The sequence below is a fragment of the Ceratotherium simum genome, chromosome 22, assembly GCF_057802395.1.
Source record: "Ceratotherium simum simum isolate JZ-2026a chromosome 22, ASM5780239v1, whole genome shotgun sequence".
NCBI lineage: Eukaryota > Metazoa > Chordata > Mammalia > Perissodactyla > Rhinocerotidae > Ceratotherium > Ceratotherium simum.
In genome coordinates, this window is record NC_141921.1 from 35,994,679 (window position 1) to 36,136,012 (window position 141,334).

Consider the following 141,334-nt stretch of genomic DNA (forward strand, 5'->3'; position numbering starts at 1 on the left):
ACCTAAACCCACACTCTGGGTACCTGGTACCCCAATTTTCCCAGTCCAAACAGCCCCAAATTCACTTCCAGCCTGCAAGAGTGAGCCTCTTCCCTGACCCATTCTCCCAAGGGTGCAGCGGTACCCACATTCCTAGGTTTGAGGAGTGGCCAAGGGGCAGCTGTTTGTAGGAGGGGTAGACAGAGCTTGGAATTGTGGGCTGGAGTGTCCACACGCCTGTGTGCGAGACCTCATGTGGTAAAGGATTGGACTGGGCATGGTAAGAGAAGGAAGATGGGCAGTGAGCCAGGTGCCATATCCTGGCACGGAACTCCGAGGAGCTGAAGGATTCTAAATTCACACCTGATCTTCCATGTGGTTTTGAAGGTGTATCTGTCAGGTTAGAAGGGTAGGACATGTTTTATTTATCATGTTGTGCTCTTGCTCTGAGCTCTGCAGATGTTAGGACTGGTCTGCTCCCACCCACGGGGGTCTGAGCCAGTCCTCTTTGCCAGATCCTTGCTTTCCCAGACTCCTCTGTAGCCAGGGGTGGTCATGTGATCCAGACATGCAATCCCAGCAAAGGGACTTCTGGGAAATCGTTTCCACTGTGACCATGCAAGAGAAACCCATGAGGAAAGGCTCATGAAGTGAGCTCCCTTTTTCCCTCCCTTTTCTGCTTTTGAACATACCTGCTGAAGGATGCTTGCAGCTGAGGGAGCCATCTTTGGACCACAGGATGACACAGTGAGGACAACAGCCAACATACTCAGGATGATGAAAGATGGAAAGAGCTCAGGTCCTTGCTGACAACAACATTGAGCTATTGGGCCAACTCTGAAACCACCTACCTGTGGATTTTATGTGCCATTATGATTTCCGCCACTTGCTGGTCAGCATTTGATACCCACAGCAGTAGCCAGCCATCCTAATGGAAACATATATTCTAATGACTAGTGAGAGAAACCAGTCTAGCTGGTGACCATCTTGCCAGCCCATGGGGAGGAATTTCCTACAGGTTAAGTCGACCCAGAAGAAATTGAGAATTTTTGCCATGTGTGCATACCACTTTTATTATTATTGTTTTTTTTAAATAATCTCACTTTTCTATGCTTAATGTTTTAAAAGGAAATATATCACTGTCATAAATTAAAAACCAGGATCATTTGCCATTATAGAAAGTACTAGAAAAATTTTAAAAATGAAATCAATACTGAAAATAAAAAGTAAATAACACTAAGTGCAATGCAGTTGCACTGTATTGGATTCTGGGATGGTAAAAGGACATTAGTAGAAAAACCAGGGAATAAAGTCTATGCTTTAGTTAATAGTAATGTACCAATATTGGTTTCTTAGTCTTGCCAAATGTACCATGGTTGTGTAAGATGCTAACATTAGGGAAACAGGGTGAAGGATATATGGTTCTTAGGTAAGAATTCTGTACTACCTTTGTAACTTTTCTGCCAATCTAAAATCCTTCCAAAATAAAAGGTTTATTAAACAAATAAATAAAACAATGATTAAATCCTAACTCAATATTTTGGACAGCCAAAGGCTCTGAGCTGAGGTCTGTTCTCCCTTTGCTAAAATGGAAGATTAGCAAATATTAGAGGAATACAATGGAATATTATTCAGCCTTAAAAAAGAAGGAAATCCTCCCATTTGCAACAAAGTACATGAACCTGGAGGACATTGCACTAAGTGAAATAAGCCAGACACAGAAAGACAAATACTGCACGATTGTACTTATTTCTGGAATCTAAAATAGTCAAATTCATAGAAGTAGAGAGTAGAATGGTGGTTGCCAGGGGCTGAGGGGAGGGGGAAGGGAGAAATGAGGAGATGTTGGTCAAAGAGTACAAAGTTCCAGTTATACAAGATAAATGAGTTCTGGAGACCTAATGTACAGCATGGTGACCATAGGAAACCATAGGTAACCATACTGTATGGTATACTTGAAACTCGCCAAGAGGATAGATCTTAAAGTAAATCTTCTCAACACACACACACACACCACACAAATGGTAACTATGTAGAGATGATGAGTTAAGTTATTTAGCTTGATTGGGGTGGTCTTTTCACAAAATATAAGTATATCAAAACATCAAATTGTACACCTTAAATACATACAATCTTGAGCCAGCCCCGATGGCCTAGTGGTTCAAGTTCGGTGTGCTCCTCTTCAGTGGCCCGGGTTCGGTTCCCAGGAGCAGAATAGCACCACTTGTCTGTAAGTAGCCATGCTGTGGCAGTGGCTCACATAGAAGAACTAGAAGGACTTAGAACTAGAATGTACAACTACGTACTGGGGCCTGGGAGAGGGGAAAAAAAAAGAGAGAGAGTAAGATTGGGAACAGATGTTAGCTCAGAGCAAATCTTTTCCAGCAAAAAAAAAAAAAAGAACTCCATAATATATATGATTTCATATGTCAAAGATATCTCAATAACATTGTTTTTAAAAAGAAATATATACATATACTTTTGTTTATTTGTTTGTTTGTGAACTTATAAGTCACAAAGAAAACTGGTTTAAATATGAGTTTAATTAATGGCCTTGTTTAGCAGTTTACAAGAAACAAATAAAAATTGTAGCTCAAAAAAAAAAAAGACTCAACAGCATCAAACCGTGTTCTCAAGAGAATAAGGATTGAAGGGAATAACTTTCTCATGTATGATCCAAGACGATTTAATGCAAGTTCATGCACCAGCTAAAGGTATCTTGTGTACCACCAGTGACATGGGTCTCATACATGAGAAAATATCAGACCAGGGGCAAGGGCAAAGCATTCTTAGATAAGAAGCAGGTAGAGGCATCACCCAAGCCTCTGTGTAAGAGATAACGCAGAAGACTACAAAATTATTACCTAACGCACAAAAACAACGGGGGTAATATTAACTGAAGTGGCTTTGACCCCAAACCCCTGCCACTCAGCTTAGCCAATTCCAGCTGACGGTCCAATTAACAAAAAGATGTTTATTTCTTTGGGTCACACATGCCTCGGAAACACAGACAAGAGATTGCTCAGCAACGTAACAATATCCATGGTAACCACAAACTGTCGGCAGCACCCTCCACCCTGTCCTTCCTCTGAAGGTGTGTCCAGTCCCTCCCCACGGGGGCCCTGTTTATTTCTGAGCGTCGTTAGGACAGAAGTGACTATAAACGATCGTCTGGGTGATTCAGTCTCAAGTTCAGCATGGTAGCATCATAAGGATACTCTACGGGAAGGGAGATGAGGCTGCCTTCAGTGACATCACCCCCAGAATTCAGTTCCATTCAACAAACACCCATGCCGGGCCAGGCCCCATCTACATCCTAGAATGACAGACATCTATGGGACATAGCAAAGGAGCCTTCTCCTGCTGGGGATCCATTATCCACAATTCATCTAAATATTTTTAAATGTGTACTGGTATTTAAGTCAATGGGAGGGCAGGGTAGCAGAATTAGCCAGATCAGGGATCAAATCCTGGCTCTGCTGTCTTGTAGCTCAGTGACCCTGACCAAGTTATTTAACCTCTCTGAGAGCCTCCATTCCTTCCTCTGTGAAATGGGGCTAATAATAGTATCAATTGCATAGGATTAAATGATATAAAATATGTATGGAAAGCTCATACAGCCAGCCACAAGGATAATGCTCCCTAAACAGCATTCATGGTTACTTCTACAATTTCTGGGAGAATCAAATCCAACCACGCAGTTGTTCCAAACCTAGCTGATCATCAGACTTACCAGGAGAACTTGTTAAAAATATAAATTCCTAGGCTTTGGCACCCCTGAGAAATTCTAAATCAAGTAGGTTTGGGGCAGGATCCAGGAATCTATGCCTATATTATATACTTGTATTGTGCCTAGCCCATAGCAGGCCCTCAACAAATACAAGCCCCTTCCCCAGGCTGGATTATTGCAACAGCTTCCTAACTGTTTGCCTGTGTCCACTCTCATCCCTCTCTCCTCCACAAGGAGCCAGTGGGATCCTTTTAAAAGGTGAGATCATGTCACATGACTGCCCCAAACCCCCCTACAACTCTCCATCTCACACAGAATAACTCCAGACAAGGCCCTACATTAGAGATTCCTGACACTGGGCACACATTAGAAATCCCTGGTGAGCTTGTGAAATACCTAGGCCTGGCCCAACCCCAGACCAACAGAATCAGAACCTCTAAGGGTGGGAGGGGGACAAATACGGCTGCCAGATAAAATATGGGATGCCCAGTTACACTTGAATTTCAGATTCATAATGAAAATTTTTTTAGTATAAGTATGTGCTGGGCAACATAGGGACATACTCATACTAAAAATGTATTTCTGTGTTGTGTATCTGAAATTCAAATGTAACTGTGTGTCCTGTACTTTTATTTGCTAAACTGGGCCATTCTAGGCTCAGGCATCAGCCTTTTTAAAAAGCTCACAGGGATGTGGTCGTCACCGCCTCTCTCATCTCATCTCATCCACTCCCCCAACTCTCTCCACTCTGGCCCTTTCCTTGGAAGTGTCAACCACATTCTCCCCTCAACATCCTTGCATTTGCTGAAATGCTCTGCCCCATAACCTGCCGGCTCCTCTTCACCTCAGATGTCACCAGCAGGCCTACCCAACCACTGCAGTAGCACCCCCAGCCCGGTTCCCCTCACCCTGCTTTACTTTTTCTTAACAACGCTTAACCACGACCCGATGGACTATCTATTTGGTTCTTGTCCATCTCTCCTCCCCGGCACACTAGAACGTAAGCTCTGTGATTTTACGGGAAACACTTTGGTTCTTTCCCCTGCTGTGTTTGCAATGCCCAGAAACCTACCAGCTACTCCATAAAGACTGGCTGAACTGGTCAGTAGTTATGAAAAGCTTCTCCTTCCAGCACAATCCCCTAAACATCCCTGTGGGAGGAGTTGATAGAAGACATCTTAGGAGAAGTATCTTTTATCGGGAATAAGAGGAGCTCGTTTTTATTGAGTGTGTCCTGTGCGCCGGACACTGTTCGAAGCACTTACCTGTATATCCTCATTTAATCCTCATGACAACCCTTGAAGGTTGTGGGGGCCAGAATTACCCTCATTTGACAGATGAGGAAAGTAAATTCTTCAATGTTCAACACCAAACCTCAGAAATCTCAAAGGCATACACCAAAAGGGGTAAACGTATTTTCTCCACCTTCCCTACCTCTAGCCTCAATTATGGATCAGGTCCTGTGTGCTGTTCCGTGGGGGTGACTGGGCATGGCTATAACTGGATCCAACATCCAGAGGCAAGAATGTTCACCACGGAGTCTCTAACTGAATTAGAGATAGGGCAAAGCCATTGTGCACAATGATGCCAGCACCACAAAGCCAATCTGGCTGGAAGGGGCAACCAGACACTGAGTGGAGGCTGGCGGGAAGTCTTCTTTTGGTGTCCACTTCCATATAATTATTAATATTCCATCTTGACAAGGCCCAGGAAGGGGAGATTTTGCCATCCCAAAATACGCCTCTTTGGCATGAGGATTATTTTGAGCTAAAGGCAATCAAAACCCAGCAGATGCAGGAAAAGCTATTTACCTCCCCCTTAACTGCCCAAATTTACATTGGAAAGGTGGCCTGTACCAGGAAGAGAGATATTAGCAGAGATTCCTTTTTATCTAAGAAACTTATCTGCATAACAGGGCAACCTTTGTTTTCCAAACATCTCCTCTACCTTTCTGTGAATGGCCCTCCTCCCCTTTGTACCCCCAGACCCCTACTCCTTGCTTTAGCTCAGGATAGTATATAAGCTTCAACTACCTGGCTGCCTTTTGTGTCTTCATATCTTTAAGGGGCTCCCGTACATACGAAATTAAATTTATTTTTCTCCTGTTAATTTGTCTTATATCAATTTAATTGACAGAACTTAGAAGAAAGAACCTAGAAGAGAAGGAAAATTTTCCCACCCCTACACTTACATGCTCAGATATAACCCCCTATGGTCCTGAAGGGTGCACACTACTGACCCATTTGACCCTCACAATAGTCCTATAGGTAGGTAGAGCTGCTCCTCTTGGTCCTGATTGACCAGTGGGGATATAAGGAGATGGAGGCCTAGAGCATTCACAAGGGGCATGAGTCACAGGCTTTGCATTGGAAGCTGGTCTCTGACCCCGTCCAGTGTCTTTTCCACTCATAGTATTGGGCTGTCTTCACCAGAAGAAAGAACAACAGCCTTTGTGGCCACAATGACTCATGCTCTGGCTATGGCACTCATTAGGGCTGGGGCTTCTGCCTGGCCTATACCTGAGCCTCAGTTTCCCATCCTGTAGAACGGGTGTGATGAGAATTCACAGGGTTGCTAGGGGAATAGGATCCATTCATGCATTCAGTAAATGATTCTGAGCACCTACCAAGTGCCAGGCACCGTCCCAGGGGCTGGGCACACAGAAGAGGACAAGGCAGGTGAGACCCCACTCTCAGGGCTATTTTAGTGGGGACGGCAGACAATCAACTGCAAACAGCAAAATAAACAAAATAATTCCATAAAGTGATAAATGCCACCATTAAAATAGAACAGGACTGGAAGCCTGGCGTGTGATTCCCCTGCACTTAGAACCGTACCTGGCACATAGTAGGTCCTCAGTCAATATCTGTTCAACGACTCAGTGTGCTGGGTGGTCAGGGGAGACTCACAGATGGCAGCCCGCACGGAAAGCTGGAAACAGACAGAAGAGGAAGGTCTGGGGGCAGAGTGCCTGGCACGGAAACCTCAAATGCGAAGGCCCTGAGACCAGACCCAACTTCGCATGAGAGAAAGTGAAAGAAAAATCAGGAGAGCACGGATATCTCAACCCCGCATAGGCCTGGAGGCGCTGCGTACACAGGGGCAAGGCTGTTTCTGTGGCCGCTTCTCTGCCATAATCGACTCGTGAAGCTTTCCACCCGAGTCGCTGGTCGGCCCTCCGCTCCGGGACCGGCCCCTCGGGCGGCTCCCGCAGACGGAATCTGAAGGCGCCCCCGCGCCCTGAGGCCCGCCGCCCCCCGCAGGGCCCTGTCCCCGCACACCGAGCTTCCCGAGGCCGGCTCCGCAGGCGCGGGGGCACACGCGGCCCCGAGCCCGGCCCGGAAGGCGCGCTCCCGGCGCTCGGGGCGGCTGCGCGGCGGGCGGGGGAGGGAGGAGGGCCGGGCCGAGGAGCCCGAGCCGCCGCCGCCGCCAACGCCGCCGCCGCCAGGTAAGGGGCCCGGCCCCCGGCCACTCCCGCCGCCCCCCGCCCCCCGTGGGCGCCAGGCCCTCCCGCGGCGCCCCCGCCCCGGGGGCAAAGCCGCCTGGTGGTCGCTTGTTTTCCTTCTGCCGGAAGTGCCCTCGGAAATCCCCTAGGGCGGCAGATGAGGAAACTGAGGCCGGGCGGAGCGCTCAGGCGTCTCCCGCCTCCCAGCTCGGGATTCCGAGCCCTTAGAGGCCACCCTGCCCCTCCCTTGATAAGGGAGGACGCTGGTCTGGGAGTCCGGGGAGGGAAAGGGACTTGCCCCAGGTCACACGGGGTCACTGGGCTTCCTCCTGTCCCGAGGGGCCCTCACGTGCCGCGAGGAAGGACTCCGGCACCCCCACCCCCTCTCTCCTTGCCGCTGCAGCCCTCCGAGCTCACAGCAGAAGCTCAGACTGGGAATTCCAAGGGGGGCTGGGAATTCCCTCTGGCGGAATCCCAGGCCCCGGAAGCTACAGGCGGTCCACGTCTCTCACCCCGCCACCTGCTGTTAGAGCAGGGACGAATTAGTGCTAACTTTGGGATGGATTTTACAGCTGGGTAAACTGAGGCTCAGAGAGAGGAAGTGATTTCCCCAAGACCGGAAGGAGCAGGTAGGGAGCAGGGTCTTCTGGGCTGGGCTCCCAAGCTGCTGACCCAACCCGGTCGGCCCCAGCGCCACCCCGCCCGGCAGGGGTGCCGGCATCAGGAAGGCCAAGAACCTGGGTTACCCCCCTCCAGAGCCTGACCCAGTGCCTGGCACAGAGTAGGCCTTCAGAGCATCCTTTTTCTGCCCTGCCCTGGGGTCACACAGGGAGTTAGGAGCACAGCCAGGCTAGGGTCTTGCTTGGCCTGGAGACTTCTGCCTAACACAAGATAGGAGTCAACAGGTTAGTTCTCTTTTCCCTAACTCAGTATTCATTTCACTGCAGAAAACATGAAACCCTTTAAGCTTTGGGGGCATCCATTCATTCATTCAGGAAATGTTTACTGAGCATCCACTGTGTGCCAGTGTGTGCACTGTTTAGGCACCGAGGGTACAGCAGTGAACAAGATAAGTACTGCCCTCGGGTGGGGGCACACTCCAGAGGGTGGAATAAAACACTGCCCTTCAGTGGGGGTTGGGGGAGCAGGGCAGAGAAGAGAGACCATTGGAATCTTCCCAATGTGAAGAGGGCAGAGACCAAACCTCACAGCCTCAAGCCTTCTGAGCCTTTGGCCCTTGTGGCCCTTCGAGATGCTCTGCCAGCCTGAGCTTCCCTCCAGCGCCCCAGGGATTTGGGGGAGAGAGGCTAGGTGGGTAGAGAGTGGTCCAAAGGAAGCCCTAACGGAACCTCAGAGCCAGGAAACCTGGCCCTGTGTGATCTTGGGTATGTCACTTCACCTCTCTGGGCCTGTTTTCTTATCATACAATGGGAGTCAAAATACTTCGTAGCATTGGTGATACTGTGTTAAAATGCTTTGTAAATGGTAAAGCATGATCCAGAGTGTGCCCTATATCGGAGGTCTTGCCCAGTCAGGCGTAAGCAAGGGTGTATTTATTTAGAGCGTCTTTATTTAGAGGCTCCAGTGACCCTGTTGATACCCTGTTACTGCTCTCAGTGAAGAAACATAAGAGGCAGAGGTGGGGTGGCTGAGTTCCAGGCGAGGAGGCTGGGGCTCCCTGCCCAGCTCGAGGAATGGAATGCTCGTGTCTCTGTCAGCATTTCAGCTTTTACAACCCTCACAGGCACATGCAGCATCAGACAGATGTGGGCTCAGGTCCCAGCTTTGCAGCCTCCTAGCTGAGTCATGGTGCACAAGCTATGCGACCTCTCTGTGCCTCTGTTTTCTCCTCTGTAAAATACCTGTCTCCAAGGCTGTCCTGAGGATGAAAGGAGCCGAAGCCACAAAGGGCCCTGTGGAGAGCCTGCCACTCTGGGAGCCTTTTTACTTTTTAGGCCTAAGGCCCGGGAGCGATTGGATGGGCACAGCTGTGAGTAGGTTACCGTGGCTCAGCACGTGAGGCTCATCAAGGTCGGAGCCTGGAGAATTTCTCAGGAGCCTGAAACCATCTCTCCCTGCACCGGTACCACCAGGCTGCAGTGGCTGGATCAGCCACCTGGGCCTGCACGTGTGGGAGCTGAGAAATGTCATTAGGTGGTTTATCCCCGGGTCCTTTATGGCCTGTATGTTTTGTCAACACTGTTATACGTTATAAACTGGGATTAGAAAGGAGATGAGGCCTGGCTGCCTTGAATGTGTTACAGTGGGCAGAAGAGGGCTGGAGGGGAGCTCCAATCCCCTTTCCACTTAGTCGCCCTCCCCTTGGCAGCCAAACCAATCCGATTGTACCACCCCCTGCTTAAAACCGTGTTGTGGCTTCCCATTTTCTTAAGGTAAAGAACAAAAGTTTTAACGTGGGCAATAAGGGCTTGCACAGCCTGGGCCCCACCCACGCCTGGCCTCCTCCCCCAGCTGCATCTCAGACCACTTTATCAATAGCCCTCTGTGCTTGAGGCATGCTGCTCGCTCCCTCCTCAGGGCCTTTGCACATGCTCTTCTAGACTGCTCCTCCTCCCTCATCTCCCTTTTTGCAGATTAAGACCTCCTCGTGCTTCAGATCTGTGCCAACCTAGACTTGCATTCCAAGTACCCCAAGCCACAAGACATCCTGAGGTATGTGGGAGGTTTACTTCAAGGTGGAATTAGACGCTCATCGCTGGGATTAATTTCTGCCTGGACCCTGTACACCACCCCCACTATAACCCCCATGACTTCCGGGGCTGGTCTGAGTTTGCTTAGAGATGCTGAAGTAATGAAATCTACCTTTGGGGGTAGCTCTTGAGCAAATATGGGACCTCGCTTTATATAACTATGTTGTCCTTCATCAAAAAAATAATGCTGAAGTCATTTCTTAGTTGTGGGGGTAGGTGTTCATTCATTCATTCTTTCACCTATTCTGCCAGGCACTGTTCTAGGGTGCATCAGGGGACATGACACCAAAGCCACTTCCCTCCTGGAGCCTTTTCCAGTGAGGGAGACAGACCACAAACGAATAAACCTGTAAGCCATTGTCAGATGGTGGCAAATTCGATAAAGAAGAGACACGTGGGTCTGGTGGGAGGGGAAGCGCCTGCTGTTTTAGACCTGAATGAGTAACCAAGGGAGCTCTGCTGGGCAGTGGGGGGCACTGATGTCCTGAGCATCATCCTCTCCCACCCTGACCCCCCTAGTCCAGGAGACAGGCACATAAGCAAGCAGCCAGTATACCCGAGAGGAGGTAGGGCAGCCCAGACGAAGCCTGGGGCTTCAGAGGTGGCAGGTGTCACTTGAGCTGGACAAATCCAGGAAAGCTCATGGCAGTCCCTGAGCCCCCGAAGTAGAGTGGAGAATAACTTGGGTTTGAAGTCACACAGGCCTGGGGGGACGTCCTGGTACTGCCATTGCCAGCTGTGTGGCCTTCACCTCTGTGAGCCTCCATTTTCTCATCTGTCACATGGGGACAGTGATGGTCTCTTCCTCATGAGGCTGTTGTGAGGCTGAAATGGGGTCATGAGAGTAAGCCCACAGGAAATCTTCATGGGTTATATTATTCAACTGTTTGGGAAAAGGGCACCATTTGAACATGAGGACCCACCCTGAGAAAGAACAGCATGAGCCGAGGCCCGAGGTGGGAGACCCAGCGTGGGCTGAAGCAGCGATGGTTCATTTGGCTACGGATTGGCTGGAAGAATGGAGTGGAGGAAAGTAAGGTAGAAAGGCAGGTTAGGCCCATCCCAGAGGCGCTTGGGCTGGCTGAAAAGTGGGGTGTTAGGGCGTGGGCAGATGGGAGCTGGTAAGATTCATCCAATTTGGTGGTTTTCAAATGTGTTTGACATCTTTTTGGCCACCGCGGGGTATAAACTAGGCCAAAGAGAAGCAGTGTGGCACCGTAGTTAAGATGGCTGCCTTGGGGCTAAGACCCGGGCACAAGATTAAATCCTGTAACACTTGTCTGGTGACCTTGACCTTCCTTTCTCAGGGCCTCTCTGTCTCCATCTGTGAAATGGAGACAATAGCACCTACCTTGTAGGATTGTTGGGAGGAAACGAGATGAGATGTGGAGAGGGGTAGCACGTGGGTAACATTTACCAAGCATTTACTATTATGAATTTTTTTAATCAAAAAATTTTTAATTATGATAAAATACACATAACATGAAATTTACCATCTTAACCATTTTTAAGTGTACAGTTCAGTAGTGTTAGGTGAATTCACGTTGTTGCACAACCAATCTCCAGACCTTTTCAGTTTGCAAATCTGAAACCCCATACCCATTAAACAACAGCTCCCCATTCCCCCTCCCTCCAGCCCCTGGTAACCACCATCCTACTTTCTGTCGCTATGATTTTGACTACTCTAAGTAGCTGGTATAAATGGAATCATACAATAGTTGTCTTTTTGTGACTGGCTGAGTTCACTTAGTATAATGTCCTCAAGCTTCATTCATGTTGTAATACGTCAGAATTTCCTTCCTTTTTAAGGCCGAATAATATTCCACTGCCTGTATATACCACATTTTGTTTATCCATTCATTCACTGATGGACACTTAGGTTGCTTCCACCTTTCAGCTACTATGAATAATGCTGCTGTGAACACGGGTGTACAAATATCTTTTTGAGACCCAGCTTTCAATTCTTTTGGGTGTATACCCAGAAGTAGTATTGCTGGACATTGACTGTGATAATTTGAAGGTGGGGCGTTGAGGGCTTCCCACTGTATCTTGCCCGCCAGAGCAAGAGAAGGCCCTGGGGTCCTGTGGAGCAGTTTGAAAACCAGTGGATCAAATGAGCCGTTACATTCTTTGCCACTTCTCCCCCTTCCTTCCCGGGCAGATTTACCTCTTGAATTATTTTTTAATCATCTCAAATGGAAACCACCAGTCATTCCATCAATGTTTGTAAGTGCCTACTAGGCTTCCACGTGGACAGAGGGAAATAGACAATCAGCAATAAACATAAGTAAGTGATAGTATGTCAGACAGTGATGTGTGCTCTGGACCAAGCAGAGGAGCCAGGTGAAGGGGATTGGGCTGAGAGGCTGGGGGCAGGGTGGCTTCACTGAGCTGTGAGGTTTGAGCCAAGACCGGAAGGAGGTGAGGGAGTTGGCCATGTGGTTATCGGGGGAAGAGCATTCCTGGCAGAGGGAACAGCCAATGTAAAGGCCTTGAGGTGAAAGCATGCCTGGTGGGATCCAGGAGCAGCGAGGAGGATGGTGTGTCTGGAGCAGAGTGAGCGAAGGGGAGAGGAGGAGGGCACATTGCCTGTGGCCCAGTCGCCGTTGTCAGGACCGTAACCGTGGGTGAAAAGGAAGTCATTGGAGGTTTGGAGCAGAGAAGGGACATGACCTGGCTTCAGTTTGAGATGGAGCTCTTTGGACGCCGTGTGGTGGATAGCTAGGGGTGAGGGCAGAAAGAAGCAGGAGACTGGTGAGGAGGCTCTGTCGGGACCTGCCTGAGAGGTGGTGGCCGCTTGTACCAGGGTGCGAGTGGGGGAGGACGGGAGCAACCAGAGATGTGAACCAAACATCCTACAGCATGGGCATCCACCCCAATGGCAGGCTCTCACCCCGCCCCACCACCCCGCCCACCCTCCAGGCTGCTGAAGGGAGGCTGGGATAGGAACTGTCCTCCTGGCCAACATCCCTTTTTCCTTCTGGTATGTTGTGGGATTGACCAAAACCCTCTGAGTTCTTCTGTGTTGGAACTGTTGCCGTGGAGACCTCCCGAGACGCTGCATTTACCCCTGGCTTCCAATTTAACTTCCAGATAGGGGTGACGAAGGAGTTTCTCTCCTAAAATGCTGGAGAAGGGGAGGTGAGGGAGGAGTTGACTGGGCCTGCCTAGAGTCCTCCCTTCTAGGACCGTCTCAAGATTGTCCTATTGTGTGTGTGTATGTGTTAACTTTGAACTGGAGTCACCAGAGTTTCTGTCCTAAGAGCAGTGCTGTCATTCTATTTGTTATCAAAGATTTCTTCAGCCAGATGCTTTTCCTTCTCCTACGCTCCAGAACAATTAGTCCTCAGCCTTCCTGTGACACTGGAAGCATCTCTCTAGTAATGCTCATTTTATTGTACTGCAGACTCATTTAGAAATTCAGCTGTGACCAGTTAACTCAGAAAAAGAGGAAGAGAAAGAGAACACAGTCTTCGCCACCACACACACACACGCATGCACATCACATTTGACCTTGGCTGTCACTGACTGCTCCAAGTAAGAAGAAGGCCACAGCTGCCTGGTGTGTAAGAAAAAAAGTTCATTCTTGCATGCGATCTTCTAAAGGCCCAGGTCATTGACTTTTAAGGATGATTTAAAGGATTTGCAAGGGTGATATTGACCATATTTGATTTTCTAGTCAGTGCTGACTTTGGAATTTTTCATCCCCCCAGGAAGAAATCCCACTGTGTTGTTTATGGCATAAGCCAGCAACTATTGACTGAGCACCTAATGTGGGTGCTTGTAGAACTGAGGACAGATGTTTGTGGAATGTCTGTCTACCCCACTACTGACAAAAATAACTCAGCCGGTGTTTTCTTTGGTGACAGATAATGTGATTAGCTAGACAAAAATCATAATTGTAGAGGATCAAAATGAAGTCACACTCCACAGTAATCGCTGTCCATCCCGTATCTGGGCTTTGTGGTCTAGCCGTGGGTGTGTGTTCGCTCTGATTGTTCTCACTACGTACACGTTGTTTCTGTGAGAGTCAGTGCTCTCCTGGGTCAAGTGTGGACCTTTCTCAGAGTTCCTTGGTGTGTTCACAGCCCCTGCGCAGGGACAAGACCCCCAGGAGACCCTTGGGAGTTGGAAGCTACTCCGTCCATCAGTGACCTCCTGAGCCAGGGTGCTGCTGGACCAGCTCTGTGCACATTTGGGGCCCCAGGGTGCAGGGGCACCCCTGGCCCTCACCAGCAGGGTCTTTTTCTCGCTGCAGGAATCCAGTACTCTCTTGGAATTAGTCTAGCTTCTCAGACACACTTAAGAATCTCAGTTCCACTTTGTACTGGATCCTGATCCCTAATCAGACCAAGGGGTGGAGGCCTCTGAGGCCTATGTACGCAGTTCAGGTGGCGCATTCCCCCCCCACACAGTTGCCACCACACTCCTTCAACTGGAACAGTTTGGGGCCCTGCCCGTCCGACTGGACAATCCATAGAGTTGGAACCATGGACGCCTCCATCCCACCATCGTGGGTAGCTGAGAATGGGCTCTGTCTGCCACACCACGCCTTGTTCATTTTATTGATTACAAGACCTGTTGGTCAAAGGAATGGGGCTTAACTGTGACCTCAGCCCCACTGGCTTGGCTGGGCAGCATGGGGCCGGGGTTTTCTGAGATAAAACACTCCTCTGCTAGGGATCAAGAGCAGAACTGTTTTTTATTTAAAAAAATTTTTTTTCATTATAAAAGCATCAATAAGCTCATGACAGAAAATGTTAAAATTTCGGAGAAATAGAGCAAAAACCAATTGTGTCTAGTCCCTTAGCCCCACCACCAAGAGACAATGATCACTAACATTTTGATATATTTCCTTGTGATCTTTTTGCTCTGTGAAACTTTTTTTAAGACATAACTGGAGTTGTATTGTATATTTAGTGGTGTGCTATTAACCACCTCTTGGGAAAATAAAATCCCTCATTTGTAGCACTTGCCAATTTCTGTAGTGTAAAGACTGCCACTGTGGCCCATTTCAGGCTCTTGGTGTCACTGAACACAGAGTTGGGAAGAGATGCCACTATGAGCTGGCATCAGCACACCATATTATAGTTTAAAATCATATCTGTTTTTTCTGATCTTAAAATCAATACATACTCGTTATTGAAAATTAATAAAACATAAACATATAACGAAAAAAAATTAAAATCATCCAGAATCCACCTGTACCCCACCCCCTGCTTAGAGACAGCCACTGTCACCATCCTGATAAAAGTCCTAACAGTCCCCTCTCTACAGACAGAGACATAAACAAGATAACCTTCTTCAGAGTTCAGAAGCAGTACGTATTTATGGCAGAAAATTGGGGAAATCCAGAAAAGTCTTTGGTATCTCGCCTTTCAGAGGTAATTTTGGAGGCTAGTCTTTTAGCCATTTTTCTTCTCTGCATCTTTTTAACATGCGTGGACTCATGGCATGAATCTCCTAGTTTGTAGGCAGAGTCTGTTCATATTCTCATGCCCCTTAGGAAGGTGACATCCAGGGGAAGGGTGTTGTCACTGCTAATTTATTTAAAACCCTGTGGAGGCTTAAAGAGGGAGAAAATATTCTAGTTCCTTGGCATGGAAAGTGCCCATTAGGATGACGCACAGATTATTTGAAGTTTGGGTGGAACCCTGGGTTTGGGGCTCTGTACATCCCTGGGTAATTCCAGACGCTTGGCCCTGGTTCCATCTCCCTTCCTCATGTGATGCTCTATGGGAGTGTAAGTAAGAATAGGAGTGCCTTTAGGGAGAGGAATAACCAGGAAAATCTAGCTCTTGCTTAAGCCTAAAAACTAGTTCGTTCAGTCGTTTGTGTAACAGGCATTTCTGAGCACTCTCTGTGTGGCAGGTAAGGGGTTGGGCACCGGGATACAGGTCTGGAGGAAATCTGGTGCCCGCCCTCTACTGCCAGGCTAACCAAGGAGCTGGCGCAGCAACCACAGCTCAGGGCACGTTCAGTTAGCACAGACAAGCCACACAACGTGCCAGGGCCGTGCTGGGTGCATGGTAGCTGCCTGCCGCCTGCTGAGAAAGGTGTCCAGGTAGAGGATCCTGTGGGGTCAGAGGCCCAGTGGGGGCAAAGGCCCAGAGGAGTGTGAGGAGTAGCAAGGGCCCCTGAGGCTCAGGCTAACCGGATCCCTCTCTCCCATAGGCCTCCTCCGGATCCCACAGCGTATGGACCCACAGGCTGGTTTTTCTGGTTTGCTCCCCGGGGCAATTTGCATATTTCTCCGAAGAATCATCAAGAAGCTGAAAGCCTGTTTTCAGACTTAGAGAGAGGGGAGGCCCACAGTTGTTTCTTGAAATCAAGGTAAGTATTATTTAAGGGTTCTTTTTGTTCAGAACCCCCATCATTATTTAAAATTGTCTTATTTCAAACAAGAGTTTACATAGTGTCTGTCTCCCTCACTAGAATGTATCTCCGTGATGGAGAGTCGTTGTCTGTCTGTCTAGTCACTGCTTTGTCCCGAGCATGTAGGACGGCATGTATATAGGTGCTAATATGTGTTTATTAAATTAAATAACAATTAATTTGGGATGAAGTGAATTTTCATTTTTAGTTTACTTAGACCTTAAGAAAAGGTCTTTAAAATTCTGTAGAGACATCCTACTGCTTTTTTTAAAAAAAAATTTTTGTAATTTAAAATAATTGTAGACTCACCAGCAATTGTAAAAATAGTCCTGAGAGGTCCCGTGTACCCTCGCTCAGCTCCCAGCATGGCCGTTGCTCTCGCAGTGAAGTCTGACTCCTTAGGAAGAACTTGGTCCTGCACAGCGTGCCCCTGGCCGCTTCCCCTCCAACCTCCTTTCTCCCCTCCCACCGCCCCACGCCCACCCGTCGTCCAAGTCCTGGCTACACTGAGAGTCTTTTTGGTTCTTCAAAAGCACCTTCTCTCTTCTCCCTCTGGGTCGTGACACGTGCTGTCCCCTCTGCCCAGAACACGCTCTTCCTACTCACCCCACCTCTGTCCCATGTCACCTTCTCCAGGAAGCCAATTCTGGGTTCCAGGCCCCCTCTTTGTATCCTTCTCTCTGTGTTTTCCCCGTCACAGCGTTTATCCTGCTGGGTTGTCATCGTCTGTTTACTTGTCTCTCTCTACCACTGTCCTGATCTCCTTCTGGAATACCCTCTCCCATCCATCCGCAGGGCTGTCCCCCTTATCTCCTGCAGGCCTCTGCTGGAATGGCACCTTTCATCACTTCGTATCCCCCTCACCCAATTGTTCTTCCCCGATGAGCACTTCCTGACCAAATGTTTACTTATTTATTTAGTGGGCTGTTAAGGGCATGGATCCTATAACCAGATCGCCTGAGTGTGAATCTTGGTTCCACCACTTACTAGCTGCGTCATCTTGGACGAGTTACTTAAATTATTATTATCATTATATATTGCTGTATTATTGCCTCTGTCCCAGCAGAATGTAGGCCCCTTGAGAGCAGGGAATTTGTCGATTTTGTCCCCTGATCTGCCCCGAGGCCCAGAACAGGGCACCACACATCATGTACCCTTCTTCATTCATCCAGCAAGTAGTTATCAAACGCCTACAATATTCCAGGGTGCTTGGAAAGCGAGGGGTACAGCAGTAAAGAGACAACCAGGGGCCTGCCTCGAGAAGCTTGTATCCTATTTGTATACACAAGCAAACAAATAATTTAAAAATATTTAAGATAAGAATAAGTATTATAAAAATAGAACAGGGTGCTGGGATAGAGGGGCAGAAGTACTTTAGCCTGGAGGGTCAGGGAAGGCCTCTCAGAGGTGACATTCAGGCTGAGGCCAGAATGATGTGAAGGTCAGGCGAAGAGTGTCCCAGGCAGGGGGAACAGCAGGTGCAAAGGGCCCGGAGGAGGGACCAGCTTGTGTGTTTGAAAGCAGAAGGACAACCAGTGTGGCTATAGTGTGGTGAACAAGTCGGGCATGGGGGCGTGAGATGGAATTTAGAGGCTGGCAGGGCCCGCATCACGCAGGACCTTATAGGCCATCGTAAGGGGGTTGATATTCATCCTGGTGCGATGGAAGCCTTTGGAGGCTTTTTAAGCAGGCAAGTGACGTGGCTGGTGCATATGACAGAAAGGCCGCTCTGGCCACTGTGTAGAGAACGCATTGTGGGGTCATTGAGAGTGCATTTTGTTGAATGAATGAATGAATGAAGAGAGTGTATTTTGTTGAATGAATGAGTGAAGACAGTGTATGTTGTTGAAGGAATGAATGAAGAGAATGTATTTTGTTGAATGAATGAATGAGTTTGGCCTGAGCTGAGCTTTTCGTGTGCTAAGCACATCCTCTCCGCCGTGGGTAGAGGCGGGCCAGCTCATGCTTCTCTGATGAGAAGGCTGTTTCTTCTCGAACTAAGAACTAACGTGGGGCTTTCCAGATAACAGCCCAATCACGTACCATCGTGGGCGCCTCTAGGTGCCATCACCGCAGCCCCTCAGTGGCGCGTGGAGTTGGTTAAGTGTGAGGAAGTTGCTGGACCTGCTGACCTCATGGATGGGTGCCACCCCTGGTGCTGTCCTCAGTGTGTGGCTTCTTGCTGTCCCCTTTGTCCACCACCATGGTCTGCGCTGATCCTCCGAGCCGGGGAAATCGGCCACGAATCTCAAACCTGGGCTCCTGGAGCAACCATTGGAGGCCAGTCTTGCTGGATGACGTTGGGCAAGGTCTTAACCTCTCTGGGCCTCAATTTCTCCGTTTGAAAGAAAGGAAGGAGGATCCTTGTGCTGGTGTAGAGGGAAGAGCACAGGGTTTGGAGCCAGAAGTCTGGTTTGTGTAAGTTGCTGTGTAACTTTGGGAAAATCACTTGGCCTCTCTGAGCCCGTTCTTCAGTTATAGGAGTGAATCGTGATGGCTCACGTCCTACTTAATGTCACGATGGTAGCTGTGAGAATTAAACAGATTGGAAAGTGCTTTGTAAACTGTGACGTGCTATACAGACGTTGGTTTGTTGCTTTTAGCTACCTCAGGGTTATTTTGGAAAGCTGATGAAGTATTAGTTGTGGACAGACTTTTAAATAACTCCTCCGTAGAAGTAATATTTTGAGAACAAAAATTTTTATTGTTCAGCTGAATGAGAATGAATTTATGGACTAAAATCAGCGCAGAGGGTGGGTATTAGACTAGAAATCTCTGGATGGTGTATGAGTGTTTAAACCAAGGTGGTGGCGAAGAGCTCTGGCTTCGGGCTCTGGTCTGCCGTTTACTGGCTGTGTGACCTGGGCCCAGCGACTTCTCCTCTGAGCCTGTTTCCTCCTTTGCAAACTGGATGTCATGGTAACACCCGGCTCGCAGAGTTGGCTGAGACCCTGCACGTTAAACCTCAGCCCCAGGGCCTGGCACTCAGCAATGGCCCCATAATGTTAGCTCTTACTGTGATTTATACACCAGGCACTATGCTGAGCATTTTATGTCTTTGTTAATTATTTTATGCATTTATTGCTTTAACAAACATTTATGTCGCATGAGCCCTGTCCCAGGCTGTGTTCTAAGTGCTTTGCAGATACTAACTGGCACGGCCGTGTCATTTACTGCTAACACAACTCTTCCAGACAGACGCTGTTATAGGCCCATTTGCAGGTGAAGGAATCTAAGTGCAGAGAGGTTGTGTTGCCCAAGGCCCCATATTTATTAGATGGAGGCACTAGTATTCACACCCAGGTCTGTCTGGTCCTGAGCCTGCATTCATATCCTTAATGCCCGGGCAACCTCTCTTCTGACTTCTGTCACCTTAGATGGGTTTGACCTGTTCTTCAAGTTCATATGAATGAATCCTACTGTATGTACTCTCTCGTGAATGGATGTCTGCTTATCATTTTGTCTATGAGTTTCATTCACGTTGTTGTGGTTAGCTGGACTTCATTCTTTTTCATTGCCTTGTAATATTCCATGGATGAATGTGGCACAGTTTATCCATTCTGCTGTGAGTAAACATGTGGGTTGTTTCTAGTTTGGGATTATGATGAATGAAGCTTCTATGAGCATTCATGTACATGTCTTTTGGTGGACATAAGCCCCATATCTCAGGAGTGGAATTGCTGGGGCATAGAGAAGACATATATTTAGCTTTAGTAGATAATGTCAAACCATTTTCCAAATGGTTGTGCCAATTTACACTCCCACCAGCAGTGTATGAAACTTCTATTTGCTCCTTGTTCTCACTGACACTTGGTATTGTCAGTCTTTTTAGTTTTAGTCATTCTGATAGGTGAATGGTAGTATCTCATTGCAGTTTTAATTTCCATTTCTCTAATGACTAATTTATGCTCCCACCAGTAGTGGATGGAAGTTCTATTTGTCCCTTATCCTCATCAACACTTGGTATTGTCAGTCTTTTAATTTTAGCCATTCTGATGGATAAGTAGCAGTGTCTCGGGGTTTAATTTCTATTTCTCTGATGACTAATGATATTGAACACCTTTGCATGTGCTCCTTGGCCATCGGATATCTTCTATGAAGTACCTATTCAGGTCTTTCACCCATTTTTTAATTTGCTCCATTTCTTTTTCTTAATGGCTTATAGATAAGAGTTGTTTATATACTATAGATACAAATCCTTTGTTGATACACACATTGAAAATATCCCCCCCTCCCAGTCCCTGGTGTGTGTTTTCACTCTATTAAAGGTGATGAATAGAAGTTCTCAACTTTAGTGAAGGCTAATTTATCAGTCTTTTCTTTTGTGACTGGTATTTTTTGTGTCCAATTTAAATAATATTTGCCTACCCTCCGATGCATTTCTCACTGGGATGTTTTCCTGCAGGGCTGGGAATGGCCAGAAGGGGCAGATGGGGCTGCAGGCTGCCTCAGGTGGCCGAGCCAGCTGTGGAGGGGGAGCCACATCTGCCCACGGGCCGGGACCTGACCGAGGCCAACCGCTTCGCCTACGCCGCCCTGTGTGGCGTCTCCCTGTCCCAGCTATTTCCAGAACCTGAGCAAAGGTGAGTGCTTTTGTCTCGCAGAGGGAAGGCCATGCTTCTTCAGGGGGACAATTACTGACAGCCAAGCAGCCTGCCAGGTATTGCCAAAGAGGAGAAAATCATTGTCTCTGCCTTTAAGGAGCTCACAACCTGGTAGGGGGACAGGACATCCCCTCACTCATTTATGCCTTCACCAAGCACTGTCTGAGTTCCTGCTGTGTCTCCAGGCCCCATCTGAAGTCCATGGAAGGTCCACATGAGTAAGATGAGCAAGGCAGACACTCTCCCTGCCCTCAGTGGACATAGTCTAAGAGGGGTAAGATATTTACGCATTCATACAACATGCCTTTGTTGAGCACCTACTGTGTGCTGGGGCTGGGCTGTGTGGAGAAAACAAAGCAAGCCCTGGCTCCTGCCCTCCCAGTGCTTACAATCTAGGGGGCGCCCAAAGGACCGATTTTAATAGCAGATGGATGGGGTAAGTGCCGTGGTGGGTGTCGTGGGAGCAAAGGAATGACAGGTTTAATGACAGCGTTGATGTCTGCCATTGCCAATATCCAGCACGTGAGTTTAAATCGTATATTTGGAGTCCGAATAGCAGAGTTGTTAAGAGCTTGGCCTTCAAGGATTCTGTGGGGAGAGAGTTTAGAGGCAGGAGGAGGCCAGTTAGGAGGCTGGCGAGGTGGTCCGGGAGACCAGGCCAGTGACCGAGAGGTGGAGCGGGGCACAGGTGGGGTACATTTTTCTCGGGGAGGATGGAGGTGACGTGGGGACAGGTTGGATGTTGTGGACGGGGCAGAGGGAGGAGCTAACTTTGGCCTCAAAGGTCCAGGCGGGGAGGGCGGCCTAGGAGGACGGAGAGATTGTTACTGAGATGGAGAGAGACAGGTTGGGGGGCAGGAGATGACAAGAAGTCTCTGCACCTGCAATGTTTTCAAGACCACCCCCCCCGTGGCCCCCCCATGGTAAACTTCCCCATGACTCGGGTCTTAGCTGGGTTATTTGTTCGTTTTGTTTTTCATCTTTGTTTCTCTCACTGGACTGAACACTTGAGCATATTCATCTCCTTGGGGGTCACCTCCAGGAAGCCTTCCCTGACCCCCCACACCCCCAGACCAGGGTGTTTCTCCACCCGTATGCCCAGTGACTGTTACCGTGACCACCACACTGCACTGTAGCTCTTCCCACACCCGCCACCCCTCCGATTTGAGCTCCTGGGGGGCAGGGGCTGCCTTGCTCATCTCTGAGTACCCAGTGCCTTGCAAAGACTCTCTGTAGAGGTTCGTGAAAAGAAGAGATGGATAAATGCGGGGACAGGAGACATTCCATGGGCTTTGGACTCAGGTCTGGGTTCAAATCCTACCTCTGCCACTTTCCAGATACATAGGCCCTTGGGCAGGTTGTTTAACTTCCCTAAGCATCAGTCTCTTCATCTGTAGAATGGGACTAATAATACCCACGCTCAGGATGATTACAAGAATTAAATGAGATAACATAGATAAAGCACACAGCATAGTGCCTGGCACATAGTAGGTGCTTAATAAATGGTAATGGTTGCTTGCTAACTCTCTGAACTTATTTTGTTTGCCCCAGTTTTCTTCTCAAATGGAGACAGTTTGGAACTGGAACTTACCCTAGTCAGGGTATTTTGGGCTACAAGTAATAGGACACTGTACTAAAAGAGAATTAAGCAACAGGAGATTTGTTTTTCTCACTTAACAAGAAATCCAAAGGTAGATAGTTCCAGGGTTGATTCATTGCCTCAAAAGGCCTTTGGGTTGGCTTCTCTGCCATTCTGCTGGCCTTCTCCTCCTGATCACAAAATGGCTGCTGCAGCTCCGTACATCACACCCTCACAAAACAAGGCCCAAGGCAGGAAAGTGGAGGGCAGGGATTCTCTTCAAGTCTTTCGTCAGGGAGGAAATCTTTCCTGGAACACCCTTTTGTGTCATTGGCTAGAACCAGTCACATCCCCAAGCCTCACCTGCAAGGGAGGCTGGGACAAAATAAGGGCACTTGCCATTTTCAGTCTCCTTCATGGGAGGTGGTTCTGCTGGCCAGGGAGTAGGGGCTGGAGAGTTGCTGCTGTGGAGAAACAGCATCCATCAGAGAGAGTGGTGTGAGGAGGGGATGTGTTGATGGCCCCTCAGAGCCTGGCACAGAGCTACTGCCAAACAAATGGTGGATGTTCTCAGTATTAATAATGAAACCACCTTCTCTATCTGGACCTTAGAAAATATCTCATTGGCTGTTCTGTTCCCACGTAAGCCGAGGACCCATCTTCTGCAGGAGTCCAGCTCTCTGCCCGCTCTGGCCCATAGTGCTGCTGTATCAGGGAAGCCTCCATCTTTCCAGAAGCTTCCCCTGACCTGACAAACCCCTACCTGATAAGCTGCTACCTAGGCCAGGAGAAGCTCTGTGTACTTTGCTCACATAAACAAATATTTATGAAGCTGGGCTGTGTGCAGGCCTGTGCTGGGCACCCCGAGGAGGTCACAGGGACAGGGGAGTCCCCCCAGGTATTGTTCTAGGCAAACATGGCTGTTGCCTCGCTGGAAGCATTTGCCTTGGGGTGTTTCCTTCCTGAAAGTTTCCGATAGGTCTGCCAACTCTTTCCACGTGGTTGAACTCAGTTTTCTTAGGCTCAAAACACATTTTAAAGACAACGTCGATCTTTGTGCAGCCCAGATGCGCTGTTGGTTTCAGTAATCTTTGGAAAACGCTGTGTGGTAGATCTTGTCCACATGGGGCATAAAAGCAAGCCTTTGAAATATTTATTTCTCATCCCTGCTGTCAATATCACAGATGCTGTTCCCTACGGCTGACTGTATTTATTAAACATGGAGAAATTAATGGGGTAGGACAGGGGTCAGCAGACTTTCTGTTAAGGGCCAGGGGTAGGCTTGTGGGCCCTGTGGTCTCAGTCGCAGTCGCTCCGCTCTGCTATCGTAGCTGACAAGGAGCCGGAGACAGTGTGTAAAGGAGTGGGTGTGACTGTGTCCCAGTAAAACTTAATTGACAAAGTCAGGCCACAGGCCGGATTCGGCCTCTGGTAAGTGGGAGGTGCTGTGGACTCGGAGTCAGGAACCCTGGACTCCACGAAGGCTTTGCCCCTTCCCAGCGGGCGGACCTTTGATGAGGACTTTAACCTCCGCAGCCCCGGAGCTCGCTCTGCGAGGTGCAGCGAGGATGAAAGGGGATGTTTGATGCACCGGCTTGGCCAGAGCGGCGGGGAGTGGAGTGTCATCACCGGGAGGGCCAGGGTCTGCAGGGGAAGCGTGGCCTCTGGAGTCAGGGAGATACAGGCTAGAACCGCTCGGCTGTCACTTAACCTCCCTGGGTCTGGTGTCCTTATCTCTAGAGTGGGGATAAAAATAGCACCTCCCTCCTTCGTGGGAGTGGGGTCGTGGCGAGACACACACAGGCCATGTGTCTAAAGCACTTCGCACAGGGACAGAGAGTGGCCCTGTGGTTGTCATTTGTTGTCAGTGTTGCTGCTGATTGACATGCATCTCGACTAGACCACCAACCACGTGAGAAGCAATTACCAAGGCCCTGCTGATCCGAAATATTCTGTTATTTGATTACTGTACTGCCGTTTTGCATATATATTTCATAATTCCTTTGTTCATTTAAAGAAACACATATATAGTGCTTTATGTGTGCCATGTATTGTTCTAAGCACATGACAAATGTTAACTTAGTTATTCCTTTCAACAACCCTATGAAATAGGTTTCATCATATCGCCACTGTTTTACAGATAAAGCAGCTGGGGCACAGAGAGGTTAAGTAACTTGTGCAAGATCACACAGCTAGTGGCAGAGCTGGGATTTGAACCCGAGTTTGTGCTCTTTACCCCTCCTCTCTTGTTATGAGATGCTTCTCTACATCCAAGAGTTTCTTCATGGATGCAGGGCCAGGCCATGCTGCTGCCCTCAGCCCTGAGCCCTTTTCGCATATGACTTTTCCCCTGAATACTGTTCAATTCACTTAATCATCTGCGGCCCCGTATACACACCCATGTACCACGCTGAGGTAACCCCAGTAATCGCCGTGGGGTAAATTATAGCCACTGCAATAGCAGTAGCTAACATTTATTGAGGGTTATGGGGTGCCGGCGCTGTTACCATATCATTTAATCTTTCCAGCCAAGCTGTGAGGCAAGTCCTCTATCGTCCGCATTTTACGGCAGAGGAGAATGAAGCCAGTCACCGAGGGAGCCAGGACACCCCCGAAGGGTCAGACTTCAGAGCCCAACTCTGATCACTATTCTCCTCTGCCTCCCTGGGTCACCTTATAAATAAAATGATGACGCTAGCTGACAGTAGCTGAGCATCTACTCATGCCAAGCCCTGCCCTGGACGCTTTAGACGTGTCATCTCGTTTAATCCTCTAACAACTTAGCGAGATTGGTCCCTTAAACCCATTTGCAGAGAAGGAAGCTAGGGCACAGAGAGGTCAAGTCACTTTTGCAAAGTGCTCAGCTCTTCACTCAGGAAGGAAGGACTCGCCCCCAGCTGCTGGGAGGGCTGCCAGCACCGCCTGGCCTGCCTCACCCTCCCCGAGGTTCTGCCCGCTTCCTGGGGCGGCCTTTGTCCGATGACTGGCTGACGTGGGGGTATAAAGACCCACCCTCTTGCCCCGCTGGGGGCAGCTCTGAAGGGTCACCCCGTCCTCAGAACTCCCTGCAGGGTCAGCTGAGGCTTCTGCTGAGACCGCATTGCAGCTCGACCGCTCCCTGCCCAGTCCTGCGTCCTCCCTGCCCTCCTACCAGTGTTGATCCCAAAGGGATCCCTAAGCATCTGCGTCTCAGAGCTGCTTCCTGGGGACCTGGGCCATAGCGTGGCGGGGCAGGATTTGCACCTGAGCTCCTCACTGCTCCTGTCAGGGGCCCCGGCCTGCAGAGATCTCTCCACTCGGGTTTCAGCCGCAGCAGCTCTGAGGACGGGGGTGGGTGGGCTGCCTGGGATCCCTGGGGGCCAGGGCCGGGTGGTGCAAGTGGGGAGCCTCCTGAGGTCACCCCCCAACCAGGGAGCTCTGCTTGTGTCTGGAAGGCCTGATTCCACCCCGATCTGGTCAGAATGCAGGATGCAGAACCCAGGGTGGAAAGGCCCAGGATGGGGCAGTTGAAGCAGGCTGGGGCACTGGGGTTGGAGACAGACCTGGCTTCTAGGTCTCGGCCTTTTCTATGGACTGGTATAATCACCTCCTCATTGACTCCCCTGCTGCACATCCCCCACCACCACTCACCACTCTCGCTGCCACGAGTGGTGGCTTTGAATCCAAGCCTGACATGAACTCGGCCACAGTCCCCACAATGCCATGTGTTTTCTGCAGCCGTGTCTCAGCTCCTGGGGTTCCTTGTCCCCAGAGTGCCCCATGCAACCCCCCCAGGGACTCCTGTGGGAGTCAACTCAAATGTGTGCTGCGGACAGAGACCCCGCAGTGGCAGTGGGCATGGTGGGAGGACAGATTCTCCCTCTGACTTTATCCACTTCTGTCAGGGCTGACTTTTTCCCAGAAAGCACGTCCTTGGGGATTTCCAGCAGCAGCAAATCTCCTTCTGTGGGAAGCCTTTTCTAGTCACTGCCTCTCACCTGCGCAGGTGGATTTGGGGCTCCCTCTCTAGACTCGTTGGGGCTTGATTCCTGCCTCTGTCCTCGCATCACACGGCACTAGGATCAGTTAGTCACGCCCCTTCCTCCACCCGCTATGAGCTTCTCATCAGAGGCCGCATCTCCCCCATATTTGATCCTCCGCCCCCAGCACAGCCCCCGGCTCAGGCTGGACCCAGGGCACGCTGTCCGTAACTGCTCGTTGCCCTCATTCCTGTGGTTTATCAGCCTCTTGGGTAAAAGTTTTGGTGGCAGAAGAAGCTGAAATCCACATCAGGTGAAAGGTTTTTGGCTCTCGCTCAATTCCGTGAACGATAGTCTCCGTGGGTTTTTTGTATGTGCCAGCTCTTCACATCCACAAACACGTCTGATCTAAACTTCCCAACAGCCTGGTGAGATGCACATGCCGGGAAGCTTTGGGCTCTAAGCCGTGTCTGTCTTTCAGGTCCTTCTGCACAGAGTTTGTGGCGGGCCTGGTGAAGTGGCTGGAGTTGTCCGAAGCCGTCTTGCCAACCATGACAGCTTTTGCCAGCGGCCTGGGCTGCGAAGGAGCAGACGTGTTTGCTCAGATTTTGTTGAAGGACCCCATCTTGAAGGACGACCCATTGGTGATCCTTCAGGTACACCCACCACCCAGGTGGCGGCTGCTGGGGAAAGTAGAACAAATTATTTCCTTTCACAGTCAGTCTGAAATCACTTCTAGTGGGGTGGGATAGTTGAAAGATAAAATATTTCATCATAATATCATATTATGATGATGATCATAGCTAATGTCAAATTATTATTATTGAATATTTACTGTTGATTTAATTTATTACTTGAATAGTTCTTATTATATGCTAGGACCTTTACAGATATTACTCATTTTATTCTCAAAGCGACTTTTGGAGGTAGGTAGTATGATCGTCCCCATTTCATAGATGACAAAATTGAGGCACAGAGAGGTTAAGTAACTTTTCAAGGTCATGCAGCTGACACGTGGCCGAGCCAGGATTTGAACCTTGGCAGTCTGACTCCAGAGCCCGTGCTCCTGAGCGCTAAGCTGTGGTGTCTCTTTTCGGAAGCAGAGCTTTGCTGTGTGCACTTGGGCACGTCACTCACCTGCTCCGTGCAGTTGAAGCAGGCAGAAGCTTGACACGGGCTGTTTGGTGGGTCACGTGAGCAGATTTAAGACAGCCCTCCCTCTCCTCCATGTCACTCCCTGAAATTCTCACTCATTGATTTCTTTATCTGCTTGTCTATCTGGCTCACCACTAGAATGTAGGGCAGAGGTATTTTGTCTGCCTTATTCTCCCCCTTAGTAAGAGTCAATAAATATTTGTCAAATGAGTGGGTGATTCCATATCAAATTGCTAATTCCTGTTCTCTTTCCCCAGGACCTTCTGAGCTTCTCCCTCAAGGATGGTGAGTTGATTTTCTAAGTTCATACATTGTGGGTGCTCATCTTCTCCCTCAGCCAGGAAAGCCAGTGACAGGTGTTGCCACCTGTGGCCTGGTCCCCCGTGGCCCCTTTGGTGCAAGGAAGGAAACGGAACCCGATATAGTCGGGGAGCTGGAGAGCGCTTCTTTCGTGCCAAGCACTGTGCTTCTTGGCGGTCATTCCGTGTATTCCTCGCGAGGCCCTGTGGTTCTGCCTTCTAAGTAGCTCTTGATCTGGCCCCTTCCCGTCTCCACCCACCACCCTGCTCTGACCACCGTCACCCCCTCCTGGATGACAGCAGGGGTCACCTCACTGGTCTTCCTGTGGCCACTCTGGCCAGCAGTTTATCCTCCACCCTGCAACTCGAATGATCTTTCCAGACGCACCTCTGACCATGCTGCCTCCCAGGTCCAACCCTCGGGGACTCCTGCTGCACTCAGGAGAAAGACCAGCCCCTCCGATGTGGCCCTGGTGGGCTGGCCCCTGCCCCCTCCCCTCTCGCACACGGGCCCCCCTGAGTGCTGTGCTTGGGGCACCGTGCCATCTTTGCGCGTGCCCTTCCCCTGGCAGGAGAACCTCACGCTCCTCCCGCCCCGTTACTCTGTACCTTTCCCTCAAGCCTCCACTCAGTCAGCACTTCCTGGAGGAGCCTTCTGGCCTCCCCTGGGACGCTCCCCAGCGCCGTGTCAGCCACGGTTGCAACTGAACACCTAGTTACCCGCTTCTTTGCTTGGTAACTGGCTCCCCATCCAGACCGTAAGCTCCCTGTGGGCAGGGCCCCGTCTGGTTTTCTTGACCACGTACTTCTAGTGCCTAACACAGCACCTGCACGTAGCACACACTCAGTAAATATCTGCTGAATGAAGTAATGAGATAGATTTACTGCCCTGTTTTATGGATGAGGAAGTTGGCCCGGAGAAGTTAAGCAGTTTACCCAAGGTCGCTCAGTAAGTGCCAGTGAGGGATTCCACCTACATTCATTTCCTAGGGCTGTCGTAACAAATTACCACAGACTGGGTGGCTTAAAGCCACAGAAATCTATTCTCTCACATTTCTGGAGGCCAGAAGTCTGAAAGCAAGGTGTCAGCAGGGTCTCACTCCCTTTGAAGGCTGTAGGGGGAATCCTTCCTGCCTCTTTTGTCTTCTGATGGCTCCAGGCATTCCGTGGCTTGTGACTGCATCACTCCAGTCTCTGCCTCCATCTTCCCATAGCTTTTTCCTCCTCCTCCCTTTCCTCTCTTCTGCATGTCTCTTATAAGGACGTTGTACAGAGTGATCTCATCTCAAGATCTTTATCTTAAGTATATCTGCAAAGACCCTTTTTCCAAATACGGTCACATTCGTAGGTTCTAGGATGTGGACGTATTTTGGGGGGTCACCATTCAACCACTTCACCACCTCGGGGTGTTCTCCATTAAACCACTACAGGGCTGCCTCATGATCACCTCCCTGCCTGTAGCTCCCCATCAACTTCCCACCACCTCCTGTCTGCCTGGGCTCCCCTGTTATCGTGTGCGTGGCTTCTTATATTCCCTGAGCTGGTGACGGGTTTTGGCAGAAAGACTTCTGATGTTTATTCTGATGGCGGGTGGGGAGAAGGAACGCAGAATTGTAATGAAATCACAGCAACCTCCAAACCATGTAATAGGGAAAGTATCACCCACTCCGCTCTGGGACCCTGGCTCGTGGGCAGGTGGAGGGGCGGGAGGAGGAGGGGCAGAATTTCGAGAGCGGGAACGGCATGCGTAGGAGCGTAGGTGGGAGGGAGCGCTCAGAGGAAGGTCAGCGGAGCAGGAGCCCAGCGGGCAGGGCTTGGGGCCCCCTTGGCGGCCTTGGTAGGCTGAGCTGGGGAGGAGAGCAGGATGGATTTCACCTGGGCAGACTGAAGGAGGCGTCCCCGTCAGCCAGGTGTGGGGAGACACAGGCCTCAGTGAGGGCAACAGAGATTCTGGGGTGAGGGGCTGACCCAGGACTCATCCTGAAAAGAGACAGCAGAACTGCTACCAGACCAGGTAGAGGGGATGCAGGAGAGAAAGAAATCAGAAGTGACGCCTCAGCTCTGGACTTCTGGTTGCCCCATGCCAGCTGCCAGGGTGTCGGGATCCTGGTGTTTGTCTTCAGAGACCCTTTCATGCCAGGCGGTGGTCAGAGACCTAAGAGAGTAGGGAGTTGGGACTTCCTCCAGCCCACACCACAGGCCGTAGGAACTGTTTTCTCATGCTAGCCTGCTAATACAGCTTTGTTCAGGACAGTCAGCATCTGCGAGGGTCACCCAACGTTGGGGCTTCTTGTTATGAGAATAATAAATTTGCCTTATTATTAAAAAAAAAGAAAAGACCCCTATGCCCTTGCTACTCACAATGTGGTCCGTGAACCAGCAGCATCGGCGTCGGGATCTTTGTTAGAAGTACAGAACCGGGGCCGGCCCGGTGGTATAGTGGTTAAGTGCGCGCGCTCCGCTTCAGTGGCCCGGGGTTCGCAGGTTCAGATCCCGGGCGCGGACCGACGCACCGCTTGTCAGGCCATGCTGTGGCGGCGTCCCATATAAAGTAGAGGAAGATGGGCATGGATGTTAGCCCAGGGCCAATCTTCCTCGGCAAAAAAAGGAAGATTGGCGACGGATGTTAGCTCAGGGCTGATCTTCCTCACACACACACACAAAAAAAGTCCGGAACCTCAGTCGCCACCCTGACCTGCTGAATCAGGCTCTGCACGTTAACAGATCCCAGGCGGTTCCCGTGTACTTTGTAGTCCAAGAAGCGCAGCTCTAAGGCTCAAAAGCCCCAATGTATATTTTTGGCCCTACTCCGTCCAAAGAAAACATTTTAAGTCCATATCTCAGAGCTGAATGGGACCTCCCAGCGCCTGCTTCCTGGCAGGCGTGGCATTAAGTAATACTTCAGTTTAGCCCAGGAGGCCAAGTGGCTTGCCCAGAGGAAGTGGTGGAGTTGACCTGAGAATGCTCAGTTGCATCATTTTTGTTTTTTAAGCAGAAGTAAGAGAAGGATAATAATATCTGATCCTCCTGGACGCTCTTGGAGTAAGGGGTTGAGTGTGCATGGAGGTCCGAGACTCAGGCGGCTGGGGAGCAGGGCAGCAGCTCAGCACAGAGACTCTCACGTTGTAACTGCTGTCACGACAGAGCCACCAGGTGTTGAGTGCTCCCTGTGTGCCCAGCCCGCTGCAGAGGGCTGCAGGGGCACTGAGCCCTCTCGGCCCTGTGATGGGTGGTTGAGGCTGCTGCTCCCGCTTTGCAGACCTGACACTCACGTGGTCAAGGTCATGTTGGATGAGCCTCTCGTTTTTCCAGGTGGAGAGATCGAGGCCCAGAGAGGGGAGGGGGCTCTCCTGGAGACATGCAGTGCCAGAGGCAGACTGGGAGTCAGAGGCAGGCCTCCAGCCCCCCAGGCCAACACTTGGTCCCACTGCCTCGTCACAGGGTAGAAGGAGAAGCCGCCCCAGTGCCCCTGTGTCAGCCTGACCTTCTCCCTTTCCTCACCCAGCGAGTCCTGCTCACCCTGTCCCTCTTCCTGCCCCCACCTGCAAACCACACACCCTCCTGAGCACCCGGGAGCGCCCAGGACACCTTAACTGACCCCCTTTGCTCGGGGTGACCTGGGCCTGGCTCTCGCAGAGTCATTGGAGTGGGTTTAAAATGGCCTGTCTCGTGTCACCGCCGAGTACTTCATGCCCTCCCCGGGGCGTTCTTGTAGCAGCATCTAAACCAGCGTTGCCTTTGAAATTTCTATCAGGAACAACCACCACTTATTAAGCACCTGTCACTGCTAGTCACCACACCTGGCCCCTGTCAAACATCATCTCCTTTCATCCTCACAGCCATCCCTTAATGGAGGCACCCCCACTTCACAGATGAGGAAACTGAGGCTCAGAGGGGTGAAGCAGCTAGCCTAAGCTGGCAAGTGGCAGAGCTGGACATTCTGAGACAAATCCCATTAACAAAAATCTTAGCAGATTTTACCCACAAGAGTTGGGAAATATAGAGGCATCCCCATAGGAGTATAATAATACCTCGGCTCTAAATGATACCAGTCTCTGATAACATCTGGGGGGCGCCTTTGGTTTATCTGAGAGCCCCCTCAGGTACTAGCAGCTAGGAACAGGAGTGGCTTCAGTGGCACTCTGGGATCCCAATGGGAGCAGGTGCTAGGTCAAAGGTCCCTGGAGGTCCGAGGAGGTGGACCCTCAAATCATCTAGACCACCTGTCATCACATAGGTGGGAAACTGAGGCCCAGGGAAGGGAGTGGCTTGCTGGCAGTTGTTATGTCCAACTCTTTATCCACATTAATGCAGAGCCAGGGACCAAGAACCAGGAGCATTTGGGGGTCAGCCTGCCTGGGTGTTAAAATTCAAGTTCCACCTTGGCAAGTTACTGAATGTCTCTGTGCCTCAGTTTCCTCAGAAGTCAAATGGGAATAACAGTAGTCTTTACCTTATAGGGCGGTGGTGAGGATTAAATGAGATAACCCGTGTAAAGTGCTCAGCACATAGCTGGCACGCAGGAAGCAGGCTGTGAGTGCCGCTGTGGTGGTGGTGGTTGTTACTGGTGAGATGGGAAGGCCCTGGCAATCAGGAAACCTGGATTCTCATCCTGTCTCTGAGACTCGTTTGTTGTGTGACCTTGAAACTGTCTTTGGTTCTCAGAACACAGTCAAGGATCTTGTAAGGGAAGAGTCGGTGTCGTAGTTGGACCAGTTGTTTAAGTCCTTCCCCACGAGCTCCATGAGGGTAGGGCCGTTGTCTGGCTTGTTCATCATCGTATCCCAGTATCTACGACACTGATGGACACGTGGTGGGCATTTAGTATTTGTTGGCTGGCTGGATGGATGGATGAATGGGTAGAAGGATGAATGGTTGTATGGAAGGATGGACGGATGCATGGATGAAAGGATGAATGGATAGAAGGATGGATGGGTGGCCTTTCTTTAGGTAATAAGCTTAGATACTGAGCAGGGTGGTGTGTCTGAACTTGAGGATCAAACTGTCTTCCTTCTATAGAGGTTGATGGGGTGGGGGCACACAGCAGAGGAGGAGGCTCTCTGTGCTGCTGTATTTCTCTCTGGGTGTGAGGCAGGTGATTAGTTATGAAATCAGCCCAAGAAATCATCATGAAAAGCTGCATTTTTCAGAACTTCCTGGAAGGTCGACCTTACTGACAGTATTGGGATCTTAGTCACAAAATAATGCCATCTTGGCAGCTGGGTGGAATTTTTTTGTATGCCAATCATTCTCTTCTCCTCATCCAGTAAAAACCCACAAAGCATTTTGCCCACACAACTGAAAAAAATAAGTCTTATATGTGCTGAAAGTTAAACCGAATCTGAGCTGATAACTCTAAGCCAGGGTTTCTCACCCTGAGCATTGTTGACGGTTGAGACTGGATCATTGTTTGTTCCGGGGCCGTCCTGTGCATTATAGGGTATTTAGCAGCATCCCTGGCCTCTACTCACTAGATGCCAGTAGCACTTCCTGAGTTGTGACAACCAGAAATGTCTCCATACATTGTCACATGTCCTCTGGGGGACAAAGACATCCCTGGTTGAGAACCACTGCTCTAGGACCCAGAAGTTGGCCGTCTCAGGTGCAGCAGGTTTATGTGTGTAGTTGGTATAGAGTATAAGTTATTCTAGTTGGTCTTCTAAGCCCTTTACATAGACTGTGAATTATCGCACAGTATATAATCCTCAGACCAACTGCTGGGGTAGGTACTGTTTTCCCCACTTACAGGGGAGGAAATTAGGCTCAGGAGGTTAAGTAAATAACCCAGGGTTACATTTCAAAGTTTCAAAATTCCATTTAAGGCAAAGTGAGTCTCACTGTGAAGTCTGCATTGCTGCCCAGGAGACTTAAATTGAGTCATAGTTTTTGCCCTCTGTACCCTGAACCTAAAGATAGCGTCAACTCGAGGCTCTGGAACCCGAGGAGGTGCCCACCGCGTGAGACGTAGCAATCTTTACCGCAAACCTGGCTCTCCTTTCTGACCTGGCCTTCGTTACTGAATTGCAAACCCTACCTCCCCGATGAATCAGAAAGGTTTGAAATGTTGGTCTTTAGTCGTGGTGAAATTGCAAACGTTGTCACCCGGTGGCTGGGTTCTCTGTCAGCATCCTCGAGATTCATACAACTTGTTATCGGTGTCGAAACTGGCTGGTTCATCCATTCAGCAAGTAAGAACTGAGCACTCACTGTGTGCCAGGCCCTGTGCTAGGCACTGGGAGTAATTCCAATCGTAGCTGATACTCACTGAGTGCCTACTGTGTGCAGGCCCTGAGCTAAGTGCTTTATACTAATTCATTGAAACCCCACAATGACCCTAGGAGGTAGATGTTACTACTGTCCCCATTTTATAAAAGAGGAAACTGTGGCACAGAGAGGGAAATAACCTGCCCAGGGTCACACAGCTGGAAAGTGAGGGGGCCAGGATTCGAACCCCGGCAGTGTGGTTCCAGAGTCCACTCTTGACTGCTGTTCTGCTTCCCCTGTGGAGATAAACTGATAAAGCCCTAGTCCCTACAGCTGGCTTTAAGAGGGTTTGACAAGGCTGGAACGAAGAGTGGGTGCCCCTCTTGGGTGGCAGGAGCTGGAGGAGTGGCTGATCTTGCCAGCCTCCGAGAAGGTGGAGCTGGAGGAGGGCCTCAGAAGGGGCCCCTCGGCTCCCATGATCGCTGGTCTGGAGGTAAGCTTGTTGCCATTTAGCATCCTTAATTGTTTCCCCAAAATAAGGCACGAGGAGAAAAGGCAGGAGTCATGCCTGAAACAATCTGAGGTCACCTCCTGCCCCGTGAGGGGCTCCATCCCATAAGTCCCTCCCTCCAGCCAGGCTCTGCCTCGCAAAGTGAAGACCCTGGGCAGACATATAAGTTTAAACCCAGTGCCCAGCAGTGGGCAGGGTGGCATGGGATTGGAGTAGGGTGTGGTTTCCCTATATGAAAAACAAATTGCTTAGGTTGAAAATGAGGATAAATATGCTAAATATTACACATAAAAATGTCTAATTAGGAAAATTGGTCACTCGGAGGATGGTGGTACAGTGGGCCAGGGAAGCAGCTGTGTGAATACGGCTTGAGAGGTGCGTCCTTGGACTCTAGGGAGAAGAGATGCTGGCGGGGGAAGGAGCCCAGCAGTGCGGGTTCTGGCCCCAGCTCTGTTGTGAACACACTGGGTCACTGTGGACATGCCCCTCGCTCCTCCTAGGCCAGAGGGACGAGGTGGGCTCCAGGGGCTCCCACAGTATGTGGTTGTGTGTCTGGAGTGGGTGTGGGGGCTGCCCAGCAGTTGTAGGAGGCTGGCACACTCCTGCCCCCTGGTGGCAGAGCCGAGATCCCTGGGTCGTGTCCCCGTCTGCCCCCCGCCTCAAGATTTTCCAAAGAACAGGCCGCCCAGGTGATGAGTCACCTTTATGTGCGCCTGTGGCCCAGGGCCTGGGGCTCTACCTGGGATCATGTGTGCACCCCACATATCCCGTGTACACAGAAGATAGGGTTCACAGCTGACCACATGGGATGGTCCTGGAACCCCAAAACTCACTCCAGAGTAGATTTGCCTTTAAAAAGACAGCCACAGTGGAATGAGCAGAAACGCTGACATCAGATAATCCTGGATTATAATCCAAGCTCCACCACCCTCTCAGCTGTGTGACTTAGAAAGTTTCTTAACCTCTTCGGACCTGTTATTCCCTCAGGTGCAAAATGAGCATCATAATACTAGCTTCCCAGGACCGTTGGGAGGATTAGCAGTCACGAACGCAAGCTCCTCGGTGACGCCTGGTGCTTAGTGGGAGCACCGTGGATGCTGCTTTTCCTTCCCTGCAGAGGTGGCACCGGGAGTCGTCCTGCTCACACCCCTGCCTCCAGGCATGAGCAGCCCAGACCTCCCCAGACCAGGAAGCGCTGGCCTGTTTGCCCACTGCTGTGTTTCTCAGAGTAGGAATCACCTGCTTCAGACTCGCCTGGGGGGCTTGTTAAAGCTACAGACCTGCGTGTGCGGCCGGGGAATCTGAATTTTCACGAGCACCCCTGTGACCTCCCGTTGGAGGGGTCACCTCGCTCTCAGGTCGCCACGTCATCACATCTGGATTCAAGTGCACAGTGACTCGCAGACTCCAGGCTCCCGAGGTCATTGCAAGATGGTGCAGAGGCTGCTGTTGGGCTGTTTCAAGTCCATTTGACCTCGGACTTTTGAAGGGCCCTTCCTGTGAGGGGGAACAGGCCCCCTGAGGCTGACCCTTAGATCTCGGAGCTGGAGGGGACCTCAGGAGACCAGCTCCTCCAGCCGTGGTCCTTCGGGTGGATTTCCAAAGCACAGGCTCAGGCTCTGGACTGGGACCTGAACAGCCCTCAGGAGCAGCAGGGGGGTTGCGGGCCACTGCTGGGCAGGCTGGGGCAGATCAAGGCCTGACCCAGATTCAAGGGGAGACCAGGAGGAAGGAGAGGAAGCTGAAAGCAGTGGGCGGGCTCGGAGACGTGTGGAAGACAGTGTTCTGCCGTCTCATAGCCCTGGTTCCCATGCAGGGCACGGCCTCTGCAGCCAGACTGCCCACTTCACTACCCACCAGTTGGGTGACCTGGGTACACAACCTAAGCTCTCTGTGCCTCAGTTTCCTCTTTGATTAAATGGTGATACTCACAGTACCTCAGCGTGAGGATTCAATCAATACGTGTAGAGGGTACACCAAGTGGGGTTTAGAGTGAGCAGTGGATAAATGAAGCTTCCGGTATTAATGTGATTGTTGATTATACGGTGTTTCTGCCCGAAGGGGATACAAGCCTCATCCAGCGTAATCGTCCTCCCCTATTTTGCATCTCTCGCAACAGAGATCCATTCATTCATTCATTCCTTCCTACAAATATTCCGTTCTTCATTCATACAAAGATTATTACACGGCTGCTTTGTGTTAGTCACAGGCCTAGGTGCTAGGGATGCGCAGTGAATTTGGAACTTCTAGAGGGGGAGACAAGAAAAAAGTAGGCAGATTTAAAAATCAAGTTTTGAATGGTGATAAGAAGAAAATACGTCATGGGAGGGAAATAAAGCAGTGGAGTGAGGTCAGGGAGGGCTTCTCCGAGGAGGTGCCATTTGAGGAAGGAACTGAGTGATGAGCAGATCGGGAGAGAGTATTCCAAGAGTGACATTTAAGAGTGACCCACCACTGTAAGAGATGACCCCACCCAGAGGAGAAGAGAGGCCTTCCGCAGTAAACCCATTCTCTCCCTGTCCCCGGGGGAGCAGGACTCAGAGGATACCAGAGACGGGGTAAGTCTCGGCTGGAGGACGGAAGCAGGAAAAGGTGTTTTGTGCTGGTTGATGCAGGTGGGCACATCTCCCTTGGCAGACAAGGGAGAGCTTTGTGAGTTAATGATCCAAAATCTTAATTGCCAAGCACCGCCCTGAGCACTGGGACACAACAAGGAACAAAGCAAAGGTTCCTGCCCTAGTGGGACTGACATTCTGGTGGGGAGAGCCAGACAGTAAACTATCCACAGATATACCAGTGGTAGGAGTAGAGTGACAGGGGGTGTGCTGCTCTGCTTGAGAGTCTGATGGCTTCTCTAAGGAGGTAATGTTTGAGACCTGACTGATGAGAAGGGACCAGCCAGGCAGAGCTCTAGGGGAGGAGCTTTCTAGTTAGAACAGCAAGTGCAAAGGCCCCGGGGCAGGAATGAGCTTGGCTTCTTGGCAGGACAGATACTCGTGCATGAAACAGGGACCAGTAGAAAGTGAGGTGGGAGAGGGTGGTGGGATGGGGCCAGATAATGTACAGCCTTGCGGACAGTGGGAAGATATGTGGAGTTTATTCTAAGTGCATCAGAGAGCTGTTGGAGAGTTTTAAGTTGGGGGAGAGAACACGATCAGATTTATGACTTTATACCTCTGGCTGCCATGTGGCAAATAGTGTGCAGGGGCAAGGGTGAAAGATGAGAGCCCAGTGAGACAACTGGTGGTTGAAGAGCGATGGCGGTCACGGTGGCAGTGGCAACTGATGGCAGTGGAGATAGAGTGCAGTGGTAGACTCAGGATATAGTTTGGAGGTGCAGCTGTCAGCGTTAGCTGATAGATTGGGTGTTGGGGGTGGGGAAATGAGAAGAATCAAGGACAATGCCAAGGGTTTTGGCCTGAGCCCCAAGAAAGGATAGGCCCTTGAGGAGTGAGTTGGCCCCCTGGCAAGTTGGTAGAGCCAACACCAGAGAACCCCAGTGTCCTGGGCAGCCCGGGACTCCTGCCCCTCCCCCACCACCTGCCTTAAGCAGAACCTCAGCTCCAAGTCCAGCAGCCTGGCTGCCAAGTTCCTTGAAATGACCCTTACACAGGGCAATGTCCCAGAGCCCCGTGCCTAAGAATACCTTGGGAGTTAATCACCTGTGCACTTGGCAGCCTGTATTCCGGAAGCTGAATCACTGGCAGCCTTGACCAACAGAGTATGAATTAGTGGCTAATTATAATTGCCACCAATTAACCACCATCGCCAAGGCTCGGTTAGTTTCCACAGTTCGATTATCACCTGGGTGCAGTAGCCTCTGATCCCATGAGGGAGCGGGAGCTCCTCTGATCATGGAGCTTTAACTGACCTGGTAACCCCAACACGACTCGGGACTGTCTGTTCTCCGGCACGTAGACAGTTCCTCATCTAGGGAGGCAGTCAAGGGCAGCTGGTGGAGAGCTGCCAGACACGGCTCGCTCTGAGGACCCGAGTTCAAGGAAGGAACTGGTTTATTTTGCAGAAGCTGAAGCCTCAAACTTCAGGACTTGGGGAGCTGTGTCAAGTTGAAGGATAGCCACTACTACTTTAGTATATTATTGCCCAGCACTGCAGACACCCATCAGAGGAGTTCAGTTCTGCCACAGTCATTAAGGGCCCATCGTAGACCAAGAGCCCTCTCTTGCATTATTTAATTGAATCCTCAAAACTTTGTGAGGTGACTCCTTACTATTTCTGTTTCCACCTGAACGAGGATGAGCTATTTGCCCAAGGTTAGATGCGCAAATAGAATTCCTACCCAGGTGCGTCCAGTGGTTAACTGAACATTTATTCTTTGTGCCAGGCACTATTCTAAGGACTGGGGATAGAGCAGTGAAAAAGATTGCCCTTATAAAGTTTATATTTCAGGGGGAGAGACAAACAGAAACAAACAAACATGGTATCGGAGAGTGCTGGGCTCTGTGAGGAACCAAATGCAGGGGGAAGGGGTAGAGGGTCATGGGGGAGGGGTGGACAGGACAGCCCCACTGGGCAGGGGCGTGTGAGCAGAGACTGCATGAGGAGCCCCACGTGAAGATCTGGGGAATGAGCCTTCCAGGTAGTGGAAACAGCAAATGCACAGTCTCGTAGCAGGAACCTTCTAGAAGGGGAGGTCACAGAGTTGGCCAGGGGCCTTGTAGGTCATGGTCGGGTTTGGATTTAGTTCTAATGGTGACAGATTTCAGATTTCCTTCTTCGCCAAGGAAAGAAGAGGGCACAGTGCCAGGAGCCCTGACTGGAGTCGCATCTCCAGACATGGAGACGTTTCAGGGGTTGGGGAGGAGCGCAGGAGGGAGGGTCGGAGTCTGGAGGGAGGGAGACCTGAGTGAGTGAGAGCAGCTCTGTTCCTCCTGCTCCCCAGCTTCAGACCGGTGGTTCTCAAACCTCACTGTGCATGTTCGGATCCGGACTTCCAGGTCCCATCGCAGACCTACTGAATCAGAATCTCTAGGGGGTGGCGCTCGTTGGGTCAGAATAACACCCCTCTTGTCCTCACCGGAGTTTGGACCAGTTGAGAGATTTCAGAGGAGTGAGGTGGATGGAGCTCCAGTGCCAGCTGTTGGCTGAAGAATCTGGCGGTGGTTTGGCTGGTGGAGTGTGCTGACGCGCCCCACCCTGGGGAACCTCGCTGGCCCCTGAGGTCACCGCGTGGTGGAGTGGCCAGGCAGGCAGGCGGGTCCTTGAGAGCAGAGAGAACACCAGACTGGTCCCCGTCAGATATGGCACTCTCCTGGCGGCGGATGGGAAGAAGCGAAATGGATGCAGTAGAGACGTTTGTAGATAAACTCCAACAGTCTTGGAGCCTCTGGATATGAGGGGTGAGGGAGAAGGGGGACCGTGGGCCTTCCTGGTCTCTGGGTGGTGTCATGTTCCGAGGTGGGGCACCCGAGAGGGTCCTTTATGCCACACAGGGGCCCACTGTCTGGCGGATGGGAAGAGGTTTAACAACTTAGGCTGGTAATGGAATCAGTCTTGGTAGAAGAGGGGCATTTTGCATAGGATCCTGTCCACTGTTGTGCTGCCTGAAGACAGAAATCCCCCTAACAGGGACAGTTCATTTGACCCCTTCCAGATGCCCCTTCCTTACTAACCAGATATCAGCGTATCCTTACAAGCTTCTGGGCTAAGTAACTAGAGCTTGGACAGACCGCCTTTGGGTAAATTTTGATAGATTAATTTTTCCAATTATAAAATTAACCCAAATTCATTATGGATAATTTTGAAAAGGCAAAAAAAATCACATTTGACATATTTCTTTCTTTTTTTCCATGCAGTGTTTTTTTTCCCTTAGTTGGGACCCTATGGCATATTATCAAGTCAATCGTCTATGCATTTTTAAAATTTGTTTCATTGCATAAGCAATTTTTTTTCAGATATTATAACTTTTCTTAGGAATCGTTTTTTATTTATTTATTTTTTTTGGTGAGGAAGATTAGCCCTGAGCCGACATCTGTGCCAGTCTTCCTCTACTTTATATGTGGGACACCGGCCACAGCATGGCTTGATAAGTGGTACACAGGTCCGCACCCAAGATCCAAACCCATGAACCCCAGGTCGCCGAAGCAGAGCACGTGAACCCAACCACAACACCACCGGGCTGGCCCTTAGGAATCTTTTTTTATGGCTTATTTTACATTGGCTGGTTGTGCTATAGTTTACTTAACTAATCCCCTGGTGTTGGAAACCTCCAGATTGTTTCCACTTGTATGTTATAAATGCAGCAATATGACCTTTATTTACTGAGTATTATCCATATTTAGGATTGTTTTCTTAAGATAAGAATTCCAGAAATGGAATTTTGGGCTGAAGAGGATACACATCTTTTTCCCATTTTTTTTTTTATTGTGGTAAAATACATGTAACATAAAATTTAGCGTCCTATCCATTTTTAAGTGTACAGTTCACTGGTATTGAGCACATTCACATTGTTTTGCAGCCGTCGCCACCATCCATCTCCAGAACTCTTTTTATCTTACAAAACTGAAACTGCCCCATTCAACACTAACTCCCCACTCCCTTCCTCCCCATGGCCCCTGGTAACCACCATTCTGCTTTCTGACTCTATGATTTGGGAGATGCACGTTTTTTAAAGTTTTTGATACATATTGTCAAATTGCCCTCTGGGCGGTTTATGTCAATGCACTCTGCCACCAGTGGTGTCTGCAAGCACCCGTTTTCATCACCTCTTTAACAGATTTGGGATTTAAAAAAATGATCGTTGCTAATTTGGTGAAAAATACCACCTTGCTTTGGAATTTTTTTGTGTGTGTGAGGAAGATCAGCCCTGAGCTAACATCCATGCCAATCCTCCTCTTTTTGCTGAGGAAGACTGGCCCTGAGCTAACATCTGCTGCCAATCCTCCTCCTTTTTCTCCCTTTTTCTCCCCAAAGCTCCAGTAGATAGTCGCATGTCATAGTCGCACATCTTCTAGTTGCTGTATGTGGGACACCACCTCAGCATGGCTGGACAAGCGGTGCATCGGTGTGCGCCCAGATCTGAACCTGGGCCACCAGTAGCGGAGCGCGTGCACTTAACCGATAAGCTACAGGGCCAGCCCCCTGGACTAATATTTTTAATAGTTGCACAGTATTCCATCCAGGAAGCTGTGCCATGGTTTCGGTGACTGGTTCTCGTGGGCTTGTGCATTAGGACGTTTCCAGGGTTTGGGTTTTAGCAGTTACACGGTGCTGCAAAGCTAAGCTCATTCTCTGCCTGTGTGTTTCTCTCTTTCAAGGGCGCTATGACGCGCGGGCCCGAGTCCTCGTTTGCCACATGACCTCCCTCCTCCAAGTGCCCTTGGGGGAGCTGGATCTCCTTGAAGAGACGTTCCTTGAGAGCCTGAAGGAAACCAAAGAGGAGGAATCTGAGTAAGGGAGCCCTGTGACCCCAGCCCCGCTTGTCCGGAATCGAGGACTTCCACTTGATTGCACTTTTCAGATAACAGAGTCCCCTCTTCCCTCCCCCCATTAAGAGAGGGTGCAGTGAGGTGGAAGGACCGGTGGGCAGAGAGTCCCAGTGCAGCCCTGACTTGCTGTGTGGCCTTAGCAATTCATTTCCCCTCTCTGGGCCTCCATCCTCGTTTGTAGGAAATGGGGATTGAATGGATGATTGCTAAGGACTGTGAGTCTGTGACTTTAACATTCCTTGGCCCCGACACCTCGCTCCACCTCAGGCTCTTATACCATCTTGTCCATGGGCTGGAGTGGCCTGGGTTCAAATCCCACCTCTGACACCCATCTGCTTTTTCACCTTGGGCAGGTGCCTCCTGCAAGCCACACATTCCTATCTGTAAAATGGGAATGAGGATAGAGCCCTCCCTGGGTCATTGTAAGAAACGACATGATCATATTACAGCACTCAGCCCAGGGCTGACACGTAGCTAGCGCTTGGTAGATAGCTGGCGCTCCCTGCCCCCACGTGCCCCTGCACCTGCCAGCCATAGAGCAGCTTTGCTCTCTGTCTGTGGTCGGGATCGTGTAGAGGAGTGATACTGGTAACTCAGCCAGAGCTAACCTACTCCCAGGGCAGTAAATCAATCCCAGGCACGGCCCAATTGCGGGCTCCTTGCACCAGACACGTCTCCCAGCCTTGCGTTTCGTTCGGCCTCAATGGCTTCCTTTGAGCAGCCATGTTGGACCAGTTCAGCCAGCAGGGAATTTAGTGCTGAAGCCAAGTTCAGACCTGGAGCCGCCTTCCTGCCAGGGTTTGTAGGGCAAAGGGAAGGGATGTTTCCTTAAAGGAGGAAACTTGTTTCTGTTGAAATAACCTGAAAACAGGCTTGCTTTGACTCCCAGAGCTGTGTCAATAAAGAAACACCTGGATCCAGGCCGGTTACCATAATCACAAGGGCTGCCCAGGTTCTTGGGATGCATTGGACATTTGTAGTATCTTATATGCCTTGAAATGAAAGAAACTCTTAGTTATTGTTTGAAAGTCTTATTATCAGAAAGAAGCATATTGTCCAGAGGATTTGTTCTGCTAATACCAGTAATGCCAGATCAGGGAATGTGTAAAACAGAAGTTCTCACACAGCCCAGCTCTGCCACTTACCAGCTGTGTGATCTTGGGCAAGTTGTTTAACTTCTCTGGGCCTCAGTTTCCTCACCTGCAAAATGAGGATAATCATAGCATGCTCCTCACAAGGTTCTTCTGGGGCTCAAATGAATTCATACATGTGAAGTGCTTTGAACAGGCCTCAAACAGAGTAACTAATTGATAAACATCATTACTGCTGTAATACTGTTACCATTGCTGTTATAACTATGCGTGGGCCCTCTCCTCAGAAAAATACTCCACCTGTGTAATTTTTGTATTCAGTTTTAGGGACTTGGGAGACCTCCCAGGTTCTATCTATGGTCTTTGGAAGAGTCTGAGACCCGGGAAAGCATAGTGACTGTTCAGCCAGGAGACTTGGTTCTCAGTTTGATTCTGCTAAGTCTCTGTGCGGCCCTGGGCATGTTGCTTTCCCTCTCTGGGCACCAGCACCAGTTTTTTCACCTATGCAAGTAAAGGATTGAATTATACGTAGGTTTCCTTTAACTCTAAGGTTTTGTGTTTCTGCGAGATGAGCTTATCCCTCAGCATCCCGAGACAATCCTTTGCAGCTGGGGTTCGGAGTGTGCTGTACCCCCTTTCTGTTCTTGGGTCCCTTTCTGAGCCCTGAGGCCATCCAAACTTCCCCCACTTGTTTGGTGACTTCACTTCTCTGTGCCTCAGTTTCCTGATCTCTAATGTGGGGATAATGGTGTATCTCCAACCTAGGGTTGTTGAGAGATTAAATTAATTAATACGTGTGGAAAGCTTGGAGCAGTGCCTGGCACATAGTAGGTCTCAGTAAACATGAGCTCATGCCCTCCTGAGGCTCGATACTGATGACATCAGAATAACCTTGTCAATGTCCTACTCTTATTGAGTGCTTACTAGATGCCCGCACAAGATGTCATCTCATCTGGTGCTCATAACAGTCCCCCGAGGATTTTGCAGAGGAAGAAACAGAAAGTCAGAGGGGTGACATAACTCTCCCAAAGTCACACAGCTGGTCAGTGGCACCATCTGATTCAACCACCATATCCAGTCTGAACGTCACTTAGTGCATTCCTCAAGGCGTGATTGACAAGCCCAGGTTCCCTCCTTAATTCTGAAGAAAGCACTCAAGATAATTCTTTTGTGGGGCTTTCTGAGCTTTTACTAGAAAAGTATCTTCCAGAGATAAGCTCTCCTTCTTTGTCAGCTGGAGAAGGTGATTTTAAAAAAGAAGGTGGTGGTGGTGAGGATGATAAGGATAGACAACACCCTCTCGTGGGAGATAAGATAGCAGAGAGTGAAATTTATTTGTGGATCCAGGAGACGGGCAGAGTAGGGGTCAGTCTCTTCACTTGGTATCTGTGGCTTCAGCCGGGGATTTGACTGAAATCTCCGTTTTGGCTTCAGCCTCTGTCTTGGAAGGCTGACGCCGAACTCAAGGTCATTTCTGATGTCCCACAAGCTGAGTGTGGCCAATGACTGCATGATGGCACGGATTGCCCTGGTATCTAACCAGCGGACAAAGTCAGTAATAGGAACAGGGCATCATCTGATTTTAGTGTCGTGCTCTGAAATCTCCCTTCCAAATCCAGGAAGCATTGTACATGTAGCTCAGAGCGAGCGTCTCCTCTCGTGCTTTTGATCTTGAAATTCAGTCAGACAACTGAAGTAATTGCAGGAGTGAAATGCTGTGATAATTAATGATGACTGGGAAAGCTATTTATTTTGTGTACAAAACAGTTATTAAGAACCTTCAAGTACTTAAATAGGGCAACCAACTGGCAGTTCAGATGAACATTGAGAATACCTTATCTAAATAACATTAGGAAAAATATTATATTCTTTTTCATTCAGCAAGTATTGATAAACATTTAAATAATAATACAAAGCAGAATACTAAAGATGAGAACATATCATCCATTTGGTCTTTGTAAAAGTGATTTGATATAATAGCACTCATGCATTTAAATAAAACAGCCTTGAAGAACTGTATTTACTTTTTAGTTATTTTATTCCCTTTAGGCTATGAGTTTCCCCCTCCACAGACTCAGTTAAAAGTGGTGACTGTCTAGTATCATAGATGTGCAGATGTCACTGTAGGAACAACCTAGAAACAGACGGGGCTGAGAAATGTCAAGGGCACCAACTCAAGAATTTGACTGTGTTCTTAATAATTAATATGTAGTAATCATTAAAATTTTATAACATTTCATATTTGTCCTAATATCCTGAAAGTTTCACTCTGGATGGTGATCGGCCTATACTCTGGCGAAGTATTTTATTTAGCCAAAATGTCCATTCCATGCCCCTCTGGTTTTCATAGATGTGGACAGTGGTGGGGGAAGATGTTCATGTCCAGCCCTTGTTGGAATGATTAGGTTCTGTTCCAGAAAGATCTTCTGAGCACCCTCCTGGTCCCAAGTCCAGGGCAAGCTGCCGCGGGTGCAGGGCAGGGAAGACTCCGTCTATGCCTGAAGGTTTGGCCCAAGGATTCTCAAACTTGAGATACAGCAGATCCCTGGAGGAACTTGTTATGGTGGTTTCCTCACCCTCAGGCCCGAGCTTCTAGCTCAGGAAGCTGTGCTTTTAACAGCTACCCCCTGGGGATTCTGATGCAGTTGACGAAAAAGCCCACCATTTGAAAATCGATGGTCTAGAATTCCACGCTAACACAGTACAAGGGTTAGAGGGGCACAGAGTCTGGGCATTTAGGCAACCTTGGGGCTCAGGCCAACTTCTCGGAGGAGGTGACTCTTAAAGGATGAGTACTGTTTAGCCAGAGAAAGGAAGGTGAGAAGGTCCTTGGCATCCAGGGGCCAGCAGGAACATAGGTACTGAGGTGTAGGCCGTTCAATGTTTCTGGAGAGTAAAGGGTAAATCAGGAAGTGATGAGGCGTTGAAGGAGACAGGAACCAGGTCACAGAGGGCCTGAATGTCATGCTGGAGAGGTGACACTATCCTCAGGGCAGAGGGAGGGCTAGGAGGGAGGGAGACAGTCGTGGTTATACTTCCCCTCTTGACATTGGTCACTATGGTGGTGCTGTCATCATCCTTCCATTTCCAGTTCCTAAGTGAGAAAATTGAGGCTCAGAAAAATTGGGTGACCCAGCAAGATCGTGGCAGAGCTGGGCTCAAACACCTCTGCTCCAAATTTCCAGGCTATTTCCCAGGTGGTGTTTTTTGAGTGATATTCTGCTGATTCACAGAGCCAGCTGTTTGTCCCATTACGTGTTCCTATTGCACGTCCTTAGCAGCTTGAATTTTTCCTCAGGCCTTGAACTCTGCCGTAAGCAACTATTTTCAGCCTTTCTGTTTGCATGGAATGATGCTAGCAACTAAGGTCCAAAGTATATCTCCAGCCTGTGTTTAGGAGGAAGTTATCGTAATAATGGAAGGAATGATAATGGCAACAAACATGTTGAACGATTACAATATGCCAGTCACTCTATGTGGGTAATCTCACTTAGTCTTCACAGTACCCCTGGGAATTAAGTACTATTATTACACCCACTTGTTGGTGAGGGAACTCAGATGGAACAAGGAATTGGTACATGGTCAGAAAGTTAGTAAGTGGATCTATGCATCAGAATAGGCTAGGTTTTTCTACAGTGACAAATGACTTCCAAATCTCAATGGCTTACAGCAACAAAGGGGCATTTCTTGTTCAGACTCTATGCCCTTTGCCGGTTGGCTGTGGCTTTGGTCCATGCTGTCTTGGTCCTGGGTCCCAGATTGACAGAGTGACCTCTGTCTGGAAGTTGCTGGCCTCAGGGCAGAACAAAAGGAGACTGATGAGGCCCTGCACTGACTCTTGCTGGAAGTGGCACACAGCCCTTCCTCCTCCAGTTCATTGGCTACAGCAGGGCACGGGACCACTCAGTTCAACAGGGCAGGGGTGTAGAATCTCTCTGTAGGGAGGCCCAGTACTGAATATCCGGTGAATGGTGGTACGCCACATCTGCAGAGGTAGGAGTTATGCAAACATAAATCCTGCGTTTACTGGGTTTGAACCCTGACATCAGAACCCATGCTCTTAGTCGCCGTCCTGCCTTGCACTTGGCTGGATGCATGCGGTTCAGCCTCCTCCCACGCGACTGATGGCATGAATTTCAGTCGTGGAAAGCCAGCCCCCGAGATGTGCACGGAGATGTTTATCTTTGGTTTCCACTTCTCTGTAGTGAAGCCACTGGGAAGTGCTGTGCTCTTCACCCGGGAGCTGCTTAGGAAAACGCTGGTTGGGGTGAGCTGGCGGAGAACCAAAAGTGTAGCAGATCCCCAGATGCCCAACTCAGATCCCCTTTCTTTTGATGACTGGAGGATGGACTGTTTCTCACTATCACGCGTGGTTCATGAGGAAAGAGATGGGAGGAAACAAGTATTGGTTGAGTCCTGCATTGTTCTGCTCACTGATAACGCAGTACCCAGAGGTGCCAGCACGTAGTCCATGCTCAAAAAAGTTTGTTGATTGAGTGTATAAAGAAGGACTGAATTTAATCTTTACAAACCAACGACCTTAGGAGGTGGGTGTTATTATCCTCATTTTACAAAAGAGGAAACTGAGGCTCAGAGAGATACAGTCTCATGATGACAACAGCCACCGTGTTAGTCATTGCTTGCAGTGTGCCAACCATTATGCTAAATGCTTGACGGGCATTCTCTTCTTTGATCCACACAGCCCTCAGGAGGTGGGTACTGTTATCCCTGAACTCGTCTGTAATATGGGGACAGTAATAAAACTGCTCCTGGGATAAGATAAACCGCACGGAGTACAAAGCACAGTAGCTGGCATGTGGGAAGTCCTCAGTAAATATTGACCCTGCCTGTTCCTTTATCGTCACCATCATCTGCTATCACTCGATGCATTGAGCTGTTGTCCAAACTCCAGCTTCAGTTCAGAGTTCGCGCTCCTAATGACCACACCCTCCCAGCCTCCGTCTCTCGTCCTGCTCCTTATTGCCCCAAAGTACAGAGGGCTGACTGTCCCACAGGAAAACGGGGCTTCGTGACGCCCCAGAGCACTCACCGCGGCCATTCTCAGGATTCTCCTGACCCCAATTCACTCCAAATGCTTCCCTTTTGCTACATTTTATAGCTTTTCAATTTCAAGTCTAAACGATCCTAGGTCAGGATCATTCCTAAGGCCGAGGTCTCCAGTACAGACACTTCTCTAACCCATCTTGGAAATGATTATTCTGAAGGAAGCTGATTTCCAAATGTCCCAGAGGGAGGTGGGTCCAGATGGCAGGAGTGGGGCCAAGGGTAGGAAGAGGGAGGTGATGGGGTCTGGTTCTATTTGGTACTTGTTCTGGGCCCATCTATTTAAAGATATTTTTGTGCTTCTTTTGCTATTATTATTATTTTTTTGTCTTTTCATTATTCAAATTGCAACCCTGTTAGGATGGATCTGTTGGGTAAGTAGCACATCCCACATACTGGGATTCCCCAGCTGGGTTTTAGAATGTTTTCAGCTTTTTAAAACCATCAATGGGCCCAGGGTGACTTTGGTACCTTGCTCTGCATGACAGAGTACCCAGCGTTGATCCCAGTTTGGGAGTTGGCGAGGCGGGGAGGTCTCAAGGGGTCCTAGGCACAGCCAGGCCTAAAGCCCAACCTCTTCTCCCCCAGAACGGCCGAGGCATCCCGGAAGAAGAAAGAAAACCGGAGGAAATGGAAGCGCTATCTCCTGATAGGCCTAGCAACTGTCGGAGGCGGGACAGTGATCGGTAAGGCCAGCTCCAGGTGAGATGAGACAGTGGCACACTGGCCAGGGCAGTGCCGAGCGAGGGGTGACGCCAGGCTGGGAGCGAGAGTGGAGCGTGCAGGGGGATCAGCTGGGAGGTGCCCCGTCTGCAGTGTGTTCGTTAGTATCGTTAGAAGCGTCCACAGAAGGCAGTGGGCTGCTGATGGCCACATCCTCACTCCCACCTTTACCCACCACGGGCTACTTTCCTTGCAGGCGTGACGGGGGGTCTGGCTGCCCCTCTTGTTGCCGCTGGAGCTGCGACAATCATTGGCAGTGCCGGGGCAGCCGCTCTGGGCTCCGTGGCCGGCATAGCCGTCATGACCTCGCTGTTTGGAGCAGCTGGAGCTGGCCTGACAGGTAAGGTTCAAAAGGAGTGGTGGGCTGTGAGGGCTTTTCAGCCAGGGTGGCCCAGCTGCTAGAGGACATGCCCAGATTCTCACCAGTGACAGTTCCCCAGGGGACAGAGGAGGACATGGCTTTCTCACTCTGGTCCCAGCCCTGCCGCAGGCTTCACACAGAACTGGGCCAGCAGCTTGGCATGGGTTGGAGTAAGGGCTGAGTGTGAGAAACTGGACCTTGTGTAGACTTCCTGAGAAGGGTCTGATTGGACCTGCTGGCCACCATCCAGGAAGTTTCCAGGCAGGCCACCTCAGAGACACCTGGGCTTCCTCATGCAAGAGAGCACATGGCTACCCTTCTTTTACCAGCATCTACACCTGGGGGAGTTCTTCCAGATCATAGGTGTCAACAGCCCCCCTATCACACAGATTCCTAGTCCACTCCCCAAGTTGTGTCTGTCACTCCCCATGTTGAGAATCTTGCTCAGTTTGATCCACTTTTACTGACACGAGTGTGTTATACCCCTAACTTTTGTGGGCAGGAAAAAAGATATAGAACCAACGGAGTCAGGACAGAGTGGTGGTTATGAGCCTGGGCTCTGAGTTCCAGCCCCAGCTCTGCCACTCAGGGGCTGAGGCCTTTGGAAGCCTCTTACCCTCATCTATAATCAGGGATAATAATGGCACCTGTGTTAATGAGTTCAAAACAAGATGCATTTGTTCAGGGACAGGGCACATGGTTGGCGCTCATGTGTGAGTGGGCACACAGACAGCCGCTCTGAGTAGCATTCCCCAGAGCCCCAGTCACCTCCATTCTCATTTTTTATCTGGGTCTTCAGGCTACAAGATGAAGAAGCGTGTTGGGGCCATTGAAGAGTTCACGTTTCTGCCTCTAACGGAGGGCAGGCAGCTGCACATCACCATCGCCATCACGGGGTGGCTGGCGTCTGGCAAATACCGTGAGGACCAGGGGCAGAGCGAAGAGGGATGCAGAGGGTGGTGGGCGTTGGCTGAGCTAGGCCTGCTGCTGTGGGCCAGACCCTGGCCTAGGCTCTTGCCCATGTATGTCTTTTGAGGGTGAGTAGGGGAGCCTCATTTTGCAGAGGAGGAAACCAAGGCTCAGAGAAGTGAAGTCACTTCATCCCACATCCGTCTACTAACCCATCCATCCATCCATCATCCATCCATCCAACTATCCATCCATCCATCCACCTACCCATCCACCATCTACCCATTCATCCATCCACCCATCCATCCATCTGTCCATCCATCCGTCTGTCCATCCATTCATCCATCCATATGTTCATCCATCCATCCACCCACCCATCCATCTACCTATTCATCCATCTATCCATCCATTTATCCATCTACCTACACATCCATCCATCCATCCATCCAACCATCCATCAACCAGCCCGCCCATCCACCCATCTATCCATCCATTCAGCAGTATTTGGAGAGTACTGTACACACCATGTGCCAGATACTGAGCCAGGCCCTAGGAACTCAGTGGTGAGCATGAAAGTCATGGCCTCTGTTCCCATGGAACATATGGTCCAAGACAGAGGACAGACCACTAAGCAGTAATTACAGGGAAGTTTAACAGATGGCACAATAGGGGAAGCACAAAGTGTTTCTGAGGAATAAGGGAAAGGTTCCTGGAGGAAGTGACATTTAGGCTAAGGACTAGCTGGAAATTAGCTGGGTAAAGAAGGATTAAGAAGTGTAAACCAAGCAAACGGGCAGCATATACAAAGGCCCAGTGGTGCAAAAGAAGCACAGGACAGCTGGAACGGGGAGCAAGAAGACAGGAGTTTGGGCAGGGCCAGATCACACTGGAGCTTGTGAGCTGTGGTGAGGAGTTTGGATTTATCTTCAGAGCAAGTGGAAGATAGCAAAGGACTTTAAGTGAGAGATCAGTACATCTTGGCTGTGTGACCTCAAGCAAGTTACTTAACCTCTCTGTGCCTCAGCTGCTTCATTTGTGAAGTGGAACAAATTATTCCTGCCTTTCAGGTACTTACAAAGATTAAGTTAAGGTAACTCGTGGCAGGCACCTGGTTTCTAATTGGCACACACATTAGTTCCCTTTGCTGCTCTAATTTGAACGTGTGTTTTAGGGGGATTCTAACCAGGGTGGCATTGAGGACTCACTGCCTGGCTCACTTTTGCAAGTGCCCGGTGTGAGGCTCAGGAAACAGTTCATCTCTCAGAGAGAGAACAGGGTGGGCCTTGGAATCCAGAGCAATCTGGCCGGACACACGTGCTCAGAGGCCCCTGGGTTCCCAAATCCGTGGGCTCTGAGGGTGGACGCTGCAGCTCTTCTCAGTGACACAGAAGACAGCAAGAGAGAAAACGTCCAGGCTCTGTTGAAAGGCGCTGCAGGAGTCTTACTGGCTTGGGACCGCGCCCCGTCCCCACAGCGGGCTCTGATGTTAACTAAGCCCCTAGTGCGTGCCTGCCCCAAGTCAGGCAAGTACCCACAACACAGACTTGACGGGCCTCACCGCGTGTGATCCTCACATCCACCCTCCGAGGTGGGGCCGCTCTCATCCTGATCCCGCGGAAGAGGAAGCCTGGAGGGGTCACGTGGCAGACGCAGGATTCACCCCCGGGTCTCCTGACCCGAAGAGCGTGGGTTTCCCGTCATCTGTTTCATTATGCCGGGCTCCACAAAAGCAAGACAGGAGGGAAGGGGCAGGAGCAAAAGTCGGAGCAAAGGAATTTGCGATTCTGACCAGTATGGACAGCAAATCCCTTATCTTTGTTTCACCCCCATTTGCCCCAGGTCAAAGGTCAAGTTCATTTTTGGGGAGGAAATCTTCAGGGTTCTCCTCCCGCAGCCTGGTGCAGTATGCTCCCCAGCAGAGAAGGTGGGTAAAGGAGATGTACCCAAGCTGGATTAAGTTCAGGAGGGCAATGTCACCTATTCCTGTCCCCTTGCAGCCAGGAGAGAAGCCTTAGTGTCGTCAAGGCTTGCTTCTGTGCGCGATGGGAGTCAGAGGACTTTCTTCAGCCCTCCTTATTAAATAGGATCATGTATAATGATGATAGCAGCTTTGTGGCTAACCCCTTGCTGTGAGCCAGGCGCTAACCCACGCATTTTGCACCCATCAGCTTGCTTAGTCCCTCAGGTCAAGCCAAGGGGGCAGGCGTCATTGTCACCCCATTTCACGGATGAGGAAATCGAGGCCTATAAGGGTTGTGCAGGGTCACCTAGCTAGTCAGGGACAGGGGCGGGACTCGCCCCCATTCTGTCTGGCTCCGTGGCCCATGTTCTTGGCCACAGAGCGGTACGGTGCAGTGCAGTGCAGTGCTTTACAGTTTATATAATGCTTTTCATGCAGCATCTCACATGATCCCACCACACCTGTGAGTTATTGTCCCATTCTAACAGGTATAGAAACCAAGGCTCCAAAGGGCAGCGTGCCTTGCTGTGAGTCATGCAACCAGGAAGCTGCCGAGCTGGGTCCAGAGCCGGCGTCACAGCATCACACACACACACAATCTCTCTCTCAGTCTCTCTCAGTCTCTCTCAGTCTCTCTCAGTCTCTCTCAGTCTCTCTCAGTCTCTCTCAGTCTCTCAGTCTCTCAGTCTCTCTCTCTCTCTCTCTCTCTCTCACACACTGTGCCCACAGCCTATCTCAGGGCTGGCCGTCTCCTTCTCCATAATTAGACACAGTTAACCCCTGAGTGTTACAGAGCTGTGACAGGGTCCCTGCAGAGGAGGAGGGAGCAGCCCCAGGTGGTCTTTGTGTCAACACAGGCCCACAGCTAAGGACGAGGCCTTTGGGTCAGCCAGGTAGACATCTAGCTGACGTCCAGAACCCGAAGCCTGTGGGAAGCTGACTCCACTCGTCCGTTCATTCATGGTGTTTCCTGAGTGCTTACTACGTGCCGCATCACGGGCTCTGGGAAACTAGAGCTTGGCAGGCAGACTGTGGGAGAGGCATGCATGAAACAGGTGATACAAACATAAATGTACAACTGCACACTGGGATGCGAAGTCAGGCGGAAGGTGCAGGGTGCATTTGATCTGTCAGAGGGCCAGGAAGGCTTCCCGTGGAGGAGGCGCTTGAACTGCAAGCTGAAGGGCAAGTGAGAGTGAACTTGGGGAAACGATGCTTTAGGCAGGGGTGGGAGGAGATTAATGTTTTGAAAAGGTCACTCAGGCCACAGGCAGAAATGCATGGGGCCAGGTAAGGTATCCCTCTGTGTACCCCACTGCCCCTTTCCTTCTCCCAGAGTAGAGTGACCACATGATGTTGACACGTCTCTCTCCCTCCGCGGACGGGGAGCTCTTTGTCTACATGGCTCAGCCTCCTCCGCTGTCAAATGGGGCTGATTGTAGTACCCACTTCAGAGGCTATGAGGGGATTAAGTGAAAGAGTCCATGTGAAGAGCCCTCAGCGCAGAGCTGCCCCGCACCCAGTACACACTCACTAAATGTTTCTGTGATGATCATTATCTGTATCCTCAGGGTCAGGCTCCGGGCCTGGCATAGTCCACTTACCCAGCTAATGTTTGCAGTAGAGTGAATGAATGAATGAATGAATGAACAACTCAAAAACGTGTTTCTGGAGGGTAAAGCGTAAGTTAGGAAGTGATGAGGAGGCAGGGACCGGGTCACAGAGGGCCTGAGTGTCATGCTGGAGAGGTGACACTATCCTCAGGGCAGAGGGAGGGCCAGGAGGGAGGGAGAGAGGGAGGGAGACAGTTGTGGTTATACTTTCCCACTTGATGTTGGTCACTATAGTGGTGCTGTCGTCATCCTTCCATTTCCAGTTCCTAAGTGAGAAAATTGAGGCTCAGAAAAATTGGGTGACCCAGCAAGATCATGGTAAAGCTAGGCTCAAACACCTCTGCTCCAAACTTCCAGACTATTTCCCAGGTGGTGGTGTTGAATGAGATTCTGCTGATTCACAGAGCCAGCTGCTTGTCCCATTACGTGTTCCTATGGTACGTCCTCAGCAGCTTGATGCCAAAATTACTGCAGGGTGAGAGAAATAACACTTTACGTATATAATAGTTTGAATACCCAATTCTTACAACTACTCTATGAAAGGAGAGAAATATTAATCACCCTACTTCACAGATAAGAAAAGTGAGGCTCAGGGTGGGGTAAGGATGTGCCCAAAGTCACCTGGCTACTAATGAATGCAGGAGTTGGGGCTCGGACCCCAGCCTGCTGCCTCACAGAGTGGCAGTGTGCTCCGTCTGCTTTGCTGCCACTCATTGGCAGGGGTGGGCCTCCTGTCCTCCCACCAAGAGTGGTCCCCTGTCATGGCCTGTCTGGGAAAGTGGGGTGGGGCCTCCTCTATCACAGACAGGAGAGACCCCAGCCACCTGTGTTCTCCCCAGGCACCTTCAGCACTCCGTGGGCTGCCCTGGCCCGCAGCCGCGAGCAGTACTGCCTGGCCTGGGAGGCCAAGTACTTGATGGAGCTTGGCAATGCCCTGGAGACCATCCTCAGTGGTCTTGCCAACATGGTGGCCCAGGAAGCCCTCAAGTACACAGTGTTGTCTGGTAAGCCTCACCTTGCCCGCTGCCCCCACCCCACACTGGTACCATCCCTTTGCATGCCCAAGGCCCCTGTGAGCTAGGCACTCTGCTAGGCCCTAGGAACATGGAGAGATTAAGGCTGCATTCCTGTCTGTGAGAAGTTTCTGGTCTTTGTGGGGAGGAGACAGGTAAAACAGCCAATTGCACTATCAAATTATGGTATCAGCTAGTTATTGCTGCATAAGAAGCTACCCCAAAACTCAGTGACTTAAAATAAGTTATTTATCATAATAGCTCAGGAGTCATGAGGCCTCATTTAGCTGATCTTTTCTGGGCCTGCTCATGCATCTGTGGGTCAGCTGACCGTCCACTGATACAGGCTAGCCTTGTCTGGGGCAGCTAGGGCAACTCAGCTCTGCTCCATTTGTCTCTCATTCTCTTCCTGGGATCATCAGGCTAGCCCACACGCATGGTAGAAATGCACGAGAGGATGCACAGTCCATTTCAAGCCTCACATCTACTGACATCTCCTTGGCCAAAGAAAGTCACATGGCTGAGCCGGGGGTGGATGGGCAGGGCGGGGCAGGGGGCACTGCAGAGGTAGGAACCAAAGTGGGAGGATACAGGGTGGAGTGACAAATTGGGGCCATCTTTGGAATCTCACACTTTCCTTTTGTGCTTAACAAAAGGAATCTAGTCCATGTATCAGAAGCATGTGAGCTTCAGTTTTCTTCTTTGCTATTTAGCAGTTGGCAACATTTGGAAAACTTACAGATTCCAAGACTCTGCGTGCATTCACTCAGGTATCCATTAGCCAGCCAATCACTTCTTTACAAAGACCCGCATTGCCTTAATCACTGCTATGCCACCTCCAGGCATTGTGGCTGCCCTGACCTGGCCAGCCTCACTCCTTGCTGTCGCCAATGTCATCGACAACCCCTGGGGGGTGTGTCTCCATCGATCAGCAGAGGTTGGCAAGCACCTCGCCCACATCCTGCTCTCCCGGCAGCAGGTACCTGGGGATGGCTGTGGGTGGGGGGCAAGAGGGGAAATGAGGGGCTGACTTGTGCATAGACATCAGCCCTGGAGACAAGCAGCCCAGTGGCTTTGGGGGAGTGGGTGGTCTTCCCTGCCCCTCCAGTTCAAGTCATGAAAGTGTCCTAGGTTGGACCAGTAAGAATTATAGACTGTGCATCTCTAGCAGGTAATTAGGTGAAGACTGAATAACAGAGGCATCTGCAAGTAAGGACAAAGCCGGGTGTTCCTTCCTAGAAATACGGAGCTACCATCTGAGCACATCTTCAGTGGTCCAAATACCATGTAAAATGCTTAAGCCACCCAAAGTAACAGTGGCTTAAACAAGATGAAAGTTTCTTTCTCATGGGGAAGCCTAGGAAGGCAGTCTTGCACTAGAAGGGTGTGCTGTGGTGAAGAGGCCCAGCTGCCTTCTGTCTTGTTGCTCTGCTGTAAGTGGTCTTGACCCCATCGTCCAAGATCCCGCATCTGAGCTTCAGGTAGCAGGAGAAAGGAAGGGCTGAAGAAAAAGGAGCAAAGGCCTTATAGTGTTTCCATCGACATCCCATTGGGCAGACGCTAGTCATGTGACCGTACCTACTGCCGCAGAAGCTGGGAAATGTAGTCTTTATTCCAGGTGGTGATGAGCCCAACTGAAATTCAATTTTTATGGGAAAGAGGGAGGATGGATATTGAGGGAAAACTAGCAGTTTCTGCCACAATGGGTAAGTTGCTAGAGAAACAGATAACCCGCATCCAATGCCATTTCTTTGCCAGGATGGGGAGGCCTTTGACAGCTTTGGCTGTAAGGCAAAGGCCAGAGTGACATCAGCTTAAACAAGATGCAAGTTTATTCTCTCCCACGTAACAGCCTGGTGTCAGCATCCGGGGCAGTAAGATGTGCATTCATTTCCTACTGCTGCTGTAGCAAATTACCACAGACTTGCTGCTTAAAACGGCACAAATCTATTATCTTACGGCTCCGGAGGTCAGAAGTCTGAAATGGGTCCACAGGGCTGTGTTCCTCATGGAGGCTCCAGGGAGCTTCTGTTTCCTTGTGTTTTCCAGCTTCCAAAGGCCACCTACGTTCTTTGGGTCATAGCCCCCTTTCTCCATCTTCAAAGCCAGTAGTGTAGCATCTTCAAATCTTTCTCTCTGTCCCTTTGCTTCCATCATCACATCGTCTTCTAACTCTGACCCTCCTGCCTCTGTCTTTTTTAAGGACCCTTGTGATCACATCGGGCCCTCCAATAATCCAGGATAATCTCCTCATCTCAAGATCCTTTACTTGATCCCATCTGTAAAAGCCTTTTGCTATATACAGTAATATTCACAAGGTCCAGGAATTAGGATGGGGCCATCCTTGGGGGGTCATTACTCAGCTCCCACATTGGCGGCTTCACAGTATCGGGATCCCAGACTCCTTCAATCTCGTGGCTGCACATCCTCAGGACTCAGCCTCTTTCTTGTGGTCCAAGATGCATCTTCCAGCATTTTATCCACATTCCGGACAGTCGGAGGTTGGAAAGTGGAATGAAGGGCGTGCCTAGAAGTCACACCTGTTGACTCTCTTCATGTCCCTTGGCCAAGACTCAGCCCTGTTGCCATCCCTAGCTACCAAGGAGTTAGAGAAACTTAGTCTTTGGCTGGGTAGCTGTGTGCCCAGTGAAACTCAGGAGTTCTATTGCCAAAGGACGGAGGGAGAATGGGCACTGGAAGATGACTAGCAGTCTTTGCCACAAAGTTCCTGCAGAATTGGAATACTATCTGATGGAGGGTCGTCTATGGCGGTAAATGGAGTTTGGGTGGCAGGGGGGTGGATACATGTATTGGCACAAAAACGGGAAAAGAATAGACTGCTGAGACCAGGCTGGACTGTTGGAGCTCGTCTGCTCCTTCCTCTCCTTCCACATAGCACTTGTACCAGATGCCCCAGATAACTTTCTTTTTCCTATGAGTTGCCTTTTCTACAAGTTCTTTAGTCAGAAAATTCTTCTTCACGTCTAACTTACTACCTTCTTTTATCATGGAAAGGCAATATTTCACGTCCCACCTTCCTATCTAGAAACAGAATAGTTGTTGCTCCAATGTCACTCTTTGCCTTTTTACCCATTGCACCTGGGGGTACCTTCTGCCTCCTCTTCCCCAGCTCCAAAAGGGCCCCACTTCACGGCAGCCATTTACCACAAGGTAGATGAGTCCTGTCTCCCGGGGAAGGAAAGACAGTGGCTGGATGATGGTTTAAGATGAAAGAGAATTAACCCAGCCAGAGGCTGCCCGTTGGCGGCCTCAGAGGAAGCCAATGCCAGTGGCAGGTGCTTTCCTGCATAAATGAGGGCTCCAGCTCTCCTGATTAAGACATCAGAGCCCGGGGGCCAGGAATAGCACATTCATGATTCATTAAGTGCGAGGCAGGCGCTGAGACTGTGCAAGCGCCGCCCTCATCAGGGCTGATGTTTTGCTAGAACTGGCTGTGCCCGCCCCCCCACCCCCACCCCAGACACCTGTGTCTTTTCTCTCCCAGGGCCGGCGACCTGTCACCTTGATTGGCTTCAGCCTGGGAGCCAGAGTCATCTACTTCTGTCTGCAGGAGATGGCTCAGGAGAAAGGTGAGTCTGGCTTACTGTCACAGATGAAAACCCTTCCCAAGTTCATCACCCACCCAGGCCAGAGGTTCTGGACCAGGGGATAAGAGTCTTGTAAATGTGTTCTTAGAAATAATAGTTAAAAGTTAAAAATAGTTTGAAAATAGACAAAATAGTTAACTCATTTGGAAAATGATTTATTTCTTCTGTACGTAAACTAGAGTGGATGTGAGACAGCCCTGTAATACACTGACCTTTGCGTTCTGATGTGCATTCTTGAGTGGGAGGGAAGGGAGTGAGAGAAGTCTGAAATCAAGGTGTCGGCTGGGCCGCGTTCCCTCTGAAGGCTCTAGGGGAGAATCCTTCCTTGCCTCTCCCAGCTTCTGGTGGCTGTCGGCATTCCTTGGCTTGTAGATGCAACACTCCAATCTCTGCCTCCATCTTCACATCACCTTCTCCTTCGTGTCTTCTCTTATAAGGACAGTGTCATTGGATTTAGTGCCCACCCAAATCCAGGATGATCTCATCTCAGGATCCTTAACTAGTTACGTTTGCATAATGTAATTACGTCTGAAAAGACATCTTTCCCAAATAAGGTCTCATTCACAGGTTCCAGGTGGACATATCTTTTGACAGGCCACCATTCAACCCCCCACAGACACCTCTGGGAGTGTGTCATGCCATCCAATGACGTACTTCCACTGTTGAGGTAGCAGAAAGCTTGAGGGCCACTGCTCTGGGTCTTGGGTGGGTGAGGTCTCCAGGACAGAATCCTGGTTTGCTGACAGATCTGTCAGCAGAGGCTGCTCGTAGGAGGGGGTTGGGGGAGCGAGGTCAGAGCTGGGGGCACTTGGGGTGGCCCACTGTTCGTGGGACCCAGCCTGACCTCTCTCCTGGTGGAGCATAGCAGCAGCAGGACCCTGAAGGCAAGAGAAGGGGCTGAGACAGGGACTCCGTGGCCTGAGAGCAGAGGGTGGATGGGAGCAGGGGCTGCAGTTACAGCCAGCATTCTCACTCAGGATTTCCTTGAACGCCTCTCTGAGCCTTAGTTTCCCCACTTATAAAATAGTTCATAATACCCACCCCATCTGCTTGCTTTGAGGAGCGAGTGAGATGCCCCATGTATAGGACTTTTGTAAATTGTAAAACCCATCATTGACCAAATGCAGCTCAAGGATGTCAGTTTGTGTCCTCTGCTCCTCAGAGCTTCTGGCAACCTGAGGCTACCCCTGAAAATGGCCCCTGGCCAGTCTCCTTGACCAGCCCAAGTGTGTGATCTGATTGCTGACCAGTTGCTAGCAAGCAAGGAGGGGTGGGAATATTTGCCATTGGCTGGACCTGAGGGAGCCGGGTGAGTCGGGGGTTGGCTGGTGTTATTTTCAGCATTGGCATCACTGGAGGGCGTGGGAGAGACCCTGGAGCTTAGCGGCGTGATTCATTCCTCTTCCTTATCTGTGGCTAAAATGTCTCCCCAACATCACCTTGGACTGAGGACCAGAGCTCTTTTCCTGATTGCAAAGGCAAGGTGGAGGTGCCATCCTTGGCATTCATCATGGAAGGCCCAGGCCCCTGGAAGATACCTCCCCACCCCACTCCCTTGTAGCTTTCAACAGCCTCGTTTTCACCTGGTTTTGTCCACATCAGTAAGCAACAGGGAGGAACCTCTGTGCTATTTCCAATAGCTTTGGGTAACCCGGGACCACCGTGCAGCAGGGCCTGGGGAGCCAGCTCTGAGCCGCTTTCCCCAGGAAAATCCAGGCTGGGGCCAGAGATCAGGCAAAAACCACCGAGGAGGCAGGGCTGAATTTGGTGGTCTGGTAAAGGTGACTTTCCATTTCCACTGTGGAGAACATTGTACCTTCCCTTTCTATATACATTCTTCCCCACCCAGGCATCTCCAGGGACAGAGCAAGTCAAAAAGTCCCTTACCTGCCTTTCCTGTTCTACCTGGTACAAATAATCACCTGCTGGGAGGGACCCACAATTTCTCCGCACCCTCAGCTCTTCATCGCCTCCTGTACGTGGCTTTGTTGAGCAACACTACAGCAACACCGTTGTCTCCTACTGCATAAAGCCATGTTCTGTGTTCCTACGACTTTGTGCAGATGATAACTATAGTGTCAGAATCTCTCTCGGGAAAATTGGGCGGCCAGCATTCTCATACAGGCCACAGAGTCTTTGTTAAAAATGTGTGAGTTATAAGAGGCAAGGTGGGTGTATCAGTCAGCTATTGCTTCAGTGATGCTGCATAACAAGCCACCCTCCAAACTCAGAGGGTTGCAACACCGAATATTTTCATCCTCAGAATCTACAGGTTGGCTGTGGTTCAGTTGCTCTAGAGTAGGCTCTGTTTCTGGCTGCAAGTCGGGTAGGCTTGGCTCCAGGCTACAGGCTGGGCTCAGATCTGGTCCATGTGTATTTGTCATGGTGAGGTTGAAGGGGCAGCAGCCACCCGGGGCATGCTCTTCGTATGGCAGATCACTAGAGTGCCAGAGCCAAGCCAAGCCACACTTGCACATTTAAGACCTCTGCTCGTATCGTATTTACTAACATTCTGTATCAGTTATTTATGCTGCAGACAACCTCTCTAAACATAGTGGCTTAAAACACCAATAACTGATGTTTTCTCACGATTCTGTGGGTTGACTCGGCAGTTCCTCTCCTGTGCACACCTGGGCTCACTCGTGCAGTTGCAGTCAGAGCTGGACTGCTTGGAAGGTCCAAGTTGAGCTCACTCCCTGGCTGGTCGTTGGTGCTGGCGGTTACCCGGTTGCCTCAGTCCTTCCCTCGTGGACCTCTTTATCCTCCAGTAGGCCTGCCTGACTTTCTTATGTGCCATTCTCAGGGCAGCGTTTCAAGGAGGCAACAGTGCAACCTGCAATTCCTCTTAAGGCCGTGGTTCCAGAACACATCACTTCTGCCACATTCTGTCAGTCAAAAACAAGTCACAAGTCAGATCAGATTCAATGAGGCAGAGAGGGGAATAGATTCCTTCTCTGGATGGGAAGAATGGCAAAGAATTTTGGTGATGTTTAATCTTCCACACATTCTATTAACCAAAACAAGTGCTGGCTGAGCCCCAGGTCAGTGGAGTGGGGCAGTGCAGTCTGCCCACAGCGGAGGAGGAGGGGAGCGAATATTTGCCAAATGGTAATCCAGACTCTCGTGCTGGAGTAAAGGAAAGCGTGGGCTTTGCAGTCAGCTGAGACCGGGTCTGAGTCCTGCCTCTGCTCAGCTGGGTAGCCTGGAGTGGGCAAGGACGCAGCCTCCCTGGCCGTCCATCTCTCCATTTGCAACAAGAGGTTCATGTCACCTCTGGGCAGTGGCAGAGGCCAGAGAGCTTGGAGGTCAGGCAGCCGGCGCAGCGCTGGGTCCTCATCAACGCATCCTCTAGCAGCCTTCAGGCGGAGGTACCCTGCGGTCCGGGGGGTGGCTGCAGACTCCCCCTGCTCTCTAAACCTGCTCCTCCTCCCAGGAGAGGCTCTTGAAAAGTTGTCATCCTCTGTGCTGTCATCATTTTGCTCCTCTCCTAGTCATCTTCCCCCAACTCATGCGGCAGACCACCTGCCAGGCTCCTCATTACCTGGAGTGATGTGGTCTTATTAATAGGACTCAATTTGGAGGAGAAAGGCATGTCTTTGGCTCCAATTAGCATAAATTACGTGTTAACTTCAGATCATTAATACAAGCCAAATCTTCAGTTCCCCGAAGGGACAGACTGAATTCCTTACCATTGACCGTTTGGGTGTGGCAATAGGAAGTGAAGTCGCCCATCAGCTCCTCCGGAATGCGTGGCTGGAAACTGGCGGGAGGGAGGCAGGTGGCCACTCGGTGGCAGGGCTGGTTAATGAGACATTGAGTGTTCCTGCACTTCTGCCTTTTGGGGGATGGTTCCCAAAGCAGCTTCCTTCCCGCCTCTTTCCTGGCACTGCTCCCTCCCCTGGATCTTCATGGCCCACCAATAACAGTTGGGGCTTCAGTATTAGGCAGACCTGGATTTGGGTCCCAGCTTTGTCATTGACTGGCTGTGGGACCTTGGGCAAGTCACTTAACCTCTCTGAGCCTCAGCTTCCTCATCTGAAAATGGGGCTTAGTTCACTTACCTCGAAGGCTCATGGGGAGATTAAAATGAGACCGTGAATGGGAAAGTACCTGCCCCGATTTGGATGCACTCAGTAACATTTCTTCCTCTAAACTCTAATCTGAGGACCTACTATACACAGGGAACTAGGGTGAGTGCTGTGTGGACAGGGGAGCTTGTCATTTTGTGCCCACTTTCTGGCCTCCGCTTTAGACCGTGAACTCCAGGTAGGCGGGGTCAGCCTGTGCCCCACCATCTCCCCGGCGCCTGGCACGCTCTGAGTGCTCAGGAAGATGGAGGAACTTGACTTTGGGCAAGAGACTGAGGCACGCACTGATGTGCTCATGAGCCAGGTGCAAACTCACCGTGTGCCAGGCCGTGTACTAAGCACTTACATGCAGGATCTCATTCAATCTTGCAGCAACCCTAGGAGGTGGTTCTTCTTCCTGAATGAGAAAACTGAGGGCAAGCCATGCAAATCCTAAGTGCAGAAGTCAGGATTCGACCCCAGGGCGTCTGGCTCCAGAGCCCTCACTTCGAACCACTGTGCCCTATTGTGCAGAGGACCTTGGCCTTGAACGATGGACAGGGGCCATCCACTGGAGCTAGAGGGAAGGGCATTCCAGAGGGTCCGGCTAGCAGGGCAAGGGAAGTGATCTCAGGGGTGTCGGGAAACATTAAGTCTAGTGTTTCTGTAGCCTGTGAAAGGAGACCGAGGTGGAACGGTGGGAAATGGTTAGGACAGGAGCCTGGCATGGGGTCTCCAATGCCAGGCTAAGGAGTTGGAGCTGACTGGGTAGATGCTCAGCCTCTGAATTGTGGAGTGAATGAATAGTGGGTCCTGGGGAGGGAAGAGCTGGAGGGAGGTCAGTGCTGGGCAGGCTGTAGTTCACCCACGTGCACACACGCACACACACACGGCAGCAACTCAGCCGACCCCAAGGGCCTCCGACACCCCCACTCTTCTCTAGATCAAGTGCAGACTCCTGGGCATGACTCACAGGCTCTCTCAGGATCTGCCTTCCAGCATGTTCTCCCACCACTCCCCACCTCACACACTGGGCTCCAGCTGGCCCAAGCTCAGTGTCCAAACAGACCGTGTTCTTTCTTTCCATCTCCTTGTCTAGATAACTCCTACTCACTTTTCAGGGCTCACTTTGCCTGGAAGCTTTCCCCCCGATAGTAATAGTAGTCATAGTAGTAATCGCAGCAGCGCAGACACTTATATAACACGTTCTGTGTTTCCATGTGCCGGGCACAGTTCTAGGTTCTTCATGTATGTTATCTCACGTAATCCTCTCGCATAGTATCTGTGAGGTTGATACTATTATTGTGCCCGTTTTACAGCTGAGTAAACTGAAATACAGAGCTGAGGTAACTTGCCCGAATCACAGGGTAGCAGGGGGCAGAGCGGGCAGTCTGGTCTGGCTACAGATTCTGTGATCCTGACCCCAACGCTGCACCATCTCTCCCAGTCACTCCCATCCTTCCCTGAGCATCTTTCCCAGCACTGGTCTTGCTGAAAACTGCCTGTTTTCTCATCTGTCCTTCCAGCCCTCTAGCCATTGTTACCTCGGAGTACACATCAGAACTACCTGGGCTATTCTTTTCCCAAAATATATATGCCAGGGCCCTACACAGAAGGGGTCAGGCACCCTGTCTTGGAAGTAGCTCCCCTGGGCAGTTCTGATGCCCAGCTCTGGCCAGGAACCAGCACGGACAGGGTGGGAGTGGGCAGCGCCCTGCTTCTCTTTCTTGTTGCTGTATCCTGATCCTGGCACTGTGCCTGGCACCTCCTGGGTGCTCAGGGACACATGACGAGTGAACCAGGTGAAGGAGTGGGTCGCACTGTGAGTCGGGGGCAGTGGCCTGCATGTCAGTCTCCCCCGCTCGCTGGAAGCTCCTTACAGGGAAGAGCCGGGTCACGCTTGGCTTTGCGTCTTCCCAGCACTTGGCATAGATGCTCATAAACGTTTGAGGGAAGGAGGGAGTCCTTTTTACACTGGCATCATGGGTTGTCCACATTTTATTTAGAAAACTTCTATGTTTTAAAAGAAGTAGAAGAAACTAGGATGGGAAGCTTCCCAAATAACAAGAATTTGGTCAGAACCTAAATAGAAGCCCAGCGTTCAAAAGTGCACCTGGCTTCTCCCCTCCGGTCACCTTCTGAGGGAGGAACTCATGGCCAGAAGACTCTGAACAGGGGTTTTTGGTCTTGATCAGCCTGATCATTTCCCTCTGTTAATAATGTCGCATCCCACCCTGTGTCTGGACGGGAGCGAGAGAGGACTCCGGTAACCCTCTGCCTTGACTTTTGTCAAGAACACTCTGAGAAGGGGTCTGTCCCCTAGCTGGTCATGGCTTATTCCAGACGTGAGCAGCAGCTGTGCACACATCAGTGGACATGTGGGCCGCTTCCTCTCTGGGGCGGAAGAGGGCTCCTCCCGTGCCCTGGCCTGCAGGCCACACTCTGTTGAGCCCCCTCCACCCTGCCGGCCTTCCCAGCGACTCCAGGTGGGAGGGAGGTCCTGCTGATGCTAGGCCTCAGAACCGTTTGTACCCCAGCTTCCCGTTTTCTTTCCAGAGACTAAGTAAGGGAACTCCTGATGGTTCCTAGAAATGGCAAGTTGAAAACAAAACACACCAACCTGCAGAGGGGAGCTGAGGGATCCTGAGTCCTCATAGCTGTGCGCTCTGCACGGCCTCCCTGACAGCCCTCGGGGGCCCAGCTGAGGAAGCTGGCTGGAACTCGAGCAGCGCCTTTCTCGCCAGACTTCCGTAACCTAAACCACAAAGTAAAACAAATAAAAACATGGACATACACATACTCACAGAAATACGCTCACACGCATGCATGTTTATATATACACCCTCCAACACGGCCCTCATCTTTCTGCCATTCCCCACATCCTCTTTCCAGCAATCCAGCGAGCCTCTGCCCTCCAGGGCCTCACAACTTACCATCCAGTCCCCACCCACTCAACAAACATGGAGCAGGCACAGCTGGAAGGACGGCAGCAAGATGCAGGTCTCGTGGCCATTAGGTGATGGGGCCACGCGGCTTGTCTCCACCGCGTGGAGAGTTACCAGCTTAGGTGCTGCAAGTGTGCGGGGTCTGGGTTAGGGCAACTGGTTTGAATCTCAAACCCACCACTAGGCAAGTCACCTAACCTCTCTGAACTCTAGGTGACTTATGTGACACACAGTAAATAATAGTAGCAACATCGAAGTTGTTGTGAGGAGTAAATGCAATAGTGCATATAAATGCTGGCATATAATAAGAGCCCAGTAATTCTTATTGAGCATTTCGATTATGCTAAGAACTGTCTTAAGCTTTATAAAACGGAGCTGGCACATTGTATTAGAGCGCCCCGCACACACACAGGTGACAGGACTCACGAACCTAGTTAAGGAAAAATTGGCCTGCCACGAGGGTTGGGGCCTGCGCTTTCTGGTCCCTTCTATCGCTGTACTCCCCTCCTCCCCTCTTCCTTGACAACCCCCTCCCGCATGCATCCTTGTGTTACTGATGGGCCATCTTCCAGTCTCCAGCTGGCTGTGATCCGGAATGAATTATTCACCCTTTGCCCGGAGCTGCTGTTTCGCGTCTGATTCCCTCTGGCTCAGCTGTCTGGTTTCAGGCAGCTCTGCCTGTTTAACACCCAATTAATCTGCACACTGAGGAGACCCTCTCCTAATTGCAGGAGAGCTGTTATTGTCTGAGTTAGGAGATGTAAAAGAGGAATTACTGTAATGCATTCGAATCCACTAATTGTTTTCTGGATTCCCTCGAGACCTAGTAATGAAATGTAGCAATAAATCCCACAGAGTCACGCAGAGAGCATGATCCTTCCGCCTGCCTCCCCTCCCCTCTCCCTCCCAGCTGTAGCTCGTTCTTCCTCCCCTCTCCCCTAAGAAAAGCCTCCCGTAGAATTAACTGTCTTCAGCTCCATCATCATTTTGGGTGGTGTTGAAAACAGCATTACTGCTTTGGGGATGTGCCACCGTTCACAGGGCGCCCCTCACAGCCGGGTCTGGCCTTCCCTCGAGCTCAGTGTGGTCAGCTTCCTTCAAGTGGGTGGCCAGACTATAAGCCCCCTGAGGGAAGGGATCTCCGACCAACCTCTCTGCCTCCTGTGCCTGGGATAAAGCCAACAGAGAGTGCGTGCTGTGTAAGTGAATTGAACTTGAGTCTAACGTTACAAGCATTCACACTGTGTCAGTCAGGATAGGCTAGACTATGCTGCAGAGACAAACATCCCCCAAATCTTAGAGGTGCAAAACAGCAAAGGTTCATTTCCCACTCATGCTGCCTGTCCACTGTGGGTAGACAGGGGGCTCTGATGGTTGTGGTCACTCAGAGACCCAGGCCAGTGGAGGCGCCCTCTCAACACGTGGTTCCTCGGTAGGAGACGGAGAATGTGGTGAGTTGTGCACGGGCACTTAGCACGCTCTCACCTGGAAGTAACACATGTCAATTTCACTCATGTTTCTTTAGCCAAAGAAAGCAAGGAATGTGGACATTCCCAACATTCAGGAGGGGCCAGTGAATGTATTCCCACCATTCTCAGGAGGCAGAGAGCCAGAACTGTGTAGTGAATAGCACCAGTGACTGCCACACGCATTCTATGTCCACTATGGGAGCCTCGTGGTTCCATAAAAATAACCCCAAGTTCCTTGCCTGAACACACACAAGAACTTCACGCTCAGTTAGCAGCTGGAAGACAGACCTTAGTTGGATTCTGGCCCCTGTAATTAATTCTAAGCTGAGGCCTCAGACACCATTCTCACTGAGCCTCAGTTTCTTTTTCTACAAATTAGGGCGTTTCCTATCTTCCCCTACCTTGCCCCACAGCTTGGAGGATAGAAGTACAGCTTGGTGGACAGCCAGAGGGGAGCAGGCCCTGAGGATACTCAGGTAAGAGCCCCAGCAATTGATGGCACCCGGGAGCCCAGGAGCTCAGCCAAGGGGCCCCCCTGCAGACAGATGCAGGAACGATACCCAGCATGTTACCCGCCAAAGGACCAGAGCTGAGGCCAGTAGAGAGCTGGGTCCAGTCTGGCAGGAAGCAGGCCCCGGAGAGATCTTGGCCAAAGCTCTGAGCTCCGTGGATGGCAATTGGCTCCAGACCGTGTCCAGGGCCCAGAGAAGCAGAGGAGATGAGCCAGTGAAAATGCCTTGAAAATATAGCGCTGCTCACAAATGGGAATGACGATGATAGTAGTCAGAGCAATAGGAACAAGAGTGGCCATTTGTGAAGGCCCGGCTCTCGGCCTGGTTTTCCCTCGGGGGTTTACGCACATCTTCCTCAGCCCTCATAACAACCCCACGAGACAGGTAATTCTGTCCCCGTTTTTCAGATAGGAGAGTAAGATTTGAGAAAAGTGGAGCAGCTTGCCCTAGAACTAAGATTTTAATACTTTTCTCTGACTCCAGAGCTATTTCTATTATTAATTGGGGCACCTTGTGGTTGGATGTTTTCACTTGAAGCAGTATCTCAGATCAGACCTTCCAAACAGAGAATTATTCAAAACCAGATTAACGCCATTGGTGCATATTCATTAAGCACCTACTGTGTGCCAGGCACTAGCTGGGCTTTAGGGAGATGGCGGTGAACAAGCCAGTACAGCCCCTCTCATGGGGCTTACAGCAAGTCTGTTCCTCCTTGAGACATGAGTTGGAGTCTTGCAGAATGGCTGTGGGAGTCGGCAGTGATGTGTGTCAATCATCTGAAAAGCACCTGGCACATAGTGGGAGCTCTTAGTGTTCTTCCAGACCAAGTTCTAGGGCAGCTGCCTGGTTGGGGCTGACATCCTTAACCTGAGCATCCTGCCCTTAGGAGGAGATCACTGTCTCCCCCGCTTCAAGCCTAGTTAAGTACTTGGCTTAGGCAATAGGAGGAGTCTCAAGAAGCCAGCCCCCTAGGACGCAGTCAGATGCTCAGCGGGGCTTCCAGGCCTGCTCTGCTCCTCCCACGGCTCCAGGCAGAGGGTTTGGGTTTGCAGAGGCACAGCAGGGGCTGGGCTACGCTCTACTCCGGCGTCATCCTAGGGATCTGCGAGGCATCTGCGGAGCTTTCTCCGTCTGTTACTTGGATTCGCGGAGCAGCCTGGCCACGTATTCAGAAGTGCCCAAGCTGCATAGGAAGGACTGACTCCCAGTGGGAATCCCTTGCCTTCCGGAGTATTTGAATGCTTTGTGAGGCTGAGGAATCTTCTCTTCAGACAGAAATAGAGCCAGATTCAGCTGGGGTTTACTGAGACCCATACTACCTGCTTGCATGGTTGATTCATGCTGATCATCATCATCATTTCACCAGCTCACAATTATTGGGCATTTGCTATGTGCCAGGCACAACTAAATGCTTTACATGCCTTATTTTATTTAATCCTGTGAGGTTTTAATTATCCCCATTTTACAGATGAGGAAACTGAGGCTTACAGAGGTGAAGTAACTAGCCCGTGGTTATGAGACTAGTCATGATGAAGCTGGAATTTGGATCCACAGTGGCTGACCTCTGCTCTTATTTGTGACTTGATCTCTAATCCTTAGAGCAACCTAACATCAGAATAATTATCTCCACTTTACAGTTAAGGCTCAGTGTGAGGCAAAGCAACGTGAGTCCATTAGGATTTTTTGGTTGCAAGTCTTGAGATTTCCATCAACTGCCATTCCTTCAGCCATACCCAGAGCTCCTTGCTGCGCAAGGAAAACTGGGGATTTAGGGCAACTCCTGTGCTGAGGTCCAAGCATCCTGTCCCTCTATACGGTTCTCACTGTCTGGAAGGTTCTCCCCCTCCCCCCAAGCCCAGGCATGGAGCCAGCTCAGACACATCCTTCAAGATGTGGCTCAAAAATTCCCTCCTCCATACTCCACGTGGAAGGAAGACTCAGACTCAGAAGCATTTAGAAAAGTTTCTAGTAAAAAGATGTCAACTAGTTAGACTTCAGAAGTCCTGGCTTGCCAAATTAAACACACACACACACACAACAATTTCTTCACACGATTACCAAGATTACCGAGTTTCCATCAGTCTGCTCTTGGTGGAAAAGCAACCATTTTCCCACGAGGTTATTGAAATCACCCAGGATACGCGGTGTCTTCAGACATCAGCGTTCCAAATGCTGGGGACGGAGTTGTTTTCATTAGGGAGTCAGCAGTGTAGGGGAAATGCTCATTCATTTTGGGAACCTAACTGTCATTTTTGCTTTATCTCAGAGGGTACAGTGTGGTTTGTGTTTGTTTTTGGTGTTGGTGGAGATGAGGTGGGACATCTGTGCTTATGCCCAATGGTGACAGTTTTCCTAACTCTGATCCTCGCAGCATCCTCATGAGGTGGGTACTATTCATCCCATTCTACAGAATTGCAGGCAAGGAAACTGAGACTCAGAGAGCTGATGGGATTTGCCTAAAGGCAGAGCTGGGAGGTGACGGAGCTGGCAGTCCCGCCCAGTACCCAGCTCCTGAGTCCGGGTCATTCTGCTTCGTCTGGCTGCTGCCCTGCTGCCTCCCTCACCTTTACCCGGCTGTGTGGGCACTCACGCACTCACGCGCTGTGTTACGTACGTCTGCTTATAGGTCTCTCTCCCTTTTTTGTGCCAGTCTCAGGCTGTCAGTCAGCAATGTTGTGGTCCGACGGGGCTGTGCGGTTTTTATTATGATGGCAAGATGCCCTTCAGCAATAACCATCAGGAAACTTTGCAAACATAAAAGTTTATTACTGGGCCAGCCCCGTGGCTTAGCGGTTTAGTGCTCGTGCTCCGCTGCTGGCGGCCTGGGTTCGATCCCGGGCGCGCACCAACACACCGCTTCTCCGGCCATGCTGAGGCCGCGTCCCACATACAGCAACTAGAAGGATGTGCAGCTATGACATACAACTATCTACTGGGGCTTTGGGGGAAAAAAATAAATAAATAAAATTATAAAAAAAAAAAAAAAAGTTTATTACTTACAGGACCTGAAAATCACACAGCACACGTGGGGCCACACAGTGAGGTCGCGGGTAGAGAGAGAGCGTGCACAGACCTGGGGTTCTGCTTTTTGTAGCATCCAGGGTGCGGGCCTAGGGTTTCACGGGCTCACTCTTGATTGGTGACTTTAAAACATAAGAGCGGGAATTTAAAGCGCAGAAAGAGAAAAAACAAGTGGCCCAAATGGTCGATTATTGAAATCAACCAAGATCTCTAAAACAAAGGAGCCTCCATGGGGGGAGGTGGCCTGGCTCTTTATCTAGTTGTGTGGCTCGCAATGTGTTTATTAGTTAGCCCTCTTGAAGTGGATGCCTTGGCAATCAAAGCTTAAGCCAGGTACTTGCATTACAAAAAAGAAAAAAAACAACTGTCAGGCTTACCCTGCCCTCTCCTACCAGAGGGTGGTCGGCTTCAGGGCAGGCACTGTCTTTCTGTTCCCCTCTGTATCCATTCCCAGAGACAAACAATCCACTTCCGACACCAGTCCATCTGCCAGCCAACGGGATGAGTTTGCTTTGGGAGTGACTAACCCTCTGACCAAGGGTATTTGTGGCCCCAGCAGGTGGCGAGGGTGACAGTACCTAGTGCCAGGAAGAGCCACCATCCAGCTACTCACTGACAGACTCTGGGCCCCAGATCACAGTGGATTGTTCATTTTTCTATGTATTTACTTTAAAAAGATTTCAAAAATTAAGTAGTTGGAAAGCGAGTTCAACTCAGACTGACCCATGGTGGCTGGCTGAGCCCGGAAATGGCCACAGGAACCCAGACATCAGTTCTGCTTCAGTTTATTTATGCATTTATTCTCCTCTACATTCCAAAAAGATTTGAAGGGAATTATTAGAGACACTACATATCATCTCTGCCCGGTGGCCTTGTCCATGCAGTTGGTGAGACACCGTGAGATAAGCCAGCCTGCCCGTCGGTGTTTTCATTCAGCAAACACAAGCAGAGCCTGCTGCTCTCTGGGCACTCGAGTCCGTTAATTAGGCCAGTCCTGGCTCCCCATCCCCTCTCCAGCTGTAAGCTGGCTCCATTTGATCACTTTTCCTTGTGTCTTCAAGATGCAAGGGACCGTGGCAACCAGTTGAGAATGACATGAAAGACAGAGCACTGGACCTAGAGTCTAGAAACCCGAGTTCAAATCCAGGCTCTGCTAGGTACTGTCTGGGTGCCCTTAGGAAGTCACTCACCTCTGAGCTTTAGTCTAATTAGGAAATGGGATCCTGATCCCTCTCGGGCTTGCTCTGGGACTTCTTAACCACCAGTTATTGAACACCTACTCTGTACCAGGCACCATGCTAAACGCTTTGCATATTTTCTCTCCTTTAATGTACAAACAACCCTAAGATGTAGGTATTGATGTTTCTATTTCACCAAGAAGAGGTTGAGGGCAGGGACTGTGTCCCTTTCCTTCTCTGTGCCTAGCCCCTGGCATGGGACTTGGCACAGAGAAGAAATGCGATAATGTGCATATGGAAGACCCAGGATTCAACTCTAGCAGCCTGAGGGCACAGCTGGCCTTTCTGTACAGTGGATGTGACAACACAGTGCTTGCACACGGCAGGCCCTCAGTAAATGAGAGTTGCTGTCTCCTTCTCTCCATTCGTTTATCCAGATGGGTTTTTCCAAGGCAGTGGCACTCACTGCCTCTGAGCTGGCTAAAAGACAGTAATGTCGGGCCGGCCCCGTGGCTTAGTGGTTAAGTGCGTGCGCTCCGCTGCTGGCGGCCCGGGTTCGGATCCCGGGCGCGCACCGACGCACCGCTTCTCCAGCCATGCTTAGGCCGTGTCCCATAAACAGCAACTAGAAGGATGTGCAGCTATGACATACAACTATCTACTGGGGCTTTGGGGGAAAAATAAATAAATAAATAAAATTATTTAAAAAAAAAAAAAGACAGTAATGTCTTCAGACAGATGGCAGCTCCCAAGGGAGGAGACAGCCAGCAGAACACGGGATTCATTTGCTGCTTTAATCTAAACTGACGGGGTCCTTCCAACAGGCTTGGCCGCAGATCGTGCCGACTCCCTTTGAGAGGCATTTGCGTCCTCTTGGGGATGCAGACACCCTTGACCTTAGCCATCGCCGCCTGCTGAAGTGCATTTGATCACACATGCAACCTGGCTTGTCTCAGTTGTGTGAACAAGGCAAGGACTTGCTCTGGCCTCGCCTCTGGGGCCCAGCCTCTCTGCTCCACCATTACCCACAGGGCATAACCACCAGTTGACCCACTTCACTCTTCCCACAGATTGGCCACCACCCTCCAGTGCTGACTAGATGAGTCCACTTAGCTTCCAGGGGCCCCACGTCTGAGCTAGAAGAGCCTCCAGAGATTGGCTTGTTCAATACCTTCATCTCACAGGCGAGGAAAAGGAGCCCGACAGAGCATACGCTCTGAAAGGCTGTGATGATTGGCGTTCGTGTTGGAAGTCTGATGTTGTTATGACTGGAAGAACCCAGAAAAGCCCAGATCGTAGCCCTAGAAATTACCCCCTTCTCCCCATTAGATTCCCAAGAGAGATGAGTGTGCAAACTCTAGCTAAATGTGGCCAGCGTACCCCCCACTTTACCACCACCTAGGCCGGCACCGCACCCCCCCAGGGAAGAGCTCGGCTGAAGCGGTGCTGGACCGCACTGCAACCTCAGCCCCAAAAGCTCCACTCCTGATCTGGGGACCTACCTCATCCTGGCCAGCAGCACGGAGGAAGGAAAGCAGAGGAGACAGGGAGACAAGGAGGGCACCATCCCCACCTTATGGGATGAAGGTAGGACCGTAGAGAGAAAACGGTGGCCCTGCCTGCCCTGAGGGACTTGGCTGGCTCAGGAGAAGGAGCAGAGCCAGTAGTCTTGCTTCCCTAAGTACAGCGACCGGCCCACTAGTACATCAGTGTCCTTGCACCTGACCAATCAGACCAGCACCCCCTCTTCCCTTAGGGCCAGTAGTGGGAGGCCTAGGCAGAAGGTGGGCAGAGAGAGGCGGAGAGTTCCACTGCTCCTACAGCTGAGCCCAGATGGAACCCGGGTCCCTTACTCCAAGACCAGAGCGTGTGCCTTACATCTGGCCACCTCAGCATCCCCTGGGGCTGGGGAACCTTTATTCCCCAAGGTTCTTTATTCCAGGACCTATCTCCTTAGCCTGCCTTTCCTGCTACCTGGTCTCGCCATCTATAGACAGGCTTCCTACTCCTGACTGTAATGTACATGCAGAATGAGAAGTTGGTTAACTCCTCATTACAAAAGCCATAGAAAAGTCTGCTAATAATTACCCAGAAGGCCACAGTTCTCCATGCTACAGGGTTAGGATCATGGGCTCAGGGCCAGAAAGCCCTGGGTTCAAATCCTGGCTCCACCACTTGCTAACTCTGTGACCCTGTGCAAGTTACATAAGTCCTTCAAGCCTTCCTCATTAGTAAAATAGATCTAATGATACCTGCCTCATGGAGATATGGTAAGGATAAATAAAATGCACATATAAGGCGCCTAGCACGGAGCCTGGTACATAGTAAATACTGGATAATTGGCTAAGATCATTGTGTATAGGTGGTTTGCAGTCCTGAAAGCATTAGAACTGCATAGGGCACTTCACACTCAGTTTATCATAGTTTGATGATCCAGAGGCACTTCAAGCATCATCTTGGGCTAGGTCAATATAAGGGTCCTCAGGTCATTCCTTCATCCCATGAACATCAGAAATTATGAACTCCTAGACTCAGGGTTCCAAGGGACTTTTGGGATCATCTGGTTCAGACCTCCACACAAAGAGGATCCCCTTGACATCATCCATCCGAGGTGTCTACTAGCCTCTGCTTATTGCTTCTAGTGCAGGAAGCTTACTACTCTACCCAGGGCTGCTTAGGAATTTAGGAACAGATCAATTTAATCTGAGAGTCAATGGCTTGTGGGCTTATAGGACATCAGGCTCTGCCTGTTAAGGCTGCTGGTGTTCAGATGTTGTCCAAGGAGGCCGCTGGCACTCTGACGGAGCCCTGAGGGCTGCAGTGCTCGGAGGCCAGCATGTCCCCAGCTCTGGTCCGAGACTTCTCAGAAACGTGATTTTATCCATTTTGCATCCAGAGCTCATCAGAGCCCCATTAAGCAAACTCACAAGAGACAGCATTGGAAGCTGAACGCTGATTCATTTAGGTCCACCAGTAATTGTCACTCTTAGCAGATGGAGCAGATGTCCGTGCTCACTGCCCAAGCTCCTGGGGAAACAGATTATCTGCCAGGGTCTCTCTGGTGAGGACAGGGATAGGGAGGGAATGGTCTCCAGGAATATTTCTTTTCCTGGCCACAGAGAGCGAGCCCTGATGACCGTCCCAGTCTCATGGACAGATCCCCTCTGGTGACCATTCTCTGTTTCCTTCCCTCCTGGCCCTCCCTCTCATTCAGAATTTTGTATAAACAGGTCCTGTGCGTGAGTCTGCGTTGATAATTCTGCAGTGAGGTAGCTTCCTATGGGGTTGGGGGTCTTCCAAGAGGGGAAGAAAACACCCCAAGTCTCATCAATTGGCATATTAGCTAACCATCTCAGTTCACAGCCTTCTGTAATGGAAACTGTTGGGTTTTGTTCCTGGTATCTAAGGTGTCCATGATCATCAAGCCTGCTTAGCCAGTATCGTCAGAACTGTTGCCTTTTAGAAAATTACCAGGCCTGTTTTCCAGAACGGAAGATAAAAACGTTCCTGCCTGTGGGTCGGTGCGTCCCCCACTCTGGGTGTTTTAATGACAGGGTCTGAGTTTGGGGCCCCTGTCCCTGCCACCCCAGCACAGGATGTCCCCATGGGAACTCTGACCTTTCAGGTCTCTAGTATGTTCTTCATTATTCATTGTTTCTTCCATCTTTTGTTTACTCATTTACTCAGACATCCATTTATTTATTTACGCAAAGTCTCATCTCCTTCCTCAAAGGATTTGCAGAACTTCTCAGGAAGTACAACCACAAAAACAACTTATGGATAAATATAAAACATCAGGACCAGAAAAAACATAAATGTGAACAGGAGGCATAAGCCAATTGGGAATCCAAATGCAGGGGAGCCAGGCCTGAAGCAGAAGGAGCTTGGACCCTGCAGCCAGGCCTGGATCTGAGTCCAGCTCTGCCACTCACCAGCTGAGCAAACAAGCACATGTATTGGTCCCTTTGCCTCGGTCTCCTCGCCTGTGAAATGGGTCTAGCAATACTTCCTTCAGAGGATGATTAAAAGGATTAGTGAGATAATGTAGGTAAAGCTCTCAGCAGAGTGGCTGGCAAGTCATAGGCATTCAGTATCACTGTTATTGTGATTATCATATTTTCCACTGTTATTACCCAGTTGCTATAACTGAGCTCTGAATTTAGCTACTAGCTTCCTGGCAATCAAAGCAAAAACAGAAAGCATTGACCGCCTGTTTCTCGTATCCGTGAGGGGACATGGAGATGCCATCTCCGCGGGTAACCAGACCTCCCGTTTCAACCTGACTTGCTCTGTCTGAGAGTCTCACCCTCTCCTTCTAGGAGCTGAGCATGGGCTTAATTAGCCCTCAGAGCCTCGACATCTCTGCCTTTGGACAGTTGGAAAGGTCGGGCTGGAGGTCACAAACCTGGAGCCGTGAGGAGAATGCCCTGGTCGGGAATAATCTTTGCAGGGTGCTGTCTAAGGTTGTAGCAGGGCCTTTTTCGGAAACTAAGATTAGAGATAATGATCAGCTTGGGTGAGCACCTGGGGACTTAGAAGACCGTTAATTAGGTGACAAGTCCTGAGTTGGACTTTCGTTTGGGTGATTTTACATTTTCTAATTTGCTAGAGTTTGCTCGAGGTTGAGGCTTCATGGGACTGCGTTGAACCTGGATCACAGGCTAAGAGAGCCCTGGAAAGCATGATTTTGTTAGTCCTGCCACATTCTTCTGCAGAAGTTTGATGGAGAACAGCTGCTCGTCTCCAAAATAAGAAACCAGCGTTTGGTGGGAGCGCAGGGAGAAGGGAGCTGATGCTTATTGAGAACCTTCTGTGTGCCAGGCAGGAACAGAATCCAGTTTGAGCTTCTTCCCAGTCACCTTGGAAGTTGTGAACATATTACACCCAGAAGTAATTGTTGTATTTTCCATTTTTACATTTGGGGAACTAGAAGCCCAGGGAAGTTAGGTAACCTGTCCAAGGGAACACAGCCAGTAATTAGCAAATATGGGATTCTGATCCAGATGCGTCTGACTCTAAATGGTTTCCTGCTAACCTTCTTTTATGCTGCCTCTTATGATAAGCTCGCCACCCTCAAATTGCCCGTAACCTAGTTAAGAGAATAGATACCAGCTTTAAAACTGGTAAGTAACAGTACCAAATGCTGCATCACAAGGGCCTAGACATTAAGCAGTTCAGAGGAGGGAGCCTTTCTTTCTAGATGGCAGGGAAGGCTTCAAGGAGGAGGTGGCAGGCCTCAAAGAACTGGTAAGCTTTGAGAGGCCGTGAGGAAAGCAGGAGGCCTTAGAGCCCAGGACTGGCAGTAACAAAGATCCAGAGGTGGGAAGGTGAATGGTCTGGGGAGCCAAGGTTTCTGCTAGGAAGTTGGGAGCAGTAAGGTTGGAGAGATGGACAGGGTCCAGAATGCAGTGGCTTGACCCTTCAGATGGAAAGCAGAGACCGGGACATGGGCTCTGACTTGAGTCTTGAGTGTTAGTGCTTTCACTTGGTGTATTTATTTATCCATCAGTCAGCAGACTTCTGCTGAGGACCTGCCGTGTGCCAGGACCTGTGCAGGGCACAGAAGGGACAGAGGTCAGCCTGACTCCATCCCCGCCTGGGATCTCAGATGGGAGGGGACCTCCCTTCTGAACACACTGCCTACCCCGTCCCATAGCCATGCAGCTGCACAGACCCGCCCATCGGCTCACCCTCTCTTCTCTCACACTCCGCTCCCCCGAGGCTGGGGTCCCCAGCCCCCAGTTTCGCCGCCTTGGTTACCTGATCACAGGGCTCGCTGAACTGCACCAGACGAAGCCCTTCGTGCCAGGCGCTTCACGTGTAGTGTCTCGTGAATCATCACGCCAGCCTGGGAGAAGGATACTTATCCCTGGTTCTCGAGAGAACAGGCTCAGAGAGCGCAGGGGATTTGTTCATGGTCCCCCTGATGTCAGCCACGGAGCCGAGGGTGGGCCCCAGGCCTGCTGACTCCACACCAGGGCTCTGTTCACTGCCCCATAGGGACCCTGACCTGTCCCTGTAGTTCTATAGCTGACTGTTTACCCGACTTGCCCAGACTGCACAGCTAGTTAAAGGCAGAGCCAGGTCTGGAGTCTCAGTCTCATGTCTCGTCTCAGGGACTCCAGGGAGGGGCGGGCACCCTGGGGTGTGGTCAGCCCAGCCCTTGGCAGGGCACTCCCACCCGCTCTAACCAGATGGCACTCCAGGAAGCTCCTGGAGACACCTGCAGCATTTGTGGTCACCACAGCGCCACCTTGTGGTGACTTTCGGGGGTTCACATTCCACTGAGGAAGGGGCTCTTCCAAGCCCAGCACAGGGTGAATTTCTAACGAGTTCTGGCTGGGGGGGTCTACTGACTGCCTTCCACTGAGGGCTTGTGCAAAACTGAGCAGCTGCGCCTGCTTCCTGAGAAGTTTCCACGGCACCAGCTTATATTCTTCTGGTTTGCATTTATTAGGCACCACAGATACAGAGAGCCAGCCCTGGTGGTCTAGTGATTGAGATGTGGCGCTCTCACTGCCACGGCCCAGGATCCTCCTCGGTCAGGGAACCACACCACCCATCTGTCGGTTGTCACACTGTGGCCGCTGCATGTTGCTATGATGCTGAAAGCTATGCCACAGGCATTTCAAATATGAGCAGGGTCACCCATGGTGAGCAGGTTTCAGCAGAGCTTCCTGACTAAGACAGAGTAGGAAGAAGAACCTGGCCACCCACTTCCGAAAAAATTTGCCATGAAACCCCTGTGAACAGCAGCGGAGAATTGTTTGATACGGCACTGGAAGGTGAGAGGACGGCACAAAAAGACCAGGCAGGGTTCCGCTCTGCTGTCCACAGAGGCGCTAGGAGTCAGAATCCACTCCACGGCACTAAAAACAAAGATACAAAGAGGGGAAGGAACTAATATTTATCGAGGACCCGCTGTGACAGGTGTTTCCAGACATCATCCCATGGAACCCTCCCCACAGCCCTGCAAGTTAGGGATTCTTGGGCCGTTTTCCAGATGAGGAGATGGAGAGGTGCACTCTGGCCCCGGCTCCCATGGCACCGAACCCCTGTGTCCATGTTATCAAAGCAGACACTCTGTCCGTCTAAGCGTGACCGGACTTTCTGGCAGTGGCTGCCCAAAGTGCGCTCTTATTTCACTGACCTTTGCAGATGAAAATCAGGAGGAAATGGTCTGACAAAGAATTTCTTATAAGAAAAGACAAGGAAATAACAATTGGATCCCATCAGTGACAAGTCACCTTTTTTTAAAACGACCAAAACTATACAAATCAGGGTTGTGTGGCCTGATTTTTTTTTAAAGATGGAAGGGAATTCAGATGGGGTTGTTTTTTTAGGAATTCCACAGGGTCCCGGAGGTCACTGGCAGGCCCCAGCCGTGTGGCAGGCTCAAATGGAGAAAATCGTTGGCAGAGAAGAGGAAGATCAATGACCAAGTTCATGATGTGCCACCAGTTACCCTACCGGGGGCCTGGACGCAGGCTAAGGAGGTCCATGGCCACACCCTAATGCCCACAGGGACATTCAGAGATGCAGCCTGCTACTCGGCCACTCCACGGTCTGGGCTACATGGTTTGGCAGGGCTGTTGATGCAAGGAGATGGCGGAGTTTGTCGGAAAGACTTATTACTACCAGCAGCTTTACCAGTGCCCTCTGCCCTGACTGTTCCCTACCAGCAGTCACTGTGCCATCTGTTTCAGAAATGGAATAAAGAATTGTAGGGGCCGGCCCCATGGCTTAGCAGTTAAGTGCGCGCGCTCCACTACCGGCAGCCCGGGTTCGGATCCCAGGTGCGCACCGACACACCGCTTGTACGGCCATGCTGAGGCGGCGTCCCACATACAGCAGCTAGAAGGATGTGCAGTTATGACATACAACTATCTACTGGGGCTTTGAGGAGAAAAAGGGAAAAAAAGGAGGAGGATTAGCAATAGATGTTAGCTGAGGGCTGGTCTTCCTCAGCAAAAAGAGGAGGATTGGCATGGATGTTAGCTCAGGGCTGATCTTCCTCACAAAAAAAAAAAAAAGAATTGTAAAGCTTGGGAGGGGGTAAGAGGAAGCAACCACAAGGAAATCTTATTTTGTGCCCAGATCCAGTCATGTTAAGGAAATTACCAGTGGAAATACGACCATCTTTTAAAATAGCTGTGCTGTCAGAAAGCAAACTTACTATAGACTTACTAAACTATAACCAATGCTAAACCAACCAGGAGGTTGTAACCATTAGCAGGATGATGATAACCACTGTGGATTTACAGCCAGGTTTCCCAACCATAGTCATTCTCATACAGCTTCATGATTTGTGTCATTGCTATTTACCATGGGTGTTCCTATTTAATTTTTCATGTGAACTCATAACCTTTACTTAAATAAATTTATTTTACAGGGAAATGTTGCCTCAAATGGAAACTCAGAATTACTTGTCATAAATGAAAGAAATCATAAAAAAAAAAATACGTTAAAAATAAAATGATGCTATTAAGATCTAACATGATGCTGTCACCTGCCAAAGGCTCTGAGCCTGAGACTTGTCCCCTTTCTTTAAAATGGGGGCTTAACAAATAATGGAGAAGGACTAGAGCTGTATTAGCAACTTCTGGAGTGGTGATAGTGTGGACTAATTCACCTGAAAATTGTCTCACTACAAATACTCCAGAAAAGTTTGCTAGATAAACTACAGCAAATATCCCTTTAAATGCTTAGCTGAACTCTCAAGAATTAAAGGAAGTCACCAGAGGTGAGAAACAAGAAGGGAACACCAAGCATGTGTCATGACTAGAGGGGAAAAACATCTCCTTGGGGGATTCAGAGACACAGGACCATGCCTCACTTGGGTTTAGAGTTCCAATTTATGATCCAGGAATCCCCAAGTCAAAAAACTGACACCAAACTACTCTGGAGAAAATAGGTCCTCAATCCAGGCTACACAGATTCCCATATATGAGCAATTTTAAAGATGGGCTCATAATCTAGACTTATAAAACACACAAGGAAAAAGAACACCATGCAGGAAAGTCACAGAAACAACAAACATCAGGATTAGGTCCTCAGTCCTTAATATAACTAAAGTTATATTAAAGTCTGAAGGAGCCCCACACACACACACATTAAAGACATAAATTAAAACCTTGAAAATAAGTGGAAAGAACAAGACACTGAAAAAAAAAAACAGGGCAATTTAAAAATAAATCAAATGAAACTTCTAAAAATGAAAAAACAGTCATTGAAATTAAAACTTGGGTAGGTGAATTAAACAACAGATTAGACAAAGCTAAAGAGAGAAATAATGAATTGGAAGATTGATTTGAAGAAATTACCCACAATGCATCATGGAGAGATAAAGACATGGAAAATAGGAAGAGAAGTTAAGTTCAACAGTTACCTAATACAAATTCTAAAAGAAGAGAGTGGGAGAGAAATACAGTTTATTGGCTGAGAATTTTCCAGAATTGATTCCTGAGAATAAGGAATCTCATGAGTCTTGAGCAGGATAAGTACTTTACACCCACACACATCATAGTGAATTTGCCAAACTCCAAAGATAAAGAGAAAATCTTAAAAGAGGAAAACATGATTACTTATAAACCTCAGCTAAACTGATGAGACTTCTCAGAACAACAGTAGAAGCCAGAAGAAAAAGAAAAAGAATTGTCAATCTAAAATTCTATATCCAGCTAAACTATCATTTGAGATTGAGGACAAAATAAAGATATTTTCAGACAAAGACTGAACCAGTTTACCTCTAACAAACCCTTGCAGCAATAACTACTCAAGCATTTACTTCAAAAAGCGGTGAAGACTGCTGTGATAATGTAGAGAGAACATCTAGCGTAGTGCCGGGAATCCAGGACCTCATGGGGTAAACAGTAGCTGCCTTTATCATAATTACATCAAAGCCTCCAGACCCTGCTCTGCAGCTGTAACCTCTGCCCTTAGACCTGGTGTTTGTGCTTGATCTTGAACTTGATCAACAGCAGCACTCAAACACCCCACCTTGATCTTGCCTAAGGGATTCTGCCTTGGCTTACCTTTCTAAACCTCTGGGTGGACCCTGCCTTCGCTCAGGGCACCCAAAACCACATCCCTGAAAACCAGCCACCTGCCAACAGCCTGACTGGGCCACCCCAGCACCCTGGTGCCATTCCCACTCAGTGTTCTCCCCACTCCTTCCCCTTCTCACTAGGTGAGAATTCAAAGAAACATTCATCCAGTGCTGGCATCATTCAGGATTTTTAACCTTGCTCATTGCACATGAGCTGTTAGTAGTTTGCAGTGTTGCAGGTATATTGTGTACATGCATGGTAGACTGATTGCAAAAAATGGCCCTAATTCTCCACACCTCCCTGTATCCACATCCTTTTCAATATGACCTTGAAGCTCTTCCCATCAAGAGGTGGGGTCTGTTTCTCCACTCCCTGAATCTGGGCTGGCCTTGTGACTTGCATTGGCCACAATAAAAGATGGAGGAAATGACATCATGCCAGTTTCAGGCCTAGGCCTCAGGAGACCTTGCACATGGATTCCCCTCTCTCCTAGAACCCTGCCACTGTCATAAGAACAAGTCCAGGCTAGCCCACTGGAGGATGAAAGACGACACAGAGCAAGGCCGAGTCATCCTAGCCAGCCCTCGGCCTACCCACTGGCTGGCTGTAGATGCGTGAGTGAGCCCAGTGGGATCAGCCATGCCTGGACAGTCTCAGCAGAACTGCCTAGCCCATTAGTAGACTCATGAGAAGTAAGTGGTTATTTTAAGCCACTGAGTTTGGGGATGGTTTGTTACACAGCAATAGGTAGCTGATAGAACATATGACATTTTATTTATGTACATGCGTATATATGACTAAACTGCTTGTTCTATACTGGCTTACAGCCTGCAGCTTACAAGAGGCTGTATTTCTGACTTAGTTAAATTAATCTTTCTGATAGGAAAGGTAAGTTCACGTGTCAGGGTGTGGGCTGATAGCCATAAGTCTCCATCAAAAAACAGAAAGTGTGTCATATTTCATGTGGGTGCCTTTTCCTTTTTTTAGCAATATCTGCTCACCCACTTGGTTTGGCAGCTGTGCCAGAGATTACCAAAGCAAAAGATCACATACCCTTAGCTCCGTGCATACGTCAGGATATAAGTCTTCTAGCCAATTTTAGTCCGTTAGTGTGTCTTTTGAATCAACCAAATTGGAAATGTTAATCTTGGCAGTGTGTGTATTCTGTTTTTGGTATACAGTTTTGGAAGATGTCACGGTTGTCAAAAGACATATATTTTGGTTCAAGATTATATGTGACTGTGTAGGGAAGTGGGATAGAAGAGTAGAAGAGAAAATGTAGAAATAGCCAAATTCCACTATGTCACTTACTGTGTGACCTTGGACAAATTACTTAGTGTCTCTGAGGCAAGCTTTTCCCATCATAACATGAGAGTAATCATGCTTACCTCCTAGGATCATTTTGAGGAATAAATGAAATAATATACATATAAAGCACTTAGTGTATCCTCAAGTGAGCTGTGATGATAATGATGATAAAGAAGGAGAAGGATTAGGAATAGAATTCCAGAACTTTGTTTTTAAAAAAAAACCTTTGCAGCAGCAAGATCTCTCTCTCCAATTTCATTCCCAGCCCCTGTGAAGTTAGACCAACGTCACTGCCCATGATGTTTGCAAGATGGGCCCAAGCAGACGAGTTTGTCAATAAGCCCGTGCAGATACGTTTAAACATCCTGACCCTTGAGTCCCTAAACTCGCACTTGGCTGAAAACTATTTCTGGGCTGTCACTGGATAGCAGCTGAAATGCTGAACAGACTGTCGTCCGGTCAGCTGGCTCTTTCAGCTCCATGATAGCAGACTTCACATTTGATGTGATTTATTTCCTTCCCATGGAATTGCATCCACCAGTTGCTTTGTCCTCAGACAGACCCGGCTTTAGTCCCCCGGTGGGAGGGAGGAGAGGTCAAGCATGCAGATCAATTTCCAGGGTCCTGGGTTGCTAGTAATAGCCTTACCACTTTGCTTGGCCAAATAAAAGAGATGGAATCAAAAGGGGGAGATGAAGCGTTACTCGTTCCCGAAAGACTTCATCCCAAATCCTTATACTATATCCAAACAGACTCCCTGAAGCAATTCTTTCCGGTGGGAACCTCATTGCCCCGGGGGATGAGCGGGCCAGCCAAAGCCTCCCTTTCTTCTTTCTCCGCCTCCCTTTCTGCCCAGCTATCCGTCTCCCTCCCTCTCCCCTTGGCCGCTCCTCTCTGTGTGTTTATCATGCGCGTGCCTGTGTATCTTTGGAATGGATTTGTTTGTGTTAGATGCGGTTCATATCATCTCCTTCCAGGTCTGTTGTCGGGACCCGCACTCAGGAGATAATTTCCTCCTCCGCTTCTCGCTTATCGCTCACTGCACACACGACCCCCTGCCAGGAGGGAACAAATCCTTTCTTGCTTCTCAAACTTGAGATCCTTTGGTCTTTGCAGCCCAGGAGAATCTCATTATTGACAGCGTGATGGGCATGTGGGAGTGTGCGATGCCGCCTTTCCAGCCTTGGATGAGATTTCAGTGTAACTCCTCCGGGAGGCTGTTTGGAAACACCCAGAAAGCTCTGCACAGGCCTGCCTCGCTTTAAGAAAGCCCACTGCATGGAAAAGACAAAATGGCAAAGATAAAGCCAGGAGCGGTCACGCCCAGTGACAAAGGGTCCCCTCTCTGTACAAAAGGAATCTCCAGGGGACTCTTTGAAAGAGCTGGCCCTGCTTGGTACATTTTAAGAATGTTTAGTTTTACAAAAACTCTATATACGATTTTCAAGACCAAGGCTATAGTGTAAATGGAAGTTTGCTATTGTGAAGAAGCTGTCCATTCTTAGCTCTTGTTTTTTTTGAAAAGCTAAGACATCTCCAGACTGCAAGGAGTGCCAGGTGGTACAAGTGTCGTACCAGGAGTCTAGTGGTGAACACTGGAAGCACGATAAGAGCCATTGACGAGATATATACTGCTTTATCTGAATTCTGATTGAGAAAACTGAGGATGGTTGTGTAACAATATGAATATACTTAACACTGCTGAACTGTACACTTACAGGTGGTTAAGACGGTGAATTTTATGTTACGTATATTTTACCACAATTTAAAAAAATTTTTTAAGTAAACGAGGGAGTGTTTAACCCTAGTTTACAGCTCTGCAGCTGCTCCTCTCCAGAGGCTCTGCTCTGAAGGGGACCGATGCCCTCTGCCAGTCGTCACCACTTCCCACCACTGCTGAGCTCCTAAAATAGTGCCTGCAATTAGCAGCTGGCGGGAAACAGATACGTTGACTATAAATGGCCGGGCCATCTCCAAAGACAGTGTGTCATGCACACTGTTTCTACCTAGTCGCCAAACTGGTAGTCTGTGTGGGAGTAACAGTGGAGCAGACACCACAACAAGTGCCAGACACTGCCCTGGACGCATACCTCACTCCAGCCCTGGGAAATCAGCATTATTCTGTCATCTCCATTTCACAGAGGAGGAAGCTGAATATTCAAGTTGTTAAATCATTGACCTCAGTTCCCACAGCGGCGAAACCAGGATTCGAACACAGGTGTCTCTGGTGCCAAAGGTCAGGCCACTTCCCCTGGACTGGCGCTTCCCAACCTTTCCTACACATGGGCCCTTTCTAATGGCAAACATTTTCACAGATCTGCCTGTGGTAGGCACCATTCAGTGTCTCCTGGTTGAGAAAATAGGTAAAGACCAAAAGGTACCTGAATCCAGGAAATCGGTGAGTCGCAACCGTATATGCATGTGGTCTTAATATCATGACACCTGATGTGTGAGACCTGAGGCATGTAATTGGCTGACAGTGGTTTATACTTGTGCAGTTTCTTAGGCCTCAGAGTCGCCCTGGATCTCTGCGTCCAGAGATCGGGCACCCCTGAGCTGCACCCTGAATCAGCTGAAGGGTCTGGAGATCCTGAGCCTTCTTATCATGTAGGCTAGGCCCCAGGGATTCTATTAATACGGCGGATGTCAAGTACCTCTCAGGAGGGTCACCATGAGCCTTTGGGTCACATTATCTGAAGCCGGGGGAGGAGATTGCGGCAGTGTTAGCGTTGGAAGGACCATTCATTATTCTCACCCACTGCAGACTGCAGTCGTCCACAGTAGCATCAGACCCAGAGAACAGAGCTCTGGAAACGAGCAGTCGAAGAGCTGAGAACAGTGGTTAAATACTCTTCCATTTACTTTCAGCAAGTGCTTTCTTCATTTGCTTTTATCCAGTCTTCAGAGATGCCCAACTATAGCTGCTGGGATGAAGGTGTGCCAGGAAGAAAAGAAGAAAAGAAAAAGAGAACTGCTTTGCATGTGTTCTCAACCTGAAGGATTCCTACTGCTGAGTCTCATTGCTTGCTTTCATTCACTCCACAAATATTTACTGAGCACAGCGTCTGTGCCAGGCACTGTTCTAGGCACTGGGGATTCACTAGTGAACACAAAAAAGAGCAGCCTCAGCCCTTGGGGTGCTCACATGCTAGTAGGAAACACAATAAGTGAGATTTATGAAAGTTAGAGAGGCAGTGAGTCAGATGGCCCTAAGTGCTATAGAGAGAAAGAAATCAGGGAAGGGAGATGGGGCGCCTCGTCGGGGTGGGGGTTTCGTTTGCCTACCCTTGGGGGGTAGGAGGGAGGGAGGCATGTGGAAGTCGGAGGGAAGAGCATTCGGAAGAGGGATCAGCAAGGGCCTGGAATGTTCTGGAACAGCAAGGCCACCATGGCTGGAGCGGAGTGAGCAAGGGAGAGGCATGGGGAAGGTCACACGAGGCTTCGAGGGCCATGGCAATGACTTTGACTCCAGGGAGGGCGGGTTTTGAGCACAGGGGTGAGATGATCTGACTGTCCTGAGGTGTAATTTACATACCACAGAATCCCCCCATCTTAAGTGTGCGATTCAATAATTTGTAGTGAATGTACAGTGTTGTACACCCATCACCACGACCCAGTGTTAGAACTTTCCATCACCCCCAAAAGATGCCTCGTGCCTGTGACTTGCATTGTAACACTTGCCCTTTGGCTCCTGTGTTAAAAATAGAAATAAGAGATAGAAACAAAGAAAGTTGGGAAAGAGACGTTTTTCACAGCACACGAGTGACAAAACGAACTAAAAGTGGAGGGGAAAAGCCATCACCATAAAGCTCATCTTTTTTAACTCCTGGAGGTTTGGAGCCTCCTTAAAGCCAAAGTTATGACAGGATGAAGGGCCTCCAGCTGTAACAGTACAAGTAGGATATTAAGAACATACAGAGAGGGGCCGACCCCGTGGCTTAGTGGTTAAGTGCGTGCGCTCCGCTACTGGCGGCCCGGGTTCGGATCCCGGGCGCGCACCGACACACTGCTTGTCCGGCCATGCTGAGGCTGCGTCCCACATACAGCAACTAGAAGGATGTGCAACTATGACATACAACTATCTACTGGGGCTTTGGGGCAAGAAAAGGAGGAGGATTGGCAATAGATGCTAGCTCAGAGCCAGTCTTCCTCAGCAAAGAGGAGGATTAGCATGGATGTCAGCTCAGGGCTAATCTTCCTCACAAAAAAAAAAAAAAAAGAACATACAGAGAACTGTTTAAAAAGTGAGAAACCCAAGCCTGAAAGCTGCACCTGTCCTACTGCTGCACTTGAAGGTGACTGAGTGCACGTGGGATCCCTGCCCTCTTTTACATTGGAAGTCTGACTATTTATAAAGCTATCAGACTATCTCAACACCTTAAAGATTCACAAGAAGAAAAGTTGCTGGTAGCCATACAAATAAATCCAAACGTGTTTCAGCAAACATTTATTGTCCCTGCAGTGAAGAGGTGGTGAGGTCTTCTCTAATGAGTTCTTAGTAAAATGTTAAATTCGGTTTCTTTTGTTGGTCTTGAAAAGTGGGAGCACTCTGCGCTGAATTCTCCTCATGATGTGAAGGGTCGTCTGTGCCTGTGGAAGGGGGCCTACTTGATGCTAAAAGTGGTACCTGAGTGAGGATATTCTGTATTTTACCTGGAAGGCCAAAATCTTCTGATAAGGTTTTGGACCCAACAGTGCATTTTGATGTTTTCCTTTCCAGCATCTACCACAGCGGCAGGGCCTTCTTTTTCCTGACCCAGTTTCCCTTCGTCCACCCTCCTGATCCCGGCAACAGTCCGGTGGTGATGACCTGCACACAGGATTCCACCTTGGGCGGGTCTAAAGTGATTCTCACCGACTGCCCTCAGCTAACACCCGCTGTGCATCACCGAGAGCCGGCCCTGTGGCTTGTGTCCAGGTTTGCAGCCTGGCACAGAGCAAATCCTCTTGAAAACATAAGAGGAGCATGTCTGAGTGTGGCAACCACCTGAGGACAAAAGGGGACGAGGTCTAGTAAGGCATTGCCAGCCAGGCTTCTTCAGAGATGTGTAAACGTGTTTCCAGCTCGCCGCCCCCGCCCCCCACACTTGATTTGGCTGTGCTCCGGACTGTTTCATGAGGTTCAACCACTGGTCTCCATTCAGGGTCACAGGCAACCACCTTTTTGCCATTCATGACAGCTTTCCCATTCAATGGCCACTTCCAGGATCCTAGCAGTTGGTGGGGCAACCAGATCGGGGATGCTGCATTACCGCTACTAGCCACAAGGGGTCCCAGCCCTCCAGGCGTCAGCAGGGTCCCAGCTCTTCAGGGAGATTCTGTGGGAGGAGCAGGCGCCCTGAGTGACGGCCCCAGAGACAGCTGCCGAGCTCAGTCGTTGGCCCCGGGGTCTACAACTGTTTGGCACTGAGGGAGAATGATAACCACATGCGATCACTTTGCTTCATGCTGTTACTGCACACAGCAGAGAGCATGGCCCCAGGGACCCGGCCCCTCTCCGTGCAGTCTGGGTTCTGGTCCCAGCTTTATTCTCACCACCTGTGTGATGTTGGGCACGCCCCATCCTCTCTTAGACTCAGTTTCCTCATCTGTCAAGGGAAGGGGTTAGAATAAAATCTCCTTCTCTACAGCCTTGCCAGCAGCGTAAGCGCCTGAAATACCCTTACCTCGAGGGGTATCTGAGTCATCCTTGCCATCAGCACAAACCACCAGTCTACTGAAGCTTTACATCTTTCTGCCAGATTATCATCTCCCTGGAAGCAGAAGGAGTGAAATCAGAATTCTGTGCCGCAGAATCTTTAACATCAGAACCAGAGGAGCGCTCAGGGGGCTTGTTACTACAGGGGTTCTCAAGCTCTCGTTAGCCTGGAACCCTTTATACAGACAAACTCTGACATGGAAGCCCAAATGGAAAGCAGTTAGATGTGCTCTGGTTAGAAACCAGAGCCCAGAGCGAGGAAGCCACCTGTCCTGTGTCACTCAGCAAGAGAATGGCAGAGCTGTCCTTCCTGGGCCCATTCCCTAGGAATGACACGAGGCATGCAGCTTCCCAAGACAAGCAGGAACTCAGAATCATAAGAAAGAGCTACATGTGGGAAGGCGGGGGCGCAGGGCAGGGAGGGGGCACACTAACTTCCAGGGCGTTCACTATGCTGGGTTTTTCCCCACACGGTGACTTAATCCTCATAAAGATCCTCAAGGTCAGTATCATCTGATTGTAGGCTTGGAGAAGTTAAGTGACTTGGCTCAAGTCCCATAGCTCAGAAGTCACTAAGCAGGGTTTTGAACCCAGGGCTTTGCAATCACAAAGCACATGTAAAGGCCTTCCTGAGGGAAGGCAGTCTATTTACTCATCCATTCATTCAAATCTTTATTGAGCACCGAGTATATGCCAGACACCGTTCGAGGCCCATACAGCCGTGAATAAGGCAGCCCGCCCTCATTGAGCCTACGTGTTAGAGGAGGAGACAGACATAACAAGTGATACGTGACAGGAGAAATACAGTGGAGTAAGGGGGTAGAGAGCGACAGAGTGAGGGGTGCACACGCCCCGCTCATTAGTCTAGAGCAGAGCATCTCAAAGTGTGGTCTGCACGCCCTTCTGTGAACTGTTGGTTTCCAGTCTGCGACGAGATCAAAGAAACGCTTCCTCTCTGTTTCTGTGCTTACAGGACCAACAGTCCATGGGCCAGCCCTGGTTCGGGGACCGCACTTTGAATAGCCCTGGCCCAAACTACTTCTGAACCATTAGTGCAGCTGATGTGTGTACTCTGTCCTGGGACCCATTCGCCCTTCTCCTCTTCACTCCCTCCTTCCCGCCATGCCACACAGGCCCCAGGGAACTGTTGCCGAGGACGGCGGTGGTGTCTCCCACCTGGCAAGTGTGCTGATCCAGGGGCTGTCAGTCTCTTCTAAAGGAAGATGTCCCATCAAGTCCACGGCCAGTTGTGAGCTTCATGGTTGGTGGAAATTGACCTGGGTCCCAGCCTGGGCTGTGTCACTTACTAGCCATGTGATCTTGAAAATGTCTTTGGTTTTCCTTGTCTCTAAAATGGGGATAACAGGGGGCTGGCCCGGTGGCGCCAGCGGTTAAGTGCACACGCTCTGCTGCGGCGGCCCGGGGTTTGCCGGTTCGGATCCTGGGCATGCACCAACACACTGCTTGGCAAGCCATGCTGTGGTGGCGTCCCATATAAAGTGGAGGAAGATGGGCACGGATGTTAGCCCAGGGCCAGTCTTCCTTAGCAAAAAAAAAAAAAAAAAAGAGGAGGATTGGCAGATGTTAGTACAGGGCTGATCTCACACAAAAAACTAAATAAATAAAATAAAATAAAATGGAGATAATGGTGCTTTGCAGGAATAGATCAGGCACACAAGGGGCCTGACTCTCGGCCTGGAACTCAGTAAATGGAAGCCCCTGTTACTATGTGTGTATGTGTGTGTACATGAGCATATGTGTCTGCATGTTTGTGTGCATGTGTTTGCATGTATGCATGAGCATATGAGTGCATGTTTGCACATGTGTGTGCATGAGCATATGAGTGCATGTTTGCACGTGTGTGCATGAGCATATGAGTGCATGTTTGCACATGTGTGCATGAGCAGATGAGTCCATGTTTTCGCATGTGTGTGCATGAGCATGTGTGTGCAGGTGTGTGACATCCATCTCCTCCACCGCTGTTGGCGAGTCCCCCCCAGGACCCACTGTGGCCAGGGACACTGACAGCCTTTTCCGGCATCTCTCACCAGATTGCCAAGGGATCATCGAGGACGTCGTGCTGCTGGGTGCGCCTGTGGAGGGAGAAGCCAAGCACTGGGAGCCTTTCCGGAAGGTGGTATCTGGGAGGATCATCAACGGCTACTGCAGGTATGTCCAGACCTCGTGCCAGGGGGAGGCAACAATACTTACTGAGCACCTAGTGTGCCCAGGCCCTGTGCTAGGGACGCAGATGTCTGAGGCCTGGCCCCTGTCCTGGAGGATCCCAGGGACCAGTGGGACACTGACTCCGTGAGGAGCAAGGCCCAGGCCAGGTGTTCTGACCTGGGAAGCATTCAGCCCCATAGGATGATGGTCTTGAAAAGGGCTTCCTGTGTCGGGCGTCAGAGCAGCTTCCAGGATGAGAAGAGAGGCCAGGTCACCATGATCTGGGGGCAGGGGGACGTGGGTGAGTGGCACAAGATTGGGCCCCAAAAGGATGTTTTTAAGTGCCAACTAAGGAGCTCATCTATTTGTTAGTTGGCAGTGCAGGAAGAGGGTGGGGGGTGACTAGGCTGGGCTCTCAGAGCACTGTTGTGGGGCGGGGCAGGGTGATAGAGCAGGAAGCTGACATCAGTGGGGGAGCCAGTCCCCACACCAGGCGACAGGCCCTCTGGCAAGAGGTGGGGTCGCCTGCGAAGGCTGGTGGCTGCAGGGCTGGAAGGAGGCAGCGCCAGCTGGGGTTTGAGAAGGACTTGAGGGCTTTCAGCCAAGGCCGTGCCCCAGACTTTGGGGAAGAAAAGAAGATGAAGCCCACCACTGAGACCGCAGGAGATGAGCCTGAGAAGATGCACGGCCCCTTCAGCCTGCAAATGAAGCCAAGGATGGGTGACATTGTTTAAGAGCACACGATTTATAGTCGCACAGACCTGCATCTTAATGCTGGCCTCAGTTTCCCCATCAGTAAAGGAGGGATAATAGTCGTAATTCCCCCGGGGTTGCAATGATAGTTACAGAGTTGCATATGGTACGACGTGCTCTGTGAATGACGGATGGTGATACTATTTATCATCATCTTCATCATCAATCACTTGGGATATTCATTCAACAAACTCTGAGTGAGCACCAACCTCGTGCCGGGCACCGTGCGGGGGCTACAGTAGGGAACAAGCCCCAGCCCGTGGAACCTGGTGTCCAGTGGGGACAATAGTCGGGAAAACAGGCACCTCCCGTCAGGCACACGGACGCTTGTCTGCAACCCCAAAATCCGGAAGCTCTGAAGCCAAAGGCTGTTCTCCAGGTGTGGGGCAAACTCACTGAGTGACAAGCTCGCCCTGGGCTGATGAGAGAGATGTCTAGGCTTCACTCCTTCCACGGGGCTTGGGGCTCTCTGACTTGGGGGCGCCACCTCGCAGGGGTGTTATGTGATACACAGGCTACAAGCCAGATTATCTTCCTGAAATCCAAACATTACTCTGAATTCTGAAACATAACAGGCCCTCAAGGATTTGGAATAAGGGACCCATATTTTGCAGTCACAGATACAAAAGTGCAGGGTACTGATGAGAAGGTGACATTCTAAGCCCAGATCTGAAGGACAAGTTTGGAGTTTAAGAAACAGTGAGGTTGGGGGCCGGCCCCGTGGCTTAGCAGTTAAGTGCGCGCGCTCCGCTACTGGCGGCCCGGGTTCGGATCCCCGGGCACACACCGACGCACTGCTTGTCAGGCCATGCTGAGGCCACGTCCCACATACAGCAAGTAGAAGCATGTGCAACTGTGACATACAACTATCTACTGGGGCTTTGGGGGAAAAAAAAGGAGGAGGATTGGCAATAGATGTTAGCTCAGAGCCGGTCTTCCTCAGCAAAAAGAGGAGGATTAGCATGGATGTTAGCTCAGGGCTGATCTTCCTCACACAAAAAAAATAATAATAAAGAAACAGTGAGGTTGGGTGACTAGTTGTAGGGCTCTGTTAACACAACTTAAAAAATAACAATTAAAGAAGAAAAAGGAGCTAGGACTTGGGGCAGTGGCTGAGTCACTGGGTTATGGACATGAGGTTTCCAGCAGGCGGCTGGGAAAACGGCCCTAGAACTCGGAGAAATGAGAACTGCAGCGAGGGCCAGGGGACCGTCAGCTTCAGCCGAAGCCAGGGGCAGGGGTGAGATCATTTGAAGGCAAAGCGTAGAGAAAGAGAAAAGCACAGGATTCCCGATTCTAAGGGAAGTATTTCAGGGTGGGAGGAGAAGAGGCTGCAGCCTGAGGTTGGGGGGAACTCAGCATCATCCAACATGCTGTGCTGAGACCCTGTGCTGGGCACGGGGATACAAGAGGACACGAGGAGAGAGGTCCCGTCTGGTGGGAAGGGCACGTGTGGAAATAGACAGTTATGGGGGGAAAACCTAAAAATGCAATGATACAGCAATGGAGGGAGGGAGGATATAACAAGTCTTAGACTCTAACCACCTGCCAGACCATCTCTTTGTTGTCATTATCCCCTTTATTCCTCCCCAAAACCCTATGGTGTTAGTATTTTTAATCCCATTTTACAAGTGAGGAAACTGAGTCTCAGAGAGGTTAAGTCAGGAGGCCAGTTAACTTTAATTTTGATCTAAGCCCACCATCCTAAGTAGGACCCAAAACTGAGTGGAACAGATTTGGAAAGTCTCTATCATTTTGATGCTATAGCCCACAGCAATAGCTGTGGTTCAGAGCTAAAGAAAAAGACAGTTTTTAGCCATGGATAGAGGGCATTAACCAGGACTCAGGAGGTCACCCAATCAGTTTGGCTCTATGACTCATGCTCTAAACTGAGTTCTTAGAATCAGCATAGGGTAGAAAGAACAAAGAAACAAAAGACAAAGAGCCATAATATATAAAGAGCTCATGCAAATCAATAACAAAAAATCTAATATAAAAATGGCCAAAGAAGGGGCCAGCCCAGTGGCATAGCGGTCAAGTGTGCATGCTCCTCTTCGGTGGCCTAGGGTTTGCAGGTTCGGATCCCAGGCACGGACCAATGCACCGCTTGTCAAGCCGTGCTGTGCTGGTGTCCCATATAAAGTAGAGGAAGATGTGCACGGGTGTTAGCCCAGGGCCAGTCTTCCTCAGCAAAAAGAGGACGATTGGCAATAGATGTTAGCTCAGGGCTAATCTTCCTCACAAAAAAAAAAAATGGCCAAAGGATACCTACACATAAACTCACAGAATAAATACAAATAGTCAATAAACTTTTGAAAAGATGCCCAACCTCATCATTAATGAAACAAATGCAGATTAAAATCAGTAAGATTCTATTTATCACCCATGAGATTATCAAACATCTGAAACATGAATAACATACAGTGTCAGTGAAGATGTGGAGAAATGAACACTGTGATTCATAGTGTTGGTGGCAGTGAATTCAGTAAATCCTTTTTGGAGGACGATTGGCAATATCTATCAAAATTTTTAATGTGCCCATTTTCTGATCCCAGAAATTCTGACTTCTGTGATCCTGCTGTACCAGACACACACATGCCCAGAGATGGATGTACAGAGGGGATCATGGCAGCTTAATTTATAATTAAAAATTTAAAACAACCTGAATGACCATAAGTAGGGGAATAGTTAAGAGGGAAAATAGTAAGTGTAATAATACATACTGTGATCCCACTTATGAGGGAAAAAGTTTCTGCGTGTGTGTATATGTATCTATATGTCTGCAAATGCACAGGAAGGTCCAGAAGGACCCTAAGAAACTGATAACAGTGCGCACCCCTAAGGAGTGGGCAGGGATTGGAAGTAGGGCATAAAAGAGACTTTAATTTGATTTTTTAAAGTAAGGATAGTTTAAAAAACAAGAAAAGAAAAAAGAGTGGACAAAACTTTGATGTCAGACCGTCCTCGGTTAAAATCTTGGCTCCGCCATTTGCCTGCCTATTGGTTGACTTTGGATGAACAGCTCGGAATCTCAGTATTCCACCTGTAAAATGGGAGTGACAGTCCCGCCTGTGCAGGGGTTCTGGGGAGGTTAAATGCGATTGTGTAGGAAAAGGCTGGCACTTAGCTGGTGCCCGATGAACGATAGCGGTTATAATTATTATTACTGGGCATAGTCACATAGCACATGATTTTTTGGTGCTTTTCATAAACAGCGCAGGGAAAGAATTAAAATTGCATGTGTGCCATATGAAAGCAGCAAACTCATATTAAACCCATCTGTTCTGTGGAGAACCTGGGGCTAATAAGCTTGGTTTTCAATTATTTTGTGCGATCCTGAGCCATCTCTCTGGAGAGAGGAGGAGGAATGAGAGGAGAGGAGAGAGGAAAGAGAGAAGAGGGAAGGAATGTACAGACCAAAATAATAGCTGTAGTTTCTTGGTTAAATTAAGCACCAACCACGGAATTCATATTCTTGGCCCCCAAAGGCGTTTTAGTTGCTGTAAACCTACTTAAACACGGGCGGTGGAGCAAGGGGGCAGGGAGCTTCGGGCCAACACTACCAAGCTATATACACTTATAAATTCATAACGTACATTAGTAAAGGTCTTTGCAAAGCGGTTCACTTACTTGGGCTTTCACGAACCCCTGGAAGCTAGCCAGGGCGAGTTGTACTGCTCCATATGGTATGGCAAAGAAACTGAAGCTCAGAGAGGGTCAAGTGCCTCACCAGGGTCACACAGCACAGCCAGGATGTGAACTCAGGCAGGCCTGTGTCACTCCACAGTGAGAGGGTTTTATTCTGAGGCCCCCGGGGGACTCCTTGTGGTCTCTGCTCCAGGTACCGTGCGGGGACAGGATGATGACAGGAGGAGCAGGGAGGTCCCCAGCCCTTGAGTGGCTTCAGGCCTGTGAGTAGCCAGGGCACGGCCTTGGACTGGCCCCGTGGCAGTGAAGGAAGGGTTCAGTGATGGAATTGTGCATCAGCCTGTCCCGGAGGGCCGCTGAGGCGTGGCCTGCTGGTCCCCCCCCCCCCCCCCGGGGACTTCCTGAGTCGGCTCAGGATACAGGACACAGGACTGAGGCGCAGTCCTGCCCTCAGGGAGCTCTCTGCCCAGAAAAGGAAAAAGACCCAGGATCGGACACACGGAGGACACGTGACGAACGTCACAGAAGGAGCGTTTACCAGGCACACGGTGGGATGGGGGGGCTCACTCCCCCCATCCCTGGGGGAGGTGACGTCCCAGCTGAATTTTGAAAGGATGGATAGAGCCCATCCGAGACTGGAAGATCAGGCCAAGCAAGAGAGGCCACACCACATGAGGGCCCTGGGCGGGGGGTATAATTGTGCCCGATGCTTCCTGAGCACTCAGTGTGTGAGCACGGGTGCGTAGTGTGCCCCATCTCAGTGTATGTCCCCACCCATCCTGGGAGGTAAGACAGTGAGGAGACTGAGGCTCAGAGGGGTCAGGCGACTTGCCTAAGGTCACACAGCTAGTCATTGACAAGGCGGGACTTGAACCTGGCTCTGTGTGGTCCCGAGCGTGGGCTCAGGGCCCACCCCAGGCGAGAGAGGCAGATGCCAGAGACAGAAGGGTCTTGAATGCCAGCAAAGGCCCTGTGGTTGGCCCAGCACAGTTAAGGGGATATGGAACCTTCAAACATACACTCCTGTTCTTTCCCTAAATGTGTGTAAATAAGTGCAATTAACATTTTAAGTAGAGTGTTGTCATAATTGTGTCGGAAATCATTTGGAAGGGACGCTGCTGACTGCTCATTTGTAATTATCTACACCAGAAATGTTCACCGACCACCCTCACACCCAGGATTTGATGCACACAAGTCTAATGATTAGTTCAGTACAACATCCTGAGTTAATCTCCCTTCTTCTCCCCTTAGCCCTCGTTCCTAGAGACAGTGCTGCTTGGGCCCTCAATGTTAAGATAATCACTGGGACTTGCAAGTGTTGCTCTCTGGAGAGAGTTAGGAATTTTCTAAAAGAGAAAACCTGTAGGCTGTGGGAGTCATGGCCAGCTTCTAAGAGGGGAGAGCCTTGGTCAGATGGGTGCTTAAGGAAGGCCGCAGTGGCTCGAGGGAGGCGAGGCCGGGAGCAGGGAGAGCGGGGAGGAGGCCACTGTGTTCGTCCATGTGGGGCGGGGGGGCATACCTGATCTGAGGGCTGGAGCCCCCAGAAGGGACAGGTGTTGGGGGCAGGGGGTCGCCTGATCTGAGGGCTGTAGCAGACAGGACAGGTGTGGGGGGCGGTGGGGATACCTGATCTGAGGGCTGGAGCAGACAGGACAGGTATGGGGGGTGGGGGAGTCACCTGAACTGAGGGCTGGAGCAGAAGGGACAGGCGTGGGGGGCGGGGGTGATAAGAATCAGCAGGACTTTGGTAAGCTGGCCACAGGGGGCGGGGTGCCTAAGACATGGCACCACGTCCTGGTTTCTGCTTGAGGACTGGGCGGATGATAGTGGAAAAGGACGGGCTGATGAACTCAGTTTGGTTCACAGCAGAGGATCCGTAGAGGGCCCCTAACTCTGGGCCCCCATCCTTCTAGGGGCTTCCAGGGTGGCAAGCACACAGGTGCCCATGTGGCCAGAAACCAGAGAGGGATCCTGGAGAGCACCCCCACACCCCAGGTCCCAGACGGCTCGGGGGACTTGCCTGTGGTCACACAGCAGGTCACATGGGCAGGCGGGGACTCCTGGCTCTCAGCCCGCACCCCCCGCCACGTGGCAGTGAGGGGGCCCTTCTTTCAAACAAGCGCACAAAAATAATGGACTCAAGTTGCCACGCAAACCGGAGTTGGAATTGGTCTAAATAAAAGACGGCCAGATGTGCTAAATTGGATTTAAGTCCTGGATGCAGAGGGGAGAACAGAAACGTTCACGTGCTGGACTTGCCGAGTGGCGAGGCCCCGCTTAACCCCAGGACAGAGTTCAGGGGTTCGAGAGGGAGGCTCTCTCCCGGGCCCCCCAGACCGTGTCTTCCGTGGACGGCGCTCATTGCACCTGAAGAGGGCCCAGGAGATTTTCTCTCGATAGTGGAGGGGTATGTTTGGCTGGGGGTGGGGTGCAGGGAGTGGGGTTCCCAGCCCATGGAAGTGGAGGAGTGTCCCAGGGCGGGGACCTGTCTGGGGGGCCACGCTCGCCTCCTCCGAGATGGCGAGGGCAGGGAGACCCGCAGGCTGGGCCGGGCCTGACGCAGAAGGCAGAGCTGGTCGCTCCAGCTCACAGACAGGTGGGGGACCTAGACCCCAGAGCGTGGTGGCCGCCAGCTCCCCACGGTCCGCCCCCGCAGGAGGACCCCCTGCTGCCTTTCTTTCTTTTCCCAGGAGCCCTGGGCCAGCCACCCCAGGGAGCTGGGAACCCCACCCCCACCCCGAGCTGAGAGCAGCTCTCCTGAGCAACATGCCGACTTGTGGAGAACTTCGTCCCGTGTCCTCATTCATTCATTCAACCCATACTCACCCGGGGCTTGCCAGGCACTGTCCTCAGCTCAGGGTCCCAGCAGGGAGCAAGACACACAGCCTTCCTGGAGCTCCCGTGGCCCCGGGTGGCGCTCCCAAAGTGTCAGCAGCTGCTGCCACCGTGTCCCTCCACGGGTGCAGTCGGGGCCCTGGATTCCCACAGAAGCGCCCGTCCCACCAGGCTTCCCCAGGGCCGGGCGGGCCGTCCCTGTGCTCGGGCCCCCAAGGCTGACGGCTGCCCCCTTCTCCCACCGCAGGGGGGACTGGCTGCTGAGTTTCGTGTACCGCACGTCCTCGGCGCAGCTCCGCGTCGCCGGCCTGCAGCCCGTGCTGCTGCAGGACAGGAGGGTGGAGAACGTGGACCTGTCCTCCGTCGTGAGTATCCCCTGTCCCTCCTGGGGCTCTGGCTTTGCAGTGGGGACGCCGCGTCACTCCAGCCCAGCGACCCCGGCCCGTTGTGCCCCGCGGGAGGGGGATCATAAGAATTTGCTTGGGAAGAGGTAACTCCTATTTACAGGCACCATCTTTGTGCTGGGCTTTGTCACCAGGCCCTATACACACATTATCTCTCATCCTCATGCAGCATCTGGGGCAGGATTATTGTCCCCACTTCACAGATTAGGGAAACTGAGGCTCAGAAAGTTCCTATCACACAACTAGCACTAATAGCCTGGATTGAAACCTCCAGGGCCCAGCATCTTGCCCCTACATTACTGCCCTTCCTCCACTCCTCCCCTTACTCCCCTCTCCTCCTCCCACTACTCCCCACCCCTCCTCCCACTACTCCCCACCCCTCCCCCAGCCCAGATCCCGAGTCAGGACAGTCTGTTTCCCCAGAAGTAACCAGAGCCACAAGAATGCAGGTGGGGGGATTCCGGCTGGACCACAGCAGAGGCACCTGATTGCCAGGCTGTGAAACTGTGGGATACAGAGCAGGGAAAGTGTGCTCCAAGGCCTCCCACCTCAGAATCATCTGGAGAGCTTATTTTAGACGCAGGTCCCCGGGCCCTGCTGCCCAGACCTTCTAAATCAGTCCTAGGAGCGGAGCCTGCAAGTCTGCATTGTAGACATTCTCCCCAGGGCTTCTTGCATCCAAGACTAGGCTGGGCCACAGGTGCAGGAGGTTAAAAAGAATTCTTGGTGGGAGTGGAGTGGGAGAGGCCCGCCTGGGCGGCCACACAAACCTAACATGAGTTTCCAGATCCTCATTTTGGGCCTGAAAGAACCTCATCCACCTGCCATGTGCGCATCATAGAGATTTAATAGCTCCACGTGTGGACGCGCACTCCATGCCCAGCTCTGCCCTGAGCCTTTTGCAGGCAGCAGTGTCCCCATTGTATAGATGAGGACACTGAGGCCTAGAGAGGCTAAGGGACTTGCCCAGGGTCACACAGCGGGAACACGGCAGAGCAGGACTCACATCCAGGACTGAAGCCAGCGGGCATGGCCCCTGCTCAGGCGGACGTGAGGAACGGTGGGAGAGGGGCTGCTACCGAGAGGTGAGGGCGGTGAGCTGCAGCTACATCCACGAGCAGACCTCAGCCAAGGAAAATCCTTGTGATGCGAGGGGCCCGTGAGAACGAGAACCTTGATTTCCAGTTATGACGTTGTGGCTGCCGTTTCTCAAGCACCGAGCGCTCCCCAAGCGTCATCAGTTTCCCCGGGTCCCACAGAAGGGCAGTTTCACCCGGCTGCACCAGCCCGCCTGAAAGCAGACGGCCCAGACCCCTCCCTGGGCATCTGAGAATCCCCGGCGGGGGGCACGCTGGAGGACCCTGGCGCCTCCCCTCAGCTTCACCAGCAGCCTCCCCAACGACCCGACCCTCCACCCCCGCCCCCGGCACAGCTGACGCTGGGCTCAAGTTTGGGCTGAAGGGAGCATCGGGGAGTTCAAGCACTAACACGGAACACCAGCACTTGTCAGCACTGCTGCTGCTGAAGCTCTCGGCCGTGTCCTTGCCCCGAGGTCCCCTGGGCCTCTCCCTCCGCCTGCCGCCATGTTGCTGGGGCCAGCTCGTCCTCACTGGTATCTTCACTCCCTGAAACTCCCAGGACCCTAGCACAGAGTCCGAACCCGCCGGAGGAACATGAAGCAGCCCCCTGCCTTCCTAACTGGCAGTTCAGGGGGCTGGCGTTGGCCCAAGAATAAGAGGAGTTTCTAGACTCATCCACAGATGAAACTGGTCGCTCCTGGTTGGAGACGTCCTCCCAGGACAGATAGGAGCTTCTAGCCCTGGAGCCACGGGAGGATTTTTAGGTCATCTTTATCCCTGATCACTTGCTCCCTAGGATGGAAACCTCACAACAACCCCGTATGGTAGGTACTAGGCATCCCCGAATCACAGACTGGAAAACGGAGACTTTGGAGAATGGACTTCCATAGCCAGAGAGTCAGATCTGGACTCGGAAACCAGGTCCAGAGCCTGTGCTGTCACCGCCCCGTGGGAGGGGGCCACTGGGTAACAACACCAGGAACCCACAGGACTCACAACAGTGCCTCGTGACCCGTGGCCAGGGGTCTCTGTCCTATTTGAGGGTCTCTGTACCTGAGGGGGCAGGGGAGAAGTGACTTTGTGCCCCTCCACCCTAAAAGTCTCCCTCAACCAGAAGAATCAAATGTGACAAGGAACAGCTACAATTTCCTTCTAAATGATCGTTCGGTTTAAATGCCACAAAGCCCTCGCAAGAACCAGTTTCTGCCCCAGGAAGCCCCTGACTGGATACGATGGGAAAAGCACAGCCTTTGGCATCGGAGAGGCCTGGCTTAGATCCAGGCTCTGCCACTGGTATACAGGCTGTGTGGCCCTGGGCTAGTTACTTAACCTCTCTGTGCCTCAGTTTCATCATCTGTGAAATGGGGGGAATCACCGCGCTGCCAGGGCAGCGCGTCTAGGCCCTCCTTTCCTGCTCCTGCCCCCCCTTCAGGTCTTCTGCAGCTTGGGTGACGTCTCTCCCTCCTCAGACTGCCTTCGTGGCAGCTTCCCAGCTCTTGCCTAATAATAGCTCTTTATCACATTAGGAGCACCTCACAGAAAGCAGTGCTTTCCTCTTCTGGGTGATTAGGGGTAATTAGCGTTGCTTTTGTGCCGCCCTCCTGTTTTCTCTGAGAATTCTTGCTGGAGCAGAGGTTGCTGGCGCGAGTTCCCATTGCTGCTGGGGGAGCACCGCGGCCCTGTGCTGGCTCAGGGCAGAGACCCACGGGACCTGCTTTCTCCCTGCTGCTCCGAGCGGGCGGGGCCCTGCGTGAATCATCCCAGCATCAGCCCCCCCAGGGTCTGCGGTGGCCCTGATCTCAGGATAGGCCTCAGCCGGGAGTGAGCAAGGGGCCGGCCCTGTGACAGACAGGGGCGTCTCGGGGTGAATGAAGCAGACGGAGGCCGGGCCGCCCCCCTGCCTTTCAGTCCCTCCTGTGTGGGGACGGGGCTGCAGGGGGCGGAGAGTCTGCCACCCTGGGTACCCACTCACAAGGCTTCTGGGGGCAGAGACCCAGCCCAGGGCAAGACAGCTGGCTTCTAGAACTTAGCACAGGGCATGGCACAGAATAGACAATAATAATAATAATAACAACAGCAGCAATAGTCAGTGTGTGCCAGGCACTGCTCCACGAGCTGTACAGATCTTAGGTCCTCTGACGCTCCTAGCGGTCCAGGGAGCAGGGATAATAAGCCCATTGTACAGATGTGGAAACTGAGGCTGCAGGAGGGGACCCTGCATTGAGTGGCAGAGCCGGGTGAACCTGGGGATCCCGCCTCAGAGCCCAGGTCTCAGCGCCGCGTTCTGCTGCCTGCGCCCACACGTCCCTGTGGCTCCGGGTCAGCAGCCTCTAACTCGGGGCCGATAGGTTTGTCACGTTGTCATCTCGTTGAATCCTCACAACCAGCCCGTGTGTGCAGGTGTCTTTATCAGCCCCGTTTTACAGATGAGGAAACTGAGGCCCGAGAGGTAAAGGAAGTCGAAGGGGCCCGATAGGCTTGGGAGGCGTTGCTGGGCAGACCTCAGGGGGTGGCAGCCGCCCCATTTGGGCGGGTCAAGGTGTCTTGCGAGGCAGGAAGCAGGAAGTGCTGAGGCCTGTTCATACCGCGTGCGTCTGGTAGCGCTGAGCACCGGTGGGCAGCAGAGGTGACATAGAAGTGGTCCCCCAGCTCACAGTGCATCAGAGAACACACTTGAGAGAGCAGACGAGGACGGTGGGGTGTGCTGAGCGCTGTCACTCAGCGTTCAGTGTGGGGAGGTCACGGAAGGCTTCCCAGCACAGGGACATTGGCGTGTATCCAGGCAGGTGGCAGATTTCAATCAAGACCGCCAGGGAGATGGTCAGGGGCTGAAATCTTCATCTAACATCAGCCATGCCAGAGCTTTCCACGGCTCAGAGAGGTTCTCTTCCCACCTGCTGTTTTCACCCCACTCTCCCGTGCCTCTGGCTGACTGTAAACCTGGAACTCTGCCAGCGAGTCCTCCCCGTGGGTCTTTGCATAATGGCAGCTCAGGGACTAGGGTTGGCTGAGTCCTGGACCATTCTAGGACAGTAGCATGGTGGAATTTCCGTCTAGAATCAGCTGTAGCCAGTGGCCACAAACTCCTCCCTTCTTTCCTGGCCTCCACCAGCCCTGACACCAGCCCCTCAACATCAAAAAGGTATAGGGAGGCAATGCTTGTTTGTCCCTGTGGATCTAGGTTTCTGCTGGCTGGAATTCAAACGTGATGGCTAGAGCTTCAGCAGCCATCTTGGGCTCCCAAATGGATCAGTCCAGTTAACCCCCTACCCTCTATTCCCCCTTCCAAGGAAACTAAGGTAAGGGAACTCATAGTTATGGAGCACCTCCTATATGCCAGGCACGTGCCTTGTGGTTTGTATGTATTATTTCTTCCCACCAACCCCATGAAGTGGGTATCACAAATTCTAATTGGGTAATGTCCAATAAAAGCATTTGGGTCATATATGGAACTTAATAGTAAGAGGTAACATGTACTGAGTTTCTGCAAAGTGCCAGACCTTTGAACTCCTTGTAGCAGACATTCCAGGAAGGTGTCTTGATCCTCATCTTACAGATGGGAGGCTAGGGTTCAGGACATCGTACGGACTCGCCCAGTCACGAGTAAGAGACAAAGCCAAGGCTGGAACCCCCATTTCTCTGATCCAAACTTAGGTTCTTTCTGGTGCCAAGCAGCCACTAATGTCCACCCTCTGTGCAAGGAGGCTGCCCCACCTTGACCTGCGCTCTGAACCCCTTGTGTGTGTATACAGGTGTGTATTTTCACACTGTTTAAAATCATTTATAAAAAAAGGAACAAGAAGTAGGCAGGTTCTGGTTCTGAGAAAATAGCAAAACTGCACAGGGAATTGTCTTTTTGTGTTCTCGAGAAATCACTTGAATAACCCCGTGTGATTTGTGATTCAAATGGAAACGCATATGTTACCAGCCGGCCTTCGTGCTGTTGCCTAAGATTCCCAGCACCAGCCTCCCCAGTGTTTTCCTGTCATCTTTTAAACAAAAACTTTTCCCTTAAGCCTGCAACGTTCCGTCTCGTGCTTGCCTTTGGCACTGACGCAGGCCCCTGGACTGGCTGGGGAGGGCACGAGGCTCCGTTTCAGGGAGCAGGTCTGAGCTCAGCAGCCTCCGCACAGCGTCTCGAGCACGTGGCACATGGCTCTGCTCTTCACGTGCTGTGTGTCATTAAACAAACCACCGCCCCTCTCTGGGCTTCACTTTCCTCATCTGTAACACAAGAATGATTTTTAAAGTCCCCCCCTCTCCGACTGATTTCCTATGAAGAGAACAGGCCTGGATTCAAATCCCAGCTCTGACACTTTTTAGCTGGATGACCTTGGGCAAGTCACCTTACCTCTCTGTGGCTCAATTTCTTCATCTACAGTTGGCAGCCAACACTGTCAAAGGAGGACATCCAATAAGTTCATTTTCTATGCTGTATTAAGGGTGCTCTGTCGGGCACTGTCCGTTATTACAGTTACGCATCGGGCATTCAGTCACACCCGTACTCTTTACTCACTGACACATCCCAGCACAAAAATGGGGGTGTCTCTATTCTCTGAGGATGGGAGTGGGCACTTCTGAGTTCTTGGCCCTTGTCTTAGTGAAGATTCAGGTCCGTATAACAGAGGCCCAGCTGAAATGGCTTAAACACACGAGTTGATGCTGTCATTAAGAAGAGTCCAGAATAAGCCGTTCAGGGCTGGTATGGTGGCTCCACAGTCTTCAGGGGTCAAAATCCCCTCTGTCTTGCTGCTCTGCCATTCTTAGTGAGCCAGCTCATGGCCCAAGATGGCTGCTGAAGCTCTGGCCATCATGTCTGAATTCCAGCCAGCAGGAAAGAGGAACTAGGGGCAAAAGAAGAGCACTCCCTCTTTTAAAGAGACTTCTAAGGAGCAACACAGAACACTACTGCTTCATCTCATTGGCCAGAACTTGTCACAGTGCTACACTTAGCTGCAAGGGAGGCTGGGAATCTACCCAGCTGTAAACTGGAGTTCTTAAGACTGAGAGAAAAGAGGAAGAGTGAATTGTAGAAGGTACCTTGCAGTCTGTGCCATGAGTCTATTTTCAGTCCGGGAGCTTTTCACGAGGGAATCCTCAGGGCAACCCTCTGATGTAGCTCCTCTTATCGTCCCCACTTTACAGTGAGGCAAGTGGAGGTCAGAGGGATAAGGGGCTTGCCGAGTCCCAGAGCTGGTGAGCAGCAGAGCCCTTCCGCTATAACCTGAAGCTCAGGCAGAGAATGAGAACTCCACTCCAACTTTCTGTCTGTCGGGAGATGCCTTCCTGCCCCCAGAGGACCCGGATTTTGTAGAGAAACTCCCTTCCTCTTTGTTTAATGAATTCTAGAGCAGCCTTGACCTAGCAGCTGCCCACCCCACCCTGGATTTCAGGGTCACTGAGAGCTTCAGCCATGGCGTTGGTGCTTGTTGGGAGAGGGCGAGGCCCAGGAGCTTGGCTTGGGGCCCTGGGGAGGGCCAGGCCCTGCCCACCCACTGTGGCCTCACTCCCTGTCCACCTGCAGGTCAGCGGCCACTTGGACTACGCCAAGCAGATGGACGTCATCCTGAAGGCTGTGGGCATCCGCACCAAGCCAGGCTGGGACGAAAAGGGGCTCTCGCTGGCCCCAGGCAGCCTCCCCCAAGAGGAGCCTCGCCAGGCAGCAGCCGCCACCACCTCAGACAAGACCACCCCCCAGGATGGGCAGACCCGGGGTCCTGCTCCCGGAGACACCCCCAAAGTGGCCACAGCCGCTGACCCCAGCCACACCCAGGTGCCAACAGGGCTGGACCAATCTGAAGGGGCCTCCCTTGCTGCTGCTGCCAGCCCCACTGAGAGCCCCCCGGCCTGCAGCCATGGTGTGGGCCCCAACCCACTGGGCTGCCCCGACTGTGCCAGCGAGACCCAGGGGCCCTGCCCCGGGCTGGACTGACCCCACAAGGGCACTCGAGCCGTCTTCCCAGATTGCTGTGTGCGGCGTTCTCCGACCCCCTCCGTCAGCTTCCCGCAGGAGCTCTGAGGAATTGCCGCCGGTGCCTTTCCTAAGCTGAAGGCATTGGGATTGAAAGGAGGGGGAATTGCAGGGACACAGGGTTCCCTCCCCGGGGAAGAAAGGCCGGTGCCCTGCAAAGCCGACCAGCCCAGTTAGAGCCCCAGGACTCCAGCAGGCGTGGGCTCCTGTACTCCAGGTCACAGTGTGGGATCGGGCTGTCCATCAGGAGGTCCGGGAGCTCTCTGGGGCCTGAGGCTCCACCGCCACTCTCCCCCCGCTCTTCCGTCCCCTCCAGGGCTGCCCGCCAGCCCACAGGCACTGCTACGGAGCAGGCGCAGGTGGGGAGCGGACAGCTTACTCTCTCCACCCTAGGGAGATCCAATCTGATCTGCCACATACAGCCATGCAGGCTGCGCACTGCACAACTGTAGGGGCATCAATCACATAGACGTACTGTGAAAGGCACCCCCTGAAGTTGTGCTACGTGGCGGCCCTGGATATAATTATAACAGAGCATGGTGCATAAATGCTGCATCAGCATGCACTGTGGGTGAGAACTGGGCCTGGTGATAGGAATGAATTATACAGAGGAAGGATTTCCTGTAGCAGGAACAGAGCTGATGATGATTATAATAATAAAGAATAACAATCGCTGCCACTTATTGAGTATTTACCACGTACAGAGTGCTTACGTGGAGTGTCTCAGCGGACCCTCACAACAACCCTGTGAGGTGGGTACTATTATCATCTTCATTTTACGCTTGTAGATATTGAGGCCCAGAGAGGTTGAGTAACCTGCTCAAGGTCACACAGATGGTCAGTCTCAAACTCCAGTCAGTTGCCTCCAGAGCCCCAGCTCTTAACCGCTGTGTCTGCGTCCATGGGAACCTTCTCCTTTGTTCCTCCCGCTGTCCCTGAGTGACGGGGCCGGAGGTAATTCTCCCCATTGTGCAGATGGGGAGATCAAGGCCCAGGCGGAGAAAGTACTGACAAGCTCTGGAGGAGGCAGCAGGGAGGGGGAGGCAGGAGGAATTGGAATGTTGGAGCTGAGCCGGTCCTCGGGGGTATATGTATTTGTTCAATCAACGAAGATTTGCGGAACTCCCGTGGCTATGAGTCTAGACAGCTTACGTCACCCATGGGAAACGGAGGCCCCGGGAGGGGAGATGACTTTGCTGAGGTCCCAAAGCAAATTAGGGGCAGAGTCTGGACCAGAACTCAGGACCCCTGTGTCCAGGGTCTCTTCCCACTTCCCCAGCCGCTTCCTCAGCCCGAGTGGCCCCTCCAGTGAATCCAGTCCACACCAGTCACTGCCTTCAGCCGTGTATTGAGAGTCCAGTCAGGCAGGCCTGGGGACAGAGGAAAAGGCCCAGCGAGCACCATGGCCCCTCTGCAGCCAGTGGCCAGGGCCGGGGTTGCGTCTGATCAGCACCAAGGAGAGCGCCAGGCTGCAGTGGAGGGCCCCCTGGAGTCTGGGTTGATGGAACGTGGCAGGGTGGCGGGTAGGAAAAACCTCAGACTGGAAAGGAACCTAAAGCAAGTAAACTCCAAGAGTCTCCCCTCAAAAAACCCAGGCCCCTGTGCCAGGGTTTGCCTGCCTGCCCAAAGGCACCACCCCACGCCAGGACAGCTCCTCTTCAACTCTTCTGACCCAAGTGGCCACCACTCCCGTTTCCCTCACTGACCCAGGGAAGGCTAGGGGAAGTGGGGCAGAGGGCTGGTTCTGACCCCATCAGCTGGTTCCCTTCTAGATCCAGGGAAGCCAGGGTAGAGGAATGCTCGTCCCAGATGTTGAGCAGGAAACCACCAGCAGCCCCCTTGCCCCCGGGAGAGGCAATGCAGCAGCCCCGGAGCTGGGATGGGGCCGCCCCATATTAAAGCAAGGAGTGGGGGAGCCAGGGTCAGGTGATGGGAGTCTCGGCCGGGGCTGGAGAGGAGGAGGAAGATGGAAAAGGCAGTGGGAACAAAGAGCCCTTCCTGGCCTGCGGCCATAGGCCAGGGGGCTGGATGGCCCGGAGTTACAACAAGAGCAGGTACCACCTACTGGCCACCTGCCAGGTGCTGAGCCTTCCACACGCTGTCCTCTTTCTCATGACACAACAAGGCAGGCATCGTTACCCCATTTTTTGTGTGGAATACCGGGCTCAGAGAGGTTAAGTAACCTGTGCAAGGGCCAGGAAGTAGGGGAGCAGAGACTCAAATTTGCCTGCCTGACTCCCAGGCTCAGGTGTGTTTCTGCACAGCCACATACATCCCGAGGGGCTGGCCGGTCCACAGACTCCAGCAAATCATCCTCAGGGTTAAAGGTCCTCCAAGCCAGCACATCTCAACTATAATGTGCACGCCAGTCACCTGGGGATCTTGCTAACACACAGATTCTGACTCGGCAGGCCTGGGGTGGGGCAGAGGTGTGCACAAACTCCCAGGGATGCTGATGCTGATGGCCCGTGAACTGCACTTGGAGGAGCGAGGGAGTCAGCCCTGCACGAATCCATCTGTGCAGACAGAGGCGTTCCTCCCCCGCAGTCTGATAGACTGTGCAAAGGAGATGACTGTCTTCATCCTAATCTGCACCAAGAGGTCCTTTTCACCACTCCCAGAGTCCTCCAACCATCCTCCTCACACACCCACAAGTTGCACTCGGCAATGGAGCATCCTGGAGAAAACCGTTTCTGAGCCAGCCCCTCTACGTACGGGACCTGGAGTGAGCAGTGGGGGCTGGTTCAGTGCACCCCACTGGAGCTCAGAGGGCTCCCAGGAGACCTGCAGCCTCCTGGCCTAGCCAAGAGCTGGTCCAAGGCCTCAGGGACTTGGTTCCATCCAGTCCAACTCCCCGCCGACCAGCTCCAAGCCTGGATCAGTTAGTGGGGGTACCAAGCGGACGCAGCCGCAGCTCGGGCTCCACAGGATCCATGTTGAAGAAGCTGACCGTGGCAGTGGCCCTGGCAGGTGGCAGGGGGTCCCGGGCGGCCTCTCCAGGCAGCAGCAGCTGGGCCCTGAGCTGCAGGCCTGAGGAGCACCCCGAGCCCGAGTCAGAGTCCGAGCCCGGGGGCAGGGGCAATGGTAGAACATGCTGCAGGCTCAGGCCTGGCCGGGGGCCACTGTGAGAGGTTCGCATGGAGGGGGAGGCAAGGCTGGCCTGGTGCTCCCGGGGGCAGCGGGGACACGGCAGGAACCGGCCCAGGGCCCGCTTGAAGTCCCGCATGAAGAGTGGGTAGATGATGGGGTTCATGGTGCTGTTACAGTATCCCAGCCACGTGAGGACGTCGAAGAGGCCTGGGGAGATGCAGCTGCACACAGCCTGGAGGGATGGGGTGTGTCACGCCTGGTCCGGAGCAGGGACGCAGACCACCCCACCCAGCATGGATGGGACAGACACACACAAACTCATCCACCACGAGAGGCAGCCCGACCTCCTCCCTCCCCGCATCTCCCTCCCTGCATCTCGCTCCGTGTTGGAGCTGGGGTGGGGTTCGGGGCCTCCCCAGCAAGGCCTGGACTCCCCTGCCCCCTACGGTGGCATTACCTGGACTATGTTGGCCACAAAGAAGGGCAGCCAAGTCACAAAGAACATGCCCAGCAGGATGCCCAGAGTTAAGCTGGCCTTCAAGGCCTTCCTGCTGTGCTTGGTGGCCAGACGCCTGCTGTCAGCCGACTCCGCCCCTGGGCGTGGGGTCCTGGGTACCTGCAGAAAGGAGGGTCACATGAGTCAGGTGAGAAAGAGCCCCAGTCTGACCCTGATCCTGGCCACACACTGAGCCTTGATCCTAATTCTAGACTGAGCCCTAGTACCAGCAATAAACTGAGCCCTGATCCTTGGCTGAGCCCCAACTGTAGTCCCAGACTGAGGCCTGACTCTGACTCCAGACTGAACCTCGACCCTGGCTCCAGACCAAGCCCTGACATCAGCAGTAAACCAAGCCCTGCTCATGGTCCCAGACTGAGCCCTGATCCCTACCATAAATTGAGCTCTGTGTAACCAGGGTCTCAAACTGAGCCTCAACCCTGGACCAGACTGAGCCCAACCTTAGCCCCAGACTGAGCCCTGACCCAGAAATAGACTGAGCCCTGATCCTGGTCCTGCACTGAGCCCTGACCCTAACCCAACACTTCACAAGGGGCTCTAGGAAGTGCAGCGAGACAGAGCAACACAAATCAAACAGTTCAGAAGACCTACCCTCCTGCCAAGGACAGCCCTCAACACGGCCGACACACATGACCATGGGCCCCGGCACCTCCCAAAGCTTTTGGAGCTACAAGAATTACTTGCAGTTGAACAGTGCTTGACAAAAGAGGCCCTGTTGCCGTCCAGAGCTTGGCAATCTCTGTGTATATGGATTCTCTTCGTATTTTGGAGTAATGGTTTTGCCTGTGCCATTACCCTCATGCTCCACAAAATAAAGTGCTTTTTTGAAAACATGTGCAGAGAGCAAATGTTTGCAATGAAATCTATTATAAATTACCAGGGGTACTAGTGACCTTTGCATCTTACAACTCAAATTACACTGTGGACTAGCAGACACCCCCCATTCCCAAATGTGAACTTCCAGAGCAGGAGCGGGGGAGACAAGGAAGATGTGGAAGTTGCTCCACGGAGCCATGGGAAGGGGGACATGGGCATGAGGAGGTGAGACTTTGGCTTTACAAGTTGGTGACCGGCAGTCCCAAAACATTAAAAGGTTCTCTGAACCAGATGATCCTTTAGCCCAGTGGTTCTCTTAACTTTTTCAACGTCATGAGCCCCTTGTGAATCTAATGAAATGTACAAACCTCTCCCCAGAAAACAAAAAGCTTATAAATTTTTACACACACACACATATACGTAGAAGAAAAAAAATTCCCACACTTCCGGGGGGTTCCGAGATCACCCTGAGGTCCATCCATGAAGCCCCTAGAGGTCCGTGAAAGCTGAGACGTGAAGCCCTCCTCTAAACCACGTGTTATAGTCAATTTGGATTTTCATACATTCAATTTACACAAAGTGAGCCCCACCTACGCTTACAACTTAAGTAAATATCAGTGTGCAGAGGTGTGCACAATTCATTGAACTATGTGAAGGTGTGTGTGCGGCCTGGGAACACGCCTGGGCTTTGAAAACCAAGGATGCTGCCAACATCTCCTAAACTGCGTGCGAGTCCAGCTTAGTTCCTGAGGCAGCCAGTGGGGGGTTGGGTATGGGGAGATGAAAGAGTCAGGAGGAGGCAGGAAGGGAACCAGATTCCCAAGCAACCTCCGCAGATGGAAAGGGGGCGGAGGAGGCAAAGCCAAGAAGATGTGTCAGCCCCACAGAGCACAAAGCCAAACCTCCACCCAGCTCTCATGGGCAGGAGCTCCCCTTGCAGTCCGCTCCTCTCTCCCCACCTCCGCAGGGTAGCCAGTCTTTGTGTCCTGTCCATGGTGCTGAAACCCCAGCTTCATGCCATCTTTCTATAGGTCAGGGGTCCTGATTCTGGAATGGCAGTGGGCAGGAAGGGGGAGACAAAGCACACTGTAACTCCCACCTCTCAATGTGTTTATCCAGGTGAAAGCTGGTTAGACAAATATCAAGGACAAATTCACAAAGAGCAGCCAGAGTCCCTTGATTTCTCCCCTTTGTCTTGGGGCAGCATTGTGCAGAGGCAAGAGCTGGGCTTTTAAGACAAGTGATCATGCCCCTACCACTTACTCACTCTGATCTTGAGAGAGTCTCTGTTTCCACATCTGTAAAATGGGAGAAACAACACTCAGCTTATGGAGTTGCCGTGAGGCTGTGGATACTAAATGCATGCACAGTGCCCCACATAGAGTAAGTGCACAATACATGTATCCCTGATGTTGGCCCAGTGGTATGTGTATGAGGTTAGGGAAATGTTAGCATCCTTCGGAGCCCGGTCCTTCTGCAAGCAGCTCGGGCTCAGTCAAAGTAGCACAGGTGTCAGGACAAATGCTCTGACTCACCACACTGTAGCAAGGGAGGAGAGGAGGATCTGCTTCTCTCTTTCCTCTTCTAATTTTCTCTCCTCCAGAGTGGACTCTACGGCCCCACTATGGTCAGCCTGGAGGAAGAGGCTCCTACTTCCCCAAAAGAATCTCCTAAGATCTGCCATGCCTTCGAATTGCTGCCGTCCACAGGGATAGACAACAGGGGAGGGGAGCCATTGTCTCTAGCAGGCCCACTCATACAGGAACCCCTCTGACCCCTGGTGACAGGAGAAGCCCTGACCTTGTGAGAGCTCTGGGGCGCTGGGGAACTGAGACACTTGGGGAGATATCTTGAGGGCAATCATCAGGGAGGGGGCTCCAGAGAAGGAGATAAAGATGACCTGAATTTCCTTCTTTAGTCTTCCCAGGAAGAACCCTGTGTTTTCCTTTCTCCTCTTCTTGCCAGAGAGTTGACCCAAGAACACAGGCAAGAGAGAAGAGAGAAGGAAACTGAGGCTCCGAGAGGATAGGGGACCTTCTCCAGATCACATTGAGCCAGTACAAGGCCTCAAACCAAACACCTCAACTGACCCCAAATCAGCACCATCATTCCCATTTATTGAGCACTTCTGTGCATCAGCATTTGATATTCATTCTGTCATTCAATCTTTATGGAAGGCAGGTATTATTACACCCTTTTTGCAGATGAGGTTCAGAGAGGCAAAATGACTTGCCAGGAGTCACACAGCAGGTAAGTGTTGAGTCAGGGATTCAAAGTCATTTCTGGCTCCAGAAACTGCACTTTTTCCACTTCGCCATGCTGCTTCCATTTTTGGGGGTGGAATCCTCAGGCCACAGTAAGGGTTGGGTTCCAGAAACCCCACCACCATGACTGAGAGGCCCTCATGGGGCAGAAGCCAATGGCAAGCACCAGCCATGCCCTGAGGTCTGGCTGAGGCCAGCCTCACCCTCGCCACTTCCCTCTGCCCTGTGGCCACCCCATGGCCCCTCACGGCCACGTTCTGTTGTTTGCATGTCCCTTATACATGTCCATGGCATGTGTCACTGTCAGAGGACAGCTGCCTGGAGGACAAATTGGCAGCGCCCTTCCAGGAGGCAATTCCACTTACAGGTTCCTGTGTCTGTAAACACCCAGCGTGTACAAGAATGTGCACCACAGCACTATTCATGACAGGGAAAAATCGGAAATGGTCTAAATGTCCATCAAAAGGAGAATGACTGAATAAACCACAGTACATCCCCACTATAGAACACCACACAGATGCTTAAAAGAATGAATCAGATGGAAAGATCTGCAAGACGTATTAATAAGTGATAATGGCACATTGCAAAACTATAGATACCGCAAGATTCCGTTTGTTTAAAAAAGTACACCAAATACTTAGTTTCTTTGGGTATGTAAACAAATATGTAACCCCATAGAAAGGACCAGAAAGACATATCCTAAATGATGAGAGTGTCCCTTGGAGTGGAAGATGATTGGACGGAGGTTGGAGGGGTCTTTTACTTTATCTCTGTTGTTGAATTTTTTTTTCCCCAAAAGCCCCAGTAGATAATTGTATGTCATAGCTGCACATCCTTCTAGTTGCTGTATGTGGGACGCGGCCTCAGCATGGCCGGAGAAGCGGTGCGTCAGTGCGCGCCCGGGATCTGAACCCGGGCCGCCAGCAGCGGAGCGCACGCACTTAACCGCTAAGCCACGGGGCCAGCCATCTGTTGTTGAATTTTTATTATAAAGTGTGCTTATGTATTCCCTTGTGTGATTTAAAACGTCTATGATCATCCAATCATTGTGTGAGGGTTACAGGGCAGACTGTGGAGCCAGGCGGCCTGGCTTCAAATCGTGGCTCTGTTACTAACGAGCTGAGTGACCTTAAGCGAGGAACTTCGCCTCCCTGTGCCTCAGCTTTGTCATCTGTAAAATGACAGTCATAATGGTATCTATCTTGTAGGATTGTAGTAAGGATTAAATAAGATAATATACAGAAAGTTACTCAAACAGTGCCTGGTGCATACTAAGCAACATAGTGTTAGCTATCGTTGTTGTTGTTGTTGCTGCTTATTGTTATGAGTGTCCAACTTAGCTCTTTGATAATGGTGGTGACACTGCTGGTGACAGCAATGGTGGTTTTTTCCCCCTAGAAAGGCTCAAAGGAGTGAGCTTCCTAGAACCATATATTTTAGCACCAAGAGGAAAGAAGAGGAACTAACATATGTTGAGCGCCAGGTCTAAAAATAGTATCTCATTGATTCTTCAAACACCCTCATGTGATAAATAGCATTACCCCTGGGGTACGGGGAGGTGAAATGACTTGTCCAGAGTCATCCGGCTGTGATGGAAAGGAGGCAGAATTTGAACCCATGACCAGCCGGACACACGAGCTCCCACGCCCAGCCCTGGCTGCACCAGGCCGCCTCGTTCAGAGCAGCAGCCAAGCCTGCCGTGCTCAGCACTGATCCTCTGACACGCTCTCCCCAGTTCAGCCCCTCCTCCAGCTCCGAGATATTTCTGTGATCACAGCCTCCTCTGAGGAGGAGGAAGCAGAGACGGAAGGGAAGATGGATCGTCGACAGAATGATGCATAGTTGGGTGAGAGAGGGTGGGGAGGAGGGAAGGAGGAGAAACTGATGGGAAAGAAGGGGGAGAAAGATAGGGGGAAGCAGAAGGAAGGAAGAGAATGGGGAGAGATGGACCTGCAGGACAGAGGGGTGGGAGAAAGGGAGAAAGATGAGGTACAGAGGAAGACAATGGGGAGAGAGCTATGGACCACAGAGACACAGGAGTCCTGGCAGAGAGAGAAAGAGGCTGGGTAGGCAGAAACCTCCAGCCTGGTCTCCTGCTGCTGCCCTCCGTCGGGCTGAGCTCCCATACTGGACTTTCCCAAGGATGAGCACCATCCCCACGCACGTACCCACCTTTCACACACACACACACTCCTGCCCTCGCAGCATCTCACTCTGACACCACTACCCCCATGCCCCTCTCTCCATCCCCAGCCCTCAGCTCCAAGCATGGCCCCTTTCTCACAGCCCCTGGGGCCAGAAAGGTCTGGCTGAAATCACTGAGCCAACTGGTGGCTTTTCAAAAGCCCATTCACATAAATAGGCAGACATGGCGGATAGGGGGACAAGGAAAATTCCCAAGGCTGCTCAGCTCACATGTTCTCAACCCCAGGGGAGCTGTGCCCAGCTCCCTTCCCTCTACGGGAAAGCTGAGTCTGGACTGGGGAAGGGAGCTAAGGGCTAAGTGGGGCTGGGAACGGGAGGAAAAAGGTCTAACACACCCCAAGTTTTGTTCATTCTCATCAGTTCCTTTAGGTCCCGTCACTGAGAGAGCCTCCACCCCTAGGCTGGAAGCCCGGTTTCCAGGGCAGGCCAGCTCAGGTTGGGGAAATGGGTCATGACCCAGGAGGCCAGAGTGGAGGCAGCATCCTAGAAGCAAATTCCCAAAATGCAGGCAGTTTTCCAGGCAATTAGAAAAATGGGCTCACGGAAGGCTTGCCTAGGAGCTGAGTGGTTTGGAAGCAAGGGCAGTGGCGGGGTCTGACATCCCACATTCAAACCAAGGGAAAGGCTTTCCAGAAAGTGGGAGGTATTAACATAAACATGTTTCTGGCTTGAGAGGCCCGCGGGTCATTCTGCCTGGGAGGTAGGGTGCCGGCCTAAATGACCCAGGAAGACTCCCCCCAGCATTTGGTTTTAGGGCTCCTTGTGACTTCTTTGCTTCAGTTTGCAAACACATGCACAGCAAATAGATTTTGAATGTTCCCTGGGTGAGGCAGCCCTCTTATAAGCTCCATAACCCCCATCATGATAGGGTTTCATGATCAATGTCCATCTCCCCGACGAGAACATAGATTCCAGGAGGGCAGGACCCTCTCTGTCCTGTTCATCACCGCATCCACAGGCTAGAACAGCTCCTGCACAAAGTAGGTACTCAATGCTTGTTACCAAGCAAATGAATTAATGTGCTAAAGAGCGTAGGATCCATCAGGTACAAGAACTGACTCTGAAAGGAGTGGGAGCAAGGAAGCCATGTGAACGGGGTTGCATCCCAGGCTCCGTGGAGCCCTGCATACATTTCATTCCTTCCATCAATGTGCACTGAGCACTTATGAGGTACCAAGGGCTGTTTCACGTGCTGGGAAAACAGCAGTAACGAGGGAGAGAAGTTCCTGCCCTCCCTGAACTTGCATTCCCGTAGGAGGGAATCAGCAATAAAGAAAATAAAGAAAAGGGAAAGTATATAACGTGTCAGGTGTGGGAAGTGCTGCTGAGAACAATGCAGGAAATCAGGGCTGGAGGGACCTGGGGACGTGTGGCAGTTGCTACCCTTGATCCATTAGGGCGGACAACAAAGAAGAAAGTGATGGACGTTAGGGAGGACCATACGGAGACGAGGGGAAAGGGCACTCCAGGCCGAGGGAACCACAAGTGCAAAGACCTTGGCATGGAAGTCCGTCTGGTGCCTTCTGGGAACCTCCAGAAGGGCCACGGGGCTGGTGCAAAGAGAGGGAGGGGGAGGAGGTGGAGCTGGAGAGGTTGGCAGGGTGGCATCCTGAGGCCAGATCCCGACAGGGGTCTCCTCTTCATCTCGACAGCAACCGGGAGCCACTGAAGGGTTTGAAGCAGGGGAGTGACAGGATCAGTTTTTTTTTTTAATTGCTCTGGCTCCTGTGCAGAAAATGGTTAGGAGAGGGTCTGGTGTTGAAGCCGGGGGAGCCAGCAGGAGACTATCGAAGGCTCCCAGGTAAGAGACGATGGTGGCTTGTGTTAGGAAGGTGGCACTGGAGAGGGCACGGGTTTAGGAAGCAGCACCAATAGGTCCTGCTAATGAATCGGGTGAGCATGAGGGTGAAAAATTATTCCTAAGTTTCTGGTGTGTGATGCACTGATGGTGCCATTTGCCATGAGGGGGAAGATCAGGAAGGAGCAAGTGGGGAGAGTTGAGACACTGAATTCCCTTGCAGCTGTTACCTTCCAGAAGCCTGCCTCACAACCTGATGGGGCTGTCTCATGGACAGAGGGGCATTGAGTCCAATTTAGAAGAAATGTGGGAGCTGGGAATGGCCACTAGAAGGTCGCCAGCAAGTGTATATGTATTGGGCCGGCCCTGTGGCTTAGTGGTTAAGTGCACGCGCCCCGCTACTGGCGGCCGGGTTTGGACCCCGGGCGCGCACAGAGGCACCGCTTCTCCGGCCATGCTGAGGTGGCGTCCCACATACAGCAGCTAGAAGGATGTGCAGCTATGACATACAACTATCTACTGGGGCTTTGGGGGAAAAAAAAGGAGGAGGATTGGCAATAGATGTTAGCTCAGGGCCAGTCTTCCTCAGCAAAAAGAGGAGGATTGGCATGGATGTTAGCTCAGGGCTGATCTTCCTCACAAAAAAAAAAAAAGTGTATATGTATTAAGTGATGGGTGCCCAGTAGGCACCCAATGGCTGCTCACTGCTCTCCATCCCACAAGCCCAGGTCTCCCTGCGCACCCGGGGTACCTGCAGCGTCTCCAAGGCCTGGCCCGCCGTGCCGGTGGTGAGGGAGGCCACCTGCACGGCCTGCTTGCGGGCGGCCAGCAGGATCCTGCTGTAGGTGAAGCAGATGGCGCCCGAGGGCAGGAAGAAGGTGAGGCCCGACGCCACGAGGACGAAGGGCAAGCTGGCCAGCAGGCGGCACTGGCCTGGGGCGGGTGCCCGCGCGCGGCCCAGCTCGTGCCAGCCCAGCAGCAGCGGCAGGAAGGAGGCGAGCGCGGCGAGGCTCCAGGCGCCCAGGACCAGCGCCAGGGCGCGCGGGGGCGTCATGCGCAGCCTGTAGCGCAGCGGCGAGAGGATGAGCAGGTAGCGGTCCAGGCTGATGAGGCAGAGGTTGAGGATGGAGGCGCTGCAGCACATCACGTCGAAGGCGGCCCAGAGCAGGCAGAGGTCGCGCGCCAGCACCCAGCGCCCGTACAGCGCGTTCAGCATGGCCGGCGGCATCACCACCAGCCCCACCATCAGGTCCGAGGTGAAGAGAGACACCAGGAAGAAGTTGGACGTGTTGCGCAGCGCCGGCTGCGTGCAGATGAGCGCGATGAGCAGCGAGTTGGCCGCAGCCGTCAGCGTGATGACCACACACAGCGCGGCTGCCACCCAGACGCTCCCCTCCGGGTCCGACGGCGGCCCCGATCCCGAGTCTAGGGTGCTGTTGTTGGCAGGGCCTGGATCTGGGACCATGGGGGCGGGGGATGGAGGGCGAGGACTTGAGGCCCGAGAGGGGTCCCGAGGACTGCTGGGAAGACAGGGTGAGGGACCCGGAGGAGCAGAGTCTGGAGGGGCGTCGTCGGTGAGAACAGACCCCCCAGGAGAGCAGGTGGGAAGATAGGGACAGGGCGCTAGATCAAGGGCAGCGACCCGGGGAGGATGGAGAGGGTATAGTTATAGGGGCGTCCTCCGGTCTGGGGCAGGGACACCCGGCGCAAACGGGTAGGAAGTTTGGGAGGTGGCACTTGAGAAGCAGAGTGCCCTCGCGGGAGCGGGCGGAAAGTCAGGAGGACGGGGAGGCCAGAGGACTCTTGAGGTTGGATGGGTGCCAGCAGAGCCCGCTAGAAGGGGCGGGCGGTAAGATCCGGGCAGGGGCGCCTCCCTGGGGCAGGGACCCCGGGGAGGTGAGAGCGGGGGGTGAATGGCCGCTCTCAGGCCGGGGGCAACCTCCCCCGCGGCAGGTGGGCTTGTGGGGGCGCCAGATCGGGAGCCCTAGCACTGGGGTCGCAGGGTCGGGGCCCACGGGCCAAAGCAAAGCCCTCGGCGGGGAAGGCAGGTCTCAGAGCCGGCGCTGGGGCCCCCCGGGCTTGAGCGGACACGGTCCCCTGCGGCGTGCGGCGGGCGCCGGGTGGGCCGGCCCGCGGGAGAGGAGGGGCAGCGGCCGCGCCTCCGCCTCCTCCCCACCCGGCCGCCGGGTCGCCGGCCCCGCTCCCGCCCGCGCTCGGTACCTGGGCGCTCGGCGCTGCTCCGCCACCGGCGACTGCGGCAGGGGCCGCGGGGCTGGGAGAGGAGGAGGCGGCCGCGGGCGGGGCAGGCGCCCAGGGAGCCCGGGAGGCGCCGCGAGGAGCCTGGGCGCGCGGAGGAGCCGGTGGGCGCTTCCAGGAGCGCGCGGTCCCCGCCGCGGAGCCTGCGCCCCGCGCACGGTGGGCGGAGAGAGCCGAGCCCCGGCCTCGCAGGCGGCGGCGTCCCTGGTACCCCAGGCCCGTGGAGGGACAATCCGGACGCCCCAGCTGCGCCAGGTCGCCTCCCCAGCCGTGGCAGCCTCCACACCCCTGCATACCCCTCCCCAGCCCACACGTGGCGGCGGCGCAGGAGGAACTCAGAGGAGGGGACTGTGGCCCGCCTGTATCCAAGGCTGCCCGCCACGGCGGGGCTGCCCACCCGCAGCGGGGTCACCGTGCTACCAGGGGGAGCCCCTGGGAGATGCTTGACACCCAAATGTGTGCACACACGTATATACACATATGTACGTATACGTAATATTATATATGATGTATAATAACCTATACAATAATTCCTTCAAACCTGTAGTTTAAACAGCAGGTCACCTCCTCCTCAGGGTCTTTTGAGCAGAAACCATCCCGTTCGTTCCCCAAAAGCACCAGGCACTAAGGATGAGGTCCCTGGCCTGTTGTCACTTCCGGCCTGTTCTAACAGTGTGAACAGATTTGGGAATCCCCAGGCCAGGTGGGGTAGAGTCACAGCAGGTCCAGAGGAGGGGTGTGGCACCCCCCTGGGTGTGACCTGCTGTGAATCTCTCCCCCCAGCTAAGAAGAGTCTGCACTGGACCCTTCATAGATTAATAGTGTGGATTCCATTCATTCATTCAACAAACATTTATTGAGTACCCGCTAGGTGTCAGGCGCTGTTCTGACCAATCCAGGCACTACAGTAACCAAAACAAAGATCCCACTTCACGGATTGACATCCTAGTGGAAGGAGACAGATAACGAACAACACGCATAATAAATGCTTAGTCGTAAAGTCATCATTGCTATAGAAAAAAAAGAAAATGTAGATCAATATGAAGGGAATCGGGGGGAAGGGGAGTCTTTTTCCCTCCCCAGAAACAGAAAAGTAATACCACCCACGTATAAGGTTCCCGCTATGTTCCAGGGGCTTTATTCTATTATTCCTACCTCCACAATAATGCTGAGAGGTAGCTTTAAACTGGGGCTCAGAGAGGCCAAGGGCCTCACCCAAGGTCACCAGCAGCAAGTGATCAAGAGGAACTGAAACCCGGGTCTGCCCAACACTCAAGGCAGAGAAACCTCAAGACCCTGCCACACCCCTCACCCACCCCTAAGCCGCTATTTGGCACTCAGAGCCCCAGGGTGGCCCACAGATGGGTCTGTGCAGCAGGAGGAGGCCACCTGCACCACGGTGACCATTTCTGCTGTGCCCCAAGAAGGGGATGTGGAACACCAAGCACTGGACTGACAGTCGTAAGGACCAGACCTGGGATGCCATCTCTGCTGCTCACCAGCTCTGTGGACTTGGACCGGCGGCTGCATCTCCTTGGGTCACCGTTTTCTCCTCTGCAATAGTTAGCAGAGCAGTAGCAGCCACCTCACAGGGTTGTGGAGGTGTAATGACACTGGTGTAATCTGCAAACTTTATGGTACTATATCACCACTAGCTGTTGGCCTCAGTGTTCCCATCTGTGCAATGGGAAGGCACTCTGCTCTGCTGTAACTCCTTCAGCCCAGGGATTCCTGATGCGAGCAACAGCAAACCTGAGGGGTGCCGTGTAGAACACACTTTGGAGGCCAGGGCTCTGGGTTCATAATCCTGATTCTGCTACTTGCTCTGTGAGTTTGGCAAAGCCTCTTAAATTCTCTGCTACTATGAAATTGGGGTAGTGGAGATGTGAACAGAATGAGTATTTAAACCATATTACACAGAGGAGGTGCTTGGTAAAGTTTAGCTTTGTAAAACTTAGTAGACAGCGGCATAGACTATTACTCCCTCTGCTTTACCTTTTGCTGTAATGTTTGATATCCTTTATTTTCTAAAAAGACCTAAAGAAAACATGACAAAAATGTTAATATTTGTTCATTCTGGCTGATACAGTCACAGATGTTTGTTATATTATGATCTGTACTTTGCTATAATTAAAAAATAATTTTTTCAAGATTGGACCTGGGTGGTGGTGCCACCTTGTGGTTACCCTGTTATTATCATCAATTTAAGAACAACTCAGAAGTTGCGTGTGTGTGCTCCTAAATTTATCATTTCCGTCATGGAATAATAAAGCCCTACACTTCCTTAACATTTCAGAGCAGAGAGGGACCTTCAAGGATGATTAGCCTTTGCTCGACTACTTCTAGCCACGGGGTGCTCGCTCCCTAGAGGAGAAGGCTGGTGCCACAATGAGACAGCTGAGTCTTAGGAAGTCCTCCGCCCCAGACCCCCATTCTCATCGGTACATCAAGGACCAAGGAGAGCTCCTCATTACAGAGATGGAGAAACCAAGGTCCAGAGATGTTGTGGGGCCTGCCCAATGCTGCTCACCGAGGGCATTGACCAACTGGGTAAACTCCACGAGGGCAGGGATTTGTCTGTTTTAGTCGCTGCTGCATCCTCAGCACGTATCGGGCAGTCAATATATATATGTTCAATGAATGAATGAACAAAACTATCAGCCCAACCACCAGCTGTTGTGGGCCATTCATTCTCGATCATTATAATCATGGCTGACATTTATCGCGGTCTCTCTCTGCCAGGCACTGTCCCAAGGTCTATTTGTACACTGAGTTATGTAAAGCTCACCGCGACCCTGACAGGGAGGAGGTAGGGTCATTATTCCTCATTTTACTGATGGGAAAACAGCCTCAGAGATCTTAAGTGACTTGCTCAGGATTACACAGCTAGGAAGTGGCCCATCCAGGATTTGAACTCAGGCCGACTGGATTTTCCCAGAGGCCTGGAGCAGGGGAAGAAAACTGGTTGCGAGTTGTTGGCCCCACACAGGCGAACCAGGCGCGGAAACCGGCACTAATTACCCGCCCATCCGGCGAGGGGCCGCGTTGACAGCGCTGCGTGTCACTGTTAATCCCTTGTTAAGATTTTTAACTCCTCCACCCGGGGAGGGGAATGGCGGAGGGGGAGCCGCAGTTTTTTTTCTGGCTGTCTTGGCGGTTCAGTTTGAGGTTGGCGAGGAGAGAAATTGGCAGTCACTGCTCCGCGGCTCACTCCCATCGGCAAGCTGGCGCAGCCAGGGATGCTCTCCTAGGCTCTCGACTCTGGCTCCTCCCACCCGCTCCTCCCACATCCAATCAGCAGCGCCTCTCCCGCGTGGCCCCGCCTCTCCCCGTGGCCCCGCCTCTCCCCGTGGCCCCGCCTCTCCCCGTGGCCCCGCCTCCCCATGCGCGCGGCCCGTGCCCCACTCCGGCCTCCATCCTCTGCTGCCTGGACGACTGCAGTTTCCAGCGGGTCTCCAGCCTCCCCCTCCTCCTCCCATGAGACTTCTTTTAGTCTCGCTGAACCCAGCTCTGCGCAGACACTCCCAGGGCTCTTACTGCAAAGAGGGAGGTCTGAACTCTGGCTAACAGTCCAGGCCTGCCACCAGCCGCGCCAACCCACCTTCCTGCTTCCTTTCCAGCAAGCCTCTTACTAATTTCTTTATGTATCTATGAATTTATACCCTGCCTTGTTCCGTCACAGGATGGAGGCGGCTCTTGACCAAGGAGCTCAGGGTGGAGGAGCTCTTGCCAAGACAGTGCTCCGGTCTCAGAGGTCCAGCACCAAGGACACCGCCCCGGGAAGCCCTTCATGTGGACCTGGTCTGAGTCCTCAGAAGCCACGCAGCACTTTCTCTCTGCCCTCGAGTCAGTCCTCACCTCCAGCCGTTTAGAAAGACGATGAATATGGCCAGGGCTTTTCCCCACCAGACTGAGGGGGGGGTCACTGAAGTCTGCACGCAAGAGGATACCACAACCCAATTCCACGTCAAGGGACGCAGCGCCACCATGGAGGCGCATGCAAGTTGTCCTGCACGACTGCAAGAAGTCCCCGTCTGGAGTTGGGAAGTAAACCTGTTCGCAGTGCAGAGCAGCCATGAAGGGAAGGCGTGGGTCCCCTGGGGCAATCGTGTCATACATAACCGTCGTGACTACAGGGCGCCAGAACAGACTCCTGGGGCCGCTGCTCCCCAGCCTGGGCAAATCCCTCCCAGGGCATGAAGGCCCTGTTTTCTCATTTGCAAAATGAAGATTTTCCATGGATTAGAAATAACCTATGTGAGTTGCCCGGTACGTGGTGGTAACTGCAGGTGTGCGAGGAAGGACGGGGGGTGGGGGGTGGTCATAGCCCTCGGCCACACCACCAGCCCTGCCCTTCTCAGCGGAGAATGTGAGGGGACCCAAGCTCAATTGCACAGGGGTAATGATACCAAATTTGTGGGGTCACTGTGGGGAGAAGACTCCAGCGGTGTCCAGCACCCGGCCCAGCACACAGCAGGTGATTAACAAGTAGCAACTACTAAGGCTTTGCTGAGAGCAGAACCATTAGGCAAGACTGCCTGGCGCCAGTCCTGTGGGTGACATTTCTTAACTATGACCCTGGGCAAAGGACTGGGTCCGTCTGCACTCAGATGCCGCATCTGCAAAACGAGAGCAGTATCAGCATCACAGGGCAGCGGTGCGGATTACGAGTTAATGTATGTCAAGTCCTCAGCACAGCACCCACCCTGTGTATTAATGTCTAACCACTGGTTTGTCCATTTCCCCTGTCCCGGGCCAGGCCAGGTGGGGGTCCAGGGAAGGGCTGATGCTGGCTCACAGTGAGGGTGAAAAAGAGACGGCATGCGTCAAGCCCAAGGGACAAGGTCAAAGTCAGAAAGGCCCAGTTCTGGAGGCAACCAAGGCCAGAAATGGGCACCCAAGAGGTGGGAGCCAGCGTGCACACGGCAGGAAAGCAGGAGGGCCACTAGGGGGCAGAGAGGGGCTGCTCAGGGCTCACAGGGTGCGCCGGGCAGCCTCACCCCCTCCCCCTGGGCCTCGCTGCCGGGCCCCTCGGGGAACCCCAGGCCAGCAGAGCCGGCCAGTGAAGAAGAGGACACAGGCATTGAACGAATTTATTCATGAGAAAACTCGGGTCCGTCAGGGAGACAATCTACTGGTCACAAGCTCCAGAAGCTCTTGTCACAACTGCCGTGGGGGCTGGCACCACAGGCAGGGGGCTGGCGGGCAGTTCTGGGTACTGCCTGCCTGCCCTGCCCTCCCCCTGGTCCCCGCGCCCCCTCTAGGGTTAAAGTGCAGCTGGGAGGGGGTGGGGGTGGGACTGGGCAGCTGGAGAGAGGCCTCAGCTCTAGCCCCTCCTCCTCCCGAGTCCATCCCACCCAGGTCCCTCCTTGGAACCTCTGGGTCTTGGAACCTCCCCACTGTCAGATATCTAGAAAGAGCTCCCCAGGAGGGCAGGGCTGGCTCCACCAGCTTTCTGAGGGGCCCAGGACTTCGGGGGCAGTGGGAGGCACTAAGAGCTCAGAGATGGAGTGGGAGACGGTTACTCTTCTTCAGTGATGGTCTGGGGAGTCATCCCCTCCCCCTGGCCCAGGAAGGTTCCTCCCTTGCCTCCCTCCACCCCCTGGAAAGCCAAGGATGCCAGAAAGGCCCAGAGAGCCTGGCTCCCAGCTCCAGGGCCATGAGTCAGCAGGGTCCTGCCCAGGCCTGACTCCCAACCACGCCATCTAGAGAGGGCTACTTCAGCGCCACTGGGGAGAAGCTGCCCTGGGGATGCGAGGCCTCTGGGGAAGCCTGTGGGGCCCAAGTTTCCTGCTTCTGCCAATGGTCTTCCTGGCCGGGACCCTGCCCCTCCCTCAGGGCTGCCGCTGGCCTAGTGCCCACCCTCAGCTCAGGGCCCCAGCGCCACCACCTGCACCCCCAGGGGCCCCGCCCCGCCAGGGCTGTGTGGGCCTTAGCCTGGCTCCCGCCATCTTGGATGGCCTGACCCCCCCTCAGCAGCTTAGCCAGCCTCCTCCCCCTCCCCAGGGCACATCTCCAGGAGGCAGAAAGGAGGAGAATCCCCCTCGGAAAAAGAAGCCTGAAGTCGTCTGCTTCCTCCCCCCCTGAATATATTAAATTGTGCAGCTCGCTCCAGCCCCTCCCTTCAGATCTCCATGGCAACCGGAAAGCATTCCAAGTCCAAGTCTGAATCCAAGTCCATCCAGTGCCAGAGGGGGGCTTCAGCCTCTCCCCCACTCCCCCCCCGGCGGGCGAGACCCCACATGCCACAGGGGATGAGAGGGGAGGATGAGCCGGGGCCTCAGTCCTCAGCCCCCTCTTCCTCGGCATGGGGGGCCCCGGGGGGGTCCTCGGGCTCAGGGGTCTGCCTGCCGGGGTGGGGGTGAGGGTGGAGGTGGGAGTGGGCGCCAGGCTGGGGGCCCGGCGCGTCCTCGCCCTGCACGTAGACGCTCAGCCCCTCGTGACTGGGCTCCTTGCCGCACGCCTGGCAGCTGCAGTGCAAGATCTTCTCCACCAGCTTGTCCACCCGGGGCACCTCCTCGTGGCCAGGGCACTCCAAGGTCACCTGGGTGGGGCAGGAGAGAAGGGGAGAGATGTTTCCAAGCCCTGCGGCAAGCAGGGAGGCCCCCAGGGTAACACTCCCCACAGGACCAAGAATCCCAGAGACCCCAGAATCCTGGGCCCACCTGTGATACCCCAGTTAGCTCCGAGGGCCCATCGGGGGGAGGGGGACGGGGAGTTGAGCCCCTGCAGGAGCCACTCGACTTGTCTCCTTACAGTCCTGCCACCTTCCCATTCATTCCCTCACGGCAGCCGGAGGGCACCCTGGGGGAAAAATCCAACATGGCCTGCCCCTGCCTAAAATTCCCCTCGATGCTCCCCACTGCACTTGGAGAAGAGTCCTGACTCCTTACTAAGGCCAACCAGGACCTTCAGGCTGCCCCGGCGGACCCCTCCACCCCTCACCTTGTGCTCCTGTCAACTCTGTGCTACCTGATCTGCCTGAGACATGCTGTCTCAGACATGCTTTGCACATGCTGTTCCCTCTGCCTGGAAGGTCCTCGCCCAACCCATCCCCTACAAAATGCCCCAAACTTTGCCCAGTTAACTTCAACTCAACCTCTGGATCTGAGCCCACACATCACTTCCTCAAAGCCCCTCCCAACCCCCTGCCCAGCTGAGGTTCACTCTGGGCAAACCCCCTTGGCATCCTGCTCTTCCCCTGTTGTCACACTTCTAGTTGCCCTTCCTTGCTTCTCTTTCCCTCCTTCCTTCCACAGAGCACCTACTCCAGGCCAGCTCTGGGGACACAAGGGCAGGCATAGTCCTTCAAGGAACTCAGAGTCTACTGGGGGAAACAGACTTGTCAAAATTACCCAAATGCAGATGGAAAACTGTAAATGTGACGGATGCTCAAAGCAGAGGCACACAGTGCTCATGGGGTCGGGAAAGAGGCCCTGAGAAAATGCTGCTTGAGCCAAGAGCAGAAGAATGAACAAAGTTAACTAGGTGAGGAGGAGGGGAAAGGTATTCCAAACAGGGACGAGAGCATGTGCGAAGGCCCTGTGGTGGTGGCAAGTAGACTAGGTAGGAGAGACTGAAAGTAGAAGAGTTGGTGTCAAGGGTCAAGCTAGTAAAGGTGAGAGAGGCAAGATGGAGCTAGAAAAATTGGTGAGCCAGACCACACTGGGCCTGGCAGGGCAGGGCCAAGATTTTGGTCTCATCCTATAACAATGGGAAGCCACTAAAAGGCTTTCAGCATGTGACTGACAGCAGAATGGACCTTCAGAGAGATCCCTTGTCCTGTACACGCTGGGGTCAGACTCATGAGCCATCACCCGGCAAGGACCCTGTCTGTCTCCCCAGCACAAGCCCTGGCGCCGGAACGCAGTGGGGCCTTCCGAAGCACGGCGGCGAAGGCCAGGCAGGGCGGGCAGCGGTACTCACGATCTCCCACATGGACTGGGCTGGCATGCACGAGTCACAGTGCACCAGGGACTCTGTAGACTGCGGGAAGGTGTTGGGGACGCTGTAGCTGAAGCACTGTCCCAGGCACGCCCTGCGGGGGAGAGGCCACCGCGCCCGGGTCACTGCGGCGGAGGCAGGGATGGGCAGCCCTGTCCTCCTCCTCCCTCCCGGGCGCCTGTCTCCCTCCCCCACCCCGCCCGGCTCCCACCTGTTCTGGATGGACTTGGCCTCACAGCCGCTGTGGCCCACGATCTGGGTGATGTTCTTTGCCTCGCACCAGGCGCTCTTGTCTGGGAACAGGGCCAGCTTGTTGATGGGCGGGGGGGCGGCCAGCAGCATGGCGGGGAGGACAGCCCCCACCAGGACCCAAAGCATCGTGCCCGCGGCCTGTAGAGCCCTAGAACTGAGCACAGACTGCACGTGAGGCCAGCAGGGCCCGGGACGCTGGGCGGCGGGGGACGGCAGTGTTACAAGCGTGGACTCTGACACCTGACGGCCTGGGTTCAAATCCCGGCTCCACCACTTACGAGCCTAGCACAACCTTGGACAAGTTACTTCTCCTTTATGTTTTTATTTATTTATTTTTTTGTGAGGAAGATCGGCCCTGAGCTAACATCTGTTGCCAATCCTCCTCTTTTTGCTGAGGAAGACCGGCCCTGGGCTAACATCCGTGCCCGTCTTCCTTTACTTTATATGGGACACCGCCACAGCACGGCTTGATAAGCGGTGCATCGGTGTGCTCCTGGGATCCGAACCTGCAAACCCCGGGCCGCCGCAGTGGAGCGCGCACACTTAACCGCTGCGCCACCGCGTCAGCCCCATTTCTCCTTTATGAACCGCAACAACGGGCTGCTAACAGTATGTGCATCAGATGGGTATCAGGAAGATTAAATATTACATGAAAAGCTCTCAGCAGAGAGGCTAGCAGGTAATAAACACTCCGTGTGTGTCAGTTATTTCTATAACTTACTATGTAGCTTTGAGCAAGTGACTTTTTATCTCTGTGCCTCAGTGTCCTCACCTAAAAAGACAGGGATGGTAACACTGTGGACGGCCAAGGACGGCTACAATTCCTGAAGATGACACTCAGTTTCCAAGGACATGCTGAGTGTTGACCGATTACTAGCTCCCTTCTCACTCTGATGTGGTGGATCCTCCGGGGAACACAGAAAAAGGCCCCCCAGTGCCTGCCCCAGAGGGCCTGGCCACCCAGATGTCTCCCGGACACGCCACGGCTGTCGGCTTTCTGATTCAGGAAGCTAACCTCCATCTTCATGTCACTGTCAATTCTTGTGCCACCTTGGCTGGCTGGACCTCAGGCAAAAAAACTAACCCCAAACTAGACTGTATTTATTTTTTGGATGCCCCCTCAGAGCGTCGAGCCCTGAGTCTACACACACGTCATTATCACCAGCTCCATCCTAACCAGAGTCAAGCAAGAAACAAGCCAAGCCAAGCGCCTGACCTTCTGCAAACTGGCTGGAACAAGATATTACGGCAATACCAGAATTTGCCAGAAGGTGGTGCTGCAGGGCAGAGTGAGCGTCAGAAGGACTCTGCTCAGAGGGGGCTCTCCCAATGTTGTCTCCCACCTTCTGTAGGTTTTGCCCACCACCCCCCTCAAAAAACGTGGAGGAGGAAGGCTCTGGAGAGATTCGGAAATGAGGGCAATGCCCACACGAGGGTCCTTTGGGGACAGGACACCGGGGAAAGGGCGCTGGCCTGGGAGTCAGGAGTCCACACACGCTGACCTGGTCCAGTTCAGTCAGTCTGGGATTCTGCGTCTTGGGACAGTTCCCAGAGGGGCCTGGGTGGGGCTGAATCGGGAGAGAGGCCAGGGGCTGTCCCACGGGTCCCCCAGCCGCCCAGCACTAGACTTGGGGGTGGGCATCCCTTTCAGAACAATCCTACCCTCAGCCCACCTTCTGTAAGTACCTTGTGAAGTGTCTGGGGAGGGGGAGAGGTTGGGGGGGTCTTGCTGGTTCTGAGGTGGGCAGGCTCAGCTGGGCTTGCGGGGAGGGCCCAGGCCAGCCTGCAGGGCTGTGAGCACCTCCACAGCCCTCTGCTCTCTCCGTCCACGGGTCCCCTCAGCTCCCGCCCCTTCTCCCTGCAGGAGGTCTCTGGAAACAGAGAACCGTGTCCCATCTCCCTGGATCCCAATGCCCGCATGATCCCTGCTCCCTGCCCAGCAGGGAGGGGTGAAGCGGGCAGGGCAGTAGGAGGCAAGTCCAGATGGCCTGCCCACCCCAAGTGAGTCTGTCACGACCCAGGCTCTCACCCACACATTTCCGGTCTTGCTCACAATATTGACAGCAAAGCCCATGTTTTCAGTACAACCACATCCTAACAAAATAGAATGGACTTGTTCCTAACTGGCAACCTAACTAATTTTTCAACAAGCTTAGCATCCTGGAGGCTTCCTCAGCCCAAGGGAATCGGCCTCTGAGTCAGGGTCTGACCACAGCACACCAGAAGAGGCCCCGTAGACCCCCCCGGGGCCAGAGTTCCCTGGGCCCTCCCCAGGCTGGACTGGCCTCCTGGAGAGCTCCGAGAGGCCAGAGGACTTTTGTCCTATACCTGACCCCACCAGCGTTCCGCAGAAGGTCAGGGCAGGTGGGCCAGGGAGGTGACTGGGGCAGGCCGTGATGTTCAGGTCTCCTTAGGACTTGAGACTGGGACTGGGATTGTAACGACAGCAGCCTGGAGAGGAGCACTGGGTCTGATGCGGAGCTGGAATCAGGAGAGGCTAGAATTGAGGCGATGGACCAGGACCCAGCTAAGGGGGAGCCGAGCTGACACTGGGGTTGAGGTTAATAACCAGGGTCACTGGGAGATGGGATAACAGTGAGTTTTTTAGGGGAGTCGCTGGCCCGGAGGATGGGGCCACGTTATTAGGGTCATGTTGTGACAGAAGCTGAGGAGAAACGAGACAAACCGAGGCAGAAGGCCTCCCTCCTTGTCTTCCCCCCTTGCTAGTACACAGCAGAGAGTTAATCCTAAGGGCCAGCTGTGCCCCCCGAGGGGGCGCTGTAACCCCACTCGCCAGGCCCGGACGGCCAGGACCTCAGAGGAGAGGGTGGGGCCACACTCAGCTCCCCCAGGCCGGCGGCCCTGAGCTCCAGCGGACTGCCCAGCTCCCAGCAGAAGATGGCCCCTGGAGTCCCCTACGTTCAAGTCCCAGCCCTCCCACCCAGGAGCTGCGTGACTTCCGGAAATAAAGTCACCTCTCCACACCTACCTACCTCAACCCTGAAACGGGGAGCATGGCACTGTCCTTGGAGAATGACCGGGAGGATGCAATGAAAGCAGCCAGCACCCAGCAGACGGCCAGCTCAGGCCAGTTCTCCCCCCGGGGGATCATGGGAAAGGCTGGGCAGGCCTCAGAGCCCAAGCTGAGCGCCCGAGCAGGAGGTAGGAGGACGCCAGGCTAGTCCCTCCACACACGTCTGCCATCAGGACACACCCACCGCCCTCCTGCCCTCACACCCAGCCCCCAAGAAGCCCCGCTGCCCTCCCTTCACACTGCGGTGGGCGCTTTGCTAGCAGGTTTTATTTTTTGTTGGTTTATGCTTTTTTGTTTTTCCAAGCAGCAACTCAGCTAACTTTTTTTACACAGCAGTCAGACCTTCCTTCTTGAGACTCAGAGCCTCGCCCACAGATTCTCATCCCTTCCTCTCCGCCCTGAAGGTCACACAGCAAGTCATGGGACTCCCACAATGCCAGGGTGGGAAGGGGGATCCACCTGCCCCCAGCGAGCCAGGCCGAGCAATGCCCTTGCCCCGGGTCATGCAGTTCAACGCTTGTGTACTGAGCACCTTCCAGGAGGGCGGAGAGGGAGGCGACGGTGAGAACAGGGGAGCTGGGGTCCCAGACTCTACGCCCCACCAGGAGCTCAGAGCCTGGAGGGGGAGGTTGAGGGAGGTGGGTAAGAGGAAGCAATTGCTCAGAGACAGCTGTAGGGGGCAGAGGGTAGAGATTCCTCATTCTGGATTTAAGACAGGATTACAATCAGTTCCCAATGGTGGGGAGAGGAAGGGAGCTCCTGGCTGAGGGAGCTGCGTGAGCAGGGGATCTATTGCCATCAGCCCAGCGCACCCTCCCCCTGCCTCGAAGTCACAAGAGCTGGTTCTATCTGGGGACTATGCACTATTCTAAGGGCTTCACATACATTCATTTATTCAGTCCTTACAATAACCTAGTGAGATAGGTATTATGTCCCCCATTTTACAGATGAAGAAACTGAGGCACAGAGAGGTTGAGATTTATTCGAGCTTACACGTTAGTAAACAGAACCGAGATTTGAACTGGACAGTAGCAGGGTAACAACCAGCTACCTCTGCAGATGGTCCACAGAGGAGAGAGCAAGAAAGGGAGGAAGAGAAGGCGTCCGGGGAATCCGGGGATGGCCTGGAGTGGGCATGAGGCCTGGGGCAGGCTGTGCATCTCACCCCTGTGAGCACTCGATGCGCAGCCACCGCCTGGGTTGGAAGCTTGGGAGCCCCTTGGCGCAGAGTGCAAATCCCCCTGCCAAGGCCCCTGCAGATGAGCATATGGCCATGGCAGACCCTGTCCTCAGAGCCTCAGGACAGGTACGAGGCTGCCCTTCCTCAGAGTCGTGGCGAGGCTTCTACGAGACCGTCCTCGGCCCAAGGTGGGGGGCTTCTTACCACCCCACCGTCCACTCCCAAATCCACCCCCTCCACATCCTCAGAGGCCTCGGGCAAGCACCTGACACACTCTGAGGCTGCCGACAACAGAGAAAGGAAGTCCCAGGGGCACACTGACTGACCCATTCCAGCACCATAGAAACTGAGACGCAGGTCAAGGAAGGGCCCCCGTGTCTCCCACATCAGGGAAGAGGGCAGAGAACAAACACAGGAGACCTGCCTCTGGAAGGGGAGGGGCTGGGGCAGCAAGAACGCAGGCTTCAGGGTCCAGCCTTTGGGGTCCTCTACTTTTCCACACCTGCCAGAACCTAGCACCTTCCCTGGGATGCACCAAAAACTCAGATGCCCAGGCCCCAGCCCTCGATGTTCTGACCCCACAGGTCTGGGGTGTGACTCAGGCATCTGTAGGGGCTCCCACAGGATTCTGAGGCCCAGCCAGGTCGGGAGCTATGGCCCCCCAACTCCCCAGAGAAGGGTCCCGCATAACAGCACTACTGCCAGGGGCCACCCACCCCACTGCCTGGATTCTAGTGCCTGGAATCAGGTCTTCTATTCACCAGAGGGGCCATGATTTCAAGGGAGACGTCAGGCCCACACCACCCACTGTGCAACCCTTCCTACAGCAAAGACTCGATTTTGTATAACAAGTGAACAATTGCTCCCCACTTCCTCTTTTGGGTAAATCTGAATATTCAGGGTTGCTTAAGGCCAGGTACACCCCCAGCCCCCCCTTCTCTCTCTCTCTCTCTCTCTCTCTCTCTCACACACACACACACACATACGCACACACGCACACGCACACAAAGGGCAGGGTCTGGGTCTCCTCCATTCTCCACAACTGACTGACAGACCTGGGTTAAAATCCCAGCTCAGCCACTTTAACCTTTCTGTGCCTCAATTTCCTCATCTGCCATATGGGGACAGCAGTAATACCCACCTCACAGGGCAGCTATGAGAAGTAAACTGAAGGGTGCCTGGAAGCCTCTGGAGAGGGCGCTTGTCAAGGGACAAGCCCTCATAGACGTCACCATTAGCGCCACTCGTCCTCCCACAACTCTGCCCACGCCCTTCTGCCTCCTACACTCCCCCGCAGATCCTGGGTGGGTCCTGAGATCTATATCCAGGGTTGCATCTGCCCGGATGCAACTGGATTTAGGGTAAACCTGAGAGGAAATGCAAGCAAATGAGAAGATGGCTGGGAAAGGGTTTTATAAACTGTTGAGTGCTGCTCAACACTCGCCTGCCAGGGTGGGAGCCAAGAGGAAGAGCCCACTCAGACTCAAATCCTTAGCCACTGACTGAAGGGACAGGGTCCTGGAAAGACCAACCCACTTTGGAAACCAACTTGGAGAAAACAGGCTCCGCCTGGCTGCCAGGCTGCACAGGCCGGGTGCAGAGGGTGTGGCGTTGGTGGCTGCAGCCCTCGGCCTGGGGATCAGCAAGGGTGGGGCGATGGCTGCAGGTCTTGGAATGAGTGCAGGGACCTCCTTGAAGGGTGCAACTGAAAAGGTTGCCCTGGAAGGGGACAAGGCAGTGTCAGACCCCAGCCCTGTCAGCTCAGCAGGGCTTCCTGGGCCCGCTCTGGGGTCCAAGGACGAGTTCAGGCCCAGGCTCACCCACTGACTCTGTGTGCCTGCAGGCAGGACAGTCGAATGGTTACAGACCCAGCCACCGACCACTTGCTTCACCTCCCTTGGCCTCACGTTTGCCCCCTGTAATGGGGAGCGTGGCCTGGGAATGTCCATTTTAGCAGATTCCCTCAAGGGGAGGCTGGCACCAGCGTGTGGCTTAAGGCCGCCGTCATTCCATGACCCCAGTCTCACCACAGGGTGGCTTCCTTCCTTCCGTCAGCGCTGGCAGAGCATGAACCAACTGCCCAGGGTGCGGACTCACAGGGCCAAGCCCATGCCCCAAAGGCCTCTGCCAGGCAGCTCCACGTTCCTGGCTACAGCCCCCAACCCAAGCCACGGCCCTCCTGCCCGCAGACCAAAAGCTGTCTCCAAAACAAGTCTATGCTAATGAGCTGCTGCAGGCTGGCCTACACATCTGCTCAGCAGAAGTCCCACTGCAGAACTCACCAGCATCCCTGCCCACTCCCGCAGCCTCAGACCCCTGGGGTTGGGGGTGGGGGGAAGGGGCTAAACTCAGTCTGAAATTTCACTTTTCAAGATCGAGGCTATATTCGCGGCTAATGCAGAGCACTACTTCCCCCGCCACCCCTCCAGCACACAGGCCCAAGAGAAAGAGGGCCAGCTTGCAGGGGTGAAGGGTGAAGGGAGGGGGTCACCAAGGAAATGCTCCAGCCTTGCATTTTCTTTGGCCCCAACTAAAGGCAAACCACACTCAAGCAGCCCCAGCATCTGGGGGAGTTTCAGGAGGCTGGTGGTTTCCACAGTAACAAAGGGCGAGGGGCTTCTTGTTGACAAATTGCTTCCCCACCCCCATGGCCGGCCAGCGCCCAGCCTTTGGCCTGGAGCCCTGACCTCTGTTTTCCTGGGGTTCCCGTAGTTACAGGCTGGTGTCCTCCAGCTGGCCTCAGAAAGCCTGAAAATGTGCCCTTCTTCCCTGATGCCCACCAAGCCCCTGGCCTCGCCAAGAGAGGCAGCTGCCCCCTTTACTGCGGCTTGTAAAAGATCAGAATCGCCCCGCCCAGGGAGCGGGGCGGGCAGGTGGCCGGCAGCACGGCCCTGTTGTCCAGGCCGCCTTGCGGGGGTGGAATTCTTGAGAAAACTGAGCCCCCGGAAAGGCTGGCTCCCCCTGCCCCAGACTCAATTCCAGGGGGATGACCCAGGCCAGGCCCCGGGGGCAGGCGGAAGGCGGGGGGAGGGTTTCGCTTCTTTACCCGGTCTAGGAAACTATTCATGAACCCCACCGGGGGCCCGTGCCTCCGACACTGCAGGATTGTCTGGATTTGAGGGTGGGGGATCAGGGAGATGCAGAGAGACTCTCACAGAGGGGCAGAACGGAGAGACGGAGAGAAAACATAAAGGCAGAGACAAACCCAGGGAAGCTGAAAACGGAGGCAGGAGGGGAGAAACAGAAAGAAAAGGACCCGAGGAGGCAGAGAAACAGGGGCAGAGACGGAGAGACAGAGGCAGACAGAGGCAGGCAGAGAGACAAAAAGGAGGCAGAAACGGACAGGAGTGCAGAGGCTCGCGGCGCAGCGCGGAGAGGCCCGGGCAGAGGCGGGGGACGCGCAGCCCCGGCGCCCGCGCGGCCCGACCCGCCCTCGACCCGCCCGGCTTTCCTCGGCCACGCATCTCCCTCCCTTTCTCTCTTGGCCGCGGAAACTCCTACCAAGAAATGGAAACCCCAGGCCAGTCTGGGGACGGGCTCAGGGCGCAGCGGTGCCCCTTGCCACCCTGTGCCGCGCCCACGTCCCCAGCCCCGGCGCCCCGAGGCACCCGCCCGGCCCCCTGGGCTCCCGGGCTCGGCGGCGGCGCCTCCGCACCGTGCCCGGGGCCGCCGGACGCGCCGGAGGGCGAAGCTCGCGGCCGGGGGCGCGGCCCTTGCGGCCGAAGCCTCTGGAAGCTGGGCGCCCGCGTGCCGGCCCGGGTGGGACTTACCGCGCGCGCGGCGGCGGCGGCGGGGAGCGCGGCGCGCCCGCCGGTTCCTGCGGAGCTGTCTGCGGGCCGCGGCGGGGAGAGGCCCGGCGCCCGCGGGAGGCTCGGGGAGGCGGCCCCGCGAGGCTCGGCTGGGCTGCGCTGCGCGCCGTCTGCGGCCCCGGGCGGGCGCGCGGTGCGGGGGAGCGGCGAGCCGAGCGGCTCCGACGTCAGGGGTGTCTCCGCTCCAAATAGGGAGCGAGGGCGGGGGCAGCGGAGGGAGGGACGCGAAAGAGAAAGGGCGGGCGGGCGCGCACGGCCGCTCCCTCCGGGCGCGCAGGAGGGGGCGCCTCGGCCGCCCGGAGCCCCGGCCCCTTCTCACCGCCCGCCCGCCCGTGAGACTCGGGCCAGGCTTCGGCGCGGACCGACGGCGCGGCGGGGCAGCTGGCGCCCCCACTCTTTCCAAAGCGCCCTCCGCCGGGTTTCTCTACGCTCCGACTTCTCTCCGCCTAACTTTTTCCGAGACTGGGCCGTCAGGCCGTGCCAGGCCTCGGGGTGACAAAGATGGAGGTGTGCCTTTTTGTGGGAACCGGGCATTGCAGACTTGCTCCGAGGGTGTGGCGCTCCAGTCCACCGAGTCTCGACACCAGGAGACTCAGGAGACTGTCCTCCCTCCGCGGTCCTGCGGAGCGCCCAACCTATCCGCTCCCGGGCATGCGACCCGGTCAGGTGTGTGCTCTGGGTACCCTATGTCGCTCGCCCTCCGCCCATCCTCCCCTCAGCTCAGACACTTGGCTTAAGCATCCAGAGAAGGGTCTGAGATCCCCAGGAAGGACTATTCGGAACGAGAGCGCCAGATAATAGACTCACTTCTCTGGCTCCTGGGCAGAGCTGAGCTCCCGGCCCAGCGTCCAGCCTCAGCTGGGGGGCACCCACTAATCAGTCTGCACTTGGGCACGTGGGTAGATGGCAGTCGTGTCCTCTCTGTTCTGGGTGCCCAGTGGAGTGAGAAAATAGCTTGACTCCTGGAAAGTAGCAGCCCAGGACTCAATCGTGGGACTTGGAGATTTTGTTTTCTATCATAGTTGTCCGTGTCCATGTATCTTACCCCAAACTGGCTGGAAGCTCCCAGATGGGTGCAGCTCATCTGTCGTCAGGAGGTTGTTGAGCATCCTGGGTGGTTCCTAGTGGCCTGCTGATAACTCCATGGTGTGCTCCACCTGTGTGCACTCTCCAAGCCCAGCATGCATCTCCATCCTCCTAGCACTTGCTTATGCTGTTCCCTCTGCCTGGGGTTCCCTTCCCCTCCTTCCTTTCCCCATAAAGGCATTCTTCAAGCACCAGATTGGAAAGCCTTCCCAAGACCCTCAAGTAGCGTCAACTTCTCCCTCCTCCAGTGTGACCACTGTTAACACTAATTTCCCTCTAGTCCAGTTGTGTACATCTGTCCTCCACTCGACCATGAGCTCCTTGAGGGCAGGCGTCACCTGTTTATTTCGGCATCCCCAGTGCTTACGGTGGGGCCAGACAAGGGGTACAGTATATCTGCTGAATGAAGTGATTATTATCCCCCATAGATAAGTGTTTCCATGATGATAACTATCATAACCATCATAATAACTCACACATACTGAGCACCTCACTATATGCCTGGTGCCATTCTAAGCACTTTCCACCTGTACAATAAATCTATGAGATAAAAAGTATTGTTCTTCCCATTTTATAAGTGAAAAAACCAAGACCTAGAGAGAGCTTAAGTAACTGGCCTAAAGTCACACGGTAAAAGGTGATGTCAGCTACTGTCTGTTGGACGACCATGTCCCACAGGGCCTAGCCTCACTGCGCTGTACACAGTGGGCACTCAGAACATATTTACCATTTTGCTTACAACCACCATCCTCAATGTGGACCTGGGTAGGGCGGGGAGTGGAGGTCTACACTTTGTAAGAACCCATTCCAGCACCTCAGGAAGCTAATCGTATAGCCCAATGAGCCTGTCAGATCTCACAGAGAGCCAGGAGTAGCCCTTGACAGTTTAGCCACTGCTCTCTCAAATACAGGGAGGTTCTAGAACAATCCTAACCACCTAATCAAGGATATGGGTTTTGCGGTTGAGTCACACCTGTCTGGTGAAGACTGGTAATTACAGGAGGGCTGCAGCGAGGGGAGGGGGTCTGGAAGGTGACTTGTTAATAGTATCGAGAGCCACCATTATGTGCCAGGCATTTGTGGTATTGAATCCTTACCGTAATCCCATCATTATTCCCATTTTATAGGTGAGAAAAATCAAGGCATTAAAAAGTTTAGTTATCTGCCCAAGATCACACGGCCAGTAACTGACAAAGCCTAGACTTGAACCCAGACCCGTCAACTCTAAAGCCCGTGCTCCTTTGCCACCCCACACTCAGAGCCCCTCCCCATCAGGCTGCAGCAGGGACGCTACCCCTCAGGGACCCCCGTGCTCCTTTGCCACCCCACACCCAGAGCCCCTCCCCATCAGGCTGCAGCAGGGACGCTACCCGACTGGGACTCAGGGTGGTGGGCCCAGCGGGAAAGGCAGAGCCTGTCAGCTCACAGAGATGCACCTGGTTGGCAGCAGCATACCAGTTGCCCCGACAGGCCTGGCTGGCACAGGGCACGGGCCTGAAGCCAGAGCCCGCTGGCCCGAGGCCAGCCTCTTGGGGCCGAGGTAATGTGGGGCCCAGAGCTGGGGTAGAAGGCTGAAAGCCTCTCTCCCCAGCTCATTAGCAAACATCTGGGTTCAGGAAAATGACCGACCTGGAATGTGACTGGGCTGTGGGGAGCTGCTCCCTCCCGAGTCCCGGGAATGTGAGCTCCCTCCCGCAGGGCACGGGCTCGGGCCAGCTGTTTCCTCTAATCCTGTCAGCCTGGCCTCGACAGGGGTCCAAACCTCCCCACTCTCCGGGAGAGTGAAAACAAGCAAAAGGCCCTCCTTCCCAGTCGGCCCACTGCATCAGAGGGTTGGCACTGGCCTGGCAGAAGCACAGTTCCCCCTATTCTGCGAGATAAAGACCATGAGTGTCCACTTTCAAGTTTGGAGCTGGGAGGGGCCGTTAGGACTCATCATGGAAGGTTCTGGCGTCTTCCTGCTTGGGTTTGAATCTTTGCTCCATCACCTGCTGAATCTAGGGCTCTGTGCAAGTTGTTTCATGTCTGGGCCTCGGTTTCCTTCCCTGTAAAATGCAGCTGGTAATGGTATGTACTCTACAGAGTCGTTGTCGGGACTCATTCATTTAACAAATATTTATCGTGACCACTATGTGCCAGACGGGCACGGAGGTGTCGGGGACACGACAATGGACTAGACTGATAAGGTCCCAGCCCTCAAGAAGCTCAAGTTCTGCAACAGGGAGGCAGAGAGCGTACAAGTAAGCAGATGGACGGGTTTCTCACAATCAGATGTTCTCAAGGAATTAAGTGAGCCAGAGGGGTGATATGATGGGAGAGGCCTCAGGAGACAGCTCAAAGAGGTGACGTTTAAGGTAAGATTACGATGAGAAGGAGCCAGGATTCAAGGAGATAAATGGATGCAAAGTGCTCGGCACAGTTCCTGGAAAATAGCACGTGCTCCAGAAAATGAAAGCTATTTTAGGGAGGTTTGTATACAGCAGAGGGAAGGCGGGGGTCAGCGCCCCTGCATCAAACCCAGGCTTTAGCACAAAGCTTTCCCACCCAGCTCAAGTAAGGCACTTCCTGAGCCTGTTTCCTCATCTGTGAAACGGGAATTTTAACAGTACCCAACTGCAGGATCCCTGCGAGAATTCACTGAGACGTGGAAATGAGGCACAGAGCCTGATGCGTGCTCGGCTCTCAGGAAGTGGTAGCTATTCTTGTCCTTTTATCCTATCCCCTGGAGGAAAAGGATTTGCTTAAATTCACTCAGCAAGTCAGGAGCAGATCCAGGAGCAGAATCAGATATTCTTTGAACCCACCCCCTGGGCTGTGTCCCCTTGCCATCTCCTCCTGTCCCTGGAGGCTCAGGAAGCCTCTGGGCCCCATCCTGGACTCAGAGACAGCAGGATGAGAAGGTGGCAATGTACTAGAGGGTCTGTCCCTGAGGGCTACTGAGGGTGCAGGAGATGTGGCTTTGTCCCAGACTGGAGAGCAGGAATGAGGCCCCAAGGGGAGTCCATGGAAAAATTTAAAATGCCCATTGTAGGTAGGGTGGGAGACCAAGAATCAACAAGAGGCATCAAGTGCTAAGAATGGGGGAGAGGGGAGGGGAGGGTCAGAGATGAGAACCAAATTCCAGGACTTTTGGAGTGGAAATTTTTTTTTTTTTTGAGGAGGATCAGCCCTGAGCTAACCTCCATGCCAATCCTCCTCTTTTTGCTGAGGAAGCTGGGCCTGAGCTAACATCCATGCTCATCTTCCTCCACTTTACGTGGGACGCCGCCACAGCATGGCCTGACAGGCGGTGCGTCGGTGCGCGCCTGGCATCCGAACCCGGGCCACCAGCAGCGGAGCGTGCCCGCTTAACCGCTACACCATGGGGCCGGCCTCTGGAGTGGAAATTTAAACCCCGGTCTGTCTGACTCCAACAAGTGTTCTTTTTCCACTCCAGAGAGGCAGTATAGCATGGTGGTTACGGCGGTTTCCTCATCTGTAAGAATGGGCATACTGACGGGACTGGCCCAGTGGCATAGTGGTTTAGTTTGCCCTCTCTGCTTTGGCAGCCTAGGGTTCGCCAGTTCGGATCCCGGGAGCGGACCTATGCACTGCTCATCAAGCCATGCTGAGGCAGCGTCCCACATACAGCAACTAGAAGGATAAACAACTATGACATACAACTATCTACTGGGGCTTTGGGGAGAAAAAAGGAGGAAGATTGGCAACAGATTAGCTCAGGGCCAATCTTCCTCAAAAAAAAAAAAAAAAAAAAGAATGGGCATACTGAGGGCCAGGCCTGATGGCCTAGTGGTTAAAGTTCGGCACTCACTGCTTTGGCGGCCTAGATTTGGATCCTGGTTGTGGAACCACACCACCCATCTGTCAGTTGCCATGCTGTGGTGGTGGCTCACATAGAAGAACTAGAAGGACTTACAACTAGGATATACAACCATGCACCAGGGGGCTTTGGGGAGGGGAAAAAAAAAAAGAGGAAGATTGGCAAAAGATATTAGCTCAGGGTAAATCCTTCCTTGCAAAAAAAGAAAAAAAAAAAAGGATGGGCATACTGATGTTACCAGGAATGTGGCCTAAATGCCCAGGATGGGGTGCCAGGGGCTGTCCCCAGACACTCCCTTTGCTCATTTGTTTGCGTCCTCCCCATCACTCCCCCACCCCCATGGAGGTGAATTCTCCACTTCAGTTGGGTTTGCCTGACCCCAGAGCAACAGCCACCCACCTCCATGTGACAGCACCAGAGCCGGGCTCTGGGGAAAGGGCCCGTGCCCAGAATTCCTCACCCTGCTGCCCCAGATAAACAGGGTCAACAGGGTTGCCATGGGGGTGGGCAGCATTAGGCAAATCAATTCTTTTACAGTGTCACTTCTCCATTTTTTTCTTACATTGTTTCTTCCATTTCTCAGCTTCCAGCGGCCCACACATATCCACAGAGAGTAGAATTTTTCTTCCTCCTCCAGAGTTGGTCCTTCTGTGCATATTTAAAATCCCACAGAACAGCTTTTTTTCCTTAAGGTTTTTGTGCTCCAGACAAATTCATTGAAAAATCTCCTTTTAGGAACACAGGAATTGGAGAAAAAGAAAGCACAAAAGAATCTCATCTGGGTGTGTGTCTGCCCCTCTACTAGGGAACCAGCCTCCAACCACATCCACAAATAACCACAGGGTACCCCAGCAGTCAGCTGGTTCTCCATGAACCTGCCCTCCTGGCCAGAGCAGACTGGACCCAAGTGGACACCTGACCCAGGCTGGGCCAAATTCTCTCTCTGAGGAATCAGAACCCAGAGGCACAGGGACTATGCTGGGAGCTGAATCACATTAAGGGCAGAATTCTAGAAGCCTCTGGCTGCTCAAGAAGCTGACAAGGGCTTGGTTGGTTCTTGCCTTGATATTCACCTTTCCTTGGAATCTCTGAGCTTCTCCAGTATCCTACAATCTTAAGGTGATTTGAAGGAATTGTTACTTACCTCCCAAAAAGTATTGATTAAAACAACGTATTTTTCTGACCAATTACTAAGTGTCCAGCACAGTTCCAGGGACTGGAGACAGAATAAGGCATAAGGCCTGCCTGTGAGGGAAAGAGACAGACACACACACAACGGGAAGTGGTGGAGCAAAGGAAGAGCTCATTGCCAAGGAAGCTGCCCAGCCATGAGGGCCAAGGAGTTCAGAGAAGGGAGAAGTCCTGGGGGCTGACAGGCCCCCGCAAAGGCCTGCAGGAGGAGGCAGGGCTGGAACGGGGGCTTGAGATCCGAGCAAGAATTGGGCAAGTCGAGAAAGTGGTCCATACTAAGAAAGAAAGGATTTGTGGAAAAAGGGATTTGCATTGGACAAATATGAGGCCCTCAGACACCCGCAGCACCACAGCAGACACCATTAACATAACACTTTCTGGACTGGCCCAGAAATAGCCTCAGAACCCTTCTTAAAACAGCTCCTAGTCTAGGCAGTCAACACCAAATAGATACATTTGGCTGTGAGATGAAACCGATTTGTCTGAATGAATTTGTTACTCCTAGGAAAAGATGTTTCAGGAATAACTAGTTCGATTGAAATAGGGTTAATAAACTAATATTCAGTTACTCAGCAAATATTTGAGTGCCTACTGTGTGCCAGGGTCTGTTCAGTTGCTAAGGATACAG

At 52.2% G+C, this 141,334-nt stretch overlaps 3 protein-coding genes across 4 annotated transcripts; 1 reads left to right on the top strand and 2 right to left on the bottom strand.

The window, feature by feature from the left end:
- Nucleotides 1-7,106: 7,106 nt before the first annotated feature.
- Nucleotides 7,107-109,883, top strand: TMCO4 (transmembrane and coiled-coil domains 4). 2 transcript variants are annotated; one of them, XM_087446684.1, is made up of 16 exons: nucleotides 7,109-7,157; nucleotides 9,749-9,827; nucleotides 16,040-16,198; nucleotides 20,646-20,823; nucleotides 26,864-27,038; nucleotides 27,795-27,822; nucleotides 41,829-41,961; nucleotides 48,743-48,840; nucleotides 49,074-49,217; nucleotides 50,038-50,157; nucleotides 54,560-54,724; nucleotides 55,576-55,712; nucleotides 58,239-58,323; nucleotides 90,640-90,757; nucleotides 98,238-98,355; nucleotides 104,998-109,883. In XM_087446684.1, the coding sequence occupies exons 4-16, from the start codon at nucleotides 20,654-20,656 to the stop codon at nucleotides 105,403-105,405; spliced, it is 1,899 nt and encodes a 632-aa protein (XP_087302810.1). In that variant the 5' UTR covers nucleotides 7,109-7,157; nucleotides 9,749-9,827; nucleotides 16,040-16,198; nucleotides 20,646-20,653; the 3' UTR covers nucleotides 105,406-109,883. The 2 variants fall into 2 exon arrangements, with proteins under 2 accessions (XP_087302812.1, XP_087302810.1); XM_087446686.1 differs by lacking the exon at nucleotides 9,749-9,827 and having other exon boundaries at nucleotides 7,107-7,157.
- HTR6 (5-hydroxytryptamine receptor 6) lies at nucleotides 108,323-117,599 on the bottom strand. Its single transcript, XM_004425657.3, has 3 exons — nucleotides 116,886-117,599; nucleotides 108,992-109,150; nucleotides 108,323-108,766 (listed from the first exon to the last, which is right to left on the bottom strand). Exons 1-3 carry the CDS (start codon nucleotides 117,597-117,599, stop codon nucleotides 108,323-108,325), a joined length of 1,317 nt encoding a protein of 438 aa, XP_004425714.1.
- A 5,870-nt stretch (nucleotides 117,600-123,469) lies between these two features.
- NBL1 (NBL1, DAN family BMP antagonist) lies at nucleotides 123,470-134,736 on the bottom strand. The gene is made up of 4 exons (XM_087446687.1): nucleotides 134,571-134,736; nucleotides 126,546-126,740; nucleotides 126,317-126,428; nucleotides 123,470-124,934 (listed from the first exon to the last, which is right to left on the bottom strand). The coding sequence occupies exons 2-4, from the start codon at nucleotides 126,710-126,712 to the stop codon at nucleotides 124,671-124,673; spliced, it is 543 nt and encodes a 180-aa protein (XP_087302813.1). The 5' UTR covers nucleotides 126,713-126,740; nucleotides 134,571-134,736; the 3' UTR covers nucleotides 123,470-124,670.
- Nucleotides 134,737-141,334: the final 6,598 nt, after the last annotated feature.

Excerpts from the sequence above, each read along its gene's own strand:
- TMCO4 (XM_087446686.1), top strand. The coding sequence starts at position 20,654 with ATGGCCAGAAGGGGCAGATGGGGCTGCAGGCTGCCTCAGGTGGCCGAG. Across the intron at positions 54,725-55,575 it reads CAAGTACACAGTGTTGTCTG|GCATTGTGGCTGCCCTGACC; the intron begins GTAAGCCTCACC and ends TGCCACCTCCAG. Across the intron at positions 90,758-98,237 it reads ATCATCAACGGCTACTGCAG|GGGGGACTGGCTGCTGAGTT; the intron begins GTATGTCCAGAC and ends CTCCCACCGCAG.
- HTR6 (XM_004425657.3), bottom strand. The coding sequence starts at position 117,599 with ATGGTCCCAGATCCAGGCCCTGCCAACAACAGCACCCTAGACTCGGGA. Across the intron at positions 109,151-116,885 it reads AGGCCTTGGAGACGCTGCAG|GTACCCAGGACCCCACGCCC; the intron begins GTACCCCGGGTG and ends TCCTTTCTGCAG. Across the intron at positions 108,767-108,991 it reads TTGTGGCCAACATAGTCCAG|GCTGTGTGCAGCTGCATCTC; the intron begins GTAATGCCACCG and ends CCATCCCTCCAG.
- NBL1 (XM_087446687.1), bottom strand. The coding sequence starts at position 126,712 with ATGCTTTGGGTCCTGGTGGGGGCTGTCCTCCCCGCCATGCTGCTGGCC. Across the intron at positions 126,429-126,545 it reads GCCAAGTCCATCCAGAACAG|GGCGTGCCTGGGACAGTGCT; the intron begins GTGGGAGCCGGG and ends TCTCCCCCGCAG. Across the intron at positions 124,935-126,316 it reads CCCAGTCCATGTGGGAGATC|GTGACCTTGGAGTGCCCTGG; the intron begins GTGAGTACCGCT and ends TGCCCCACCCAG.